At 41.4% G+C, this 144,179-nt stretch overlaps 2 protein-coding genes across 6 annotated transcripts in view; both read left to right on the top strand.

Moving 5' to 3' along the window:
• Positions 1 to 27,397: 27,397 nt before the first annotated feature.
• On the top strand, positions 27,398 to 100,113 carry AK4 (adenylate kinase 4). Of its 4 annotated transcripts, none has more exons than XM_077776320.1 (6): positions 27,398 to 27,419; positions 32,666 to 32,943; positions 71,584 to 71,703; positions 93,913 to 94,085; positions 97,380 to 97,498; positions 99,130 to 100,113. In XM_077776320.1, exons 1-6 carry the CDS (start codon positions 27,406 to 27,408, stop codon positions 99,242 to 99,244), a joined length of 819 nt encoding a protein of 272 aa, XP_077632446.1. In that variant the 5' UTR covers positions 27,398 to 27,405; the 3' UTR covers positions 99,245 to 100,113. The 4 variants fall into 4 exon arrangements, with proteins under 4 accessions (XP_077632446.1, XP_077632448.1, XP_077632447.1 ...); XM_077776321.1 differs by lacking the exon at positions 27,398 to 27,419 and adding an exon at positions 32,040 to 32,102; XM_077776322.1 differs by lacking the exon at positions 32,666 to 32,943 and having other exon boundaries at positions 27,400 to 27,419.
• A 42,421-nt stretch (positions 100,114 to 142,534) lies between these two features.
• The window catches only part of DNAJC6 (DnaJ heat shock protein family (Hsp40) member C6), a 134,784-nt gene continuing 133,139 nt past the window's right edge, over positions 142,535 to 144,179 (top strand). The window contains exon 1 of one of the 2 annotated variants that reach the window (XM_077776358.1): positions 142,535 to 142,623. In XM_077776358.1, the coding sequence (XP_077632484.1) occupies positions 142,602 to 142,623 (22 nt within the window). In that variant the 5' untranslated portion in view covers positions 142,535 to 142,601. Of the gene's footprint in view, positions 142,624 to 143,991; positions 144,011 to 144,179 lie in introns of those variants that run through there. The other variant, XM_077776360.1, reaches the window with a different exon arrangement.

Genomic DNA, 144,179 nt, shown 5'->3' with positions numbered 1-144,179 from the left:
GCAGGATGTGAAGACCCAAATAGGTAGACAGAGATTCAGACAAGAGCTCTCAGTCTTAGTGAATAATTCAAGAATAAATGAGAAATTTGGAGTCCTTATGCAGTTGCAGAGTCTGGGCTGGAAGATGATGACCCTGGAGGGCTGACATCTTAGGGTGGGCTGAAGCAGGGTCCCAAGGCTCCTAGCAGATTCATGGAGGAGCCCAACCTTAGATTCCCAGACTTCTGTAAAGTTAGGGCTGAAGACAGAGGAGATCCTTCTGTCCAGGTGGCTAGAGGACTCCATGGTGATGCCCACTGAAGAAGCCACGACGAGGAGAAAGGGGGGCTGGGCAAGACAGGAAGAGGGGATAGAGGAATATTTTATTCAGAATAAAATTAGAATGAACTTTATTTAGAATATTTCAGAAGTGAAAAAGGGCCTTACTTAAATTTTAACAGATTTCCTATCTCTTGCCATAATAAAATCACAACCTTCTTGAGACATATGTACATAGATTCTTTTTGGACAACTCAATACAAAGGCTCTCCCCAACTGCATCCATTTATTTAATGTTATAGACTACCTGTTTAATTCCCAAGGGCTACAACTTTCTTTCTTTTTTCTTAATGTTTATTTGTTTTTGAAGGAGAGAGTGAGACAGAGCGTGAACAGGGGAGGGACAGAGAGAGAGAGAGAGAAAATCCCAAGCAGGCTCTCCACTGTCAGCACGGGGCCTGATGCAGAGCTCGAACTCATGAACCATGAAAACATGACCTAAGCCAAAGTTGGATGCTTAACCAACTAAGTTACCCAGGAGCACCTAAGGACTACAACTTTCAACTAAGAAATGATAAGATAAAAGTGTCTGTTTTAGGAATGCAATTAATTTACTTAATTTGTAATTAGCAATATTGTTCCAGCCCATTATTTTATGACTCATTTAGTCACTTTAAAAAACTGGAGACCTACTTAAAACTCTATGTGTTTTTAATGTTTATTTATTTATTTTGAGAGAGACGGGTGGGGGAGCATGAGCAGGGGAGGGACAGAGAGAGAGAGAGAGAGAGCGCACCCCAAGCACGTTCCATGCTGTCAGCCCAGAGCCCTATGTGGGGCTTGATCTCATGAACCATAAGATCATGACCTGCACCAAAATCAAGAGGCAGACACTTAACCAGCTGAGCTTCCTAGGCTCTCCTAAAACTCTGTTTTGCACAGAGCCCTATACAAACTAGGAATGAGAGAGAACTCTCTAAGTAACCGTAAAAATAAACTGTATTCTGTCGAAAGTCAAAATGGCAGTGCTGAGGGTGTGATCCGTGCTCAGAGCTCCCCAGGTAGGAGAGAGAACATGACAAATCCAGGAAGGAAGAGGGCAGGACACTGGAAGGCTCACGGGGAAAGAGACCACAGGCCTTGTGACGGGAATAGTTCTACAGAAAGAGAAGCTACAGCGGGGACCCGAGTGTTGGTAGATGATGACAACCGGGTGGGTGGTGGGCAGCATGATTGATGATGCAAGACCCCTTGCTGGGGCCCACAGGGTCCTGGAAGTGTCTCTTAATTCTTTTCACTAAGAAGTTTATAATGGGGACCTGGTAACACACCAGTAGGATAGTTATGTTTATTTTATTTAAGCTTCTGTGAACCAGGCATTGATCTGAGTACTTTTACAAATACTAAGCCATTTCATCCTCTGACAGAAGTATTGTTACTATCCCCATTTTACTGTCAAGGGAACTTGGCCATACGGAGACCTTCGGTCACTGTCTGAGCCTTAAGAAACATGTAGTTCGCTTGAGACACTAAAGCCCGAAAAGGTGAAAACATTTGTGCAAAAACCAAAGAGAAGCAGGAAGGGTTTAGAACTCCTGTCTCCTGAGACTCAGCCCAGTGCTTTTTAAACATAATATCTTGCCCGCTTGCTCAAGTGTAAGATTTGAGAAACAAAAGCATTGTTTCTTTGACATCTTCTCTGGTCCTATGTGCCTCCACTAAACTTGGCCCGGACCATCTGTGCACTTAGCCCATTGTCCTTCAGAGATTTGTTCTCATCATCCCTACTAGACTGTGAGCTGCAGCTGGGCGGCAATCATGTCTTCCTCCCTCCTGTGCTGGCAGCAGCAAAATACTGTCTCTGGCTCATACTAAGTGTTTATTGAATAAATGAGTGGATTAAATGCCCCCAAAACCCACTTTCATTCTTTGCTGACTCCTGGTGCTTTGAATTTCTCTTCCTGATGCTGTGGAAGCCTGGTCTGGAGACCTTACCTGCCCTGCCCCATAGTTGTCTGTCTCATCAATGTTTCATAATTGCAGCCTGCATGTTGCTCGTTCTGGGCCTGGCACAATGCCAGGGAGATATCTGGCTGAGCAATCTTCTGCAGAGTAGCCTTGATCTTCTATATCTTCGGCTATTTTCGTTCCTGGGTCTTGTTTTCTTCATATAAGCACTAGAAGTCTCACAGACTCTTCTTTGTCTCTGCTTTTCAGATGGAATGCGATGTGCCTGCATGAGTAAGCTGCATATATAGTGTGAGAACTTAAGATTGAGATTTATTTTGAGTAAATTGACAATTTATCACACATTTGCTATTTGCTATATACCTTGCATCCATTATCTCATGTAATCCTCAAAAACCTTCTGTGAAAGAGGTGCTGTTATCCGCATCTTACAGAGGCTGAAAATGGAGACTCAGAGGGGCTAAGTGACTGATTCAAGGTTACACAGCCAGCAAGTCTTTCCTAGGGATTGTTATGAGGATTATATGAAATGACAAAACACATTTTGCACTTAGTCTAAGAATGATCATGCGTGGCACTTCTCTAGAACCATTGTATTTTAGGGAGCAACACCTGCAAACTCAAGATCAAAAGAAAAGGAAGAAAAGAAAAGAAAAGAAAAGAAAAGAAAAGAAAAGAAAAAAGAAAAGAAAAAGATTTCCAATAGTGTAAATCAAGGCATGACCCAGTGAACATGCTCCTATTATGAACAGCAAGGGCCCCAAGATCTTCCTGAATAAATAAGGCTCTGCGTGTAGGAAATGTGATCTGATTTTTCCTCTTCCTTTGCCATGGAAAAATTCCACTCCCACCGCGAGCAACTCCTTTGGCTAAGAGCCAAGAGGCAATCAGGCTGCGTTTTTCTACTTTTCTCCTCCCCTAGAACACAGAGTTCTGATGGACCATTCCAGAGCTGGGCTTCCACAGTCCTCCATGCTGTTACTCAGCAGGCCGGTCAATTTAAGAAAAGATTTATGCAGTCCGGCCTGAGGGTGTTGGCCTCCGTTTTCCCCTTTTTCTCCAGGAATACTGCTATAACAAGCTAACCAGGGGAGCTTTTCAGAGGAGCCAAAGGAATCCTACTTCTTAGAATGGTTTTTAGACTAAAAGCATCAGTTGAAGACTTTTATCTTCAAAGTCTGTGTGTGTGTGTGTGTGTGTGTGTGTGTGTGTGTGTGTGTGTGTGTTTAAAATTCAGGTTTTCACTTTGAAGTACAAATGTAAAGCCAGCTTGAGGCAACAATACTATTGTGTAAAACAGTTAATAGTATCCTCTGCTGCTTAATCTGCTGCCCCACTATAATAAATGTGAATATTTCTGTATGTATCTTTCAAAACCTTGTCTATGTGTATGTGTTTCAGTATATCTATGTACATATACACTGCATATATATATATTCATATATTTAGAGATTTTTCTCATACTTTTTTGAAGTGAGACTTATAAACTCATAAAATAACTTGCTTTCTCTTCATCTATGTTTCCTTCACATTTCTCTGGGTACATACATATAGATTTAACTTATTATTTTTATGCATCATATCCATAGTTTGTACTTACCACATTTTAGTTATATATTCCTCTATAATACATATCCAAGTGGTTTCTAGTATTTTTTTCTTTTGCCCCTTCAAATAATATGTTGCATAAAGGTGTCATGTGTTGATGTTATTTATTCATATTTTTGCGTACAGAAGATATTTCCAAAAGTTGAATTTCTGGGTTCACCTGAGGATTTTAGATATTACTGCAGAGAAAGTGTGTGCCTAGCAAAACACACAGCCCTTTGGTGATAGCTAGCTTTTCCCTCTTTGTTGGAAAAGAGGCCTGGAAAAATAATGTCCCTTTCTCTTCCTTCCCCACACCATTATTCTCCTACAGTAGAACGGGCAGGGATAATATATCCTTTGTAATACAGAAAGGAATAAGAATTACCAGCTTGCTGGGTTATTAGAGGATAGAAGAGAGGCCCAAATTAAACAACCGCATATTCCTCCAGTAAGTCTTTTATTCCCTTTTTCTCCCTTCATGAAAAGGCAGGTAATAGGGAAGAGGATGCAATGAATGATGGATTGTGCATTGCTGGGCTTTAATAGGCAAATAATTAAATGATGGAGCCTGTAAAACCATCGACTTATAGGGTCTGAATAGATCTTCCTCCTCTTTGTAGAATGGAGAAAAGAGGGAACAAGATGGATGAGATGAATCACAACATAAGTCCTCTTTCATTATTAATTTTCAGTTTTCTCATCCTAGAGAGTCATCAGAGTTCAGGTTGGAAGGGGCCCTACGACATGTAGTCTATTCTCCCCATTGTGTGTGGTCTCCTCCTCCTCCTAGTTTTTGCATTCTTTCTGAACACATTGGTACTCAGTTATTTTTCCCTTCCTTCCATGCCTTTAGAACATTTTTTGAAGAACATTAGAAGAACACTTTTTTAAGATCCTAAGCTAGATTCTGGGGACAAAGAAAGACACAGACCCTGGCCTTAAAGACCTTACAAAGAACAGGATGAAAAATTAGCAGACTTAAAATTATAAGGGAATGACCAAGATGCATGCAAGTATTAAGGCAACACAGAACACAGAGGAGAAGCACCTAACTGAGCAACAGCTGCGAGTGCAGGCAGTGAGAAGAGGCTAGTCAGAGCAAGCTGTGACTTTTAAGTTTGGATAGAACTTGGGGCACCTGGGGGCTCAGTTGGTTGAGCAACTGACTTCCGCTCAGGTCACGATCTCGCAGTTTGTGAGTTCAAGTCCCGCATTGGGCTTGGCACTGTCAGTGCAGAGCTTGCTTCAGGTCCTCTCTCTCCCTGTCTCTCTGCCCTTACCCTCCCCCCTCTCTCAAAAATAAATAAACATTAAAAAAAAAAAAGATTGGAAAGAATCTTGCCAGCATTGACTGTACAGAAGTTGAAGCACATACAAAGGCAGGGGGATTGGGGAGAACGTGACAGGTTAAGGTTGTGTTTGTGACCGATTTAGAGTGGAAGACATATATTTTGCCTGCATGGAGTAATGGACTATGAGGTTGGAGAGGTGGGTAAGGCCTAATCATGAAAGCCCATATGTTCCTTGCTAAGAAGTGTGGGTTTTATTCTAACAGAAATGAGAATTTTAAGTGTAGAAGTGACAAGATTGGATATGTGGTTCATAAAAATCATTCTAGACTCTGCAGAAAATAAGGTCAGGGGATAAGAGACTGGAAACAGGAAGATGAGTTGGGAAGCTGGCAAGTTGGTAAGAAATGGCAAGAAATGGGGAAGGATCGGTATTAGCAGTGACACTGGGCATGGAGAACCTGGTAGTAGATAGAATAGACTGGTCCTCTGACTCTTCAAACATGGAGGGAAAGGAAGTAGGACATATCTTGGAGACATTTAGGTTTCTAGCTTAGGCAACTAGGTAGATGGTGTTTCCTACCATTTAAATAGGGAATGCTACACAAGAGGCTTCTTTAAGGGAAAAGGTGCTGAGCTCATCCATAGACATATTAAGTTTGAAGTTCCTAGGATATATCCTAGTAGAGGCGTGCATAAGGATCAGATACAGGCATCTGGAGTTCAGAAAAAACCATGGGTTAGAAATATGAACCTTGGCTTCATCATCATGTGAGTGGTAGCTAAAGCCAAAGTCATGGCTGAGATCACTCAATGAGAGAATAGAGAGTGATTAGAAAAGCATATCAGAGACAAAGCCGTAGGAAAATAATACCCTGTTTAAGAACTAGTTGCCATTTGCTATAACAGGATGAAACTGGAGGACATTATGTTAACTGAGATAAGCCAGACAGAGAAAGATAAATAATGTATGGTATCACTTATATATGGAATCTTAAAAAAGAAAAAAAAAAAAAAGCAGACTTCTAGAAACAAAGAATAGAATGATGGTTGCCAGAAGCCAGCGGGGGGAGAAAACGGGAGGATGTGGATCAAAAGGTACAATTTTCAGTTATAAGGAGAAGTTCTGAGTATCTACTGTACAGCATGGTAACTATAGTTAATAATACTCCAAAGTTGCTGACAACATTTGGAGATTTTAAGCATTCTTACCACACAAAAAAAGTTAACTATGTGAGGCAATGGTTGTGTTAATTATTGTGATCTTCGTCATCACGTCATATACTTTAAATATATACAATTATATTTGTCAATTATTCCTCAATAAAGTTAAAAAATAATTAGACGATGAAGGGCTCAAGCACAAGAGTGAGATGGGGTGGACAGAAAAAAAGTGAGGAAAACTAGAGGAGAATGGCATGGTAAAACACAGTAGAGAGAGTTGTCAAGATGGAGGAGGTGGTCAACAGCTAGTAAATGTTGCAGAGTCACATAAGGTTAATATAGATAAATGCCCTTTGATTGGGTTTAAGTAGTCCATTCCCTACCCCCCCCCCATATGGCTATTTGTTTTGAGATCTTTATACTTGCTATTCCCTCTTCTTGAATTCCTCTTATCCCCCAGATATTTGTGTGTCTTCTACCCTAATTTTGGTCAGATCTCTGCTCAAATGCCATCTTCTCAAAGAGGACTTCCTTGACCATTTTATGTAAAATAGCACCCCAATCTCTTTCTAGCCCCTTATCCATGAGAATTTCTCATCATGGCCCTCTCTCTACTTGTCATTATATATTTTTAATTAATTGTCAACCCTACTAGAAGGGAAGTCTATAAATACAGTGATTTTGATTTGTCTATGGCTGCACTCCCAGTGTCTGGTACAGAGTAGGCCTTCAATATACATGGTTGAGAGAGTTAAGTGACTCTATGGTCATCTTGATAAGAATTTCAGTGGGTAGTTAGGCAGAAGTCAGACTGCTATGGCTAAGGCATGAATAACAGATAAGGAAAAGGAATTATGGGGAGAACACAATTCTTTCTAGAAGGGGAGGAGAGAGAGCTCAAGATATGAAAGACTTGAGCTGGTATAAATAATCAGAATGGGAAAGAGCAGTGAGGGAGAAGTGGAAAATACAATACAAAAGACGAGAAAATTGAGAGGATGAGATTCAGAGCAGTGGTGGACCAATTCACTTTGTGTGGGTGGAAGGACTTCTCCTCCAGCAAGAAAAAGAAGAACGATATAAAGGTGAGTGTGGGAGACATGGGTAGTTCTATTCAGAGGGCTACCATTTATTGAGCACTTATTGTATGCCAGGAGCTAAGCTGCCATTTTATTTAATCCAAACTACAACTATGCACGATTTGCCATTTTACCTTCCAGAAAACTGGGGGTGGGTAGTTAGAGTTAGTTTATGCAGTTACTAAGTAGGTTGCAGAGATGTGACTCAAATTCCAGTCTTCTGATTAAGATTTTATTTCACATTCACGGTGTCTTTAGTAAACCGTTCCAAAATTGAGTAACATCACTCCAGAATCTCATTCTTTATTTTCTCCTCACCCACTGGGACATCTGCCTTTTTGTCCTGATAATTTTTGTCTAGTTTTGACTGTGTCTCTACTTTTGTTCATTCTTGTGGACACTATTTTTATGGCCAGACCTAATGTCTTCCTTCTGAATCTGCATTTGCATTCATTCTCCCAGGGTCTGGTCCTCCCCACTGCAAGGATCTAGCTCCAGCTTCCAATTCCTCAATGCTCTGAATAAATTAGATTATTTTAAAAATAATAATAATAACAAGAGGTTATACTTTATACACTAAACATCTATTATTTCTACTTCTGAAACTCCAGGTATAAGGAGAAAATGGATTTGCAGGGTATGTGTACCTTTCAAGACAGAAAAACTTTCAAGGGGGGGGCATAGGCATGGATAGTTTTAAAGAAATCAATTTGAAAGAAAGAAAGAAAGAAGGAAGGAAAGAAAGAAAAGGGAAGGAAGGAAGGAAAGAAGGAAGGAAGGAAGGAAGGAAGGGAAAGAAAAAAGAAAGAAAAGTTTTCAGGGACATCTGGGTGCCTCAGTCAGTTGAAAATCTGACTCTTGATTTAGACTCAGGTCAGGGGATTGAGCCCCACACTGGGCTCCATGCTAAGCATGGAGTCTGCCTGAGATTCTTGCTCCCTTTCTCTCTGCCCCTCTCCTCCACCCCTCAAAATAAAAGGAAATCAATTTTCAGATCCTGAACTGTCACATGCTGGTCCCAAATTAATGTGCCTGAGAAAGTAACCTCTTTTCCCACACAGCTCTTCACCACTAGTCCTCTTCCCAGTTCAACAAAAAAATGGTGTGCATCCCACTCATGTCAATTTGGGGGGGGCACATTACTCTCAGGATATTTGTAAAAACATCCAAGAGGCCATTCAAAATATCAGTGAACATATTGGGACCTGAAAGGCTCTAATGGCTGGGTATCAATTCCTTTTTCAAGCCAGATGGTTTCTGATTTTTTTTTAAACAAAACTGAAGGAAAACCTAATCAAGCTGGTAGTTGACAGATCATTAAAATTAGTTTTGATGACATGTAACTGTGTTTCTTGACATGCAGCTCAGAAGTAGTTCAAAAAGCTGAGTGACATTGCTATATCAAAACACCTTCCTTTCCCATCTACTTAATTACATAAACATGTTTCTCAGTTCGCACATCCATAAAAACAAAAACCAAGAATAGAATTCAAGTGCAGCCTTCTTCATCCTGACAATCGTTTATATTAATACAATGAATTGAAAAGCCAAAAAAACAAAACAAAACAAAACAAAAACTCCCAAAACAAAAACAAAGCACAACCAGCTCATTGAGAAATGGATTTCCAATAAGATTTGCTTTTAATTAATTTCAATATTCAAAATTTCAATATACATATTTTTTTTAAGTTTTTTTTTGAGAGAGAGGGTGAGCAGAAGGAAGATCAGAGAGTGAGGAGAGAGAATCCCAAGCAGAGAGACCGACACCTACCAACCGTGAGATCATGACCTGAACCAAAATCAAGAGTCAGATGGCTGAACTGACTGAGCCACCCAGGAGCTTTGATCAATGTATGTATTTTTAAAAGAGGTATGTGCAAAGATGATCAACAAATAGCTCTCCTACATAAAGTAAATCACCATAGAAAACAATTTTAAAGAACTGAAGGAGAAATAGGAGTCCCAAAAGAAAAGGGAAAATTGCCATTCATTATAGACCTGTTCGTGTTTTTAAAATAGACAATGTGGATATGAACTTAGTTTTAATTTTAAGCTCCACTGGATATATCTTAAAAAGTGATGCAGCTCTTTCTCTCAGTCCCAGATTGAACCCAAGTTGTAAGATGCCAGTCTGGTCTCAAAATGGAAGTAAAGCCAGGGTGGCTGGATGGCTCAGGCAACTGAGCATCCGACTTTGGCTCAGGTCATGGTATTGTGGTTCATGGGTTTGAGCCCTGCATCAGGCTCACTGCTGTCAGTGCAGAGCCTGCTTTGGACCCTCTGTCCTCCTCTCTCTGTCCTTTCCCCTCTTGCATGCTCTCTCTCTCTCTCAAAAATAAATAAACATTAAAAATAAAAATGGAGATAAAATCTCTATCCCCACCCAGATTCCAGCAGCCACCAGAGGATAAGGAACCAGAGGAGTTGAGAAAACTCTCTACTGGTGGTAGGAGGTTTGAAACCAGAGGTAATAGTTAATGAGAACATTTTGAGCAATGAGTCACACAGGTACATTGTTTGATGAGACCTTCAACCAAAATGTACCGTGGACTTTGGTTTTATGACTTACTCTTATACTGAAGAGTTGAATGCTGCACTGTGTCTAGACCAGGTTGATGGGCATGTAGTGGAACCAAAGAGATTGTTTCTGGGGAGGATTCCCCAAAGACTGGTGCCCATCTAACAGTGAAGAAAAATTTTTGTTGGTGGTATTAAAGAAGATACAGAAGAGTGGTGCCTGGGTCAGTTGGTTAAGTGTCCAACTTTGGCCCAGGTCATGATCTCATGGTTCATGAGTTTGAGCCTCACATTGGGCTCTCTGCTGTCAGCTCAGAGCCTGTCTTGGATCCTTTGACCCCCACTCCCACCCCTCCACTGCTGGTTCTCTCTCTCTCTACCCCCCTTCAAAATACATAAATTAAAAAAAAAAAAAGAAGATACAGAAGAATATAATTTTGAGAGACTACTTTGAAAACTTTAGTAAGGCTGAAACCACAGAAGTTATGGAAGACAAGTGGAGTAGAAAAAAAGAGGATTTCCTTTTGCAATTTTTGATTACATAGTTGATAAAATTGTTGTTCAGAAATATTACACTATTAATGGACTTATTTGTGAAGTGAAAAAGGCTCTTTCCAAAAAGCAAGTACAATCTGCTGGATCACAAAGAGGTCACGGGGGAGATCTGGAAACTTTATGTATTATGAGGAACTTCTGCAATGGTGGAGGGCGCTTTGCCCATGGCGGTAACTTTGGTGGAAGCTGGGGCTATGGTGATGGAGCTGGTGGCAGCACAGATAGTTATGATGACATAATAGGTATACAGTGTATTTGGAGGTGATGGCGGCAATTATGATAGATATTGTCCTGGTTATAGTAGTTAAGGCGGTGATGAACCAGGATGTGCAAACCAAGGTAAAAGATATGGTGGCAGTGGCGGAGGACATAATGGTTACAATGAAGGAGAAAATTTTGGCAGTGATAACCATGGTGGTGGTGGGAACTCTAATGATTTTGAAAATTATAGTGGACAACAGCCATTAAATGATGGGCCAGTGAAGGGGGACATTTGGTGAAGAAGTTCAAGCCGTCCCTAGGGTGGTGGTTATGGATATGGTGGTAGAAGTGGTGGATATGGTAGTAGAAGATTCTAAAAACTTTGCAGAAAGGGGCTATGGTTCTTAGGGAGAGAGAGCATAAGGAGTTGTCAGGAAAGTTACAAGTTACTTTGAGTCCATTGTCCCAAATGCATTACAGGAACTACAAAAATCTGCCACAAAAGTAAGGATGACCAGCCATAGCCAGAAAAGTTACTTAGATGGGAAACTTAAACTTAATAGCCCCTTAAATAAGAAACTTTTTATCAGACCTGTCATAGCCACAGTTTACAAAAAGTGCGATTAATGATTTAACACACTGCGGGTCAATAAGATGTATATTCCTAAGGTCTTTTATATGTCATAGATTTTCCTGTTTTTAAAATTGCATCATGCATATTGCCCTGATTTGTAAATTGTGCCTATGGTAGAGGAATAAAAAATTAAGGAATTAAAATTGTTTTAAATATTTATTTATTGTTGACGGAGAGAGAGACAGAGCATGAAAAGGGGAGGGGCAGAGAGAGAGGAAGACACAGAATCAGAAGCAGGCTCCAGGTTTTGAGCTGTCAACACAGAGTTTGACACGGGACTTGAACCGATGAACCGTGTGATCATGACCTGAGCTGAAGTCAGATGCCGACTAAGCCACGCAGGTGCCCCCAAGTTAAGGAATTTTTAAGTAACCCCTTAAAGGTGATGCCATTTTTAAAAAAATGTCAATATTTGTAATACCCAGGAAATTATAGCCTTTCCAATTACTTCAGCTAATAATAAAAAATAAAAAATTCTAGCTGTCAACATAAAAGATACAAGGTGAGCAAAAACATAGAAAGACCACAGGTAGAGGGAAAAGGGCAGGGGCTTTCCAAGTGAGAAGTTTTGAAGTCTGTCTGTCAGTGGTGTGTCCTTGGACTAGTGACTTTTCCTCTCCCATTTCAGTTTCCTCCTCTGGGTGTGCTGATGTTAAAATGGATTTCATAATAGCACATACTTCCCACGGAGGATTAAGCCAGATAACACACATAAAAGAGCCTGAAACATGGTAGGTAGGTACTCAGTAAATGTTACTTCTTTCCTCCTCATATCAGTGCTGCAGGAAGGTATTGATTGATTCATTCAAAAGTTATTTTTAGCACCTGCGTATCAGTTGCTATTCTAGGACTTAGAGATACAGGGTGAATAAGGTAAACAAGGGCCCTAAGACAGGGATAAGAGTGAGCGCCCTGGGCCAGATTGTCTGGATTTGAATCTGCTCTTTGCTCGCTGCATAATCATTGACATCTCACTTAATATGTCTCTGTTTCATGCTCTGCAAAACAGGGATAATAGTACCCTGAAAGATCTGCGTATTGAATTGTAACAGAGTTAGCAATGTGCTTGGCACATGGTAAGCACTCCGCAGATGTTAGCTATTAATGTTATTCTTCATAAAGCTTGTAGTCTTGATGTGGACAAAGGGGAGAGAATATTTGTATTTTACAGGTAAAGAAACTGAGGTTCAGAAAGGTTAGGTAAACCACCTAAGTCAGATAGCAGCAGTGGAGGGGAGACTTTGTCTCTGTTCCATTTGACTTCAAAGCCTTCACAGTATCTGTCAAGCAGAGTGGACTCTTTCATGACATGTCTTCCCTGGGACATTCCCTGCTACAGGATTCTATTGGTGGTCGAAGGAATTTTAGAGTTTCCAATTGGAAATTTCAGAAAAATCCAAGAACACAATTTGTAAGCCTCCTGAGCTCTTCATCATCTCAGGTCCATTGGCTGCAAAGTCTAGCTTCTGTCCCTTTGGGTAAAATACAGCATCCCGCGATCCATCAAACAAGTCATCTGGAAGGAACTCAGAATGAGACTGAGGAAACGCACATTGCATAGAGGCTGTGATTGCCTTATAGTCAATATAGTTTCAGCCGGTCATTTATTTGTTTTACATTTTACAACAGTGCTGTGTTCCAGGCACTTTTATGCATGACGAGGATCCCAGGTCAATTGCTACAGTCTCTGACTCTTCAGTTTGTAGAGCCCCGCCCCTAAAACCAGAACTCCTAGCACAAAGCGCTACAGCCTATGATAATGATATGAAACCCTGGCAGTAGGACTCCTGAGAAGGAAATGATTAACTGACTCTAAGGGCCACGTGGGAAGAAAACTCTGGGGCCTGAAACGGATTCTGGAAATCTGAGAGGGAAGGAAACTTAGATGGAAGGGGCCTGAACACCCCTGTGGAGGAAGGAATTCTGTGGTGAGGCAAGAGAGCGGAGCTCTGTGAGGGCAGGGACTTCCCTTATCCACTTGGATGCCTGCAAAGGTGCCCAGCACAGTAAGGCTACTCATTAGTTACTTGTTGACTAACTGAAGGCTAAAATCCGTGTCTACTTCCAGAGATTCCAACAAGGGATTGGGCCAGTGCATGGGCTTGCTTTAAAAACTCCCCAGGTGATTCTGATGTACTTCCAGGTTTGGTACCACAGGACTAAATGAATGACCTGAACCGGTAGAGATGAGGAAATTTAGAGTTTTCTGTGGATCAGAAAGTACACCCTTTGAAAGCAGCTTGGTTGAAGGCACTATGGTACTTTCCTATTTTACAGAAGGGGGAAATGCAGGCTGCCAAAGATTAAAAAGAGATAAGCCTTGGCAGGTATGGTGAAATTAATAGTAGAATCTAGGCAATGGGTATATAGGTGGGTATAAAACATTTTCTTCAATTTAGATACATTTCAAAAGTTTTTTTTCTTTTTTCTCTTTCTTTCTTTCCTTCTCTCTCTCTTTTAAATTTTTTTGAGGAGAGAAAGAGTGCATGCAAGTAATGTAGGCGCAGAGGCAGAAGGAGAGATTCCTAAGCAGGTTCTGCCTCCAGTGTGGAAACTAACCGGGGGCTCGATCCCACTATGCTGGCTGAAATCAAGAGTCAGATGCTTAACTGACTGAGCCACCCAGGTACCCCTCAAATTTTTCCGTTTCATTCTTTTTTTTTTTTTTAAGTAGGGGAGCTGATATCTTTGTCACTCTCCACTCTTTAAAAAAAATTTTTTTTAAATGTTTATTTGCTTTGGGGGGGGCGGGGGCAGGGGCAGAGAGAGAGGAAGACATAGATCTGAAGCAGGCTCCAGGCTCAGAGCTATCAGCACAGAGCCAACTCAGGGCTTAAACCCATGAACCAAAGATCATGACCTGAGCCAAAGTTAACCAACTGAACCACCCAGGTGGCTCAAATTTTTCTTTATAAGTTGTTGAAAAAAATTAGCTTAAGCCACAAATAAAACATGCTAATTGAGTCTCATTGAGAAATTGGTAAAAACCTGATGGATACTTAGTCCAGAATTCTATGAGGAAGCAGAGGCCTTCCAGGTAGAAAGGGAAATGGTCCTGGGGCAGTATGTTCGTCTTGGCTGGAGAAGAAACAGAGGGCTTTGCTGAAGGAGCCCAGGATGTCAATTCACCTGGGTTCAAGTTTTACCTTGGGTAACCGGTGTGGTGTCTTTGTACCTTGGATTCCTCATTGTTAAATGAGAGTCACATTAATAGCAGTTTTAAGTACCAAACTCACAGAGCCATTGTGAGGATCAAATGGTAGAAATGGTAGAAATCAAATGATTTTTAAAGACAGATACAGAGACTTTGCAAGCAATATGGTGGCTCAGATAATTTTGAGACCAGTTTCTGTGGGGCGCCTGGGTGGCTCAGTCGGTTAAGCGTCCGACTTAGGTTCAGGTCATGATCTCGCTGTTCTGTAGATTTGAGCCCAGCGTCGGCCTCTGGCTCTGTGCTGACAGCCAGCACAGAGCCTGGAGCCTGTCTTGGATTCTGTGTCTCCCTCTCTCTCTGACCCTCCCCTGCTCACGCTGTATCTCTCTCTCTCTCTCTCTCTGAAATAAATAAAACATTTTTAAAAATTAAAAAAAAAAGAGAGAGAGAGACCAGTTTCTAGATCTTGATTTCCTTATGGAATTCTGCTAGAAGGGATTTCTCGGAGGAAATGCTGAGTGTTGACACTTTATGTTTGTTTTCCTTTCTCAACTCCCTTTCATAATCCCCCTTATCTCCTTTGATAAAATAAAAGGGTTTACTTGGCCCCATCTTATCTTATACCTTACACTGGTTGTAAAACCCCCCCAGGGCTCCACAGAGACCATTCAAAGTACTGGGTGGGCTAAACTCTTTCAATCCAGACAATGTGCCATCAAAGTAGGGCTTGTGCTTTCTCCTGACTTATCCACATCTTGTAAAAGAATGAAAGGAGGCATGTTGTGATTTTTTTTTTTTTAAGTTTATTTACTTGAGAGACGGAGACAGCCTGGTGGGGAGCGGGGAAGGGGAGAGAGAGAGAGAGAGAAGAGGGAGAGAGGGAATCCTAAGCAGGCTCCGAGTTATGAGCACAGAGCCTGACCCGGGCTTCAACCCATGAAACCATGAGATCATGACCTGAGCCAAAACCAAGACTTGCAGGCTTACCTGACTGAGCCACCCAGGTGCCCCGGGATATTTTGAATCCACTTCCACCGTAGAACAAGTAGGGCATGATGACAATTTTTGCTTAACCTCAGCCTTTCCTTCCTCTTTTTGTCACGAACTCTATACTTCTGGCTAAGAGTCTTGTGACAACAAATAAACAAAAGAGGGGGGCGTATTGATTTAAAAATATATTAAACAGAATGGCACTTAATGTACTTTATTTCATTCAGGAACAAATTCTCAGCAAGGTTCTCTCCTCTCTTTGAATTCAGAAGTGAGCTGGTTGTCATGGGGATGTGTCTTAACATGTTTATTTGAATAGAAGACATGTAGTCAGATCTTTTGTGACAGAAAAAATCTGATTTGGCCGGTTGGTTTGACAGTGAAGAGTGACTTTGCTAGTTAGGTGGTAGTTGGGTGTTTTCCATAAATCAAATGAGCTAAAAATACTGCACCAAGGCTTTCTGAATAAAATATACTTAAATCACATGATTTAAGAGAGAATTCCTTGTCAAATTTTTTATTAGTTAAGGTATTATGAAATTAATAGTATCTTCATTTTCTAATCTTTTCTATACATGTCAGGTTAATCAAAATGCCTCTAGAAGGAAAAGTAACAGATACGATTTTAGTCATCGTTTGATAATTCTTGAGAAAGGCTTTTTGATAAACTTTTCAGAAATTCAGAAAGTGAATGGGTCTTATGACTGAGTGACAAATACTTTTGCAAGTCGGGTGCTTTCTAATTTTTTGCTTGCAACAGAATTGAGGGGAAATCAAGTTTCTGCTAACAGATGAATAAAAAATTCATTAAAATGTTTTAAATTTATGTATTTTTAATTAATTTATTTTTTGATTTATATCCAAGTTAGTTAGCATATAATGCAACAATGGTTTCAGGAGTAGATTCCTTAACCCCCCTTACCCATTTAGCCCATCCGCCCTCCCACAACCCCTCCAGCAACCCTCTGCTTGTTCTCTATATGTAAGAGTCTCTTATGTTTTGTCCCCTCCCTGTTTTTATACTCATTTTGCTTCCTTTCCCTTATGTTCATCTGTTTTGTACCTTAAATTCCTCATATGAGTGAAGTCATAAGATATGTGTCTTTCTCTGACTAATTTCACTTAGCATAATACCCTCTAGTTCCATCCACATATCTTGCAAATGGCAAGATTTCATTCTTTTTGACTGACAAGTCAGACTCCATTGTATACATGTACCCCATCTTCTTTATCCATTCATCCGTCCATGGACATTTGAACTCTTTCTATACTTTAGCTATTGTCGATAGTGCTGCTATAAACATTAGGGTGCATGTGCCCCTTTGAAACAGCACCCTATATCCCTTGGATAAATACCTAGTAGTGCAATTGCTGAGTCATAGGGTAGTTCTATTTTTAATTTCCTGAGGAACCTCCATACTGTTTTCCAGAATGGCTGCCCCAGTTTGCATCCCCACGAGCAGTGCAGAAGGGCTCCTCTTTCTCCACATCCTCGTCAACATCAGTTGTTGCCTGAGTTGTTAATATCTGATGGATGTGAGGTGGTATCTCATTGTGATTTTGATTTGTGTTTCCCTGATGATGAGTGATGTGGAGCATCGTTTCATGTGTCTGTTGGTCATCTGGATGTCTTCTTTGGAGAAGTGTCTATTCATGTCTTTTGCCCATTTCCTCACTGGAGTATTTTTTTGGATGTTGAGTTTGATAGGTTCTTTGTAGATTTTGTATACTAACCCTTTATCTGGTATGTCATTGCAGATACCTTCTCCCATTTCACAGCTTGCCTTTTAGTTTCCTTTGCTGTGCAGCTTTTTATTTTGATGAGGTACCAATAGTTCATTTTTGCTTTTGTTTCCCTTGCCTCTGGAGATGTGTTGAGTAAGAAGTTGCTGCAGCTGACGTCAAAGGTTTTTGCCTGCTTTCTCCTCTGGGATTGTGATGGCTTCTTGTCTTACATCTAGGTCTTCATCCATTTTGAGTTTATTTTTGTGTATGGTCCAGGTTCATTTTTCTGCATGTTGCTGTCCAGTTTTCCCAGCACCATTTGCTGAAGAGACTGTCTTTACTCCACTGGATATTCTTTCCTGCTTTTTCAAAGATTAGTTAGCCATACGTTTGTGGGTCCATTTCTGGGTTCTCTATTCTGTTCTGTTGATCTGAGTATCTGTTTTTGTGTCAGTACCATACTGTCTTGATGATTACAGCTTTGAAATACAGCTTGAAGTCCGGGATTGTGATGCCTCCAGCTTTGGTTTTCTTTTTCAAGATTGCTTTGGCTATTTGGGATCTTCTGTGGTTTCATACAAATTTTAGGACTGTTTGTTTTAGCTCTGTGAAGAATGCTGGTATTATTTTGATAGGGATGACAAAAAGTGTTTTGAGTGCTCATTTATTTTTGAGAGACAGAGACACAAACAGAGCACAATTGGGAGAGGGGCAGAGAGAGAGGGAGATACAGAATCTGAAGCAGGCTCCAGGCTCTGAGCTGTCAGCACAGAGCCTGTTGCAGGGATCATACTCACAGAGTTCATGACCTGAGCCTAAGTCAGATGCTTAACTGACTGAGCCACCAGACACTCCCAAAAAATGCATATTAATGACATCACTCTGTGGTTTTTGGAATATAACTTAGAAAGAGTTCAAATAAGTGAATGATAATTGCTGCAGCAAAACTCCTTCAATTCCCATCCTCTGATTTTTGTGAAAAAGTTTTCCCAACACTTATATCTATAAAAATGGAAAATAGGGCAAAATTAATGCTGACTACTTACTGTCTCAGTCTAGCAATAACGTTTATATGAACTATTGTTTTCAAAATTATTTATTTTAGTAAAAGAAACATTTATAATAAAATGTTTTTATTTCATAATTTTGATCAAAATTAGTAATGCATCAGTCATTCTGATTAGTAGTGTATGTAATTTTGACAGCTTAATTCCTATAATTGAGTTCTTTATTTTTTTAAATATTTATGTATTTATTTTTGAGAGAGAGAGAGAAAGCATACAAGCAAGGGAGGGACAGTGAGAGAGGGAGACACAGAATCCGAAGCAGGCTCCAGGCTCTGAGCTGTCAATGCAGAGCTTGAACCCATGAACTGTGAGATCATGATCTGAGCTGAATTCAGGTGCCCCAATCAAGGTCTTTAAAATAGAGTTTAAGATCACAGGAAATTATAAAAATTAATTTCCATCTGTATAGGTATTTCTATTGCCAAATATTTTAAGATAATTGAGAAAAGACCTCCAAAATGAAAATTATTACTTCGCAATAAAATTGTGAAAGTGGGATGGACATGTTGGTTTGAGGTGCAAAAGAATTGGTGTAAAAAATTGAGTAGAAGACCTTGTTCACATAATTTTCAAGAGGATGATGGTGGCTATTGATTTACTACAGTATTTACCCTTGAAATACATTTAAGAGAGTGATATAAACTTTATTTTAAAATTTCAGTCTTGGGGCGCCTGGGTGGCTTAGTCGGTTAAGCGTCCGACTTTCGCTTCGGTCATGATCTCGCGGTTCGTGGGTTCGAGCCCCGCGTCGGGCTCTGTGCTGACTGCCAGCTCAGAGCCTGGAGCCTGTTTCAGAGTCTGTGATTTCCCTCTCTCTCTGACCCTCCCCTGCTCACGCTGTCTCTCTCTCTCTCCTAGAAATAAATAAAACATTAAAAAAAAAATTAAATTTCAGTCTTATGGCTGGAAATTATACCTCTTGCCACTTTTGTATTCATGATGTACAATTTTAATAGTTGCTGTCAAAATGTGTTGGGGTTACATGTTTCAAAATTATTTTGGGAGATACTGGGGCATGAAGGTTCAAAGACCCTTGATAAAATATATGTGAAGAGAAACCCTCACCCCTAACCCGTTTCACCTCCTCCTGTGTTTCCTGCCTCAGTGAGGGATGCCACTTGCCCTTAGCCATAAAAGTCATAAAACGTGAGCAGCAACCTTACTTCTCTCTCTTCCCTTATATCTGACCAATTTATGCTATTTCTTAGTAATTCTTAGCTTCATCGCTTCTATCTCCCCAGCCTCTGTGTCTCCTAGAATATTGTTAACATCTTCTTAATTAGTTTGCCTGACATTAGACTCAATCCGTTCTGCTGGGGTGTCTGCAAGCAGGACAAATTTATCTTCCTAAAATTCAAAATCAATTATGTCACTCTTGTACTTGTGTAACTCAGTGGTTTTCCATTCTCTAAAAATAAAATCTAACTCATTAGGACCATATAGAAGTCTTCTGTGATTGACTCCCGCCATCTTTCTTGCCTTTTCTATCCTTACTCCTTTATTCCCTTAACTCTAATAATTCTGGGTCTTTTTCTCCCTCTATAACCCATGTCCTTGATGTCATTTTCTTCGCCTGGGATACACTTTTGTGCTTTTAATCCCTAAGCTGATGCATCCTCCAAACCTAACCTCAAGAATTATTAGCCTTGCTGGGTAGACTCCCTTGTCTCTCTCAGACAGACTTAAGTGATTTCCCTTTTTCTTCTGTTGCTTTCCGTCCTTTCCTTTTTCACTTATCCTCTCCCTCCCCATGATTTCAAGGATGACCTCTCGAAGAAACTGCTTGTATCCAATTCATTTTCTCAGGATCTGGGAGAATCCCAAGCTAAGAAAACTAGGTTACAGGAATACAATGGTGAGCTTTCATCATACACACCTTTGTTTATTACTTTCCATGAAAATAGTCATGTAAGCTGCACAAGGACAGAGATTTAGTCTTTTATTCATTGATGTATCACAAACATCTAGACCAGTGCTTAAATCATAGTGTTGAATGAATAGTAGTGATAGTATTTATTGAGTGCTTACTATATGCTTGATAAATGTTTTTACAGAAAACATTTAATCACCAAGAAACCTTATGAAATAGGTATTATTATTGTTATTATTCCTCTTGTAGATATGAAGGCATTAAGATTAACCAATGGATCCAAATCAACCAGCTTGTAAATGGTAAACCGTGGTTTCCAATTAAGGTCCTTTGACACTAGAGTCCATTCTTTCAAATTTTTTGGTTCTGATTTGTTTTACTTTTATTGTTATATGTCTGACTCCTTCATTAAACTTAAAGTTTATTAAAGGCTGGAACCCTGTTCAAGTCTGTATCCTTAACTTCACACGTCTGTATCCTGGAATATAGTAGGAACTCAGTAATGTTTGTTGAATGAATAAGGTGAAACCTGGCTTATTTGTATATACTTATGTTAAGGAAGAAAAGACAATGATGTTTTCTGGAGCCAGTTTAAGAAAAGCCTTGACTACAGCATGAGACAAGTCATTCTTAGGATGCTCCCAATTAAAATTCCTTTGAGATTTTGAGTCCACAACTAACTCAACCTGGACTCCATTTGACTAGTTTGTTTTTGGAGATGTCCTGTTGAACTCTCGTTCATCTGCAAATATGATTCATTTATTGGTTTGTTTGTCTATGAGAACACGCCATGCCCAGCGTGTAGCCTAGCGTGGGACTCGAACTAACAACCCTGAGATCAAAATCTCAGCTGAGATCAAGAATCGGATGCTTAACTGACTGAGCCACCCAGGTGCCCCTCTTTCTTTCATTTAAATGGTTCCTGACAGAGACATCTAAACAACTGCTAAACCTGGGGCACCTGGGTGGCTCAGTTAAGCATCTGACTTAGGCTCAGGTCATGATCTCATGGTTCATGAGTTCAAGCCTGCCTGGGATTCTCTCTCTCCCTCTCTCTGCCCCTCCCCAACTAGCATGCATGCACTCTCTCTCTCTGTCTCAAAGTAATTAAACAACTTCTGAACCTGAATGCCTTGTATCTGATACTCTGTAAGTCAATAAAAATAGGGACTCTTTTAAGTACTGTTGTGTTATCAGAGCTGATTTCGTGCCTGGAATGCAATAGGCACTTCAATAGATACTATTAAATTAATGAATGAGGTAGAATTAGAGAGTAGGAACTGTGTAGTTTTCAGTGGTTATCCATGAACAATTATGAAAAACATCTTCAGAGTTTTAGGTCAGTATGAAGTCATAATTACTGGGTGTGCCAAAAAGGCAACAATTTCAATTTTAGATTATATGAAATTTTAGCAAGAAGAATTATAGTCTTTCCACCACAATGTGATAAATTGTAACTTTAAAAGTTTTCTGTGACTAAAATTAATATTTATTTTGAGCTTATGTTAGCCTACCTTGCCTTCACTACAGGAAGTAGTTAGTGTAAATAATATAGAATTTGTTGGCTAATATAAGAGGAAGTCCAAAAGTAGGAATGAATTCAGGATTGGTTCAGAAGCTAAATTATGCCATCAAGGACCAAGTTCTTTTCATCTTTCTGTTCTGCCATCCACGCTGTTGACATCAAACTAATGTTAGTCTCCCTCATGACTGTAGGGCTGCTGTCAAAATTAATTGGGCTACAAAGACATCTTGTGTGAAAAAAAGGTGAGTGATAACCATTGGTTACTGTGAACCTTCCTAGAAACTTCCATGCAATTGCTTCTGCATAATTGGTCAGATTTGGGTCACTTATCCATTCTTGAATTAATTAATAGCAAAGGGTAGTTGAAATACTCTTGTACCAGTGAGATGCATCACTGGAGTCAAGGTCAATTCCTCAAGCTTCTTTGGTGGTATTCAGTGAGAGAGAAGGAACAGATTCTAGGGAACCAACCACAATGTCCAACTCACAATATCAGTTTTGATAGGTGGTAAAAAATTCATTTCAGTCAATTCAGTGTCCCTATGCTTTGCCCCAATTTTGGTGGAGAGTGGAGATTTGGAAGTGCCATAACTTTGAGGAAGCACCCTGGTCTGGTTATCACCCATCCACATCAACATTCACTGAGACACCATTGTTTACATCTGGTTTTCAATCAAAAGGGACCTTTCTCTCTTTCTCTCCTTTTCATGCCACTCCCTTGAGTACATGGAATTACTCTGCTGAGGTACATGTGAGATTATTTTCCATGTCTATCTGCCTCGTCAGGGATTTTAAACTCAAATGCCTTTAGAGGCAAGTCAGTAAAGAAGACCAGGTGTAAGATAATAGGGAGTAAGGATGGAAGAACCTAGAGAGGGTATGCTCGGCTCAAAGTCACTCAAAAGCAAACTATTTTAAAATTCTGTGCTTGCCAAATAAGACCTGGTTGTAGACCATCTTGTCTGTGATACACTTCACTTTGGCATCTTGCCCCTTCTAGGGGTCCTGCCTGGGAAGGGGGATATAAACCCTTCCTGCATTTGGATTTTTCCAGCCTGTCTGCTTTCATCCTCCATGCTGAGACTCAGTCCTGGGAAGTAAACAGATGTGCACGTCCTTTTTTTTTGCCCAAGGAATCATTTCCACTTAAATGTTCCTCTGACTCTCCCCTCTCTCCAGCCCGGGAGATTTTTCCTAGACCAAGATATGAGGGGTAGGAAGCCTTCAGCCATTTGCAGACTCCCAAATCAATTGTATTATATAAGCATAAGCATGTTTTCCACTTCTGGGGGCTTAGCCCAAAACTCAAGGCTAAGAAAAGACTCTTGGCTTTGGCTTCTGTTTTCTACTACACTATTTCTTTCTAAGGCGATGGGCATAAAATTCCTTAGTCGTTACATGAAGAGGGAGAAGGATCATGGGTTGAAATATGGAAAAATGTCATCCCGCTCTATAATTAATACTGCTATCTGGTATATTTGAAAATTGCCAAGATAATAATCCTAACTGTTCTCATCACAGGGAAAAGTACATTTTTTCTACCTATATGAAATGACAGATATTAGCTAAACTTACTGTGGTAATCATCTTACAATATATGTAAGTCAAGTCATTGTACCATGTACCTAAACTTACATGGTGCTTTATGTCTGTTATATCTCAAGAAAGCCAAAAGAAAAAAATAAAAATACAGTATCCTGCTACAGAAGAAATATAGCATTCAGGACAAGAGATTGCTTATCAGACTACATCAGGAATGTCTTTTCAAAAAATTTAAATATTTATTTATTCTTTGAGAGACAGAGAGAGACAAAGCATGAGTGGGAAAGGGCCAGAGAGAGAGGGAGACACAGAATCTGAAGCAGGCTCCAGGCTCCAAGCTGTCAGCACAAAGCCTGACATGGGGCTTGAACCCATGAACTGAGAGATCATGAGCTGAGTTGAAGTCAGACGCTTAACCGACTGAGCCACCCAGGTGCCCCTAAGAATGTCTTATGTGTTGCTGTGTATGTCACCTTAGAAGGAACATGTTCATTCAAAGAATACCCAGTGTGTGAAGGGATTCTGAATCACATTATGGGAGTATAATCAGTAAAGACTTCTGTACAACATTCAGCATACTAGGCTGAGAATGTAAAAGTCAAGATAGGCTAGCTTATAATGTGACAGACCACAAAAATCTTGCTGCCTTCAGGGGTGCCTGGGACTAAGTCTGATGTCTAGGATTCTTGATTTCTGCTCATGTCATGATCTTGCGGTGGTGAGATCGAGCCCTGCATTGTCCTCTGCCCTGATAGCACGGAGCCTGCCTGGGATCCTCTCTCTCCCTCTCCATAGGCCCCTCTCCCGTACTCAGTGCACTCTCTCTCTCACTCAAAAATATATAAATAAACATCAAAAAACATCTTGGTGGCCTACAACAATAAAGATTTATTTTTTCCTCATGTTACATGTCCATCATGGTTCAGTCTTTTGTAGGGAGGTGAGGTCATCTTTACTGAGGGTCCTAAGCCATTTGCTGGCCATTGTGACAAAATAGAAAGGGACAATAGGAACCCCGGCTTTAAAGTTTCTGCTTTCATTTCAAAGTATGTCATGTGGTCACTCCTGAGATAACAGGATGGGGAGGGCTATTTCATGAAGGGAAATCAGAACATTTCACGGACAGAAATATAATCAACTATAAGGAAAGTCCCGTATCACCCTGTTTGGGGATCCTCTGTGAATCATTTGAACTCCCAGAAATTTGTGTAGTTCAAAATGAGATCTAGTAGACAGCATAGCAATATTCAATATATATTAGTTATTCTTGTTATTATTATATTCCATTAAGAAGGAAAAATTCTTTCCATATGTTACCTATCTATAAATCTTTTGAGGATGAATAGGAAGATTTTCTAGTTTTCCTTACTTAAGCAGCAAAAGACACACTGGTGTGTTACTCACTAGTAGAATACCATATTACTTAGGGAAAGGCTGAGTAATTCAGAATATTTAGCATAAAGAAGAAAAGCTTTGGACAGGACAAGGTAGGTGTTTTCTTTCTTTTTTTTAAAAAATGTTTTTATTTAGTTTTGAGAGAGAGAAGGGGGGAGGGGCTGACAGAGGGTCAGAGGTGGGCTCTGTGTTGACAGCAGAGAGTCTGATGTGGGGATCGAATTCATGAGCCAAGAGATTCTGACCTGAGCCAAAGTCAGATGCTTAACTGACTGAGCCACCCAGGTACCCCAAGACCGCTGTTTTCTAATATATGAAAGTCTAGGTGAAGACAAATTACACACACAAATAATGTGAGGGTCCTGAGAAGACAGCCCTGGTAGTAGAATAAGTTTGTCTCGCATGGCTTAATTCTTCCAAGAACCTGGCTTTAGTGCCATGAAGCACATTGTGCTTTGCGGAGTTGAAGAAAGAATAATAATGAAACTTATATAATGCTTACCCCATGCTAAGCGTTGTTCCAAGCCTTTGCATATACTAACTCATGTATACACAGCAACCTTATCCGATCGAAACTACAACTATTCACATTTTTCAGGTGGAAAAAAATGAAGCACAGATTAAGGGACTGCTACAGTCACACATCTGATTAAGTGGTTGAGCCAAAGACTGAATTTGTCAATCTGCCTTTAGAGTCCATCCTCGTAACCCTTGTGCTAAATTGTCTTTCTATACTTATAAGTCACTTGGAAACCCTTATCTATTTGATCAGACTCTTACGACTGGTCATCATATTTCTGACCTTTGTTTCACCTCTGGGTCTTCTGTGCAACTCTCCAATAAGACACACTTTTTATTTATTATTATTATTATTTTAGTATTTATTTTTGAGAGAGAGACAAGCATGAAATCGTGCCCCTGAAGTATTTGTAGTCTTTTTAAAAATCAAGGTACATTAAAAACTGTTTTTTTAACATTCACTTATTTTGAGAGAGAGACAGAGTGCGAGTGGGAGAGGGGCAGAGAGAGAAGGAGGCACAGAATCCATACGGGCTCCAGGCTCTGAGCTGTCAGCACAGAGCTCTATGTGGGGCTCAAACTCATGAGCCATGAGATCATGACCTGAGCCGAAGTCGGATGCTTAACCGACTGAGCCACCCAGGTGCCCCAAGACACACCTTTTAAATTATACTCCCTTTCTACCTTTTTGGTTTATCTCTCAGAACGACTTGTCCATAGTGACCTCTCAGACAAGTGAGGTCTATGATCTGGGTTGGGGATCCGGGAGCCATGTTCGGGACTGACCGGTACGTATGTTAGAGAGGAGTGGTAGTGGCAGGGGAGGACAGCTGGAACTTGACACTGGAGTTGGCAGGCTGGCCTGCAGTCTTGGTGGAGAACAAAGCGAGAATGCCATTTGAGAACCAGGTCAACAGTGAGCCAAGTGTCAGGTCAAATGGGTCTGGCAGCAAGACCAAAACCTGGGACACAGCAACGATTTGGCAACAGGTTGGCAGCAAGGATGCTGACAGATGAACTGGCAGGTTCAGGAAGGGAAGGTGTCCGTTAAAACCTGAGGAGATTCCTGAGAGGGAAGTCCTGGTGGAAAGAGCCTTTCATAGGTATCTGGTTGTTCAATCTGGCTCTTGCAAAAACCAAGCCAGTCAGGACATGAGTGACTTTGTCTTTGTTAGTATTTCCCTATAGACCAGAAATCTTGTGCAGAACCCTCGTGACAGACTCCTCGGACTCTCTTCACTCAAGTACTAGGGAGACTGAGCAGGGTGTAGTGGTTATGTGGTTTGACCCTGATACCTGGGTTCAAATCCCACTTCTGCCACTTACTGACTCATTACACTGAAGGATGAATTACCTAACCTTAAAGTGTCTCAATTTCTTTATCTGTAAAATAAAAAGATAACTTTGTTACTCCAGAGATCTCTGAATCAGCATTGCACAGTGATTAAAGAGTATGGGCTTTGGAGTCAGGATGGTTGACTTATGTCCTTAATCTTCCACTTATGGCTATAGGACCTCAGGCAAGTTACCAGATTCCTTGCTTCAGTTTTAAGGTCTATAAAATGGACACCCAATAATAGGACATCTATGACATAGGACTGTTGTAAGAATTAATATAACATATAATATATATAGTCTTTATTGCCGTTATCAGAAGATCACAGTTAAAAGGCTCCCACAAGTGGGATTCCCTTTACTCACCCTGCCTTGGCAAGATAAACTCAGTATTCAGTTCTGTTGGAGCAGGAAGGACAGGCATTCCCTCTGGCAGTTAATTTATCACACAGGAAAGACACACCCAAAGACACTTCATCTCCAGACTCGGCCTATTAAGCCCAAGGCAGGTTCTAGAAGGAACTAAGCTTTGATAGTAGCGAGGAAGGTGGAGTGAAGAGAGGATTGACACTGGCTTGTCCCTGCCCACTACCAAATTTATAAATCAGAGCAAAGTTCTGAGTGAGACACTATTTACTGTATCATTATATTCAGAGGGTAGAGTATAACTGATGGTTACTTTGCTTTCTAGGATTTCACCGTGGAAAGACCAAAGATGGTAACATCTTCATCTCTTGAGAGACGACCTCTGTTATGGACTGTTATTTCAGAGTGATTTTTTTTTTAAATGTTTATTTTTGAAAGAGAGAGACAGAGAGACAGAGTGTGAGCAGGGGAGGGGCAGAGAGAGGGATACACAGAATCTGAAGCAGGCTACAGGCTCTGAGCTGTCAGCACAGAGCTGGATGCAGGGCTTGAACTCATGGACTGCGAGATCATGACCTGAGCCAAAGTGGGACACTTAACTGACTGAGTCACCCAGGCAACCCAGGAACGACTGGTAAATAGTCCGTTGCCCATGGAGAATAATGGGTCATGCCAGGTAAATTGGAAGAATGTTGATTTCATTCATCCCAGTTCCTTTTTTAACCACTTGCCTTGGGAACGTGTGTGCATGCATGTGCATGGGTGTGTGTGTGACCAAAAGAACGAGCTTGTAGAATAAATGCTGCTGCCTCTCTTCAGTAACTGTTCAGATGTTATAGGTTAATGAGCATGTGAGCTAGTAAAATTTGGGGATGATTCTTTCACTTGTAAGGATTCACTATAGTCACAGATAATGCCATGCTATTCTTGTCTTCACCATATATTCTCTCAATACAACCTTTTGGCTTCTTGAGTATTTAATGAGTGGCTGCAGGGAGAAGGCAGCAAGCATACAGGGACTGATATCTTATCCCTTCTTCCCATTATTTTCTAGCTTTTTTTTTCTGAATCTTGACATGTCCAAGTAACTAGCCTTTCTTCTGTCTGTTCAGAGAAGGCTCACAGAGGGCAAAGAGAAATTACTTTATGTACTCATTCATTCAGCAGTGAGTCAATTGTGCAATACTATTTGCTCTTCTTGTCTGGTCTCTATACCTAGCTATGTGGAGGAATAGGATGAAGCCACTGTGTTCAAGGAGCCTATAGTCTCAAGCAAATACAACGGAAGTAAGCCTGAAATGGTTTAGAAAGATAGTGATGAAGAAGTAATAGCTAGAAGAACAGCAGGGAAATGGGGAATCTGCTTTTTGAAGTGGGTTCGGTATCTTACCTGTGAATTGTGGCTGGGGTGATTGCATCATTTGAAAAGTCCTGGTGAGTTATATTTCAAAGGTACCCTTTTAAAAAATTATTTTTTAATATTTATTTCTTTTTTTTTAATTTTAAAATGTTTTATTTATTTCTGAGAGAGACAGAGACAGTGTCAGCAGGGGAGGGTCAGAGAGAGAGAGAGATACAGAATCTGAAACAGGCTCCAGGCTCTGAGCTAGCTGTCAGCACAGAGCCCGACGCTGGGCTCAAACCCACAAACCGTGAGATCATGATCTGAGCCGAAGTTGGACACTTAACCGACTGAGCCACCCAGGCGCCCCTAATGTTTATTTCTGAGAGAGGGAGAGAGAGCAGGCGAGAGGCAGAGGCATCTGAAGCAGGCTCTGTGCAGGTTCTGTGCTGACAGCAGAGAGTCCGACATAGGGCTCAAAGTTACGAAAGGTGAGATTGAGAGCCGAAGTTGGATGCTTAACTGATTGAGCCACCCAGGCATCCCTCAAAGGTATGCTTCTAAGCACATTAGAGTATGTGACATGCACCCTTGATTATGCAAAAGATAATGTGACATGAGACTAGAGATGATTCTAGGTGGCACACAGATCCAGCTTCAGATGCTATTAAACTGAATATTAAGTATTCTTTCTAGTATTCTCTTTCTAATTCTATTTTGAGCTATGTGATTACATGTAAACAAAGTTTCATTTAGATGCTGTATGTCTTAAACACCTCTCTATGACTTGGTAAACAACCCCCCCTTTGTTTGTTTGTTTGTTTTTTTAATAAGGACTAAGTTCAGAAACTCAACAGGCAGACAGTAGATCCCAGCTAGAATTTGGTAGCCTTATTTTTCTCATATTATTTTAGTGTGTCCTTTTATTTATAGTTAGTGAGTTATATTCCGTTTTTTAAAATAAATTATTTAAACAAATTGAGTCGATATAAAGAAACATGATAAGCAGATAAGAAACCAAGGTGGTACAAGGTTATAGCAAAACTGTGAAAGTAATATGGAAATGACTTATGTTTACTAAACAAGGGCACTGCAGTCTAGATCAGAGAATCTGAGGAAGGAATATGTAAAATGTGATCAAATGTAGACTTCGTATTACTGTCCAGTGAAGTTGCAGAGAGCTCTGTGCCAGGGTTTGAGATTGAGTGTGTTAAGAGGGAGAGGGAGGTGGGGCACCTGGGTGGCNCAAAAAAAAAAAAAAAAAAAAAAAAAAAAAAAAAAAAAAAAAGAGGGAGAGGGAGGTGTGCCAGCATTGACAGAGGGTTTATTACAGGCAAAGTGCTGTATATTTTCGAGGATAGAAAGATGAATAAAATTTGGACTTCCTCTCAGAGTGAGTTTACAGTTTGTCTCTGGGGAGACAGACATAGAGAAGTATATTCTTTTGTACACTATGGTAAATAACAAACAGATTTAAAACCTTAGGCAAAGGAAATAGGAAGAAGTTGACAATAGGAATGTATGTGTGAAAAGAATAGCTGCCATTTATAGATTATCTTCCAAGGTCCAGGAAGTCTGCTAAATACTTGGTCACATTAGTTCATTTATTCCTCACAATTTGGGAACTGAGATCAGAGAAGCTAAATACTTGTCCCAAGGTTAATAATAGTGATGATGTTCACTACTGAGTACTTATTATATGCCCAGCACTGTGCTAAATCCTATATTAGTTCATTTCAGCCTCCCCACAGGCGTAAGAGGTAAGAATTAGCTCCCTTTTACAGATCAGCAAATCAAGGCTCACAATGATCAAGAGACTTGCAGAGTTAGTGAATGGTGCTGTTGCAATTTAATCCCAGGGGTGTTTGACTCTAAAACTCATTTCTTCCAGTTCTACTGCTTCTAATCAGCAGCTGAGCTGTGGGTCCCTGAATCAGCTGTGCATGGGGACAGTTTGTGGAGGGCTCTTTTGTGAAACGCTAGGTTCTATTCTCAGCTGGTTCTCTGTTGAGTTTACCTATGTCACAACTCCTTCTGTTTCATAATATAATCTCCTAAATGCCTAAAGCACTAAATGCATGAGTGGCTAATACTGCTCCATGACATTTATAAGGTGATGTTGGTTAAGACATTTCAAAATCAGGTGAAAGAACTTGGTGATAGGGAAGTTTATCCAGTTTGTAAGGGCTAAAGACTATTTCCTGTGGGAACTCAACACAATCAATGCTTGACAGATACAAAGGAATCTTTGGGAGTACTAAATCTAATCTCCTCATTTTAGAAAAAAAAAAAGAGGTTAAGGGCCAAAGGTCCCATAGCAGGCAGAGGAATTAAGAGGCCACACATCTCCCATGTCTCAGTGCTCAATGCAGTAGACCATTGGTTTTCAGAGTGGGGAAATCACACTTTTCCAGTGCTGATCTCCAGACCCGCAGCCTCAGCGTTATCTGGGAACTTGTCAGAAATGCCCATCTCAGACCCACAGATTCAGAAACTGGGGAAGTAGTTCAGCAATATATTCTAACAAGCCCTCTGAGTGATTCTGATGCGTGCTCACGTCTGAGGAGGACTGCAAAGTATCTGCTATATATTATGCAGCATATGGGGGGAAGAGAGATTTAGGTCACCCCCACGTCCCCACAAACTCTTCTCTCTCTTTGTTCCCAGGTGAAGGGTTGAAGGGGCCCAGTGTAAAAACCTCCTGATGTCTATAGCAGACTCCGAGATATTTTAGACAAGGGGATGAGCCTATGGAACAAACGCTGGCGGCCTGGGTGTGCTCCCAGGTAGTCAGAGGCGAGGCATTGTCTGGCTGCTGTCTGTCTATGGAGACGGTAGGGAGAAGGGTTGAAGGTGCTAGGGAAGGTGCCACGCTCCTCCTCACCCAGCCCCCCAACACAAACAGTGCCTCCAGAACTCTAGAGGAGGCTCTTCTCCACGCTCTCCCTCCCAGTCTGTGAGCCATGGGTAGTTGTGCTCAAAATCCTGCACTGATTTCCCGAAAGGCGGGAGGCCTGTAGAAAGAGAAGGGGGGAGGGGAATTTGCAAAGGTTTTTGGAAGGCACCTGTGGGTCCCTTTGGAAGATTTTTTTTTTATCCTGAAGGGATGATTTTTATGCAAGGTGAGGAAATAATAGAAATTGATTTGTGCTTTAGCAGTATCTCTGGCGGTTGCACTGAGGATAGAGTGGCGGAAGCCAGGAGCTTACACGGGCTGGGCTGGTAGTTATCATACTAGTCCCAGTGGGAAATGAGGGCCGTGTCGGGAGTAGAAGCAGATTTAAAAGACTATAGATTGGGATATGCAGGGGAAGGGAGGGAGGAGATAGTACCCTTGGGACTAGGTGAATTGTTAATTGTAGTGCCAACATCCTGGGCCTTGAAATCCTGAAATTAGTAGGCTCTAAAAACCTGAGCCCAGGTGAGTGCTCCTCCCCTCCTTCCTTCTTTCCCACGGAGCCTGGGCTTTGGAGCCAGGCAGATGAAGGTTCAAAACTCACGCTGCACTCTGGGCAAGATTCCACTTCTTTGATTCACAGCTATATTCCAGGCGCCTAAAACAGTGTCTGGAACATGGTAGGAGGTCAACAAACATTTGTTGAATGAACGGCGATACGCCAAGCCTCCTTTCCTCATCCGTGAATTGGCTGTTGCAGAAGGAAACCACCTAGCCCTGAACTTGACGCACAGTAGGCGCTCAACAAGTTGTATTTTTCCTTCCCCTTAACAGTAAATGCGGTCCCCAGGCGAGTGCAAGAGGTGGGTCTGAGACCCGACGCCCCCTGCAGCCCCCACTGGGTGGTGGGGAGCACGTGGGCTGGGAGGGCGGGGTGGGAGCCGCGCGGCGGGAAGGGGAGGGGGCGCCGGCCGGCAGCTAGCTCGGAGCCGGTCTCCCCGGCTTACGTAAGGCGCGAGTCCCGCGCGGCCGGCTAGGGCTCGGAGTGGGGGCGGGCGGAGGCGGCGCCGCCCAGCGGGATCCGGGCTGGAATCCTCTCGGAGCCCCGCGTCCCAGTCGAGGTGTGTGTTTGACTGCTTGGGGTGGAGAGGCGCCGGACTCGGGCGCGTTGCAGCGGGGAGCGCATCCGTCCGCCCCCGGCGGAGGTGGGCTCTGGGCGGTCCGCACGGGCGGCGGGGGCCGTGGCGACTCCCGGGGATTGACAGCCGCTGGGGAGGGGCCGCGGCGCAGACTCAGCGCTGCCCACGTGCGAGGGCCGGGGCAGGGGCTCCGTCCCCAGGCCGCCCGGCTCGTGCGGCGACGGGGGGCGCGCTTGGAGTCGCTGCCCCTCCCGGCTTCCCCCTCGGTGTAGACTGGCGCGGGGATGCCAGGCCGCCCGGCCCCTTCCTCGAACGCCGCGTGGGAAACGAAAGAGGAAGGAATAGAGGTGGGCCTGGCCGGGCCGCCCTCTGAGCCCCCGAGGCCGACCCCGGCAGGGGCGGGGACTCGGGACTTGTACTGAATCGCGGCGTGGGGGTGAGGAGGGCGGGGATGGGTAGCGTGGCGCCTTTCTCCGCCTTCGAGCCGGCCCCGGCGAGGGGCTGAAGGGAGGGGTTGTCTCAAAAGTCACTCCTTCCCCCTGCAGGGGCGCCCGGCGAGTCCCCGCGCGAGCGGAGAGTGTCAGAGGCAGAAGCAGAAGCCATAAAGTTCCCCGGGCTTCTCCGAGGCCGCTGTCCGGGTTGTCCGTTTGGCCGCCCCCTCCCTGCCTGCCGAAGGCAATGGCTTCCAAACTCCTGCGCGCGGTCATCCTTGGGCCGCCCGGCTCGGGCAAGGGCACCGTGTGCCAGAGGATCGCTCAGAGCTTTGGTCTCCAGCATCTCTCCAGTGGCCACTTCTTGCGGGAGAACATCAAAGCCAACACGGGTGAGGGGTGCGGGGGGGAGGGGTTGGGGTGAGCCGTAGCGGGATCGGGTTGGGTCGGGTCTCCTCGGTCCCCGGGCGCCCTTCCCCCGCCCGCATGTGGTCGTGCAGGCTCCTACGTGCCTGGGAGCATGTAAATGGTGGCCCGCCGTGGTGCGGCTTAACCGCGCCCCAGGAGGGTGCCGAGGCCCGCAGGGAGGAGGGTGGAAGGCGTACGCGGCTCCTCTCGTCGCTTGGGCTCCACTTGCCTTGGGGAAAAGCCTGTAACCACCCAGCTGAGGGAGTGAGAAGCAGACAGCTGAAAACCCCGAGCTTCCCTCTCGCCCTGCTTCCTTAAGGATAAGCCCTCCCAGCCCACACCTCCCCCCCGCGTCCCCGGGGAGCTGGGGCGTCCCCCGCTCTCGCCGCCCACCTGTGGGAGTCCGGTCCCGCCGCGCTCCGGGGAACCTGTGGCGCCGCGGGGCTCCCAGCCGCGCACTATTCCTGCCCCTCCGCGTCACCCTGGGCCTCCGGGCAGAGCCCTGGTGGCTTTGAAAGGCCTGTCTGTCCGCTGCCGCCTTCTAAGGTAAACTCTCACCACTAACACCCCTCCTTCCCAAGCCGGGGCCTGGCCGTTAGGGAGACTACGTAGTAGAAGACTCGATCTGAGAAATTACATTTTGAATCCAGCTTCCCTGGAAATGGCTTCTTGAGAATGCCTCCTTTGGCTGGCATCGTGAATTTGGGGATGTAAATCGCCTGATCGCTTAGTCTTTCAGGGCCCTTCACCCCTCTCCTTCCACCCCACGTCCACCCCAGTTCCTGATGAATTGGCATTGAAGGGCGAGAGGTTGCCGTTGTGCTGCTAGTTCATAACCTTTCTGGGATGCATAATCTCATAATGAGCAACTCCCTTATGAAAACTTGATAATTGCAAACGGGGAGCTTGGTACTGTGCTCAGCGGTGTCCAGGGTGGTTAATGCCCATCCGTGGGCTAATTATCCAGGGATCTTCATTACAGAAGCACAGATTAGTGTCAAGAGGTGGGCAGAGGACTGTGCTGAAAAACAACATAAAACCTAGGAATTAAGAAATATCTCAAAGGCAATTTTATTCTTTATCTCTTGAGAAGATTGCAAAAGCAAGCTTTTATTTTGATTTTCCAAGAAGGCTCACCCCCTCACCCCCATCTTTCAGAAGGAAAAGTTCTGTGTACCAGGCTGCACCTTGAATTCTCTCTTGCCTCAGTTGGGTCTATTTTAATTTTAATACCACATTTCAATGCATTTTATTCTTTTTGTTTTGGAATGCAGTTTGGGGGAAGAGCAGTGTGAGAGGGAAGGCTGGCTCTCAGCCGGAGGGTTTTGTGATTGGCTCCGGCTTCTCCGTGGTAGGGAGCCAGAGACTTGGTCAGGGGAGGAAATGATTCTGTGGCACTGAGCCCATTTCTTAGCATTCTCTCTACCTGACTTGGGGGCTCGGTTCCTTCTGGCATGAGAGACCTCACCCTGTCCATCCCAGACTGGATTAGTGCCCTTTCCATTTTTAAAGAGAATGTGATAGGAAGTGGCTTACTTCAGAACTTTCTTAGAGGTTTTGAAAACTTTCCACTTGCTGTTTTCCCTTATTCTCACTTTTTTTTTTCTTTCTTTGGGTTTTGGATTTTAGTTTCTGTTCTCTTTCACGTGGCTTCATTTTCTCCCAGTGTTTCTCTCTATAGTATGTTGTGACTACAAAATGTTTAGATCTTCTTTTTCTGTTGGGAACCAAGTAGTGTTTTCATACACCAATTTAAAAACTGCTTATCAAGGAAAGAAGAAAAATGAAGGACAGCAATTTATTTTGAAAGTGGCTTGTTTCTAGTGGACCTGGAGGGTGTTCTTGGATTATTTTTCTAGCAGAAGTTTCTAAGAGTTTTACAATCTCATTGCCTTGTAAGCAAGAAAACATTCCACGGTATTTTTCTGTTACCTGTTGTTTGCTGTTAGCTAATCTCCTGATAGAGAAGCCATACAGCTCCTTTGTATGTATACCTTTATAGTTGAATGTTTGAAGGAGATGAGGAAGCATGACAGAACCCCAGGAAATAAAACCTTGGTAGGAATTTGAGTTGGAAAGTAGCTCCGGCCATCTGCTCCAGCCTTGATTCCGGCATACTCCCGTCCACATGGCTTTCCTGCAGCCTCTGCCTACTGAAAAAATGCTCTTCCAGGGAAGGGCTACTCATTGCTTCTGGGCAGTCTTCCCTCACCTGCCCTGGCAGAATTCATTTCTTTCCTTTGCACATGGCTTTGTTGATTCTGTTGCTGCTCTCACATACAGTTATAATGCATTACAGCAAATGTCTGTTTGAATCATCCAGTAGGTATTTACCAAGTACCTGCTATGTGTCAGACAGTGTTCTAGGTACCAGGCGCTGTAGCAGTATTTGAGATAATCATGTGCCCCTTGTTGTCCCTTCAACCCTCACCATGTTCCACGTCCCCCTGAAGAGGGGGATAGGGCAGAGAAAGAGCTCAACAGGTCTTTGGGTTACAGAGTCTGTCTACTATCCAGGAGTCAGATAGTCTCAAGCAGTTGAGTCCATTCTGTTTAGCTTTGATTTATGGTAAAAGTTTGTGCCTACTGTGGATCTGAGATTAATCTCATGATAGCTGTCACCCATTGGCTTTGTCTGATCTGCCTGAAGCAATGCAGGCTGAGACTTAATCAGAGACTTTGAAGACTCACACCCAAATCTTTGGTTCTCATTTTCTTTAGTGCATTGCATGAGTAAATAGAAGGGAGAGTTTTCATAGATTGCCAGGAGGTGGGTCCTACATTCTGTCATAAGGAATATTAGCTTTTCTGTGTGTGTGTATGAGTGTGTGTGCACACACACTGCTGGTACTTAGTAGTGAGTTCTATTAAAACTTTGGAAGTTTATTGGAGATACTAGTCTCCATTTGTTGAGTGATGGTGATTGAAACTCCCTCTGAAAGGATGTGAGAATCTTATTTTAAGGGTTGGACAGATAGTGGCATTTTAAAAAACCACATTATTCTGTACTGGATCTGCAATCTCAAGTACAAGAAAATTGGCAGATTTCCATTTGGAAGCATCCTGGACTTGATTGGGTGAAACGATGTTCAAGAACAAACGTCTTTCTGCTCTTAATTAATATTAACTGCAGCTTTTGCTGGGGTTTGCAGATGGGACCAGCATTTCAAGTTAGACTATGGTCTGAGCCTCTTTTCTCTGAAAAGGTGACCTAGTTCAGAGGGCTCAGGGTTTTCTTTTTGCATTTGTTAAGTATAAATGTGTATCTTATGTAAGAGTGAAAGCTTCTGAGTAGATTGTATCTAGAGACTTCACAGAGTTCAACGAGGTATCTGAAACAACTTTAAATAGTTATTCTATAGAATATCATAGGATTTGTGGAATACGCTATGTTCTAGTTTTTCTTCTAGCTCAGTAAGACTTGGGGTATAGCCCAGGTCAGGGGTCTGACCAGATTAGGGGATCTCTCGATTCCACAGGTCCACTTTACAGTGCCTGGTTTCTTTGAGGGTTTTTATGGGTGTTGAAAGCACAATTTGTGACTTGAATAAGGTGTCCCCCAACAGGACTAAATGAACAGCTGAATCTAAGCAGTCTTCCAGTGTGGTCTTTTTTTTTTTTTTTAAGTTTATTTATTGATTTTGTGAGAGAAAGAGAGTGAGCTAGCATGGGTGGGGAAGGCGCAGAGAGAGAGAGGGAGAGAGAATCCCAAGCAGACTCTGCGCTGTCAGCATAGAGCCCCACAGGGACTCAAACTGGCGAACCATGAGATCATGACCTGAGTCGGACACTCAACCGACTGAGCCTCCCAGGTGCCCCCAGTGTAGTTATTTTTTATTTATTTTTGAGAGAGTGTACACAGGGGAGGAGCAGAGAGAGGGGGACAGGATCTGAAGCCTATTCTGTTCTGACAGCATAGAGCCCAATGTGGGGCTAACCTTATGAACTGCAAGATCATGACCTGAGCCGAAGTCAGATGCTCATACAACTGAACCACCCAAGTGCCCCCCAGTGTGGTAATTTTTTAAAAGGAGCTTTTTCTAGCCTAGTTTACAGTTATACCTTGTGGAGAATTTGGAAAATATGAATTGGATTAGGTTTTATGTAAAGGGCACTAAACAGCTATTGAAGTGTTTTAAATAAGATAATGACATGAATGGATTTACTTTCTAAAAGTTGAACTTTGGGATGTTGTGTGAAGTTTCCAGTTAAGCTAGAGTGATACCAGGAAGACCAGTGTGGATGAAGAGAGTGGACCAGGGCTTGGATTGGGAGTTAGTTGTGAAGGCAGAGAGAAATGAAGGGCTTTAGGATGCAAATAAAGGCGAAGCCTTTAGGACAGAATGAGTTGGTGGTGGGGGGTGATGGAGAGAAAGCAGCCCCGAGATCAGTCCTAGGATTTTGGCCTTAGCACTTGGGTGAATGTACCTTAAGGTTGAACTGGAGTGTTCCTAACCAATCTGGTGTGGACCATTTGGGTTATTTGCTGTTTAATATGCTTTTATGAACATCTTTGCATGTAAATCATTCAGCAAATATATTTTCCTTGGCATAGATTACTAGAAATCAAATGACTAGGGGCTCCTAGGTGGCTCAGTTGGTTAAGCGTCCGACTTGTGCTCAGGTCATGATCTCACTGCTGGTGAGTTGGAGCCCCGCATTGGGCTCTGTGCTGACAGCTCAGAGTCTGGAGCCTGCTTTAGATTCTGTGTCTCCCTCTCCCTCTGTCCCTCCCCCGTTTGTGCTCCGACTCTCTCACTCAAAAATAAATAAACTTTAAAAAAAAAAAGAAAAATGACTGAATCTGTAGGTTTTATCCTGTAGAAGAAAGGAATTTTAAACTTAGCTTGCAGGAGTGCTTGGCTAGTTCAGTCAGTAGAGCATGTGACTCTTCATCTCAGGGTCAGGAGTTCAAGTCCCACATTGGACGTGGAGCGTACTTAAAAAAAATTAAACTTAGCTTATAAATGTCTAATCAAGATTTTGGTAGAAAAGTAGATAATAGATCCTAATTTACTCATGTAGTTTTTGGCTTACTAAATATTTAAGTATAGACATGGGTACACATACATTGATACATATGTATTTAAACTCTTCTTGTTTTCCTGGTTATAAAAATAGTATGTGTAAGTTATCAAAGGTTTAAAAATCCAAGAAAAATAAATAAGACAAACACTTGTGATCCCACTAACTGGAAAGAAAAAATACTGTTAATACTTAAAAAAAATTTTTTTTTATGTTTTATTTATTTCTGAGAGAGAGAGAGAGACACACAGCATGAGCAGGGGAGGGTCAGAGAGAGAGGGAGACACAGAATCTGCAACAGGCTACAGGCTCTGAGCTGGCTGTCAGCACAGAGCCCGATGCGGGACTCGAACCCACGAACCATGAGATCATGACTTGAGCTGAAATCGGACGCTTAATCGACTGAGCCACCCAGGCGCCCCTGTTAATACTTTTTATAAATGGTATATCCTTCCAGACTGAATTTCAAGAATAAACTTTGTATTACTATTTTCAAAATTACTTGCTTTATTGCACAACATATAATTTAATAATTTTTAGTGTCATTATAGCCTGTTCTTTAATATGAGTTTAATGCCCCTGTACTATTTCAATATAATTTTTATCCCACTTTTGATTTTTTGAAAAGGTAATATGTACAGATGGTAAAATTTTCAAACTAAATACACTAGGAATGGTGTGGAAAGTGTCTCTCCCCTCCTTGACTCATGGTTCCCCAGTTACACTCTACCAGGATGCCTACTAGTTACTTTTCTTGAGTGTTCGTCCAGAAAATTTATGCATACACGTATATAGCATATACATAGATAGCAGTAGCCTCTTTTTTAAAAAGTACAAATATATATTTTGTTTTTCATATCTTTCGTTAGACTTAGCAGTATTGTTTAGACATTGGTTTCTATTAGCAGATATCAATCTATGTTACTCTTTTTGAAAACTGGCCACATACTCTTTTTTTTTTTTTTTAAAGTTTATTTATTCTTTAAGAGAGAACAGGAGTGGGAGAGGGGCAGAGAGAGAGGGAGAGAGTCACGATCCCAAGCAGGCTCTACACTCTCAGTACAGAGCCTGATGTGGGGCTTGATCTCACACACCGTGAGATCACGATCTGAGCAGAAATCAAGAGACCGACGCTTAACCAGTTGAGCCTCCCAGGTGCCCCAGACACACACCCTTATTGTACAGCTGTACCATAGTTTTTCTAACCAGACATTCTCAGACATTTTGGTCTCACATTTAAAACTCATTGAGGGGGACCTGGGTGGCTCAGTTGGTCAAGCATCTGACTCTTGATTTTGGCTTAGGTCATGACCTCATAGTTCCTGAGATTGAACCCCGAGTTTGGCCCTGTGCTGACAGTGTGGAGCCTAGTCTTCTTTCTCTCCCTCTCTCTGCATCTTCCCCCACTCATACTCACATTTTCTCTCTCAAAAATAAGTAAATACACTTAAAAAAAAAAAAGTAAAACTCATTGAAGGGAGTCTGGATGGCTCAGTCCATTGAGCATCTGACTCTTGATTAGGCTCAGGTCATGATCCCAGGGTCATGAGATCAAGCCCTGCCTCAGGCTCTATGTTCAGCAGAGGATGAAGATTCTCTCTCTTTCTCTCTCTCTGCCCCTCCCTCACTCTCTGCAGAAAACAAAACAAAACCAAAACTCACTGAGCACTCCATACAGCTTTTTTTTTTTTTTTTAAGTTTATGTATTTATTTTGAGAGAGCACCCTTGCTCAGAGGGAGAGGAGAGAGAATTTCAAGCAGGCTCCATGCTGTCAGCACAGCCTAACACTGGGCTCATTCTAAGATCTCACAAACTGTGAGATCAGGACCTGAGCCGAAATCAAGAGTTGGGTCCTTAACCGAGTCAGGCACCCATGCACCCCAGTAGAGCCTTTTAGATGGAATATGCTTCTAGCTGCTAATTTTATTAGAAGTTAAAACTGGGAAATTTTTGAATGTTTGTGAATTCATTAAACATAACAATAAATCCATTTCATATTAACATAACATTTTTCTATGAAAAATAACTAGTTTCAAAAACAAAATCTGAGAAGAATAGTGTTGTTTTTACCTATTTGAAAATCTCTTCAGTGTCTTGATTTGTAAAAGAAAGCTGGATTCTTCTAACTGGTTCTTCATTCAGTTTGTGTGCTATGTTGTTTTGGTTAAAGTACAGAAAGAATATTTGGCTTCACACAGACGTGTATTTAGAGAAAGGGCGAATTCACAGACCCCTGGAAGGGTGTTCATGGACCCTTGGGGTCCTTGGACCACACTTGGAGAACTGCTGATCTCACTAACCTTCTGTTGATGGAATTTAGGTTATCTACTGCCCTTTGGTATACAAAGCATGCTGCCTTGAATGTCCTAGTAACTATGTCTTTCAGCAAATATGTAAGTGCTGAGCAGTGTTGGCCTGTGGGATACAAAGGAGTGACACGAGGTCTATTTCCTGAAGGAGGTTGAGGCAGGCAAACAAGGATAAGGTAATAGATATGTATGTGTAGGTCCCCTGGGATATGGGGAAGTATGGCTGACCTAGCATTGAGAAGGGGGTGAGATTACAGAAGGCTTTCTAGAGATGATTCTCAGGCTGAGTTTTGACAGATGAGTCTAGCTGTCAGGTGAGGAGATAGGATGGTCGTTGCCACCGCATAACTGGAACTCCTTTCAGAGCTCGTTTGGGGTCCACAAGAGATCATTGCTCTTATGGCTTGATCACACCTGTGTATTACCATTTTAGCCTTTATTCATCTCTTATTATATTATTAAAGGAAAGGGTTGTTAAACCTGCTGCATATCACCTTTTCCAGTTTTCATTACTTGGCGCTTATCTTTAAGATACACACAAATATATTAGCATCATAATTTATGAAGCTTCTACACTTTTTTTTTTTTAAATGTTTTATTTATTTCTAGGAGAGGGAGAGAGAGACAGCGTGAGCAGGGGAGGGTCAGAGAGAGAGGGAGTCACAGACTGAAGCAGGCTCCAGGCTCTGAGCTGGCAGTCAGCACAGAGCCCGACGCGGGGCTCGAACCCACGAACCGCGAGATCATGACCTAAGCGAAAGTCGGACGCTTAACCGACTAAGCCACCCAGGCGCCCCGAAGCTTCTACACTTCTGCTCCAAGCTTCCTAGAATTCAAGTGATGGCACCTGATCGTGAAGCTCATAAATTGTGTACCAGACTGTTAGCTACAAATCTACCCATTATAAAGGACATAGCTAATTGCCTATTTCCTTTAAAATCTACCAACTAAATTACATGGAATTAGGCTACTCTGCTCTTAAGCAATCTGTGTAATCCATGTTGTAATAAGATTTAAGGACTAGGAAATTCTGTGTTTCTTGTAAAGTTTTAGGCAGTATTCTTTTACAGTGGGTCAGGCAGCTCAGCTCTTTTAGCAAACTAGATTGTTTTTTAAAGCATGAGCAGGTATGGGGCACCTGGGTGGCTCAGTCGTTTCAGCCTCTGACTTCAGCTCAGGTTGTGATCTCACAGTTTGTGGTTCAAGCCCCGCCTTCGGCTCTATGCTGACAGCTCAGAGCCTGGAGCCTGCTTCAGATTCTGTGTTTCCCTCTCTCTCTGCCCCTCTGTCACTCACACTCTGTCTCTCTCTCTCTCTCTCTCTCTCTCTCTCAAAAATAAACGTTAAAAGAAATTTAAAGCATGAGCAGGTAGTAGTGGCTTTGAATTACTCTGTGCCTCCCTCACCTCCCTCATCTTAATGTTTAGTTCTCAAGTTGGCCTTCCCTCACCTCCCTCATCTTAATGTTTAGTTCTCAAGTTGGCCTTTAAGACATGGTACAAAAGGTCTGATTGATACAGTTTCATGAGACACAATTAGATGGCTGATGTTATATTTTAACAGTCCCATGTCCAAGTTCCAAGAATTCTTGGTGCTAGTTAAACGACAGATCTGGCAGCAAGCATCCCTTATTTAGCCAGAGTGACTGATGATATTGAAATAATGCAAAGTCACTCCTGGTCATCAAATTCCCAAGAAGCTAGAAATTAATTATTTTCTGTTCTTCAGCACTTTCTTGTTGATCAGCAACCTGTGACTTTGGCACTTTATAATTCTCGCAACTTGGTCATCATGACTAACATTTGCACTGGATCAGGCATGTGTGAAGCCCTGCACTGGCTGATGTATGTGTCATATTCTCTAGTCTACACACAAATCTACACAGCGGTTTTACTACATCGTTTTACAAAAGAAGAAATGGCCTTAGATCATGTTACTTGCCTTAGGTCAAGTAGCTGGTAAGGTAGAGAAGCTAGTAGTCAAACTTGGGACTCCCTAGGTAGGGTTAGACTTCCCATCATATCATGCCACCATCCAAGTGCTCCAGCACCTAGTGAAATAGCCATGTCTTGTCTTATAAACAGGCCACTGGAACAGTGGGTGGCCAGGGGATCATTGCAGCTCAGCTCTCTACAAGTACATCGAGGGTCAGCAGGTTCAAGGGTAGTCTAGAGGTATGTGTTTTATTGTTCTGTTCCTGAAACATTTAAAACAAAAATCTAAGGAAATGCTTACTTCCTCCTCCCTCCCCAATAAAGAACCCCAAAAGGTCTAAAATAGAAACTTTACGCAACTGTGAGGAGGTAGAAATTGCCTTCCATTGTAATGGTAAGACTTCTGGAATAATACCTGAGCCTGCTATTTCGTTAGTCATTTGGCAGATGTTTCTATGCTTGTGTTAGATGTGAGGAGGCATGCAGAAGTACCCTTGAGGCACGCACCATCTCGGGTTCAAGTTCTAGGTTTCACATTATGTTCCCATGAGTCATGGTAGGATGTGTGTGGGTGAAGTGTTGTGAGGTCATGGACGAGGTGGGGAGGGCATTGTTCAGGTGCGCCTTTCTCCTGGAACGCCTTTCACACTTAATCTCTCAAGGTCTATTTTCAGTCTCATCGCTTTCGTGACGTTCTCTACAACTGTTGCAGGTACATATAATTTTTCTCTGAAATTCCTCTTATACCCATCTGTATCTCTAATATGGCATTCATGATCATCTGCCTGTAAGGTGATCTATTTTGTAACATCAGTTATAGTGTCTAACCGTCTGAATAGCAAATTCACTAGTGTCCGTTTAGTTCAACAAATGTTTTGATAGCCTGTTATGGCAGGAGGGGAGATGTGCTATAAACAAGGGAAAAATAATCATGGTAACCTTGTATACCTTATGCATTAGGCCTTATATGCTATATAAGTATTCCCCCCAAAATATGATAGTGCAGTGATGGAGAGTGACTGGGAAGGCCGCTTTAAACTGTGAGGTTGGAGGCAGCTTCTCTTAGATGGTGTTTAAGCTGAGCTCTGAGTAAGGGTAGGAACCAGGTGTGTGAAGATTTGGGGGCAGAGGAAAGGGCATGTGGAGAGACCCTAGAGTAGGAGTGAGCTTTTCCTGGAGGAGAGGAGGCAAGTGTTTGTGGAGCACTGTGAGTAAAGAGGAGACGGTAGAAGGGGAGGCTGCAAAGGTTGGCATAGGACTTTGAGGAATGATCAGGAGTTGGGGCTTCCATGTAACTGGATGAGGAGTGACTGGCGTAAATCTATATAATATATATGATAGCACTTGTCATTATAAAGCATATAGACCAGTGGTTCCAGTGGTTTTTAGTATATTTATAGCATCCTGCAACCATCACATCACCACTGCCTAATTTGAGAACATTTTCATTACCCCATAAAGAAACTGTGCACCCGTTAGTAGTCATTGCCCCTTTCCCCTCCCTCCCCCTGGCCATCAACTAATCTACCTTCTGTTGGTATGGATTTGCCTACTCTGGATATTTCATGTAAATGGACTTGTACGATAAGACTTTTTGTATATGGCTTCTTTCACTACGCGTGCTTTCAGAGTTCAACTATGTTGTAGTTTTGTGTCACTACTTCATTCCTTTTAATTGCCAGGTAATATTTATTGTAGGGATATACCATATTTTGTTTACTCATTCGTTAGTTGATGGACACTTGGGTTGTTTCCTGCTATGAGCACTGATATACAAATTTTTGTGTGAATATATGTTTCATCTCTCTCAGTCATGTATATATACCTAGTAGTGGAGTTGCTAAATCACATGGTAACTCTATGTTTACATTTTGGGGGTGCCTGGGTAGCTCAGTCAGTTAAGCAGCCAACCTCAGTTCACGTTGTGAGCTTGCAGTTCTTGAATTAAAGCCTTGCATCGGGCTCTGTACTGTGTCTCCCTCTCTCTCCCTCTCTCTCTGTCCCTCCCCTTGTGTGCATTCTCTCTCTCGAAAAAAAAATAAACATTAAAATTTTTATGTTTAAAATAAACATTAAAAAAATTTTAATCTTGAGGAACTGCCAGCTGTTTTCCAAAGCAGCTCAGCCATTTTTGTGTTCCCACCAACAATGAATTTTGAAGGTTCCAGTGTCATACTTGTCATGCTTGGTATTGTATATCTTTCTTGATTTTCACCATCCTAATGGGTGTGAGGTGGTATCTCACTGTGATTTTGATTTACATTTCCCTAAGGAAAATGCTTAACCAACTGAGCCACCCAGACACCCTACAAGTCCCTTCTTAGATATGTGACTTGCATATATTTTCTTCCATTCTGTGTGTTGTCTTTTTACCTTTTTTGATGTTTTCCTTAGAAGCACAAAAGTTTTAAAATTTGAAGTCCAGTTTATCTGTTTTTTTCTTTTCTTGCGTGAGGTTTTTGGTGTCATCACCTACTCCAAGGTAAAGCCATTGTTTTTAAATATGAGACTGACAGTCTGATTCATAATTTATTTTTTTAAGAAATATACTGTTTTTATTTGTTTTGTTTTATTTTATTTTATTTTATTTTGTTTTATTTTAATTTAATTTAATTTTATTTTATTAATTTTTAGTTTCTGAGAGAGAGCAAGAGAGAGTGCATGCACGTGGAGGAGAGGGGTAGGGGAGAGAAATCGAGAATCCTAAGCAGGCTCCACACACAGCACAGAGCCCAATGTGGGGCTCCATCCCATGACCTGAGCTGAAACTAAGAGTCAGAAGCTCAACAGACCGAACCACCCAGGTGCCCCCGTTCACATTTTAAATAGAACACTTTGGTTATTTGGAAACTAGGTTGGAAAGTTCTAGAATGAAAGTAGGGAGGACAGTTAAGATGTTGTAGGGAGAACAGTTAAGATGTTGTTAAAAAGTCAACAAATGGGTAGACTTCACATACAGTAAGTACTTGTTAAATCTGGTATATTCTAATAGCATCTTGTTAATAGGAATAAAAAAACGGTCTCCGCCTTTTTTGGAGGAGCTAAGATGATGTCACAAACGATTTAGATCAGGTATAGGGTAAAAGTAATGAAAACGGAAATTTGGGAGAAGCTGAGGTAGTGACAGCAGTACCGAATATGACTCTGTGCACGGGAGTGGCAGAGCCATTGCAACCCTTTGAAGGAATTACAGTGATTGTAGAGAAAAGTGGCCCCAGTTAAAAGGAGGACAGTCAGGGGTTGATGATGATGACAAGTTTAACATACCTGCAGGGAAGTTCCAGGTGGAAGTTTCTGTGGATTTTGGCATAGCGAGTGATAAGCACGGGCAGTTGGCTCTGTGGCATAGAGGAAATAAGGTTGGGCTTTGGAGTCAGTCATACCTCTGTCTAAACCTCTTACCGGCTTAGTAAACTTTGGGGGGAGTTAATTAACTTGATTTCCTCAGTTGTAAGAACCCCTACCTCACAGAGGTGTTGGGAGGGTCATCTGTGTAAGTAAAATGCCTGACAAGTAGGAGGGTTCTCTCTGGTTTGTTCCTGGAATAGGAATACTTTGATTTCATTTAAAATCTTCCCCAGTAAATGTGGTGCTTTGAATGGAATCGCTAGCGTAATCTCTTGGGACTTAGGCAATATACAGGTGTGTGTGTGTGTGTGTGTGTGTGTGTGTGTGTGTGTACTCTGCCACTCAGCAGAGACTACACTCATTGTTTTTAAAACTATTGATTGTGTTGGCCTCCTAATTTTTAAAACTGTCTTGTTTCCCATTCTTGTCCAAACAAAAATACTTACACTAAGGTTATTTGTGTACCTCTTTTTGGAAGACTCCCTGGACCCAAAATTGCTTTTCAGAAATTGTGTCATCATTAAAATGGACATTTTTCTAACTTTACCTGTGTGTCCAATTGAATAGATTTTCTCAAGGTCTTTTAATGTACTGGGCTGCTGATGTATCTGATTTGACTTTGGCTTTGCTTTGTTTTCCTAAATTCTAACTTAACAGCTTCTGTATTCTTTCTTCTGCATGACCTCTGTAGATCTTGGTAAGAATAGCTAATGTAGTTTGCAGGAGAACTATAAAATATTGACTGCATATATGAGTTCAGCTTCCCAGTTTCTTAAATGGTAACTATAAATTCTGTCTCAGGACACGATTTATTTTTTCTGTAAGGGAGATTGATTTTTACTTGTATTACTTCAGTGGCTTAGTTTTAAAAAAATCAAGAATCTAGCTTGGAATACAGTGAAAGAGCAAGACCTTCCCATTGAGCTCATAGTTTTGCTTTAGTTTTCTAGGGTTTTTGGGAACTAAACACTATGCACAACAATGAATGTGTTAAGTTTAATTATTTGTTCCATTTCTTAATGTCTTAGAATTGGAAGGAATTTGAGTTCTTCTGTCTAAGTGGCCATTCTGTGCTGTGTCCCTTCTCTAGGAGCTGACTGCCAACTCCCCCCTCTGGAGGCAGGCTTTTTCATTGTTGGAAGACTTTTTTCTTTATACTGAGATGAAAGCAGTCCTTGAAACCGTCATCCATAAGCTGTCATCCACTTGTCCAACTTGAGTCTTTTGGTGTCACACAAATTAAATCTACTAACTCTGCAGTTAATTGAAAATAGTTGCTAGGCACCACTTCCCTGACTTAAGTTGTTTCCCCCCCTCCAAAGAATAGCTCTGGTTCGTTCAACCAAACCATTCTTTCCAGGATAACTTTTCTAAATTCTTTTTATTTTTTTAAAATTTTTATTTATTTATTTATTTTATAGTTTATTTATTTTTGAGACAGAGAGAGACAGAGCATGAGTGGGGGAGGGGGCAGAGAGAGAGGGAGACACAGAATCTGAAACAGGCTCCAGGCTCTGAGCTCTCAGCACAGAGCCCGACGCAGGGCTCGAACTCACGAACCTTGAGTTCTGACCTGAGCCGAAGTCGGACTCTTAACCAATTGAGCTACCCAGGCGCCCCTCTAAATTCTTTTTAGCCTGATTTCATTACGACCCTTTTAAACTGATGGCTACCTTCAACAAACAACTGGCTAAATATGGTGGGGCCATTGTAGCTGTAGTGGCTTTACTTCTAAATCTACTCTCTTTCTAAGTTTTTTTTTTTTAAGTTAATTTATTTTTGAGAGAGAGAGAGAGAAAGAGAAAGAGCAGGGGAGGGGCAAAGGATCCCAAGAGAGGCTCAAACTCACACGCCCCGAGATCATGACCTGAGCCGAAGTCTGACACTCAACCGACTGAGCCACCCAGGCGCCCCTCTACTCTCTTTCCAAATGAGCACATTATTTGGGAGTATTTCTGAATATTGTCCTGCAGTGCACACTGTGGCTCAATTAGCTTTGAAAAGCCGACAGTGTTTGAGGGTATCTCAGAACCTAAGCCCAGCTACTCTAGGCTACTCAGATCTGTAGCCCTGTCCTTTGAGTGAGGGGTCAGATATTCTGTCTCTCCCTTGATTCATTCTGAGCATTAGGATGGCTTAAGGTATTAGGGACAAATTAGAAAAATTTGGGAGTTTGGTGGAATTACGACTTAGCCTAAATATTGCAGGAGATTAATCAGTGATGAGTAAATCATGACTACAAAATAAATTTGCCCAGATTGTCATTAATTATAGTTTATTTGGATAGTTTCTACATACTGTTATTTCCTAAAATCCAGGACTATATGATTTTATGCTGAATGTTTTTGTGATACAAAACTCTAAGAGGTGGTATGTTTATCTTTAAGAGTTGGGGCTCGGGGTGCCTGGGTGGCTCAGTTGGTTAAGCATCTGACTTACAACTCAGGTCATGATCTCATGGCTCTTGAGTTCGAGCCCTGGGTCGGGGCTCTGTGCTGACAGCTCAGAGTCTGGAGCCTTCTTCGGATTCTGTGTCTCTCCTGCTCTCTCTGCCCCTCCCCCATTCATGTTCTGTCTCCCCTTAAAAAGTAAATAAACATTAAAAAAAAAAAAGTGTGGGCTCTTAGCTGCATAGCTGGGTTTGGAATCTGACTTGGCAACCCTTGCTCTACAATCTAGGGCAAAGTAAGTAACTTTTTTGTGTTTACTCATTTATAAATGAGAGTAATGGTGGGACTACCTCACTAGATTTCCTCATGAGTATTAAGTAAATGTATATTGACAGGGCTGAGTGAGGCTCTGGTAGGGTGAGGGGAGTAAAGCACTGTCCTTGAATGAGAAATTTAAGGGGGTGCCCATGAAAACTTAAAACATCAGTGGTAGTGCAATAAAATGAACAAAATACAAGAATTTCAAATAAAAACCAGACCTGACAGATTGAGAAAGGATTGTTACAGCTGAGAGTGAGTTGTTTCAATGCAGGGTTGGATTGATTTTCATCATAGATTTTTTTTGCACTAATTTTGATATTTTAAAATATTGCATTAAAATATTAGTTATCTTGATGACTAGAGTTTGTTTTTTTGTTGCCCTCTTCAAATTTTTTTTTTTTGCCTAAGGTGAGTGCCTCACCCATTTGATCCTAGTTGTAGGCCAGTGTGTTGGTGTTTGTTACTAGTAGTTGATTGCATTATGTTAGTTTTGTAAAGGAAATGCATTTAGGAGCCTGGTGGAAGGATTTTTTTCCCCAGCTTATATATTTCTGTTGGTTGTCTCAGAACGCCAGTCCAGATCTAGTCAAGGTCAATTTTCGGTTTTGAATGTCATGTTACAACACTTCTGGAGCTCAAACCCTAGAGAATAAAAAATGCATGCACTTAGCTTATGTCTAGCGGAATCTAGCCAAACCAAACAGCACTGAAACATTGCATTTCCTTAATGGCCAGGATTGTGAAAGACAGCCACAGATGGTTGGCTGAGCCATAGCTGGAACCACTGTTAGTCAGTGTGAGATGTTTTAAGTGGCTGAAGCCAGGAACCCATGCAGGGTGGGAAGCGGTGTTTCTAGAAGTGAAATTAAGACGATAGAATCTTCCTGTAATTCTGGCTCTGCTCCAGTTTGCTTTTAGTTATATAGACCTGATTATAAACATGTATTGGAAATCTGTTTCATAGTTACTGGCCAGTGAAAGGCAAAAAAAGTTGCAGGATTAATTTTTAAAGCTTTGTTCTTAACAGTTGAAGTGTTACACAAGGCAAGGCAGCTGTCTGTTAGGACCTCATCCCTCTTAAAGAGCCTGCTTGTTTGCTTGCTTTTTTTCTTTCTTTTTTCCTTCCTTTCATCTTTTTTCTTTTTGATACGGATTCATCCAGTGTCGCTTTCTACACAAAGTAGAAGTAGTTCTTAAAAGGTCATAAACTGGATGTTGATAATTTGCATAAAATATGTGGAGTTAAGTAAACGAGTGATCACTAGAACAGTTATCGTTGGCTTTGATTAGGTTTAAATTTACCCAAAGACTTTATCATTTTGTTGTGAGATTGCAGAGAAGTAGAATCCAATTGTATACTTGAGAAAATGCAGTGAGTTTAAAACATCACCTTAGTTTGCTAGTTGCTGCCAGACTTTACTGCCTTGCTGTGGCGAGGTGGCTCTACTGCTTTGAGTTTGATCATTTTAATCTTTTTAATTTTTTTTAATTTTAATTTTTTAAAAAATATTTTAGTTTATTTTTTAATTTTTTAAAAATGTTTTATTTATTTCTGAGAGACACAAGGAGAGAGGGAGAGACAGCGTGAGCAGGGGAGAGTCAGAGAGAGAGGGAGACACAGAATCCGAAGCAGGCTCCAGGCTCTGAGCTGTCAGCACAGAGCCCGACACGGGGCTTGAACCCACAAACTGTGAGATCATGACCTGAGCCAAAGTCGGACGTTTAACCGACTGCGCCATCTAGGCGCCCCATGAGTTTGGCCATATTTAGAGACTCAGGTATCTTCTGGCTTTATATTTAAAGAAAAAAGTTGGAAAATTCTTTTTATTTTATTTTATTTTATTTTATTTTATTTTATTTTATTTTATTTTATTTTATTTTTATTTTTATTTTAGAGAGAGTGTGTGAGTCATGGAAAGGGGCAGAGGGAGAGAGTGAGAATCCCAAGGAAGCTCCAGACTCAGCATGGAGCCCAATTTGGGGCTCTATCCCATGACCCTGGGATCATGACATGAGCCAGAATCAAGAGTTGGATGCTCAACCAACTGAGCCACCCAGGTGCCTCAAGAGTTAGAAAATTCTTGTCTCAAAAAAGTATATGTCGCCTTTGTACCAAGTTTTAGAGAACAGCTGTGGCAGCTGTTTAATTTTTCTCCTTTCATTTGGCAGGTGGAGAGAGCTGAAAGTTTCAAAGTGAGTTCTAAAATTAGAAAGTCTGGTGGAGCATTCACTTTCATGTGTACACTATTTGGAGGAGCAGTATGTAGCAGAAGAAGATGTAGAGACTTGAGAATAAAAACTTAGGGGTTGAAATCGAGTGGCCAGTACATTGGTGGCAGTGTACGAGGCGTACATCTTCAGATATCTAGGAACTCATATTTGGAATAGAGACAACTGTGGGAGTCAGTTGTCCTATGCTGAAAGTGATCCTTGGTTTAATGCGCGGAGTTTAATGTTTCCTGTTGGGTAATTTACTGATGCAGACTGGCTGGATCTGAGGGTCCTTGGCTTTGCGCAGGATAGAAATCAAATGAGAGCAGAGATTATTGAAGATATAGAGAGCGCAGATACAGATAGAGCATCTGGGAGACTCAGAAAGGAAAGGAGAGAGAGTCTCATCTTGCTTGGGGCTTGGGGTCTTTATTGAGGACAGTGGTCTGGTGTATGTGCCTTCTCGGGCATCCAGGAACTGGTCAGAGCAAGAGCTAGGTGTCCTTCATGAGTCACTTACGCCTTGGAACCAGGGTCTTGGTGTCTGGGTGTCTGGAGTCAGTGGTCTTAGAAAACCTTCATGATAGCCCTGTCCACCCACTCATGGCTTAGAAGTTATCTCTTGTACTGGAAGATTCCACAGAAATCATTAAGTCCTTAAATGAGAACATACATATCAGTACCATAAGCCATATGTACTTGGGGGTAGGGGGTGCAGGTCCTAGTAAGAATAGAAGCAGGAAAATGAGCCCAAAAAATCCCAGTTGTTTTTTTTTCCCCCATGAAATCCCTTCAGTTTCTTTGTCTCATTACCAGCTCATATTTAGATTAGTTAGACTTAGATTAGGTAAAGACTTCTAGAGCCCCAAGATGAAATGCAATGGTTTCCTCTTTTTCTCCTCACTTTCTTTTCTGCTTCTAAGTTCAGCTGGCACTGAGTTTTAAAGACTCGTGAACCACAAATCCTGGTTGTTGGTGTTGAGTCATTATGATGTGTGGCGTGGGAGTGACTGCAGTGCATTGGACAGGTGTCCTCTCCCTGTGAGGGTAGTTAGTAACACTGGGTAATAGTCTGTGCCGCTGGACTGGTCCTCCAGCATTAGCTATTGAATCAGAAAGACCTGGGCCCTCACCACCTACCTAGTGGGCACACACCTCTTTACTCCACCACTTACGGTACTGGCCACTGTCCCTAATTACCTCCTTCTCAGATTTCATGCTTCTCTAGGATTCTTCACTGCTGCTTTTCAGTCTTGTAAGGGCTGTTCTTTTCAGCATTCTTTTCATCCCACGTTGGATACTACCCGGATTTTCGTTTCCCAAAGGACCCCTAATATAAGGTGGTCCTACTGAAGTCTGGGGCATGATGATTAGAGTCTGGTACAAGCAGCATCTTGATGTGGCTTGTTAGACACCGTTATCCTAACACCTGTCAGCCATGCTTCACACACTACTTTAGCTCCACTTGCCCATCCCCTAGTTTATAGTTAATTTGTTACCTTCTTGCTCTTTTCCTTCCTGGAGAATTTGTTCTTTTTCTGTAGCCTAGCTTTCAATCCTCTAATACCTGTTACTTGCTTATCCAAAATAGTTTACCTCTTCACCATCTACCCAAAATAAATCACAGTCTCACCTTTGTTGAGCTAAAAACTCATTAAACTGCTTTCCCTGAACAAAGGACCTAGAACAAAGCATAGACAGATGCTTTAAAACTTTAGTGTGTGTGTGTTTAATCTGATTTAATTTTTAGATAAATTTCCTTATTTCCCACCTAGTAGCTCTAAGAAAGAGAGTAGTGTTATTTGGGGTTCAGATCCCAAAGAGTCAGTGTTTATTGTTTTTTCTTGCTACATTTTATTTTGCTTTTCTTTCTTCCTTTTTCTTTTTTTAAAGTTTATTATTTTTGAGAGAGAGAAAGAGAGAGAGCACGGGAGGGGCAGGGAGAGGGAGAGACAGAATCTTAAGCAGGCCCTGTGCTGTTAGTGCAGAGCCCAGTGCGGGGCTCCAACTCAGGACCCTGAGATCATGACCTCAGCTGATGCTTAAGCTACTGAGCCACCCAGGCACTCCCTTTCTTCCTTTAAAAAAACCCCATCTTTATTTACTTATTCAACTTAAAAACTATTGAAGGAATCCTTTGCTCCCTGAGGCTCAGTTTAAGTCCCATAGCTGAAGGAGGCCTGCTGAAGGAGGTGTTCTCTTTCAGAAGGGGTGGGCAGGTGGTTGAACAAAGGATTCAAGGGTGGGAAGAATTGGAGGGAGAGACACATTGTTTAAGGAAGTGGTAGCAGGCTGTGTAGTAGGTGGGGGTGGAAAGCTGCGCACTGATCTGACCTGTGTTAAGTACAGATTCTCATCCCCCTTCCACGGGAAGCCAGCCTGCAAGTTGCTCAATCACTTCACTTCATATCTCCAGTATCTCCAGTTACTTGACTGCAAACCAAGAATAACAATGGTACTGCCTCCTAGTATTGTAAGAATTGAATGAGATAATGAATATATGAGATTGGAATAAAATTTGGTCCATTATTTAATTTTTTTAAATGTGATCCGTAATAGTGTTGACATAAATTTTGAGGCTCAAGTTGGAACCTGTCGTGTCTGGTGTGCCGCATCAGCAAAATGAAACTTAGATCATCTTTGTGCCCCTATAAATGCCCCACTTGACCAGAAAAGCGTTGTTTCCAGTCAACCAATCTCCAAAGGCCATGCCCGCTCTGAGGCATCTCACCCCAAAGATGGTTGACCCTGGGCCCCACCCAGTCATATACTTTCTATTTTTTCTTGTTCTTTATCCTACAAAACCTTCCTACCTTCCACCTCTTTTTGTAGTTCTCTGAGAGGAGACTGTCCATGCGTGTTAACCTACATTGTCTTCTGTAAACAGTAGGAGTTAGTTTAAGTTTACAATTGAGTATATACATACAAATACATAAAACTGACACACATTCTAAAATTTACAATAGTCTCCCTTTTTTGTGTACACAGTGCTTTTGTGCACAAACTACTGTCTCCGTTTCAAAAAAAACCAAAATAGTGATCTTGATAGAGGCTCGACAGCCACTGGTCTAGCACTTAATAAGGGCCTTAATGAGTGATGCTTCTTGCATTTTTTTACTGTTACACTCTTTATTTAGTTTAATTAGTTACCTGTTTTATTCAAATTCCAGTTAGCTAACATACAGTGTAATATTAGTTTCAAGTGTACAATATAGTGATTCACCACTTCTATACAACATCACAACATGCTCATCACAACATATGTCCTCCTTAACCCATTGAACCTGTCCCCCACCCCCTCCCCTCTGGTAACCAGCCTTGTTCTCTGTAGTTAAAGTCTGTTTCTTGGTTTGCCTCTGTCTTTTTCCCCCCTTTGCTTTTTTGTTTCTTAAATGCCACATATGAGTGAAATCATACGGTATTTGTCTTTCTGACTGACTTATTTCACTTAGCATAATACTCTCTAGCTCCATCCATGATGTTGCAAATGGCAAGATTTCATTCTTTTTTTATGGCTGACTAATACTCTATTATATATGTATACCACATCTTATTAATCCATTCATCAGTTGACGGACATTTGGGCTGTTTCCATAATTTGGCTATTGTAGATCATGCTGCTGTAAGCATTGGGGTGCATGTGTCCCCCTTATTTGAAAATTTTTTTAAATAGAGCATGAGCAGGAGAGAGTAGCAAAGGGGGCGGGGAGCGATGGAGAGAGAGAGAGAGAGAGAGAGAGAGAAGGAGGGAGGGAGAGAATCCCAACAAGGCTCCATGCTCAGCACAGAGCTCAATGTGGGGCTGGATTCCATGACACTGGAATCATAACCTGAGCCACAATCAAGGATCAAAATCAAGAGTCACTCAACTGACTGAGCACCCAAGCGCCTCTCCCTTGGAATTAGTTTTTTGTATTCTTTGGGTATATACCAAGTAGTATAATTGCTGGATGGAAGGGTGGTTCTATTTTTAGCTTTTTGGAGAAAAACTCCATACAGTTTTCCACAGTTGCTGTACCAGTTGGCCTTCCCACTAATACTGCAATATAGTATTTTAACTATAATGAGTAACCTGTACATTACATCACCATTACTTATGTATTTTATAACTGGAAGTTTGTGCCTTTTGACCACCTTCACCCATTTTGCTCACCCTCCTCCTCCATTCCCCATACCTCTGCTGTGGCAGCTACTCATCTGTTCTTTACCTATACTCTTGTTTTGTTGTTGTTGTTGTTTGTTTGTTTGTTTGCTTTAGATTGGATATATAAGTGTGGTTGTATGATATTTGTCTTTCTCTGTTTGTATCTGACTTATTTCACTTTTCATGATGCCCTCAGGGTCCATCCGTGTTGTCACACATGGCAGGATTTCATTTCTTTTTATGGCTGAATAATATTCCAGCGTGCGCATGCGCGTGCGTGCGCACACAACACACACACACACAACACACACACACACACATCCCTCATATTTTGTTTATCTATCCATCCATTGCTGGACACTTAGATTGTTTCCATATTTTGGCTATCATAGACAATACTGTAGTGAACATGGGGGTGCAGATATTATCTTTTCAAGTTAGTATTTTCATTTTCTTTGGATAAATACCCAGAAGTGAAATTGCTGGATCGTATGGTAATTCTATTTTTAATTTGTGGAGGAACCTCCATACTATTTTTTATAGTAGCTGCCCTCTGGTATTACTACTGCTATTGTTAAAGAGTGATTGCATGTCAGCCTACCTTATGACCCTCCTGGGAGCCCTGTCATAGACGTGTTAGCATCTGCTGTTTCCCTCCTCCTCCTCCTCTTTACAGCACTGTCTGCTGTCAGCGCTAGGACACTGGTGAGCATGGCACAGCTTTGGTGATGCTGTAGTTCTCCCCCAGAGCACTGCCAGAGAGCTATGAGATAGAAGGGTGCAGAAGGGGGAGAGAGAAAGGGAGAAGGAGGGAAGAGTCCCCCACGGGCAGCAGTAGCAGTGCACCCTGTTTGAACAGATGGCACTGGAATTAACAGCAGCTTCCCTTGTGTTGATCTGCAGCCAAGATCCTGCACAGAGAGGCAGCCCACAAGGTGCCTGGTGCTTCGGCCAGATCCACACCCTGGGCCTTTTGCAATGGGAAGGGATTCCTTTTTATGTTGCTTTAAAAGTGAAATTCCTCTCTGTCCTCTGAATGTGCCTAGTAATTGAGTTGTGATAAGGTTAGAAGGGAGGCAGAGTGAATCTAGAGAGCTCATGAGATGGGAGGTATGATCCTGCTCAGGGCTGAAAGTGCCTGGGATGGGGGGTACCAAGGCAGACTTGCAGATCGGTGAGCTTGAAGAGATGGTTAAACACTGAGTCTAAAACTCAATCTATGATTTTGGCAAACCTTTCAGATAACTTGCCTTTTCCCATTTGTTCCCTTGCCCAACTTCTGTTGCTTCCATCTCAATCTGCTTTCTTCTCCTCTGCTGCTTATATAAGCCAGCCTGTGGTACTGTGCCAGATGTTCATGGTATGTTTATAAATGCATGTGTTCCTATTCTGGGCCAAAAGCATTCTCCTGACATAGGACATCCAAAATTTTTTGGCTTATAAAACTCCAATATCTTTTTCTTTCATGATTTATTTAAATTCTTAAAATGAGGTTACTGCACTATTTTATTTCTTTGAAGCAGTATGGAGTGTCAAATAATAATTGATCAGCTGGTGTGGACAGAAAGCTTAAGTATAAAGAATCTGCTGGATTTCCTTTGTGCTTAGATACCGGATCACCTTCTTTCTCAGCAGTGTGAGCCCCTCCCCTACCCAAAGTCATGGCTTTTGTCCATATATATTTTTAGTCTTGGGTATTATAGAAACACACCCACTGGACCCAGGGTACAAAATTGGACTGAGTGAATGTACATATGCAGTCTGGCTAGAGACAAAAGAGCAAACAGGCCAAAGCACCGGCTCTTATTCTCAGGAGGTCTTGCAAACAAGCTGTGATGGCCCACGAAAAGACAATGTAGGCCTGAGGTCTGGTCGGGACTCCGCTCCTCATATCTCAGATGGGTGTAATGACCGTGAAAGCAGGGAGATGCTCCTTAGTCTAGGAGGTCCGCGTCCTCTGCTCACTTGGAATCTTGGTGATTCATAGCACACTGGTGTGTTTGACGCACACTGGGGAAGCTGATCCTTTGGCCACAGAGCCAGGTAAAGGAAATTGAAAGTCTTCCTCTGAGATGGCAGAGCTAGAAGGGTCGAACAGCCTCATGCAGGTGAGGAAACTTGAGGCCATGAGAAGTGAAGTACATTGATTTCAGTCCTGTGAGCAGTGCCTTGGAAGCAGAACTCTTAAGAGCCAAGCCTTCCGATTTTCAGCCTGGTAGTAATTGCTTGCATCAGATTGGCTCTATGCCTCATTATGGAGCCATTCCAGTATGTTTAAAAGGGTATTGTCCCGTGATAAAAATGCAGATATCAAGAATAAATAAACTGTATGATCTCTCTTATATGTGAAATATGAAAGCAAAACAAAACAACTCTGAGCTCTCATAGATACAGAGAATAAATTGGTGGTTGCCAGAGGTAGGGTGAGTGGGGGAAGACCGAAATGGGTGAATGTAGTCAAAAGGTACAGACTTCCAGTTATAAGTCACAGAGGCCTAATGTGCAACATGGGGACCATGGTTAATAATGCTCTGTTGCATATTTGAAAGTTGCTAACAGAATAGATCTTGAAAGTTCTCACCACAAGGAAAAAAGAGTTTGTAACTATGTGTGGTGACCAAAGTTGACTAGACTTAATGTGGTAATCATTCTGTAATATTTACAAATATCCAGTTTTTATGTTGTACCCCTGAAACTAATATGTCAGTTTTACTGCCATAAAAAGATCACATTACATATTTTTTTCATTTTCAATCTCACAGTTAGTGGTAGAGATGCATATTTGTACTTTACATAAATTTGGGTTCACATCTAAGTTAAAAGAAAAATCTTTTCACTATTAACCTTCTTTTGACCTAGGGAATGATTGATTATATAGATCACAGATTCAAATAATGTTAGCTACAATTTTCTATGGTTAAGACACCAATACTAATTATCGCTGTGATGAGCTAGATTTTGTACCCTAAGACTGAATGGCAAAGGACAAACTTTGAAGGTGGGTACTTCACGTCAAGTCACTGTTCCTCAGGAGAGACATGTGGTCAGTGAATGACCTGATCTTCTCGGGGTCTATGTCTGAAGGAACAAAGAACAATTAGGATGAGTCTTACCTTATAGTTTCAAGGTTTTGTATTATTTTATATAAAAGGAAGTATAACCTCCTGTAGCAATAGTTTACAATCCCTAATGTCTTGTGATTTATCAAAAACACTCTTTTGGTAAGGCTTATCTGTGTCACTCAGACATTCAGATTCATCTCAAAAGGAGACATTGGATTTTGGGTAGTCCAGTCTAGTATAGCTTCTCTCTTGGGGTGACTTCCATGTACCTGCCTGTTTGAAAATCAGTTGTTTTTCTCACATGAAACTTTCTGCTTTTCTGTTAGAGAGTATTTTTAGTCTTAATCTTAGAAATCTATGAGTTGACTCATATACATTTTGTGGGTGTTTAAGAATGTCAGAGAGCTTTAGGAGGAGCAAACATCCACTTGTAGGAACAGATCTTTTTTGTTAAGAGGTCAGGCTTGGGATCCAAGTGCAGTCTGTCGTAATCATCTTGCTGCACCAGCTTGAGTAGACTGAAGCAATAGGTGTGAGAACCATTGATAAAAGGGATGGAATGTCCATTTATGTAGCTAAATCAGATAACAGTGTTTTGCTTAATTTAGTAATTTATTTTACTCAGTTATTCAGTGCCAAGCAATTAGATGGTAAGATAGCATTGAAAGGAAACATTGCTAAACATAGTTCCTACTGTGTGATTGAGAAGGTTTTTCTGAGTCTTAATTGCCTAGAAGTCGTGACCGTGGCTACTAGGACTGTTGTACAATGCAGTACACAGAAGATATGGCAGGGGTATAGTGAGATGAAAGTTTACTAGTAATCTGTAGGACCTTGGAGACTGGAGGATGGAGAGTTTAAACATAATGATACTTTTTCATCTCAAGTGAAGTGGCACCTATTGATGGTTAAAAAAAGATAGTCTCTAGCCTCAAGGGTGTTACAATCTTGTATGGAGGATTTGTAAACAACCCCATATAACAAGAAGAATGAAAGGTAGACGCAGTATGATTGTGCAGACTGTGACCTGCATGGGATGTGACCAGAGCCTATAAGTGGCAGTGCCAGGATTTGAACCTAGGCAGCCTGGCTCTAACGTGTATAGTCTTGATCATCATATTAGGTTCAGACTTTTCTTCATAGTTAACAAAAGTAAGTGTTAGGGCGTGATTAAAAATCATGTCTTTTTGTTGTGAAGGAAAAGAAAGCCTGGCTGTGAGCAAGGCCAGTTGAGGGGTGGATACTGGACATCTGAAATGAGTCATTTGAGTGAAGTGCCAAAATGCCTTATATTTAGGAGTTTCTTCCATGGCTTCTGCCTCTAAAGGGCTTTGATATCTTTCTTTTCTTTTTAAGTTTATTTATTTTGAGAGAAAGAAAGAGAGAAAGAAAGAATCTCATGCTGTCAGTGTGGAGCCTGACTCAGAGCTTGATCTCACAAACCATTAATTCATGACCTGAGCTGAAATCAGGGGACAGAGGCTTAATGGACTGAGCCACTCAGGTGCCCCAGGATTTTAATATCTATTCACAAAGATTTTTTGTGAAGTTTGCTTTCTTACTAAAAGAGATTTATCAAAGTGATATCAATGATAAACAGTTTATGGAATGAAGATTTTCTTCATTTTGTAACTACTCTAGCGCCAAAAGAGTCTTATGATTGGGGGGATAAGGAACTTGTAGTTTGTAGAATCACAACACTACAGTTCATTCCTGACCATGCCTTATATAGGGTGTGTGTGTGTGTGTGTGTGTGGTGTTGTTGTTGTTGTTGGAATTCTCATGACAAAAGATTTAGAGAAGAGATGATACTGGAGGTAGGCAGTGGTTTCTACTGGTTTTAGGTAGCATTATGAAGATAACAAGCTCTTTTACAGGGGCCTTTCACTGAGCATTTTCTAGCTTGAACAATGCAAAGAACACTGAGTAGTTATCCTTCTGGCGATTTAGCTAGGCATCTTGGGAATTTACTGCTTGTGGACATTTGTCCAGCTCTGTCTTCTGTATCCAGTTTGCCCTCACTTTGTAGGCAAGCAGAACAAAATAGTGTATGCCGTGTGTATATGTTTCAAAGGATAACAATTGTGTATCTACTACTCAGCCTAAGGGATAGAACATTACCAGTACCATGGAAGCCCTTTCTCCATTACTTGGAACTGCTATCCTGAATAATATCTTAAGATTATTATTCTCTTGCTTTACCATGAATATATATATGTATAAATACATATATATGAGTTTATTATTCTCTATGCTTTACTGTATATATAAGTTTGTTTATTTATTTTGAGAGAGAGGGAGAGACGGAATCCCAAGCAGGCTAGCCACTGTCAGTGCAGGGCCCGATGTGGGACTCAAAACAATGAGCTGTGAGATTGTGACTTGAAATGAGACTGAGCCACCGAGGCGTCTCATTTACCATATAGTGTTGCCATATATGCATGTATCCCTCAGCAGTACTTTGAGGAATACACAAGTTTAATTTTGTGAATTTTAGACTTTTATAAAAATGGACAGATTCTTTGGGCAAGAAAGCATAAAGTTAAACCTTGTTTATTTTTCTCTTTGGTTGTGCTGGTAAAAGATAGGAGACCATTCTTAGAGTTTGATTTTGTTTTGAAATAGGCCAAGTTGTCAACTGTTTGATGCCTGGCCAAGCCATCAGAAGCATATGAGATTACTTCTCATGGTCCATTGTTTCCCTGACATGCAAGGAAATATGCTATAGCATAGCATAGAGTATAATTGCTTAGTAAATATTTTTAAGTGAATGGCTGAATTATAATAGCAAGGCCAGTGAACCTATGATAACTTCCATGTAGTTTTTTTGATATCCCTTTACAACTGAACTGAACCTGGAAGTCCTAACTGGGAAAGATACATTCCAATATAATTCTTAAATTTCGAATGCAGTTAAATAGTTGAAGCATTTGTACTCAGATCGCTGTCATCAGTCGCTACCTCTGTTACAAAGGTTCAGTTAGCTCTGGTCCTCTAGGGAATGAATGGAGTTGGAAGGACCAGTCAGTTTTCACGTGCATATATTGTTTAAAATGTTTATATATTTATTTTGTGAGAGAGAGCACAAAGAGCCCAATGTGGGATGGGGTTCAATCTCATGAACTGTGAGGTCATGACCTGAGCCAAAATCCAAGAGTCAGATGCTTATGTGACTGAGCCACCCAGTGCCCCTCAAGTGCACATTGAATGTCTGTTTTGAAAAGGTGCTACAGAGACAGCAGTGGGTGTACCAGTTGGCCATGATCCCCTACTATGTGGTGGTGCAGACCGGCGTGAGAAATACAAACATGATGAGTGCTGCAGAGCTGGAGGACAGGATGCCATGGAGTGGCAACCTCATTTGGGGAAGCTGAAGAGGGAGGAGAGACCTGGGGCTGGACAGTAGAGATGGGCTGGGGTGGAACATGTGAGTGAAGGGAGAAGAGCTACCATGCTGCCGATTTAGGTGTGGGCCAGATCTTAGAGGGACTTAGAAGCCACTCTGGGCTTAGAAGCCCAGAATGGGCAGTAAATAGAACCCCACTGGTGCATTTTAAGTAGAGACTCAACATGATCAGAGGTACAGGTTAGTCCATTCTGGCAGCAGGGGAAAACACTGGCATGAGTTTGTGGGATGTGGGAGGGAAATAGTGTTAGGAAGAAGCTACTGATTATTAAATCCTATCTTTTGATCAAAGCCTAGACTTAAAGAGGAAATAAAATCAGTTTGAGATTTATACCAGAGGCAAAGTGACATTTAGAATTTCAGTAGCCTAATTATGAGCCTTCTCTTTGAAGCTGTTTATTTTCCAAGGTTAAACTTGAGGTTAAATGCAGAGTCCTTTGGTTAAACTTCCTCCTTTCATCTGCACATGTATCATGGATTGCAAAGAACAAAGTGCTCTATTTCAGAATAGTTCCTTTCTCCCTCCCGCTGTGGAAGCTTAAGGAGATTTTTCTCCAGTATTAAAAAAATTTTCTTAATGTTTATTCACTTTTGAGAGAGAGAAGGAGAGAGAGAGACAGAGCACAAGCAGGGCAGAGGCAGAGAGAGAGGGAAACACAGAATCTGAAGCAGGCTCCAGGCTTGGAGCTGTCAGCACAGAGCCTGACATGGGGCTCCAACCTACAAACTACGAGATAGTGACCTGAGTCGAACTCGGATGCTTAACCAGCTGAGCCACTCAGTGACCCATCTCCAGTATTTATTATTATGGGAGCCTGGTCAAGCTCCTGGAGGTACTCTCATAATATTGTGCCCCTACACTTCCCCCCCTCTCCCCTCCATGACTGTGTCCTCTGGAGTTTTTGTCCACACTGAGCCTCTAGCAATTCCTCAATTACAATTTAGGAATTCCTACCTAGCACTGGTTCCTGAGGTGGTTTCCATTCGTGAGTCTCTGTTCAGGTAAGATGTGACTCCTTTACTTGCTTGCCTGTCCCTCTAAGCTTGGGGGCAGTAGTTTGCCCTGTGTCCTCCCCTCTCTTATGGATCCAAGAAGAGTTGTTTGTGGTTTGTTTTTCAGTCTATTCAACTTATTCTTCTGCTAAGGACAAAGTGGCTGTTTCCAAGTTCCTTACATGCACACTAGGGCATACACGTTTTTTTTTTTAAAGTTTATTTATTTTGAGAGAGAGAGCATGCATGCAAGTGGGAGAGTGACAGAGAGAGAATCCTAAGCAGGCTCTCTGCTGTCAGCTCAGAGCCTGATGCAGAGCCCAAACTTACAAACCTCGATGCAAACATCAATCATGACCTGAGCCAGAGTCAGGCTTAATCAGCGGAACCACCCAGTGCCCCCAGGGCACACACTTATGAACAAATAATTATTTTCTCATGAGTCTTTTCCACTTCTCTCCTAATTAATTAGCTTCTTGAGGTCTCCTATATCTGTGTCTGTAGTGCCTTGCATGGTGCCTAGCCTGTAGTAGATGTGCAGAAAATTTTAATTGGTAAGTGTTATGTTCCTGGAGATGAGAACTTTCACTTGTGGTTGTACATGATTGGAGTGACCCGGGTGGACTTGGGGTAAAATGGGAAGTCTCTTCCAGGATGCTGGCAGGGTCATTGCAGAGGTGATCGGAGGCCTATGCCACCACACACACTTGACATTGTTGCCCTGATGTTGGCACTTTCTGGGTTGGTTATTGAAAAAAGAGATAAGAAGGATAAGACAGATACTCAAATGAAATAAAAGGACTTCATTTGCTTTTGCTTGAAGTATTAATAGTAATTGAGGTTTGATCCTGTAGGTTGATTATCTTGAAATTTTAATCTTTGCCTTTGTTAAAACAAATCTTTTTGTCTCCAGTGTCAAGAACTAAGAGAGTCTGGTTGGTTTTCTGCAATTCTAGACTAGTATTTCAGAGAAAACTCTTTAGTGGTCAGAGGTGAATTAGCTGCTGGCAGATTCAGTGTTTGACCAAATTCATTTAGTCTGTGACCAATAACCTATTACTATTTCATAATGTATTTATATGGAACTGTACTAGCAAGTAAGAGCCTGTATAACTTAATTGTGATAACTGTTGTTTAGTTTTCTGCCTGACAGAATGAAGTTCTGTAAAATTTGGCTATTGAAAGTTTTTAGTGGGCTAGCACCCGATCCCAAAGATTAGATTAGTCTCTAAGCTCTAAGCTCAAATATCAAGTTGATACAGTCTGCTGTGTGGTGGATGCTTAATCAGTATCAGCTGAATGAATATTTAGGGGTTCAGAAAGTATGTATGTTTCTATTTATTTATTTTTAATTTTTTTTTTTTTTTTGAGAGAGAGAGCACAAGCAGGGGAGGGGTAGAGAGAGAGGGAGAAGAGAATCTCAAGCAGGCTACACACTGTCAACACAAAGCCCAGTGTGGGTCTCTAACCCCTGAATCTCAAGATCATGACCTAAGCTGAGGTCTTGATGCTCAACCAACTGAGCCACCCAGGCTCCCTCACAGAGTATTTAAACTATAAAACCCACCATCCCACGTTCTCCATTTATCCCCTCCCTGAACAGTGGACCGTTTACCTCCTGTTTCATGGCAGTAATCTGTTTTTCCCATATTGGATTTATTTCTGTTTGGAGGTCATTCAGTCTCTGGAATGTTGAAGCTGGCTGTCCTGAGTATTTAGGGTGCTATTGAATGGATTTTGTACTACCTAAATATGCATGTGTGTGTTCTCATGGATTTTCTAAAGAAATGTAATTTGCTTAATTGGCTCTCCTCGTTATTTAGAAAAAAGATATTTTCTTTTTAACCAGTCTTAAGACAATTCCTAATGAATCTAACATCCTCCCCATTGAGCAGCTGACAATGTTTTGTCATATTTACCATACCATAGATACAATAATCTATGTCACTCTGTTAATGTGAAAGTGGTAAATTTTTAATTAAAAATTTTTTTTAAATGTTTTATTTATTTCTGAGAGAGAGAGAGACAGCGTGAGCAGGGGAGGGTCAGAGAGAGAGGGAGATACAGAATCTGAAGCAGGCTCCAGGCTCTGAGCTGGCTGTCAGCACAGCCTGACACGGGGCTCGAACCCATGAACTGTGAGATCATGACCTGAGCCAAAGTTAGACGCTCAACTGACTGAGCCACCCAGGCACCCCGAAAATTTTTAATATTTTAAAATGTTTTAGGTATTTTTGAGAGAGTGAGCGCGTGCCAGGAAGGGGCAGAAAGAGGGAGACAGAGGATTTGCAACAGGCTCTTCGCTGTGGACATAAAGCCCCATGTGGAGCCCGAACTCAGGAGCCCTGAGATCATGACCTGAGCCGAAATCAAGAGCTGCTCAACGGACTTAGCCACCCAAGCACTCCTGAAAGTGGCAAATTTTAATGTGAAAGAAATGAGTCCAATAAAAATATCTTTTCTTTATCTTGGAGGTATAAATTTTAGACAGATGACCAACTTAATAGGTAGTCTTAAGTTATGTATTATCATAAATTTTTAAGCTTGATATTATCTTAAATATACAACTTAATTGGTAGTCTTAAATTCTGACGGTTTGTATGTTATCTGATCTAGCTAGAAAAGGAAAATATATATTTCTCAAGGTTATTAAGATTATATCTTAATTTATATTTAACAATTTAGTGAAATAGGTTAAGCTGCATTGCCACAAAATTTATATTGTAAAATAGGTAGAATATTAGTTTTTTACAATTATAAGTATAATTAGAAAATATATATCACAACGTTATAATGATAACATTGAAGATGATAATATATAATCTACATATACACACGTAATTTTGTAATATTACCATTTTATAATCTGACACTTCATTTTTTCCTTTCTGAGGAAAGTTTTTTCCAAATGTGGCCTTCATCATTTGTGTTCTATTCTGTGGATTTTCTTTTTTGTTGTTATGAAGCTTAAAAAATGCAGAGCTTTTGGCCTGTTTTTGGCACTCTAAATTTATTTATTTTTGAAAACTTCCTGGTGGTTTATGACTTACTTGTGTGTGTGGGCGTGTGCACATGCATGTCTATATATACACTAAGGATTCAGAAGCTGCATAAGACTATGTGTGTCCACAGCCTTTCTTTGGAATACTACTTGACAAATTGGAGCAGGTACGAGTGTTACCCATTCAGTGATACTACGTTCAAGCAAGCTGACAAAGGCTGATGAAGGTCCCTGTTTTCTGATTGGGCCTCTTGTCTTTATCAACATTTTATCTCCCTTTGCTGTTGTAGTGAGATCTTCATTCAGATGCAGATACACTGTTTTGTTCTGGCTGTTAACCTTTCTAGGTTTTCATTCTGGTGAGGATTAAAGGTGTGGTAGAAGTTTGATTTTGTATCCGATTAGATGAAGTGTTGTCTGCCTGCTCCGAAGATCGAAGATCAAGGCTGCCGAAAGTACTTGGGAAAGTATGTTGCACTTAGATCTTTCTCTTACTTAGTAAATTGGATTAAGGTGATTCTGGAAGTCTTCCACAGGGTTATTTTAAGCTTGGAATTGCACAATCTATGTTGGGTTAACTCAAGGTGATGTAGGCAGTCTGGGCCTGAGGACCCAGAAGGGTCCTACAGGAGTGGCCAAGAGGGTCCTTGGTTGGCTTTGTGCGGGATAGAAATCAAATGTGAGCTGGTAGGAAGTAAGAGCAGAATTTATTGAAGCTATAGAGAGAGCAGATACAGACGGAGCATCTGGGAGACTTGGAAAGGAAAAGCAGAATGAGTCTCATCATTGCTTGGTGTGAGAAATGAGATGATTCATTTTCAAAAATATCAAATAAAAGCTGTGCTGTCTAGTTAACAATAGGTTTACAATCTATTGGAAATATGTATGAACCCCTCCCCAAGCACACAGTGGAGTCCCAAACCCTTTGACATTTCGCTTCCTGGTTCTTCTTCCCATCTCCATTTAGTGGGCTTATTTTTCCCGGGCTTTGCAATGAGCATGTGCCAAAAAACTCAAGTCTCTGCATCACCTCAAGGAATATCCATTTGTTCCAATCAGACTACTTTTCAGCCTTACATGGGCATAGGCAACTTCTGGGTAATACTGTACCTCTGTAGTACTCATTCAATGAGGAATCAGGGGAGGGACTTCATACGAGGACATAAATTGCATGCTCTGATCAGACACCCGCTCTTGCAAAAATGTTGATTAAAGCCTAGCTTCACTGCTCGGAGTCTCTGTGTCCCTCATTTGGTTGGGGCAGTGGGCTTATTTGTCACCATTGGGGTCTGGGGTTTTAATTGAGGGTGGTGGTCTTGTGTCCCTGTCCTCAGGCATCCAGGAACTGCTCAGAGCTAGGAGTGCTCCCGTGTCCTCCATGAGTCACTTATGCCCAGGAGTCTTGCTGTCAAGGTGTCTGGAGTCAGTGGTCTTGGAAAACCTTCCTGACAACCCCACCCAGTCCCTCCTTAGATGTTATCTATTGTGCTAGAAGACGGCAAAGAAATCATTAAGTCCTTGACCTTTCTAAAGAGGGCATATTAAGGCATACGTAAGGGAGGGGTTTAGGTCTTGAGAAGAAAAGCAGTGGCAAAAAAGCGGTCTTTGTGGGGTCCCCTCAGTCTCCGTGTCTCAAAGGTGTTCTCTCAAGGGGCAGAATGTCTTCTAACATTGCTTCTGCTTTAGTGCAGTACCTTGTCTCCCACTTGGATGATTGTCACAGGCTCCTTGACTTTCACCACACCAGCCCAATTCACGGTGTGGTGGGCATGTGACCTGTGTACTCACACAAGGATTTGCACTTAGATTAATGCTCTGCTGTTGGCATTTAGAGTCTTTCAATTTTTGAACAGGAAGGCTCCATATTTTCATTTGTACTGGGCCCTGTAAATGCCGGTCTTGGCTGTGGGAATGGCATTTCTAAAATTACCTGTTAAAAATCTTTCCCACCTGTCTAGCTATATCTCTCATGATATGCTTTTCTCTGTACTTGAAGTTCCTCCAGGTACACCAGGCAGCCCCTTGCTTCTGCATTATTGACTCATGGTGTTTCTTTCCCCTCATTTCCCCTACTTGACCTAGTTCATTTCTATATATGATTTAAAATACTGATGAAATAAGACTGAGCTTTGAAACCTGACATGGCCATCTCAACTAGTACTGATCATACTTTGTCTCATATCTCCCTTGAAAAAGCTGATACCTGGCAAGGTTGAGCCATATTTGATCTTGGGATCGTGGTTCTATCATAGATATACAGAAAGATCAGATTGATTTTTGCCAGGGGTGGGAGGAAATTATCATCTTCAAGGTGTTCATTCATTCTTTCATTCATTCATGGAACAAATTGTTACGGAGTATCTCATACATCCAGACTATATTCTAAGTACTAAGGATATGGTATTGAACAAAGTATTTCATTTTTTCTGAATGAATTAATAATATTCTGGTGGGGGGAGGTAAAAAGTGAACTGACAAATACATCGATATGTTGGATCTGGGTTTGTAGAAGACAGTGCAAAGCAGGATAAGTAAGAGACTAGAGGGTGATGGGGATGTGTGTTTGTCCTTGTGCTATTTAGATGGGGTGGAAGGCCTGTTTGAGGTAAGACTTATCAGAGATCTGAATGAAGTAGGGGCATAATCCAAGTGAAATTCACAGGGAGAGAGTGTTCTTGGCAGAGGGAGCAACAAATGAAAAGTTCTGAAAGTGAGCACATGCTTGTGATTGTCAGAAAACTACAGGGAGGCTGGTGTGGCTGGAATTAGAGTGGGCAATGGAGAGGGAGCAGGAGATGGCGTCAGGGAACAAGGGCCTTTTAAATCAAGGTGAGGACTTTGGCTTGTACTCTGAGTGAAATGGGAAGGCACTGGAGGATTGCAGTTGGCTAGCATTTTCAGAGGTTCACTTTCCTACCATATTTATGCAAAGGAACCATCTCAGATGCTACTGAGAAGTGAAGTAAGCTAAGAATTGAAAATTGGCTGTTCAAGTAATATATGATTCTTTGGGTTGACTTATGTGCAGAAGAACCCGGAAGCAATCTGTTGATTTTGTAGCAGGTCACAGGACTGAGTAAAGAACTCCCTTTGATCTTAGCTAGGAGATCCTTTATCAGTGTGATTGTTTGGCCAGTTGTCTCTTTTTCACTCTGTAAAGATTTGTGAATTGGTCTTGGAGTGTAACTCATTGCTTTATTCTTTTAGCTCTGCTTTTTAGTAAGCTGTGCCCTCGGGTTAACCACCAGGGCCATGGGGGCGGGGGAGATCGTGCTTTCTTTCCTCACAGTGACATCGCTTGCGCTGCAGCCATCTTCACAACAGTTACTGTTGCACTTTCACGTTTTGATCATTTGGCTTGGATATGACAGATGCTGTGGAAGTGTAATGGCAGGAACTTCATGTTCGATTAGATACGAAGAATGGGAGAAGTCCAGAAAATCAAGACAAGTGGTGTTTACTCTTATGTAACATTTGAGGAGAGTCATGTTATTGATTGAGTGAAGAAATCCCAGGGCAAGAGCATTGTGGGAGGGGAAGGTGTGATTTTGGCCATGATAAGTTTGAGATACTAGAGGGTGTACATATTGCACCATCTAGCAAATATTTAAAGGCGTTGGGGCCATCATTTGGCTACTGTTCTGCATTAAACTCCTGAGTCCAAAAGTATCCCAGTACCATAAATCCTGATCTAAAAGGACCTTAAACATTAAGTGGCCCGATCCCCAACCAGTTTTCCGAGTGTCTCTATAATATCCCCTCTTAGGCAGTCTTTGAATTTCCATTCAGACATTCCTTAGGCCATTTTTTCTCTGTCCCATTTGTAATTCCCATAACTAGGCCTAATTGTGAACTCTGGGGTTTGAGTAAGATAATGCCATTTCCATGTATCAAGTATCAGGATATGGGCAGATTGTTTTCATGCCCTTCTCTGGGTCTTCTCTCTTCTAAATAAAATGTTTCCTGTGCTTTCACTGTCTTTTCATGGGATATTTGGAGCCAGTTCACGTCTTGGTCTGTCATCTTGGAAGATGTATATATATTTTGTTTGTTTATATCTATCTTAAAGTTTGGTAGATGGGACTAAGAACAGGGCCCTGGGGTTGGCCTGACCATTGCAGAGTCGGATGGCACCAATCTTGTCAGTTACTCCAAGCATACTATCCAACAGTGATTTTTCCGTTATAAAACATGCGTAGTATACAGATATTACCAAGAGTACGGAAGGCATGTATTCACACAAAAACCTGTACATGAGCATTCATTGTAGCGTTATTCATAGTAGCCAAAATGTGGAAACAATGCAAATGTCTATTAACTGATGTATATAAACAAAATATGGTGTGCCCATACAATGGATATTCAACCATGAAAGTGGGTGAAGTACTCCTTGAAAACATTATGCCAAATGAAAGAAACTAGACACAAAATACCACAAATTATATGATTCCATTTATATGAAATGCGCAGAATAGGCAAATCTGTAAAGACAAAGTAGATTAATAGTTACCAGGAGCTAGATAGAGGGAGGAGGGGATGGAGAGTGATTGCTAACAGGTACAGGATTTCTTTCTGAGGTGATAAAAATGTTCTGAAATCAGGTGGTGGTGATGGTTGCACAACATTGAGAATATATTAAAAATTACTGAGCTGTACACTTTAAAGCGGTGAATGCTATGGTGTGTGAATTGTATCTTGGTAAAGCTGTCATAAATATGGGTATTCCTATCTGAAGGTGAGGATCTTATGAGGATGAAATGAAAAAACACATACAAAGTGCTTATGGCACAGTGCCTGGTATAATATGTTTCTTAGTATGTTAACATAGTAAGTTACTTCATTAGTGATTAATATTGTTGCTCTACATGAAAATAGCAGTGCTTAAACATTGGTAGGTAAGCTGCAGCTTCTAGTCACTGCTCCCTTTGTGCATTATTACCTGTTACCCAGTAGAGAGGTAATAAATACTTTGTGAATGGATGTGTTTTTGTGCATATGCATGTTTAGCCACATTCGCCAGTGTGGTTGTCTTTTGGTGTTGTTTCTTGCAGTATGTTACTGAATCAGTGTCATTGGATCTAACTTTGAGCTAGTAGTAGTAGTATTCAGAGCCAATAATTTTGAGCCAGTAGTAGTAATCAGAATGATATGGAGCTCTTGACAGTCCATATTTCAGAGTTGCAGTTAGAGGAGTATTGACTCAGTTCGGGGAAGGAAAGGTTCTACCTTGAATTCAAGGTAAAAGTAGGGACATAGTGTGATTCTTGAGCTTTTTTTTGCAGCAACACAATTCTGTTTCGTGTTTTTATAAGAACATACTTGGCCTTTCCTGAAGTCATCATCAAATATAGGCAATATGCTAGATAACAGTGCAGTGAATATCTTCTCGGGGGCACTGTTGGTTGAAATTGTATCAGTCACTTGCAATGTAAATTAATATTTATTATAAAGGAGTAAAATATGGTCCTATTTAACAATTATTCTGAATGTGGCCAACTGAGTAAAAACAGTAAAGTTCGAATAAATGAAAAAAAAAAAAAAACATAATTGGCCTGTCAAAAATTTGGTTCTTAATGATTCATTTTCAGTTCTCTGGAGACTAGAGGACTTCATTTTAGTTTAAAAAAAAATTAATTCCTAGAAACTTAACAGATTTAAACTGCTGATTGTTCCAATGAACCCAACACAGTTTCCACATATAAGAAATTGTTATTTTAAAATAAGATCGAGCATTTCTTCTTCGAAAAAAACTTTTTAAAAATTCACATCCTTTTAATATACATTAACTAACTTGGATGTAAATTAAAAGAAATAATCATAAAAATAAATTCACATTCTTTTATAAAGTTGACATTCCACTAATAACACTGAGTTGCTTTTACAGCTGTGTCAGCAAGGTGCCATCTACTTACATTGAGGCTCATGAAAAGAAGTTTTTGTTTGTATTATCCAGCATTCTTTATAGAAGACCAGTGGAAATGTTTTCCTTTGGTCTCTAAGAAATGGTTATGCTTCTCCGCTTCCATTAGCCTTATACATCCCGAGAACCATAGAGTTGATCACACGTCCTTGCTGTCGTAAACCTTTGGGAGGCTCAGTGTCCACTTTGCACCTCTCACCTCTGGGAAATTCCAGGACTTCTGTCCCGGCCTTTCGCGAATAACCCTCCCTCTGGACTCCAACTTTGTTCCCTGTTTTTATCTTCTCTGCCTAATTTATGGAAATACTCTTTTATTTTTATTTCTGTTTGTGTATTTCTTATTTATCTTCAAAACCTGCTTTTATAATTCTTTGGGAGACAAGGCCACCATTATTGAAACCAGTATTTAAAAAATCACCCCCAAAACATCTACCCTTTCCCCTCATAACTTTCCCCTCATACCAATAGGGAGGAATGGGAGAGAAGGCAGAAAGAGTTCATAAGCTTTTCTTTTTTTGAAGCTTTTTTGAGTGTCTCTTTTTCCTGTTTTTCTTAATAGAAGTTGGTGATATGGCCAAGCAGTACATAGAGAAAGGTCTTTTGGTTCCAGATCACGTGATCACACGCCTAATGATGTCGGAGCTGGAAAATAGGCGCAGCCAGCACTGGCTACTAGATGGTGAGTTGAACTTGTGGGTAAGCTGGATTTCTGTGAATACTTGGTTATTGACACTCCCTTAATTTTTGACACATTGCAAAATACCTTTTCTTAGAAGCCTTCAGTCATTTATTTAGGCATATTCCAATTTGGCCACATGATAGAAACTCACTGTGATAAAATCTTTTCATTTCTTTGTCTCCAGACTACCATCTCTTTGACTTGACTAGAGCCAGTGACTTGAAGCAAACCTTTACTGTATTCCCATTACTATTTCAGTTTCGATGGTGCTCATTGTTTCCATGACTATGTTGTCATAAGTACAACTCATCTTAAATCAGAGGTTCTTTGATTCATAATAGGCCACACAAATTAATACCACGAGTTACCATTTTTCACCTCTCAGATGAACAGAAATAGAAAATCTGAAGATCTGTTATTGAGTGTACAGGAAATAAATATTGTTGAGAGTATAAAACAGGCAGGCATTGGAGGGCAGTTTAGCAATCTTTATACTTTATTTTTTAAGTTTATTTTTGTTTATTTTGAAAGGGAAAGAGCGAGCATGTGCATGCGAGAGTGTAGGGGAGAACAGGAGAGAGAGGCAGAGAGAGAGAGAATCCCAAGCACATTCCAAGCTGTCAGCACAGAGCCCAACAGGGGGCTTGGTCATGAGATCATGACCTGAGCTGAGACCAAGATTTGGATCTTTAACTGACTGAGTCGTCCAGGCAGCCCAGCACTCTTTGTATTTCTGATTCAGCAGTTCCGTGCTGGATTTCTTCCTAAAGGTATATTGGCAAGGTTGTCTGTTCTCATTACTATTTGTAACTAGCAAGACACTGATAACAACCTAAGTATCTATCACAGGGATGTCTGTTAACCAAATAAGTGTACCTATGTGTTGGCATGGATAGATCTCTAAGATGCACTCTTGAGTGAAAGCAGCTAGCTGTGGTAGAGTCTATATCGTATACTATTATTTATGTAAACATGGAAGGATGCTGTGGTATTACTATATCCACGTAGAAATATATACATAAGCCATCTTTGAAAGGATATTAAGAAAATATACTCTTTGATACTGTTTGATTTTTGTTTTACATATGTATAAGTAATACCTGGACCTTATTTCAAACCTCTATTAGTGGTTCCTAAACTTTTTAGGTAAATGGGCCCCTTGATGACGACCTTGATATTTTACCTAGAAAATACATGCAGATGCTCACACATAACATATTACACAATTTTGTTCTCCATGAAACTGAAATTAAGGATCTTCTACTTTAAGTTTGCCCATTATTAAAGGAAAACAATGGACTGGGTGAATTATTTGTCTTATTCTTGAATAGCAAGATTCCTGGGTATAACGCAAATAGAAACTTGATGAACATGGCTACTTTCTAGGAACACAAACTGGCAGAGAATGAGAATTCTCTATAAGAAACTCCTTTCCATTGCAGGGCGGTTTTTAGTTCAGACCAGGCAGTCAATCCTGTCTTAATTTGGTGAAACGGAAGCTTTAGGAAGTTGTGACAGTTGAAACCTTGATGTTTGCAAGCCATAGAGAAGCCAGTTGAATTGCCTACATTTAAACTATCAGATTGGCTATATTTCTCTTAAAGTCTAGAGCCATGAATCTCCAAAATGACTAGTATGGTGGGGTCCTTATTGTATAAAGTGTTTCTCAAGTGTGTAGTGTGCAGTGTTAGTAATGACTAGAAAAGAAAACAGATGTGCCAAGTTAAATATTAAAAATTGCTAGATTTATTGAGTACTTACTGTGTGCAAGCATTGTTTGGAACACCTGATAGTTATTGTTTCAATGAATCCCTACAATACCATAAGAAGTAGATACTGTTATTCCCATTTAATAGATGAGAAGACTGAGGCAAAGTAGGCTTTAGGTAACTGCTCAAAGGTAGTAAGTGCCAAAGTTAAACATGTTTTCTTTACTTCAGGACTTTATTGAAACTTTAATATAATGCACTTTAGTTCTTCACAATGCAATTTAACTCTTCACAGAAGGAGACATCATGAGGCATTTTCTGAGTTTATTTGATTTTAGAATCTCCCACTTCATTCCCAATACCCACCACGAACCTACAGGATTTGTTCTGTGGAGCATTCATTGTGAACTACTATTTAACATATATTCGTAACTTTGTAGTATTCTGAAAAGTTGACTATAAAGTAGATCCTGCCTTTCTAGAATTCGGATTTAAAAATTTGGAACTCTGTTCTCATGGGACTAGAGGGAACAGGTGATCGAGATAACAACTCTGGCTAAGAGAGGCTACAATGGCCTATGTATGGAAGACATGCTCTTACTCATTAGGAAATAACGAATAAAGCTGCTCTTGTGTGTCAGAAACTACTAGGTGCTGTATTTTGTGTGTTTTTTTTATAAAAATTTTTAAATGTTTTATTTATTTCTGAGAGAGAGCGTGAGCAAGGGAGGGTCAGAGAGAGAGGGAGACACAGAATCTGAAGCAAGCTCCAGGCTCTGAGCCAGCTGTCAGCACAGAGCCCGACGCGGGGCTCGAACCCATGAACCGTAAGATCATGACCTGAGCTGAAGTTGGACGCTTAACTGACTGAGCCACCCAGGTCCCCCTACTAGGTGCTGTTGTTAAAACGCTAAGACACTGTTCCTATCACAGTAGGGGAATCAGGTGTGTAAAATAGTAGTTACTGATAGCAGAATAGAAGCACATGTATGTGGTACCCTGCAGACACAGAAAAGAAAATTATGTTCTGGCGGTGGGAGGAAATATTGAAACAACTTTATGGAAAAAGAGATGAATGGAGGTTCTGCAGGTTGGTGAATGGGGGTTGGAAGGCAGATGTTCTCCGCAGAGGGGCATGTGAACTGGGTAAGAGAAGGATGGCATAGCTTAGTATTTTCCTGGGCCTGCAAGCAGAGGCAGGCAGGGGAAATTCTGGAGTGGATGGGGTTTGATTCAGTACAAAGATGGTAGAACTGGAAATTGTTTGCTACCAGGACCATTGAAAAGTTGTCAAGCAGGGCCATAACATGATCAGATTTGTGTTTCAGAAAGACTGTTCTGTTAGCAGAGGAGAGAGTAGGTGCTGGGGCAGGGAGGAAGTGGAAGCTAGATGCCACATATGAGACTGTTGGAATATTTGGACCATGGGATGTTGAAGGCCTGAATTTGGGCAATGGTAGTAGGATGGAAAGGAGGCACCATCCAGGAGAATGGATTGAGGGAGGAAATTTTATTTTTTTTAAGTAGTTTATTGTCAAGTTGGTTTCCATATAACACCAGTGCTCATTCCCACAAGTGCCCTCCTCCATGCCCATCACCCTCCTTCCCCTCTCCCCCACCCCCATCAGCCCTCAGTTTGTTCTCGGCATTCAAGAGTCTGTCATGGTTTGCCTTCCTCCCTTTCCCCCACTATTTGAGAGAGGAAAGGAAAATTGACAAGAGTTATGAGTGAGGTTAGCTACTACAGACAGCCCTGTGGTTTTTTCTTTTTCTTTTTTCTCATTCTCTTTTTTTCTTTTTTCTCATTCCCTCGCTCCCTCTCCCTTCCTTTTCTTCCTTTTCTTTCTTTCTTTTCTTTCTAGTAGTCTTCATACTGGGCTTTAATTCAAGAAGAGTGTGAGATCAAGACCTGAGCTGAAATCAAGAGCCAGACTCACTTGACCAACTGAGCCACCCAGACACCCCTGGGGTTTTCTTTTCTTTCTTAAAGATTTTAATTTTTTAGGTAATCTCTATACCCAGTGTGTAGAGATATACCCAATGTGGGGCTCGAACTCACAACTTGAGATAAAGACACCGCATGCTCTACTGACTGAGCCAGCCAGGTGCCCCCTCCCCTGGCTTTTATTGCCCGCGGAGCTTTGAGCTTTTTATTTGTTGACAGTCACCACCTCCTTTACTCTTCTCTGGGCCACTTGAATTTCTCCTGGTACTATACATTGACTCACACCAGGTAGTCCTTCACAGTGTGTAGGTGTTTGCTATGATGGGTAAACTTTGGCTTTGCCACCACCTGACTGTAATTTCTCCGGTTTAAATTCTTTAATTGTGAAAAGCTTGTCACCTTACAAAGCAAACTTGTGTAGATTTAGTCTAAACTTAAAACTTTGTTTTAAAAAAGGATCATCTAGGGGCGCCTGGGTGGCTTAGTCGGTTGAGCGTCCGACTTTCGCTTAGGTCATGATCTCGCGGTTCGTGGGTTCGGGCCCCGCGTCGGGCTCTGTGCTGACTGCCAGCTCAGAGCCTGGAGCCTGTTTCAGTCTGTGACTCCCTCTCTCTCTGACCCTCCCCTGCTCACGCTGTTTCTCTCTCTCTCTCCTAGAAATAAATTTAAAAAAAAAAAAAAAAGGATCATCTATATTAAACTCCTTTGGAAAGGTGGTTAGTGTAATAACCACTAACCTCACTCAGGTGCCAGACTGCCTGTTTGAAACCCAGCTCTGCCATTTTACTGCCAGTGTGTGACCTTGGGCAAATTATTTTACCTCTGTGGGCATTTTATTCCTCATGGAAAACAGGGATTAGGAAAGGGTTTGTAAGGATGAAGTGAATATATTAATGTTCTTAAAAGAATGCTTGCCATATAATAAGTGCCATATAGGTATGCTATTTTGTTATTATTATTGATCCTACATCATAAAAAGGTCCTGCATTTTTTTTGTTTTTTTGTTTTCATAGTGACTATATGAAGTGTTAAGTACAGAAATAATTTAAAAAGTATTTAGCCATATGAAGTTGAAAGTCAGTTTTAGTTATGGAATGCTTTATGTGCTTTGCTTTTGCCATAACTTCTCCTCTCAGGGCAAATAACTAAAGTTCTTTTACATCACAGGCCTGTTTTTAGTGAAGTACGTCAGTATCATGGCTGATTTAGTTTGTATCTTTCTCCTTGAAGACCCATCTGGTCACTTTTTCAGTTGTGATTTTCCTTTAAAGCTCTGGAATAAATCCACTTGGCAAAGCGAGGAGTGTTAGGAATGCTTCATTCTGTGTTCAGCCTTCAGCTCCTTATGTTACAGGGCACACACTCTGCCGAGGACGTGCCTGCTGAGTGTGCTAAAGGTGATTGAATGTGCAAAGGTCAAGAAAAGAATTCTGGATGACAGATGACTCATCATCTTGGTCCATATGTCTGTAGAGAGGCATCTGCAAATGGTGGGTGGAAACAAGTAGAGTGGATGCAAGCCAAGGGAAGGCCGGGGGNGGGGGGGGGGGGGGGGGGGGTGGGTAGATGGGGTGCCTGAGTGCTGTGTGGTTTGGTCAGCTATGTCCTTGCTAAAGATAGTTCAGCTCTACCTTACCTTTGCAGTGTCCTTTCCAGCTGGGTAAGAAACCCTAGTTTATGCGTTAATACTTGTGTACATCTGTGGGGATTGTCTCCTTTTTTCTCTCTCTCCCTCTTTTATTTCCTTGGGAGTTGAATGTGTGAGGACAGTTTTAAAAAGTTTTCTTTACTTTTTAAGACGAATATTCTACTAGAAGAATGGAATGTGTTGCAAGCTGTCTAATTTTGTTGTAAAATCATACATGGTTATTTTTTTTTTCCAGTTTCATATAAAGAAAGTATTTACTACTTATTAGGTGAAATAGCTGGAGAACAGTAACCGTCTCTTTAAAACAGATATAAATTCTTCACTTTTTAAAAATAGGGCTGGCAGCTGGGTGGGACCAGTAGGGAGAGGTGTTAATAATAGAGGTTTTCATTTCTAAATTTGACTGCCAACCTGTGTATTTAAATAGTAACCTGCAAGTTCTCAAACTCCATCCTAATTTATCTCCAGGTAACAAGAACAGAATTGTCTACCATATGATCTTAGGTGAGGCATCAAAATAATTTAAAATTTGTTGTCAGAGTTTGGTTTCATAAAAAAAGCATTAAATTTTGGAATTATGAGTGGAATATTCAATTTAAGCCTTTCATCAGAATAAAGATCCCTTTGGAACGAGAGTTATTATTCAGTCTGTGGTTGTATGTTTCATTTGTGGTTCAGTGCAGTGTTGAATGCTAATAACTAACTGGGGTTTTCTGTAGATAGTTCTGTGATTTTTTTTTTTTTTTTAAGCAAAAGTCACAGCTGCTTGAATGTACGGTGTTTGTGTGTATTTGTTTTCTCTGAGAGTTAAATGATCTCAGATCTGCAGTATTTCTAAGGTACATACTTCCTCAGAGCCCTTGGTGACCAAGTAAATGGTGGATGCTAGGAAACCACGCTACATTTGATAGCCATCATGTGACCATAATAGTCATCTCTGGAATAGAGCATCTGCAAATTTCTGTTTTAAAATAAACTTGACATTTTTTATCATCTTCTTGGAAAAAGAGATTATAACACCTGCTCTTGATTATACTTTGTAACATGATTGTTAAATATTCAGATATTCCTAAATGGAAGGATTTGTAGGCATGTAATTAATTTCAGGTTGAATAGTGTACTAGGGGAGAACACATGACTTCACATTGCCCAGGGGAAGATGGGCAATAAGAAGAAATGGTATCTATATATACTTTAAATGAAACGAAACAATATTATTGGTTGAGCTACACAGGAAAAGACCATCACTCAGCAGGGTTAGGTTATGAAGAGTCATTTTGGTCACTCCTGACTTGAAATTTAGCACACTCTCATCTTGTGATATAACATCCAAAGAATAGAGCCTGTTCAGACTTTATGTCTAGCTAGTGATTCCATTAAAGCTACTGCAGCCTCTTTGTTAATGGTCCCATGCGATTGTGAAAATTTCTTTTGGTTCTAAGTATTCATAATTTTTCCTACAGCTGAGTATTTATTGAGCACCAACTCTGTGCCAGGCACTGCCAGGACACTACAGTAGAGCAACATGCTAGTTGGACCTGGCCTTCTTGGCATTTAGAATCTAGTGGTGATTCAGCTTTTGTGCTGCCCTAGGCATTGAGGACTGTCTTTGGTTTCTGTGATTTAAATGCAACCTGTAAGAACTTTGTTTTTATCCTGGGACTTCCCTATATTCATTGTCCTTGGTGTCTGTATGAGCTCAGAGGATCTGACTGAAAAACATGGTAGAATAAAGCCTTAGGTATCGTTTGGTTGGATTCTCTCCTGAGACCCTGTTCCAATGTCCATTTCTGGTGGCTTTTTTCTTCTGATTGATCTGACTGCTGTCTTGGGATGAGGAACAATTTTAATATGATAGGCAACTCTGACTTTGTTTATTCCCTCTGTGTTTCAGAAAATGACTAGATTTTAACAAGCATTAAGGGCCATATGGAAAACATATGTACACAGATATTTGAATACACCCTAGAAAAACTTGGTTCAGAGATCAAAACGCCAATTGAGTATACATTTTTGGTGTGTCTTGACGAGCTTGGCGTTGGTCTGTCCGAGGAGGGAATAGCATATTTTCTGAGCTTAGTCCGGGAGCAAATGCTGAATGAATAATTGCAGTCTAGGACCTTGGGAGCCCCAGTGGTGGAAGTGAAAGGTGAGAGGTAGCACCGAAGAGAAAGGAACTGACCCTATCTTAGGGGTGAGGGGTGAGGGAAGGGAACATTGCATGCAAAACAACATGGTGTGTTCTGGAAACTGTAGGTAATTAGATAATCCTAGAGCTGAAGATATGAGCATATGAGGTCAGAAGGGTGTGTGAGGGCAAAAGTTAAACACTTCATGAAATTCAAATATAGGGCATTGAATAAATGCCACAGTTAATATTAGAAGTGAGTTAGCAAGCTTAAAATGTAAAACTTGCAGTTTGAAAGAATAACTTATTTTTTAACTTTTCAACCAACACTTTAAAATTAACTCAATTTTTAACATGTTAAATTTAGATCTACTTTAGATATTTAACTATGATTTCTCTCTATTTGGGCATGTCTCATACGCTTTGAGATACACTTAGCCCCTTTGCTGTTGCCACTTAATTAGAAGTTTATAATGTAAGGCATGGGATGAAGCTGTCTTCAAATCCTAATTTTAGATGGTAGAGAGCCTCCTTCCCTAATTTATGAAACAGGTATCTTGGGAATTAGATGCATTGAGAAAATTCATTGCAAAGCTTCATCCAAAAGTATTCTGAGGCATACTTTGCTAGTTTTTTTTTTTTTTCAATTTTTTAAAAGTTATTTATTTATTTTGAGAGAGCAAGAGCACAAGTGGGGAAGGCGCAGAGAGGAGAGACAGAATCCTAAGCTGGCTCTGCACCATCAGCACAGAGCCCGATGTGGGTCTCAGACTCCCAAATTGTGAGGTCGTGACCTGAGCCAAGATCAAGAGTCAGATGCTTAACCCACTGAGCTACCCAGGTGCCCCTTTTTCTGGTTTAATAGTGAAACAATTACTGGCCATTTACTAAATACACAGCACTATATGAGAACAATCATGTGGTGGAAAAAGCATAGACTTACCCTCATAGCTGAATATCATGTAATTTATTAGCTGTGTAGTCTTGAGCAAGCAAACTTAACCTTTCTTGGATTTTTTTTTTTCCTCATCCATAGAATTAGTAGGAGTATGTATGGCATAGGTTCCTGAGGATTGGCTAACAACTATGAAGCTCTTAGTGGAATCCTGAAACATAAAAGGTGGTCACCTGATACTACGTGTTATTGCTGATACATATACATACAAACAAATGCTGCTGCTGATACAGATGTTAGAACGTAGCATTTCATTAATAACGTAGCATATTATTAATTAATAAATAAATAAAAAAGTAAAGATCATCATATTCATCCCTCATTAAGTACATCTGGGGAAAGTACAACTGAACAAAATTCCTCAGCCTCCATTGAACCTTACCTACTAATACAAAACAAAACAATGTAAAACTCTGTTGACTGTCCTAGCACAAAGAAGAAAAATCCGGATTTTGTAAAGATGAACAAGTTGATTGGGGTTAAGAGGAGAGTAAGATGTGGGAAAAACGCAGAGAATTTTATCATTTGACACTTCTTTATAAAAATGGTACATGATTACTATAAAACATTCAAGCCATATGGCAAAATATAAGGGAAAGCAACTAGTCACCTAAAATCCTAGTAGCCAGAAGTAATCAGGTTAACAGTTGAAAAATGTCATTCTAGACCCCTCCTCATGCATCTGTGTTACCTGCAGATGTGTAAGGGCAACTCCTATACTTTATGTACTTTAAAATATATTTAATTTTACTTAAATTGAATAATGCAAAGCTGAAGTGAACCTGAAGGAATTATTACTGAATTTCAGGTAAATCTTTCATCATCACCAGGGATATTCATTCTTGCGGGAGCTCTTTAAGATTATGAAAGCCATTAGGAGATAGACATATTTGGTTTTTTATTTCACACTTCAAATTGAGACAGAGAGACATTGTCTTTCTGCAGCAAACAGTAAGAGGATTAATGTACTTAGGCCTCTTCCCACCTCCTCTCCCCTCCCTCCGACTCAGTTTTCAATGTTTTTTGTTGCTAAAATCTATTATAAGTTTTCTTCTGTGACCTGAATTTCCAGGGTTTTTTTTGGTCTTATATCTAAAAGATTTAAATGAATTCTGTGGCCTGGTTTTCTCACCCAGTACCACTTCTCTGTTTCTTTTATTTTGATGATTTTTCCGGTTATTTCTCTAAATAGACTAGACACCATCAAGTTATACACTTTAAATGAGTGAATTGCTTGGCATATGAATTGTATCTGAATAAAGCTGTGCTACTTTTTACCACAGCTTTTCCATTCATCATTACCTTGGTTGACTGGTTCTTGTTGGGCGATTTCCTCCGACTCTTCTCTCCTTCCTTCCCTCCCTTGTAGCAGAGGGGCTCATGTGGTGCCCTCTGCCCTGAGTTTTCATGTCTGAGAATGTCTCCTCACCGTTTGGCGGGTTCATCTGGCCATGATGTTCCTGAGTGGCCCCTGTGTCCTTCGGTGCTTTGCAGCCTCTGTTTCGTCTTGTTCTGGCCTGGATTATTGCTCCGCAAAGCCCTAAGGCCAGTGTGACTTTTGACTATGTTTTTTTTCTCCCTGTGAGACTTCTTGAAGAATTGTTTGTCCATACTTGAAGTAAATAGACCATCTCAGTGTTGCTTTTTGTCTTCCCTCCTATAGGGACTATGTCCTTTTGATCTACAATTCAGTTCTTTTCCTCTCAGGGCGGTCCTCCTTCTGTGGTCTATCTTTTTTGTCCTTTTGTTCAGGTTTTCTATTTCAAGAATGCCACTTACATTGGATGTTATTGAATATTCTTTGTCTTTCTCATATTTAAACAAAGTTTCATGCTTTTGTGTTTCCTTTTGCCTTCATCTGTGTTCAGACCTCTTTTCTTTTCTTTCTTTCTTTTTTTTTTTACAAATAGTTTATTGTCAAATTAGTTTCCACATAACACCCAATGCTCCCACAGGTGTCCTCCTCCATGCCCATCCCCCCTCCCCCCCACATCCATCAGTCCTCAGCTTTTGTCAGCATTCAAGAGTCTCTCATGGTTTGCCTCTCCCTTTCCCTCACCATTTCCGCCCTTCTCCCTCTTGTTCCTCAGTTAAGTTCCTCCTAATCCTCCTATACGTGTAAACATACGATATTTGTCCTTCTCTGCCTGACTTATTTCGCTCAGCATAACACCCTCAAGGTCCATCCATGTTGCTACACAAGGCCAGATTTCATTGTTTCTCATTGTCATGTAGTATTCCATGGTATAGATAAACCACATCTTCTTGATCCATTCGTCCGTTGATGGACACTTAGGCTCTTTCCATGTTTTAGCTATTGTGGAGAGTGCTGCTATGAACATTGGGGTACATGTGCTCCTATGCCTCAGCATTTCTGTATCCCTTGGGTAAATTCCTAGCAGTGCTATTGCTGGGTCATAGGGGAGTTCTATTGTTAGTTTCCTGAGGAACCTCCACACTGTTTTCCAGAGGGGCTGCACCAGTTTACATTCCCACCAACAGTGTAGGAGGGTGCCCGTTTCTCCACATCCTCGCCAGCATCTAGAGTTCTCTGATTTGCTCATTTTAGCCAATCTGACTGGTGTGAGGTGGTATCGCAGTGTGGTTTTGATTTGTATTTCCCTGATGAGGAGGGATGCTGAGCATCGTTCAGACCTCTTTTCTTGAGGGCAGGGAGAGCAAAACTTTGTTGTTATTCCCTAACTGCATCACAGTTTCCTTACTCGTAAGTGCTGTATGTGCTCATGCTGCCAGGGGGGCCCATGTGCCCTCCACCTGCAGTGCCGTGCCTCCAGGTGGTCATGAGGATTGCTCAAGTGTCCCCTCCTCGCTGAGTCCTTCCAGGACCATCCTGTGTACCCATTTCATTCTTTCTTCTTACCTTATAATCATGTGACTTACAGACTGATCTGCATGTTTGATATTTTGTACCTTCCTGTACCTACAATTATATTTGACACGTAGAAAATGCTTATTGATACTTGTCTGGTGATAGAGAGGTCTCACCTGCAGCTGGGAGCTGAGCCCATGGTGGGGCCATACTTGGCCTCCGTTCTTTTATTTGGGGCAAAAATATGGGCCTGTGGTTAAATCATTTACAAATTCCTTTTGTCTCAAGTGAGATACAGTGGAACCAGTTTTCCCCTAATTTGTTTATATTGGGACTTGGGTTCAAAGAAGAGGTAAATGGAATTCTTAAAGAGAAGGAACTTTAAGCAAAGGACTTACAGTTAACAGCTCGTTCCTCAATGCAGTATGCATTTTCCTTTGTTGGGAAAAGGGCTCCATAATTTTAGTATAACTTGTTTAAGAACACAGGTTGTACTCCCTCTCTCTCTGGCCCTCCCCTGCTCATGCTGTCTCTCTATCTCCTAGAAATGAATAAAAACATTAAAAAAACAAAAAACAAAAAAAAAACACACACAGGTTGTAAGCTGTGAGTTTCATCTATATCCTTAAACAGGAAAAATCATTGCACTCATGCCAGAGGACCTCAACACCATTTGGGGATTTCCCCAAGAATCCCTGCCTAATAGGAATTCATCTTTTATTTGACTAGGCCACGTAGAAGATTGAAATTTATGGTTTAAACCCACATTTTCTGTAGTGTCTGTCTTCTCAGTGAATCCCTAAGTAGTGATTATAGCATGTCTAGATTTTGAAATCATTTACTACGAGCCTATGAACTCCTTGAGAGCAGGAGCTATTGATTACAAATCTAGGATAAACTCTAAGATGTATAATAGAAGAGTTCCAAGTGTCCCTGGAAGATTTCAGGAAGTAGGTCTGCTCTCAGCACAGTGGGAACTGGGGAGCTCACGAAGTGATATGATGTAGCTTAAGCTCTTGTTTGCCAACATCTGGAGCACAGCTGTGTCTTACTCTTTTCACCATCTGTTAATAAAAGCTGGATGAAGTGCAGTATGGAGATCTTGGATACACACACAAATAAATATTGGGCAAACAGATAAGGTAGTTATAAGGTGTAAGACAGAAAAGGCCTTCATAGAACAGGTTTTGACGTTGATTATTTTTAAGTTGCTACTGCGGCTTCTGCTTGGTGGTATGAATAGTTTGAATGCCCCTGGGTTAGGGAAGACTAGGGAAGAATAACTATCTGCATTCAGCGTCAGTTAATCATTCAGTGATTAATTGTGATGGACAGTGGCTTGCATATTTGTAACTTGGTTCTTTCTCTTTCCAACTGGGAAGAGATGGCTAGTCAGAAGCAACCATGTTGGCCCCAGATCCTAACACACATAGGAAGGGGGCCTGGTGTTGTGTGGCCTTTTCATAAGTTGCCAGTCCGCAGCGGATGTTAGAAGCTGCCCTTTAAAAGTGTGCTTTTATTTCCATCAAGCAGAGGGCTTGCTTTTCTGCCTGGGAATGTGGTGGTGGACTCTGGCTCTCTGCCCTTCCTCTGGAGTGAATGCACTCCAAATTAGAAAAACAGAAGTGTCCTAGTTCCCTGTTCCCCTCCACTGTCTCAGCTTGTTGCTGTGGCACCTCCTGCTTCCCCGGCCCTCCCTCAGGCTCTTGGCACAGCTGAAAGGAGCAGGTGCCAAGGCCCAGTGGCTGGCACTGCTGGGAACATACCACGTCAGGGATTTAGCGATATCTTCCTGCACCTGGTGAATCTTTTTGGGGAGGGGGGCTGTCTAAAAAAATAACCTGTAGGAACCATAATTAGTGATAAAGCACGATGGGTTTTGGGAGAAATTTAACTACATAAAATTTCAGCTTTCAACATGGATTGGCTGTTGGATTCAACAGGACATGGTATCTTTTCTATGCTGGGTTAGGAGAGGAGGGAGAGGGATAGCTTACTATGGAAGCATGAGGTTTTCTGTACTGGTGAGAAACCACGTGATAGAGTGAGCAGTCTCATATGTGTCATTACAGGGAGGAAAGCAAGCTCTCTGGGCTTAAATGTGTTCATTATTTTACTTTGTCTGTTGGATTTTCTGGTTTCTTCAACAATTAATGGAATATATTCACTTGGATTAGGTTATTTAGGGAAGGTGGAATTCTACTTGTTAGTCATTTAGAAAACATGCGTTTGAGGATTACTTTTAGTAAAAATAAAAGTATACCACAGTTTATTGCAGTTCTTCCTAAATTGAAGGATTATTCATGCTGCCACCTGTTGACAGAATTTGAGTGTACATCTAGTCCACTTGCCCAGTAATCCCTGCCCACCAGGGTTCCAAATCCACTCGGACTCTGACTATTCTGTGGAATCTCACTGTTCCACATGGACTATGACTTCGGGAATAAACACACTCCCACCACTCAGGGAACTCGTAATTTTTAATAGGGACTATGCCAAACGTGTTTAAAGAATACACACCCACAGTTAGAGTGGCAAATTCTCTTGAGCCCACCTGTGTAACCATAGCCTATCTAGTCTAAATCACTTAGAAGATAACCTCTTAGTCACAGTGTACTTAAATACTTTATGTGTGCGTGCATCTAAGTACTTTTATGTCGACAATGGTTATTCTTATCAGATGCAGATTTTCCATGACAAGAGTTCCACGGATCATGCTTTAAATTCCACACATTTGCTAATTATTTCTTTCCTTTCAGATTCCAATATCCTAGTAATTTGAGGTACCAAGGAATTAAATCTTATACCATGAATAGATCTTCGGAAGAGAAAATGGATAAGTGGATGTCAGATGTTAATTAAACATATTTAAAAAAAATTTTTTTTTTGTTTTATTTATTTTTGAGAGAGAGAGAGACAGAGCACGAATGGGGGAAGGGCAGAGAGTAAGGGAGGCACAGAGTGGGGGGAGGTGTGGCAAGTGGGGCGAAAGCCAACCCTGGGGGAAAATGAAGGCCACGTGGGACTGGAGGTGAAAGGACAGACAGCAAGTGTGATAACCAGAAAGACATGATGGGTGAGTTTAAACCTTTATAAAAGTATGAAAGGAGCTGTGGAGAGACAGAAGAGTGCCACCACCATCACCCAACGTGGTATGGTCACACAGAAGAACAAGTCTCCTCAGTAACAGAAGAGACAGGAAGGTCACACCCTAAGGGGAGACCCAAGGTTTTCTTTAAGGCAGAAGGTGGAGAGAGTATTCTGCAAAGAGTCTGAGAAGATGTGAGGAGGAAGGTGGAGAAGGTTATAAGGAAAGAGAATCCTAGAGGGTACAATGGAAAAGTAAAGAATTAGGGGAAAGGAAGAGGAGAAATCAGTAATGGAGAAAGAGAAAGGATAAAGAAGAAAACAGGACAGAGGGATGACTTACCTTTCCCTTAATAACCGAGCATCACAGACATAAAAGGCCCAGTTGGAAGTGACTAGCTTCAAATAGTGGAATTGTCAGGGCAGGTGAGGTGTCCTACCGTCTGAAGATGTCACAAAGGCCCTGGCAGAAGTCTGGGGCGCAGAGTAAAAAACCTGGGGGATCAGAGGTCCTACAGAGGCGCTCTCTGTCGCCCTGGTCAGGCAGGAGGCAAAGGGTCCATGAATTGAGGAGCAATGGTTATCTGTCTACCAGACTCTTAAAATATGAATATTTTCAGCTTACGTATGCATAGAAAACAATCTCCAAGATCTAGTAAAAGAAGAAAGCAAGGTGCAGAACATTTGCATATGTGTGGAGAGAACCTGGCGGTCTGTGCCTGCAGCCCCAGACCAGGCAGTGTCCCTGAAGCCGCGCAGGATTTGGATTTCTCTGGTTGTTTTGTATTCTGACTATTGCCGCCATCACGAGCAGGGTTTCTCATAGGCTGCACTTTTCTCCGCGGCAGGAAGACAGCGTTGTGTGGCACATGGCGTGCAATTCTGGAGTCAGCACTTGGTTCTTAAATGTGTGGTCTTGGGCAAGTCCTTAACTTTTCTGAGCCTCAGTTTTTACAGCTTTAAAACAGGAATGGTACCCATCTTGCAGAATAATTGTGACTTTTCAGATAATAATTTATTCATTCATTCATTCAACAAGTATTTATTCAGGACCTAGTATGTGTCAGACACTGTTCTAGGCACAAAGGACGTAGCAGTAAACAGCTTTAACGTTTCTGCCCTCATTTAGCTAACATCCTAGTGAGAATAGAAACACAAAATAAAGTAGATCTTATGCTATACAAGATGTTGAACTCTATGAAGAGAAAACAGAAAAAGAAGGGTGGGTGAATAAGGGTGCTATGTGTGGAGTGCAGGTGCAGTTTAACCGGATGGTTAGAGAAGTTTTCACTGACAAGGCACGTTTTCAGCCAAGATTTGTAGGAGCTGAGGGCACACGTAGATACCTGGAGTCAGAGTGTGTCGCGCCGCGGGAACAGAAGCTACTTGTCCACAATGGGAGTGGACTTGCCAGATTGAGAACAGCAAGGATGCTGGCGTGGTGGCACGGGGTCATGGACAGGGACGCGAGGTGAGAGACGTAACAAGGAGCAAGAGTAGCCCGTTTAGGCCCCTGCACGGTTTCAGCTGTCTTCTGCATTATATCTGCCTGGCACAGCAAATCGTGGCTGTGATGAGGAGGCTGCTGCCAGGATGCCCTTGTGCTGAAGCAAGATAGATGGGGTGACACTTAGGAGTCTTTTAATAGTCATTTTTCACACCCATGGAAGAACAGCGTGGTGGAAGGGAGAGAGCACTTGCAAGACCAGAGACCTGATACTCAATCCTGGTCTGCTGCTCACCCTCACTGAGCGCCTGCCTCCTCATCTCAAAAACTGAGGGCGACTGCCCCTCCCTGCCCGCCTCAAAGGGCCGATGCGAAGAACGACAGAGAAGTAAATTTCTATAAATGCATTGTAAACAGTAGCCTATGATACATAGGAAGCACACAGGGTGTTTGCCGAATGGACATAGACTTGGGACCATGGAGTCCAGGTTCTCTTCTAGCACAGTAGCCTTGTCTGTGTGAATGTTCCCCCAAATGAGGCACTCGCTTGATGAGAAAGACTGCACAGCTGTCATATCTTTTTTTTTTTTAATGTTTATGCATTTACTTTTATGAGAGTGAGAGCGAAAGAGAGAATGGGTAGGGGAGGGGCAGAGAGAGAGGGAGAGAGAGAATCCCGAGCAGGCTCAATCCATGCTGTTAGCACACAGCCCAGCGCGGGGCTCGATCCCACACACCACAAGATGATGACCTGAGCTTACCTGACTGAGCCACCCAGGTGCCCCAGTTGTCACATTTCTTCACTTGGATTCTGTGTTATAGTTAATGCAGCCTGCAAATAGATTAGTCCCTTGGAACTTAATGTCATGTTGCTGCGTCAGGGTACACTTGTGTTGTCCAAGCAGCTTAAGACTGAGCCTTTGTGCTGAATTACCAGTCAGTTTCACTTTAATCCAGATCAGAGCTCACTCATCATGATGATGTATTGAACTGGATCAGGAAAGTAGAATTAAGGTGCTTTACTATTCAAAAAACGAGGTAGGTGATGACAGGGGGAAGCTTCTGGCAGAAGCAACTATGCTGTGCCAGGTTCAGAACTTGCCTTGTGTGAACTCCCTTTTGATGGGTGGGGACCAGAATGTGCAGTCTCCGTGGCTAATAACTAGAGATGCTGAGCTCTAGGTGGTAGAGAGCACAGAGCACCAGTGACTCCCCAAACCAGCAAATCTCAGAAAAGGAATGAAATAGAGGCGAGCTGGGGGTGAGGACCTTTCCTTCATGCTGAATTGGGGAACCGGTTCAGCTCCCTGGAGAGCTCTACCAAGAGCAACAGCAGCCGTTTATTGAGTGCTCGCTCTGTGCCTAACACTTTATATCTTAATCATTTTAGAAAGATGACTTCTTTTAATACTCAAAACAGCCATGCTGTAGGCATTACCTTCTGTTATGGGCTGAGTTGTATCCCCCACTGCCTTATATTCAACTGTTAAAGTCCTAACCCCTAGTACCTTATACTTTGACTCTTTTTTGGAGATAAGGTTACTAAAGAGGTAATTAAGTGAGGTCATGAGGGTGGGCCCTAATCTACAGTGACTATTGTAGTGTCCTTATAAGAAGAGGAAATTTGGGCAGAAGAAACCAACCCTCCCTAACACCTCAATCTCAGACATTAAATCTTGCTGTTCAAGCCACCTGTTCTGTGGTACTTTGTTACGGCAGCCCCAGCAAATTGATACACCCTTATTTCCTGTCTGGGAAGACTAAGGACCAGAGAGATTACACAAGACTGGTGGAAGTGCTTGCGGTTATGGCTAGGTAGAGCTGGGCTCAAAGTCCAGGTGTGTCCGGCTCCAGAGCCTGTGCCCACAACTAACACGTTCCACCAAGCCCTGAGGTTTCTGGCTTACTGCAGCTTCTCCTCAGTTGTGAAACCACAGCTGCCGCCCAGCTCTTTGACTGGCCCACTATTCTGTTATTTATACTATACTTTCTCCCCTGCCACACCACTTCCTTTACAGGTAAGATCCTGGACAGGAATGACATAAACAGGTGGCCTGAGTTAGGGGCTTAGTGAATCTGGAAAGATTTGTCTCTGGGAATTTCCTTCCCATTTCTCCTCTTGCCATGAAACTGAGGTAAAGAGGATTCTCTGCAAAGTGTTTTGTACCTGCTTAGAAGAGGTGTCGAACCTTCCGCCGAATGGGATAGATGTAAGTGGTAAGTTTTGTACTTCCACCCTTGCTGTTACTGAGAAGTTTAGTGGTTCTTAGCCAGTCCAAGTCACCTAGATAATTAAAAACAAAACAAAACTAAAATGAGCAAATCAGAGGACNTAAAAAAAAATTTTTAAATTAAAAAAAAAAAACCTAAGTCCTGCTCCTGCTCCTGCTCCTAGAAGTTCCATTCTAGGAAGAATGGTATGGAATCTAAGCACCCATAAGCTCTCCCCCACCCCCTTTAAGTCCTCCCTGATAATATTGATGTGCCCCGTCAGATGGAGGACCCTTAAAGTTATGGAATGACTTATTTCTTGTGTTGGTAGTTCCAAACCATAAACATGGTTGCATTCCAACATTAGCATCTTAAAATATAACTCCTACTAAATTTTAGCTTTTGTCATAGGCTTCTGTATTTTCCATGGTTCTTTCAACTTCAACCCAATTTGAGAATGGGAGGTTATGATAGGAGCCACTGTCTTAACAGAAGACCTCTAAGCCACAAGAATTAATAATTCTCTGGTCATTTGTGGGTCTGGATGTGAAAGCCCTGAAGGTAGACACTACCTAACATTTTCTAAATCTATTCCTTCTGAGTTTAATTTGGTATACAGTTGCATTTTCCACCCATTCCTCCAGAGGGCACCAGAGTTCAGAAACAGTTGTGGGGGAGTTGAAGAGAGTTGCCTCTACCCTTTAGACTAGAAACTTTAGCCAGTAGGATTTGAGCTTTTATTTGTTGGAGGAGCTGTTATATTCTCTTTCAGAGCTTCCTGTTCTTTTCTGCCACTTTACTCAGCTTCCATCTTTTATCCAAAGGATAAAGAACAGTATTTTCTTATCAGGGTAGTGGCTACTGATGCTGAGAACCCCAGTACGGGGACTGAGGCTGAGAACTCGGCAGAGGAGTGATCTCTAAAATTCTTTGTGCACACTCCGCAGTAGAAACATTTTACTTTATATCTTCAGTATATGGATATGTGTGAATTATGTGCACATACAATTTTATTACCATATACCTTATAAAAGGTACCCTCCAAACTAGACGCTGAGAAACAGTAAGCAAAACAGTGCAACAGAGGCTCTGTTTTCTTTCCATACTCTAGCGAGGGTCCTTTTGGAAGCCACTGATTTAGAAAGTGGCTTTTCCTTGAGAAGGGATTTGGGGAAAGCATAGAGATTGATCTTGGGGTTGTTTTGGCTGCAGTCATCTAACTCCAGTTGCCAGTTTGAAAAAAAAATTTTTAATGTTTATTTATTTTTGAGAGTCAGACAGACAGACATAACACGAGCAGGGGAGGGGCAGAGAGAGGGAGGCTTCAGACTCCTGAGCTGTCAGCATAAAGCCCGACGTGGGGCTCGAACCCATGAATTGTGACATCATGACCTGAGTCAAAGTTGGATGCTTAACTGACTGAGCCACTCAAGTGCCCCTCCAGTTGTCAATTTGAAGAAGAGCGGGCTCTGTAGAGAAAGCTAGGACCTGGCAGTCAGTGAGAGAGTGCCAGGGGAAGGCTCCTGGGGAAGGCTCACTGCCCTCACTTTGCTGGACTTTAAGTTTAGAATGTCCCAGGCACAGTGCCAGAGAATAACAAAGAGAGTAAGACATATCTTAAATCCCATTTCAGGAAACCCATCATCTAAAGCAGACTGTGATGCACAGTGTAGGGGAAGTTAGGCTAAAGTTGACGAATAGACTTAGTCTGGGACTCCAGGAGAGTTCTCTCTGCTGCGTCCCCAGTCTGACCTACAGTGAGCTGTTGGAGAGAGGGAGGCGGAAAAAAGGATCTGGTTGAGGGTGTGTGTAGTATTCAATAAGGAATTTGGTGGAAAAGATATGGGAGGCGTGGTTTTATCTGGACTCTTCTGAGACTCCTTGCCTACCACCCAACCTATGTAGCCATAGATTGAATTGAGCCATGAGGGCCCATATGGGCCAAGTCTTGCTCCTTGGTGACCCAGAGAGTATCACATTATCATCTGCCTGGTAGTTATCACATATTTGAAGCTCCAGGATACATCTAGGTGCTGTGAAGCCCCAATTCTAAAATTAAGTTTCTTTTGAACTTAATAATCAAAAGAGAGGTTGCTTAATAAATGGATATGCAAGCAGTCAAACCATTCCATAATACAAAGAAAAAATTACATATTGAGTTTACAGAGCTTGACAGAGTCGTATAATTTCACACAGTTAAATTGGGATTTTAAAGTAAGACAAGTGGTCAAATAAGTATGGCCACAGAACAGAAGACTAGAAGACAGCTACCCTAGTGTTATGTGGAAATGTTTGCCCATGTATGCCAGGCATTGCTCTCTTCCAGTGTTAAGGCCAAGTATCCGTAATGTGCTTGGCCTTAGGCAGATATAGTTTGACCTTTCATTTTCCGAAATGTCAAGTAATCATAATTTGGTCTAACAAATTATATTGAGATTTGAAAAAAAAAAATCTACTTAGCAGCTCGTTATCTAAGGGCAGTATTTTGTTTCCATTTTGAAAGCACTGTATGCTCAATTAAAAAAAAATTAGAAACTAGAAGGATATAAAGGAATTCCCCCATCTTCCACCACAAAGAAAGCCACTGTGAACGTACTAGCATAATTTCCCATGTGTGGGTACCTTTTTTGTGAAGAGGATGTTTAGCTGGAGAGTCACTGTGGGAGGAGGGAGACAATGCAGGTGGCTGGGCTGTTGGCCCAGGCAACACCTGAGCTACAAGGTTAGAAATACCTATTTCTAGGGACGCTGGTGGCTCAGTTGGTTAAGCATCCAACTTCGGCTCAGGCCATGATCTCCCTGCTCGTGGGTTCGAGCCCCACGTTAGGCTCTGTGCTGACAGCGTGGAGCCTGGAGCCTCTTTCAGATTTTGTGTCCCTCTCTCTCTCTGACCTTCCCACACTCATGCTCTGTTTCTCTCTCTCAAAAATAAATAAATGTAAAAGAAAAATTAGAAGTAACATATTTCTCTGTTGAAGCCAGTCCGAATGCATGATGGGTCATGGAGAACAGCACACAAGAATGTGAAAGCAGGGGTGCCTGGGGGCTCAGCTGGCTAAGTGTCCGACTTTGGCTCAGGTCATGAATTCACACAGTTCGTGGGTTTGAGCCCCACATCGGGCTTTGTGCTGACAGCTAGGAGCCTGGAGCCTGCTTTGGATTCTATGTCTCCCTCTCTCTCTCTCCCTCCCTCACTCTCTCAAAAATAAATAAAAATTTTTTAAAAAAATGTGAAAGCAGTTTCTTCTGGGAACCTGTGATTACCTGGGGTTAGCCATGTGATAGCCAGTGAACTGAGATCTGCCCTACAAGATAAGCTTTTTCCTACCTCTGTTTGGACTTGCTTTTTCTTTCCCTATCATAAAAATAGAGTTGAACACATGCCCCAGGTTTGGTGCTCTTTATTCTTGTATCTTTTTGGAAGAGATGTAACTCCATCTTCTGTAATAAACAACCTTCTGTAATAAACAACATCACAAGTTGGATACTGCGGGGGCCATTGGATAATTTTCCTTATTGGAAAAATTAGAAAGTAAGCTCCAAGGGAAGCCTAGAACAAACTATCTCTAGTGAAAGTCCAGTTTCTTTTGTTTTCCACTGCAGAGCAGCCCTTTTATCAAATATAACAAGAGCAAAAATTAAAAGAAAACCACAAATTCAAGCATAAATTTTAGATTTAGTAGGCTTAAAATTACTGTGGAATTGCTATAACATTCCTAAATGCTTTTTCTCATTTCTGTGGTTATTGTATTAGATTGCAGACCACATGTTGAGTTTTGTAAGATGTAAGGAATGGATAAAAAATACATATACATGTATATATAATTTTGGAAATAGCCTAAGAGTAATATACTTATCAGCTGTTAAAGCTATCAAAGGACACAAATATAATTTTGTCGCTTCACTTCTTTAACAGAAGAGGAAATGGAGGTGATATAACTCGCCTAGGGTTACGTGAGTAGTTAAGAGCAAAGCTAGGACTGGTCTAATGATTTTTAGTTTAGTGTACTCTCCACTTGTATCATGTGACTCCTTAATCTTTCAGTGTCCCAAATGCCAAAACTGGGTTTTAAAGTAGCCTCTTTTCTTCTAGTATTAAATTTAAGGAGGTAGACATAAATCCCTGATGAAAGCTTCATTCTGGGTGGCATATGTATAGACTTGATTATTCTGTCACTGAAAATATTCCATTGACTCACTGGAATTGGGAAATGTCTTGCATTTGATATGTTTTGTTTTTGGCATTTAGGTTTTCCTAGGACGTTAGTTCAAGCTGAAGCCCTGGACAGAATCTGTGAGCTGGATCTAGTGATCACTCTGAACATTCCATTTGAAACACTCAAAGACCGTCTCAGCCGACGTTGGATTCACCCTCCTAGTGGAAGGGTGTATAACCTGGATTTCAATCCACCTCATGTGCACGTAAGACTATACAGAGCCCTTTGAGAGACTGACAAGAGGCACAACATTTCAGCCGTAAAGTATAGGAAGGATATGAATAGATGATTCAAAAAAGAGCAGATCTGTGTGGCCACATGTATTTGAAATTTCTCATTCACTAGTGGTCAAGGAGCGCAAATTCAAGTTTATAACATCTGTTGCTGGTGGGGATCAGAGAAAAATGGTATTCTCATCTTTATTAGGCATGTGAAGTATTTGTAGTCTTTTTAAAAAGCAATCTAGCATTGTACATTAAAATTTTTAGGGGCGTCTGGGTGGCTCAGTCGGTTAAGCGTCCAGCTTCGGCTCAGGTCATAATCTCAACAGTTCGTGGGTTCGAGCCCCGTGTCAGGCTCTGTGCTGACAGCTAGCTCAAAGCCTGGAGCCTGCTTCAGATTCTGTGTCTCCCTCTCTCTCTGACCCTCCCCTGCTCACGCTGTCTCTCTCTGTCTCTCTCTCTCTCAGAAGTAAATAAAAAACATTAAGTAAAATTTAAAAAAAATTTTAAATACATATTTCATTCAACCCACCACTGGGAGCATAGGTTATGGAAATGAAAGCACTAACAGGTAAGATCATGTATACAATTATGCTTATTCCAGTGTTGATTTTAGGGAAAAACAAAACAAAATCTGAAAACAAAAATGATGCTCATCTGCAGCAGATGATAAAAGGAATTAGAGAATATCTACAGTTGGAATACCATGTAGTTAGTAAAAGGAAAGACTTCGTGCTATAGTCTTTGACCTGAAGAAACATTTCCTCCAGGTATTACTGAATATGAAAAGCAAATAGCACAATAATTCCAGTTTTGTAAAAAGTGACTGTCTTTCTTTACACATATCTGTTTGTGTGTGTGTGTTTATATGTGCTCTCTGGCTTCATAAGAACAGGGATAAATGGTTAGCCCTGGGTCTGAATGCAGAACTGGGGTCAGAGTGGGCAGGGTCATGGGATTGATGGGAGTAAGGGTGTAAAGGGGGAAGACTAGAGGAATAACAAGTTCAAAAGAATAACGTTTATATAAAATAAGCATAGATAAAGGTATATGTTTAAAGAAACTTTTATTTTTTTAAATGTTATTTGTTTTATTTTTTGAGAGAGCGTGTGTGCAGTGGGTAAGGGGCAGAGAGAGAGACGGAGAGACAGAATCCCACGCTGGCTCCATGCAGTCAGTGTGGAGCCCCAGGCAGGGCTCGAGCTCATCAACTGTGAGATCATGACCTGAGCCAAATCAAGGGCCAAACACTTAACTGACTGAGCCACTTGGGGCCCCAAGAAACTTTTTAAATTAACGAATTCATTTAAAAGAATTATTGTTCTTTCTGGTAAAGATACGAATTAGTTCAATTTGATTCTTAACTCTAATTATTGGGAGGTAGATCGTATTATTTGTAATCCTCCAAATGTGAAAGAGGTGACAGTTGTATCTTATTGAGTAAATGTTTATGGAATAGGTAGACCTGAATATTGATAGTCAATAATTACAACAGAAAACCAGCTTCAAGAGGGTAAGGATGCCATCCCAGCTCCTGAGTGCCATAGATTTGAGAAAGTTCCAGGGAGTCCTGTTCATTTGGGCTAAGCACTAGTTGCCTTCTGAAGTCTTTTTTAAGTTTATTTATTTTTGAAAGACAGAGCATGAGTGGGGGAGGGGCAGAGAGAGAGGGAGACACAAGAATTCGAAGCAGGATCCAGGGTCCGAACTGTCAGCACAGAGCTCGACTCGGGGCTCGAACCCACGAACCGTGAGATCATGACCTGAGCCGAAGTTGGTGCTTAACCAACTGAGCCGGCCAGGTACCCCAGAAGTCTTTTTAAAAATATAATAAATACTTCTGGAATTCCTTTATTAAGTCCCTTCTTTCTTTCTCAAGAAACTAGTAGAGGGGACAAAATGGAGGGGGAAAAAGAGGGTTCTGAATATGCACTGAAGTCTAACACAGATGTTTCACATTTTAGTTCCGTCTCGCCCTGCTGAAGCAGGTTGTCTTAAAATTTGAGAATTTTTAATACTAAGTTACTTTCCAAAGAATAGATATAAAAGAACGCCCACAGTTATTACAGTGCTGCTCCCAAAATCAGCAGTGAAAGTGCTAGTCTGGGCCACCTCTATCAGCCACTGTGGCCAGGTTCCCCTGGAAGACGGGATGCTATCACCCCAACATCATTCTGCTCTGTCTAGAAGCAGTTGTTCTATTTACTAGTGCTCTGAGGTCCTGGAAATGACTTCTGAGCTTTGCAGTCATAAGTAAAGTCAAGGAGATGAAAGTAGAGGTGATGTACAGCCTTCTCCCACCCCCATCTCCCCTGTTGTGTCAGGGTAACAGCCATGGAATACACATGTGATATTATGGGGCTCACCAGTAAATCATAAGCATAAATTATGTACCCAAGGCCCTGAGCTGTAATGGAATTTTAATGCGTTTCAAATTTATAGCTGGTTTCTGATTATCCAGTTGAGTTGCCTGAACCTTTTGGTTGTGCTCTAGCCTGCCTTTTGACAGATTTATTTCTTGTGACTATCTCCCCTGGTGGGTAATAGCCATGGACACGGGAGGCAAGATCCTCGTATGTGCACGTTGCCATTTTTAAGTGGATATGTTTCCTGAGAAGGTTAAAATATGTCAAAAGTCAGGTTCTTAGAATTGCATCTTTTCAGTTCTCAGAATGTTTGTTCTTGATTATCATAGGTATATGATTCATGCATACTTTAATCTATCTTTAGGTAAGTCATTATGTGATCTAGTAAAATAGCCTGAGTAAGATTAATCTCAGAAAAGGTTTTGAAAGCTAGCACAGGTAGGAGAGAGATACCTTCTCCTAGATCAGTGTTTTCCTAAGTAAACAAGTTGGTTCTTTGAAATGACTTATTTTCCTTATTAACAACTCAAACTTTAGAAAGCAAGGAAGTTTCAGGAATATTTAGAGGCCAGAGTGACAGTGTCTAAAGGTTGTTTATTGTTGGGGGAGGCAGCAGGGAGTTTTAAATTATAAATTGAAAACATCATTTATCAATAGCACTGTAACATATTCGGAAAGATCTGAGAAGTTAATAAAGACTTCATGTCAGCTCTCAATGAGATAAGGTTAACATACTGTTAAGAGTGTGTTTTCTTTTTTTCAACTACTTTCACTATTACCATTGTCATCAGGCCTAATTCATTGTGTGAGAGGAGTTGAAGGTGAATACAATGGGTTTTGCACAGGAAAGTTTTTCATCTATGGAATGGCCCAGCTGTTGGCCATATTAACTGGTTTCTCTGGTGTTTGTAGGGGATTGATGACGTCACTGGTGAACCATTAATCCAGCAGGAGGATGATAAACCTGAAGCAGTTGCTGCCCGGCTGAGACAGTACAAGGATGTGGCAAAGCCAGTCATTGAATTATACAAGTGAGTGTGCGTCAGCATTTTCATGGTGGACAGCCGGTTAAAACAGTGTGGTGCCCGTTGGGAACGATGCTGGGCTGAGATGCAGTAGTGTTTCTTCAAGCGAGATAAACTCTAAAGACCCAGTTCCTCCCTGAAGGTCAGGTGAAATGTTGGGGGTTGTATGTGGGAGATGTCTTCCAGTTCTTTTATGCTGAGATTCCTGTAATACAAGGACCGAAACCTGATCCTCTCTGTCTGGTTGTAAGATTACATCTAGAGTTATTTTCATCTTTCATTTTAAGGAGCTAAAATAATGGTTTATATTTTGACACTCCCACATGTAAATATCTCATTTGGAAGATTAGAAGGGACCCTTTGACTAGCTATGTCTAGGAGGGAATTTAACCCAAAAAAAAGCTAAAACTATAAGCTACGGATGGCAAATTTAGATGGCTCCAGGGGGCAGGCAGGCATTGGAAATGAGTGTCAAACCTGGTGAGGGCTGTGTTAACCTGGGCAGGTGAGTGACAGTTGAAGCGGACAGCTGCTATGTGGCATCACCCAGTGATTACCATAGGGGCACTCAGGCCCAGAGTGGCTAGTGCCCATTGATTCTCACGAGAAGCAGAAATCTGGCTCTGTGTGTATATGGGGGGGAAATCCCAAGTTTTAAAAGTAGTCACAACAAGTAACATTTTTAACAGCATGCAAACCAAACAAAACCCATTTGCAGACAGCTGTCTACAGCTTCCGCTGTAAATCAATTTCTGACCTTTTAGCTCCCGAATAATCTAGCAGGCCTTCAGATCAGAAGTTCCTGATCATGTGATTATGATCCATCATGTGTTTTATGATCTGTTGTAAGTAATAAGGGTTTTATAGTACCAAAGTTTATTAGTGATCTGTTTTTTGAAAGTATGTACTGAGGCAAACTTGGTGTTGTCCATATAATGTTATTCTTGGATATGTTTTTCTTTTGTTGTTGTTTTTTGTTTGTTTCTTGTTTTTTTTTTTTTAAAGAACACAGGAGCCACAGAGAGGGGCAGAAGGAAAGAGAGAATGTTAAGCAGGCTGCATGCTCAGTATGGAGCCTGTCACGGGGCTCATTCTTACAACCCTGGGGTCATGACTTGAGCCGAAATCAAGAGTTGGATGCTTAACTGACTGAGCCACCCAGGCGCCCTTCTTTGATATGTTTTAAACAGGAGAAGAGGTGGCATCATGCCAAGCATGCTAGAATGTAGAAGCTGTGTCCTTATTTAGGTTTCCCTAAGTGGGGGTGTTGATACATTTGAGGGAGCTGCTTTGGCACTTACAGTGTATGTGGTAGGCCATGAGATCATGCTTGCTTTATACCCTAGACCTTCACCTGCCCTAATATCATGTTGAAAAGAAACCTAAGGGGCTCCTGGGTGGCTCAGTCAGTTATGCATCTGACTTGGACTTCGGCTCAGGTCATGATCTTGCAGTTTGTGAGTTTGGGCCCCACATTGGGCTTGCTATTGTCAGTGTGGAGCCCACTTTACATCCTCTGTCTTCCCTCTCTCTGCCCCTCCCCTGCATGTTCTCTCTCTCTCTCTCTCTCAAAAATAAACATTAAAAAAAAAAAAGTGAACCTAAAATGCCTTCATGTGTCGGGTTTTGTTTTTCAGGAGCCGAGGAGTACTTCACCAATTTTCTGGGACGGAGACTAACAAAATCTGGCCCTATGTTTACACGCTTTTCTCGAACAAGATCACACCTATTCAGTCCAAAGAAGCATACTGAGCCTGCCCAGTGAAGAACCAGGAAGATGTCATTCATTCAGTTGTATGTGTAGTACTGATGCCGTGTCCAAATTAGAAGCTAGCAGGGATAGCTTGCAGCGTCTTTTCTAGTCTAAATGGTGGACTGAAATGAAAACAAATGAGTAGAAGGAGTTCATGAAGAGGCTCTTCTCTGCCTTTCTAAAGAAGGGTCACACACACATGTCAAAGATGTCTGCACGTCTCAAGCCCTTCACAAGAAGCAAGTACAGGCTGGATTTCAAATGGTGTATAATCCAAAGTCTAGCTGAGTTCTGACCATCACGTTGTTGCCATAGTAGCCTTTTCACACGTGATTGTGTTGGCCTCTGGTTCTCCCCGTCCCCCAAAGCCTGTGAACCACAGCACCAGGTGGCCTGAGAATGTGCAGGGCAGTAGCCCCGGCCTTGTCCCAAGTTCTCTGGTATGTGCCCTTCCTGGTGACTGTGCGATTGAAGCCAATTGCTCTTTATGGTCGCTTCTTTGGCCCTGAGTGACTGTCCACAATTTGCTTTTTTCTGTTTGGAGTGATACCTTTTTCTGCAACCATGTTCTGTAGAATCTCTCCTTTTCAGACATCCTGGAATGAAAGGATCTGGCTTCTGCTATTTTTATTAGACTGTATTTTGGTACATCTGCTTTCTCCCTTCCTAGGCTATGAAGTAATACAGATAGTTACTGCTTTTATCTCTCAGATTCCTTTCTAAGAGCCAAGAGCGAGAGGAGGGTGTCCAGTTGCTTCTTGTACCAGGAACTGAGCTCTGCAGAGGGTCTACTTATGCTGCTGGGCTGACCTTCATGGGTTGACACTGCTCTTTTCTTTTATTGTGAAAAAATAAAATCCTCAAAGTCTTTGGGAGTCTTCAAAAAAGTGAGAGATACTACATAAATGTTAAAGGATCATATCTTGTGTATAGAAGTAATAAGACCATATGGAATTACTGCACTAAAAGAATAGTTTAGCTTTTTATTCAAGATAAAAAAAATGTATTTTGAAATGCTGCTAAATATTAATGCTGACAGTGTTTTTCTCCTGTGAGTGACCCAAACATATTATAAATAGTTGGTAAAGGGAATGGAGCCTGTGGGTTAAGGAAAATGTTGCACTAGCTGTCCCCAGACTGAGTATGACAGCTTTATGATTATGGGAAAACAAATTTAAAATTTTTTAATCTATTCCAAAGACGCTTTCTGTGGGGTGGCCATTAAGTCTAGAAATATAGATGATACAATTTTGTCATACTTTGTAATGTAATATCAGTAAACCGCTTATTAAAGATTTGCCTGGTTTCCAGACTTGGTGGCCACCTAATGTAATTCTTGCTCTCCTCTGGGAAGGACAATGAAATTTATTCCTGTTGCCTTAAAAATAAATACCCCCTCTTCATGCATCGTGATTGTCCCTAAGGAGAGTCCTTTGCTATTCCTGGGAGTGACTTCTGTCTAACCCTTCATACTGAGGAGAAGGGAAAAAAAAAACAAAACAAAAGCCTATTTCAGCACGCTTCTGGTGTTGCAATGCATTATTTATTTTCTGAAGATGTCCTGGAGAATCTCCAGTCAATTCCCTGGCAGATGTGTTCTGTATGGTAATGATTGCACTTCCGTACAAATGCTGCCCCGCTCATGCCAGTTCCCTCCTTTATACCTTCGTGTGAATGTTCTTTAACTGCCGTAGTAGAAACATAGACTGGTCTCCTCATTCTCTAAATCAACATGTTACTTTTTGGGTTTATGCAATGGAGATGCCCAGGTAGGTCTATGAAACATCAGTGCGTGATCTGGACTTCTAGTGCTTTAGAAGAGCCGTGTTTGAATGCCAGTTGGTGGGGCAGGGTGAAAATCAGACCTATAGGTAAAACTCTTCCTTCAGTTCTCTTTGTGTTTAACAGACTCCCTTTGGAGTTTTCAAGAGAGGTATGGGACATGGCTGGTCCCTGATGCCATACTCAAGTCCTCCATCCTTCCCTCCTCTCTTCCAGCAGAATAGATAGTTAACAGTCAGTGTGGGAGCCTCTCAGCGTCTCAGTGGCGCCTGCTGTCTCTGTGCTTGGTGAGGGCCGTGTGCTTGGTGAGACCAATAAAAAAGACAAACATGTTTTCCATGGGTCTTTCAAAGATGATACTTCATGTTCAGTGGCCTAAAAAGTTTATGTCAGATTTTCTTCAACAAGCTCTCTGGCATTTCCTCCAATAATTTTGTAAAAAAAAAAACAAACAAACAAACAAACTAAAATTCTCTTGAAAATATTTTGATAAAAGCTAAAGAGCCATCTTTTCTTAGTTTTCCTTCTGCCGCATGTACGGTTCCTTCAGAGTTATGCAAAGAGAGTAGTTTGGGTGTCTGTAAGATTCCTACCTGTACACACATTCTGTGATTCTAGCCAGTTGTGAATTAGTTTTGCTTCCCATTGTCTGAACAGGCTTCCCACTTAGAGCTTGGAAACATTGCTGTGTTTAATACCCTTTAACACTAAGGCAGACATAAAGTAAGTACCATTTACTGAAGGCCTTTGGGTGATAGGTGCAGTTCTAGGACCTTAGCAAACACTTATTTAATCTTTCAAGCATCCTTTGAGATGGGCATGAGGCCACATTTATAAATAAAGAAGGCGAGGGTCAGAGATCTGAAGCATCTTGCCCAGGCTCTTGTTGCCAATAGACTGTGCAGCCAGGACTCACACCCAGGTTTTCCTGATTCTGTAGCCTGAGTTTGCTTCTGGACGTTCACCATCGGTGTCCTGTGCTGAGCCTGCTTGATTTTGCTTGTATTTCTAAGTGGCCTCTTCAAAAGTAGAAGAGACATTCAGCTGTATATGGGACTGTCCCCACTCTCCCCCCGCCCCCCACTCCTCTTTGCTTAAGGAAAGGGAGCTGCTAGAGGAAGATCAGAGCCTTTGATCTTCCTTCATAACTCCTCACTTATAAAATGAAAGACTGTTGAAGTAGGCTGGGCTTGGTTCCAGGCTAGTCTGTGGAGGAGTCAGGTTCATGTTCCTCACCTCCTCTTCTGATGTCAGGTGTTGTACCCCTAAGGAACCTTTGCACTTCAACCGCCCCCCACCACAATGTCCCCTGTAGACCCGGGATTCTGGGAGTTACCAGATGCTACTTACTTTTCTTCCCTGATAACCAGGAGAAATCACTCCCTCACTTCCACCCCCAGATAAGGCCCTGATGATAAACATCCTTCCAGAAGTGCTGGCAGGTGATGGAGCCCCCCCACATAACATCTTCCCTGTGTCACACTGCACATTAACATGACCCCGAATGCCACATTCACACTTTTGCCTGCCATCTGATGTGGCACTGTTTCTCATGCACACTTCTGGTTGGAACCAGGGGAGATTGGCTTCCTGTCTTAACCGCCTTGCCCAGGGTCACTCCCTGCCACCCTCTAACAGCCAAGCCGAGATGAGCTCCAGCTTTACCCAGAGTGTGCCCCTCCCTTTGGTAGGGAAGGAAAAAGGTAAAAAAAAAAAAATAAATGGATGGGGCAGGGTGGGATTCTTGGGAAGAGGTACTGCTGTGGCTTCACCCACCTACCACTTTAAAATGTTGTTGAGACAGGATGACTTTAGATAGAAGGGTGCCTGTGCAACACCATAAATAGGACTGTTATAAAATGTAGTTCACTGTAAACTGATTTCAGTATTTGACTTTAACTGTTTAGCAGTCTAAACAGCTTACCTGCCCACTGGGAGGGCCTGTTTAGGTCATAAAGACTGCAAAATCCCAAATACATTAAGGCATAGGCATTCAGTAGTTCCTGTTTATTGGTACTTAATGCTACGTGCATCATGTGCATTTCTAATTAAGTCTTCAGTAATTACCGTACATAGTAGATGTTTTAGTTGTCCTGCCTCTTTGTATAAAAACTGCAATCATTCTGTTCACTTAAATTTGTATTTCCATGTACCTATAGGGATTAACCAGGAAATCCAAAAGGGACTTTTGTTTGCACCTTTTCCTCCTCCAAGCTCCCCATTCTAATTAATAGGTAAAGCAGTGTTATTTGATTATACCTGGAATCTCTGCTTTTGGCACTCTGGTGCTGAGACAAGAAATGGGCACTCAGTGGGTCCTGGTGGTAGCTGCACACTGTACTTACAGAGGGCATGTACCTCATCTGCGCTCTGCTGGGTGACAGCATCTCGGGAAACATTCATATCTACCTGATGAGTTTCATGTATTACCTTTCATTTAAAAGACACTATCTTTCCTTGCTGCACTTAATTTTGCCAGAGAGGCAAGTCATAAGGCCAAGTTGTGTTCTGAGTATGAATTGCTTTCTTTTCAATTCCCCTTCAGTTTTAGTAACTCCCTGGTCTATTTGGTGTCGCAAAAGGAGAACCTAGCAATCAGCCTTTTTCTCTTTTTTTTAAACGGGCGTGTGGTCTGGTCATAAGTTATCTTCCCTTTCCACATATAACTGATCTTGTCTGGTTTCTAGATGAAAAGTGTGCAAGACCCAGATGTTGGGAAACCATGAAGCTGTATTTCAACTATGAATAAAAATCTGCTTCCTGCATCTGCTGAGACATACTGTAGTTACAATTGTTCATAAATGCCATACCTTATCTTTCTTTTAACAAATTGCACAATTCTTGCCAAAATAAATGCCATTATCTATATGTGTCAGGGAATGCCCCCAATTTGATCTCTGTGTGTGTGTGTGTGTGTGTGTGTGTGTAGGGAGAGGGAGGGAGAGATGATGAAACATTTCCAAGTGGATAAGAGCCCTTGGATGGCATGGATGCCCATTCCTTTTGGGTAATAATTAGGCTATTCCAGGAAACAGCATCTGTCTTCCTGGAAATAAAAGATTTCCTGTTTGTAACTTTTCCAAGTTACACCAAGTGCACCTTGCGATTCTTCCTGGGGTTAGGGTGTGTCTAATTCCATTTCATAAAACCTTTCTTCATTTTAAAGCTTTGGCTGTGAAGTCAGAAATGTGCTAAATAAAAACAAACTTGTATTTAATTTAGTGAAGGGTAAAGGGAAGAAAACAAAAACTCAGTCTTTATGTAAGCTCCAAGGTGTTAGGGCTTAGAGGGTTTTTCTAGTTTTATGAGAATTTGTACTACTGATTTTTATATATTCCTGTTTTTGAGATGAACAGATCTCTGGGGAAATTGTTGCATTACAATGGCGTTTCACTGTGACCCCTCTCAAGCTCAAATCTGTTCTCGAAGCCAATGACAGCTTGTCACTTCGGTTTACTGTCCTGTGAAAAGTCAGCTCCAGTTTCCCAGAAGTTGTGTGTTTACGATGAGTCACTGCTTTTCCTCAGTGAAAGTTGTCAGCCCTCTTGATTTGGGCGTATGTGCTTAATTCAGACTATCTAAACCTGTAGTCTAATCTGTACATGCTCTCCTAACTGTTCATTGTTATTGACTATTTTGATTATCTTGCTTGAAGATTGATTCCTACTTTTTAATTTGATAGAAATAAAGTTTTTTCTCTGCTTATAACTAGTGAATTAATTTAACATTTGTACAGCTTTTTACACTTGAGAGTATACATCTTCATAGCTCTTTTCATTTATGCTATTCTGTGACTGCTTCATTATCAACAATGTTATCTCCAATTTGCAGATGAGGAAAATAGAGAACACAGTGTTGCCTGGATGAGGTGACAGTTGGTGGCAGAGCAAGATCATGAACGTAAGCATTATGATCCCCAGTCTCCTTTTCTGCAGCACCCTGTTGCCTCACTTTGTATACATTTAAGCACCTTATTTGTCTAGCACTTTGTTCTTTGCATATTTTCATAAACATCCTTTAGTTTTGTTCTTGAAACAACTGGATGATGTGAGTAGATTCTCCCCCTATCTTGTAGCTTAGGAGACTGGATCAGAGGATGTGAATCTAAGATCATAGTGTCCAGGGACAACTCAGCAGAAGCAGAAAACTCAGCAGACCTGGCTGGTGGATGCTAGCGTCATGGAGGAAATACAGCCAGCCTCTGCAGAAGCCTCCTTGTGACTGGGGGTGGGGTGGGGGGAGGCGATGGGGGATGCCCTGGCTTCTCCCAACCTCACATTCTCCTACGTCTCCTGCAGGGGCTTCCCCTTAGCTGGGTTCCAAAGCTCGCTGACCCAGGAGCCTGAGGAAATGTCCCACAGGCCTCCGTGCCCCTGGAAGGTGAACTGGATGTGGTGGCCATGTGGCAGATAGTATTAAAGTTCAAGCCATTCACCCTTTAGGAGAATTTTACATTTCTGCCCCATTGGCTTTATGTTTGGGCACACTGACTTGCTTTAGCTAATGAAATATGAGCAAAAATGAAGTGTGCCATTTCTGAGCAAAAGCCTTAGGAGCAAGAACATGGTCATCAATCTCTTTTCTTCTCCAATGAGACTGTCAGTCTCCCTGGGCTCTTCTTTCAACTGGGATCAAAATGGGTGTGGAGCAAGATTAATCCATGATGGATTAGTCATGTGCATGAAAAATAAGCCTTTGTTTTTATCATCCCCTGGGATTTGAGTGGAGTTTGGTACAACAGCATAATTTACTTCAAACTGACTGATAAAAAATGGGCCCAAGACTAGTATATCATTTTATCTAGCTATAACTTTAATTCTCTTATCAAAAACTATTAGGCTCTGGGGATGCAAAGTTGAATAAGACCCAGTTTTTGCCCTTGGCTTCCTTAGTCTCCTGGATGAGATGGAAATATATTTAGATAATTACACATAACTGCTGTGATTACTCACTGGATTGTAATTGAGAGAATACAGATGTAGTAACTTTCTCAGCCAGCTAACTAGACCAAGGAAGAGCTTATATTTGAACTGAGTGATGGAGGAAAGAGGGAACCCAAGGAGAGGGAATGGTATGTGGGCAGAAGTATGAGCACATAGGCCGGGTGGAAGTCAGACGTATGAAGCAGGATTGGGGAGATAAAAAGATTGAGTTGTATTGGGAAGTTGTATCAACCTGGTCTTAACTTTGTTTGCAGTAGACAGTATAGACTGTTAGCCAGAAAGTGACTCATCAATTTACAGGATAAAATTGTACTATGGGTGTGAAGTAAGGTGTGACCGAGTTTAACAAAAAGGGATGGTTGGATTATAACAGGAGTAAAGAAGAGTTAAATGTCTTGACGTGGGGGGGGAGGGGGGGATAGGACCTGGGTGACTCAGCCCTTTAAGTATTCAGCTTAGGTCATGATCTCATGGTTCTCAGGTTTGAGCCCCACATCAGGCTCCACACTGACAGTGCAAAGCCAGCTTGAGATTCTGTCTGCCCTTCTTCTGCTCATATGCGTGTGTGCACATGCACTCTCTCTAAATAAATAAATAAACTTAAAAAAAAGTCTCCAGGGGAGAGGTTGGAAACAACAAGAAAACGGGGTGAAGCCACAGAAGCTGTGGAGACCACAGTGCACTGCTTTTTCTCAAGGGAGAGTCACTGCTCAGCTCTGGCCAATTGTTGCCCCTTGGGAATGCTGGCAATGCTTCACAGTCATTCAATTTAATTTAAAAAGCCAAACAAACAAACAAAAAAAAACAAAGACAAAACAAGCAAGGAAAAAAACATTGCACAGACTATGCTATATTAAGCCAATTTGGGACTTCTGGTTTGGAGAGAGACACACAGGTGGTTAGGAATAAGGGTCTTGTGGCTCGATAGATGTCTATGAAGCAAGGGGGTAGGATACGTAAAGGCAAAACAGGATGAAGGCAGGGATTTTCTACTTTGAGGAACAAAAAAAATTGTGTAGTTGTATAGAGTTGTGGTTTGCCAGAGGATACCACCTATTCAAATAAATCACTTGAGTTTTTCCCTTGGAGTTCAATGGAGTGTGATTTTTTCCTTAATCCTTTTCAGCCAGTGAATATGTAAGCATCCGATAATTAAATGGAAACCATGTCCATACTTGAGGAACCCCCCTTAAACTATACATGTGTATTTTAAGTATGTATGTGTACATGTGTGTATATTTGTATATATGATGCATGTGTGTAAAAAAATTATGTGTATATATGCATATGTAGTAGGAGGTAGCTAAAATTTATTGAGGGTTTGCTCTGTTGTGTCAGGCAATGGCCAAGCATTATATACTAGCCAGAAGTAATGAACCTGAGGTTCAGAGAAGTTAAGTTATTCAAGATCACTCACCCAGTAAGTGGTAGAATGAAGACTCCAACTCTAAGTGCTCATTTATGATTATTCAATTGTTCTTACTCATCCTGACCCTCATTACCCAAAGATGCCGAGGGACCACAGTGAAGGGCTCTGTAGTCCAGGCACCCGTGGCCTGGGGGAGGAATTCCAGGAGTCAGGGTACACCTCCTCTTGGAGGCGACTAGGACTTGAGCAGGGTTGAGTCTCTCTAGTGGCCTGCTTTTCTCCTAGCCAGAATCCTTCTATGGCCAGTCCCTTTAGCAAGTCTCTTACCTCCCGTGGAAGACTAGATCTCCTATTCCACCAGGAGCTGACACTTCGCATTCCCCCTTATTAGAGTCATGTACCCTGAGAAAAGAATAAGGTTTCCTGACAAGGAAAAATCAGTGATACAAAAATGAATGCTCCATATCTAGATCAGTCAGGACAGATCAGCCACTCTTGTTACAGTAATGGCCCACATACACTGACCACTCTAGATCTGCTATATATAGACATCAACCATCCTGGGTGCACTGACCATATCAAACTACTATGGACATGTTGGCCACCAGACATACCAACTGCCCTGGACACATCATATGCACCCACTGCAATATGGAAACAATGTATGAGTGTGACAGGGTCAGAGAGAAGGGGCTGCAGGCTAAAATTGCTCAGAGACTTGAACAAACCATCTTCTATATTTTATCTGTGTAAGAACCTTTGTTGCATGTCTTCCATTTGAAACCAAACAAAAACCCCAGCCCAATTGTCTAATGCTCATATGAAAGCCTCACCTAAAAATTTATAAATGTTGGCATTTATCAATTGAGGTTAGATAGCTAGGACTCTTTGAACATAAACAGCAGATGTCTAAAACCTTAATCTTTCTTTACATCTTCCAAAAACCACATAGATCAAGGACAGCAAAGAAAGTAACAATTAACTCAATACACAACACAATTATATCCACCACATAGCAGGAAATAGAAGACTGCAAACCTCCATTTCATTTGAGTGGGAAAATACATATCTGAAATCAGCACCAGCTATGACCTTTGTGAAAGTGGAGAGGTAGGAATTATTTGGGTAAAGTATTGAGAGGGCACAGTTTCTGGGAGACAACATAGGAACTTGAAAGGAGTAGGTATCTTTTAAAAGATCTGGTGATGAATAAGGAAGAATAAAGAAGTTGGTGAGAATTAAGGGTTCTTACAGAAATAAGAGTTTCATGAAATCTGACATAATAAACTCTCCCTAACACTCCTTTTCATTAAAGAAATTGCATTTCACTGTACCAACTGAAGAGGGCACTCTTGAACTAAGAAACTAGTAAGTCACTCAAATCCTTCAACTCCATTTGTAAATACACCTGATTCAGAAAAATCCTTAAGTCTTAAAAATGAAGAGGAAGAGGCAGCCAACATCCACACAAAGTTATTCTGATAAGGAAATAAATTAGAATCAAAATTCTTCAGCCCATGAAAATACTCAAGACCCAACCCTGAGGCAAGAAGAAACTGTACCACAACGCTCCAGTATGAGTCTAATATAATTAGACAATAACAGGTATGAAAAAACAGCACAAATTAGAATTCACAAATGCAGAAGAAAAGTGAGCACAGAACAAAAAATTCATGAAGTAAGAATTGCCTGAAATTAGAAAAGGAAGTGAAGGAAAAGACAATGATCTCCCAATTTAGGGCTAAACTACAAGGTGCACAAAGAAGAAAAGATTCAACAAGGCATACATGGGAACGTGAAATGAAAATTTCCAAGAGAAACGAAGAAAAAGTAAAAAGCTCAGAAAGAAAATTATAGCTACAGAAGACAAAGAAGATCTAACACACCTATAATTGAATTTTCTAAAAAAGAAAAACAGTAAATCAAAAACCAGTGTTTAAAGCTATACTCTAATAAAAACATACCAAAAGACAAATAAATGAAAGATATCCTGAATCTACATATTAAAATGGTACACTGTAGAACTGTGAGAACTAACTGAGAAGAGTCCATTTTAAGACATTTTCTACTATATGAAAACGCATCTGGGCTACCCAGCAAAGAGACTAAGTGATTCAAACACAAATTAAAAAAACAATGCAGCAACATTGTCAAGGGAAGAGAGTGTGTACTAAGCATTTTATATACAGCCAAGCCGACTTTCAGTTATCAAACAGATGTGGCAAAAAATTTTTATAGTTGCTGACTCTGGGTAAAGGGTACCAAGGATAGCATTCTTTTAATTTTTTTATAGACAAGATACTTTTCTAAATATTAAGTTGGGGGAAATAATTCTTAAGTTTAAAAAAGTATTGATTATTTATTCTCTTAATTCCTCTCCCCAGCCTCTGACAACCACTAATATACTTTCTATCCATGAATTTGCCAGTTCTGGACAATTTCATAAGTCGAATCATATAAGTGGCCTTTTGTGATTGGCTTTGTCACTTAGTATATTTTCAAGGTTCATGTTGTAGCATGGATCAGTAATTCATCCCCTTTTATGGCTGAATAATACTCTATTATATGGATATATTTTTTAATTCATTCATCAGCTGATAACACTTGGGGTTTTTCCACCTTTTGGCTATTATGAATGATGCTATAAACAGTTGTGTACAAGTTTTTGTGTACACATACGTTCTTAATTCTCTTGAGTATCTACTTAAGAGTCCACTTACTGGGTCACATGGTAAACCTATGTTTAACTTTTTGAGGAATAGCCAAAATAGTTTATTTTCCAAAGTGGTTGCACTATTTTACATTCCTACCAGCAATGAGTGTGAGTTTCAATTTTTTCCACATTCTTGTTAATGATCACTGTTTTTAAGAGAGAGCAAGTGCACATGAGCTGGAGAGAGGCAGTGAGAGAAGGAGAGAGAGAATCTTAAGCAGGCTTCACTCTCAACATAGAGCCCATCATGGAGCTTGATCCCATGACTGTGAGATCATAACCTGAGCTAAAATCAAGAGTTGAACACTTAACTGACTGAGCCACCCAGGTGCCCTTCGACACTTGTTATTATGTCCTTTTGATTATAGGTAGCCATCCTTGTGGATGTGAAGTGGTATCCCATTGTGATTTTGATTTATATTTTCCTAGTGATGTCTAGCATCTTTTCATATTCCTTTATTGGCCATTTCTGTATCTTTTTTGGAGAAACAATCTATTTAAATCTTTAGTCCAGGAGCACCTGGGTGGCTCAGTTGAATAAGGGACTAGTTCTTGATTTCAGTTCAGGTCATGATCTTGCGGTCAGGGGATCAAGCTCTATGTTGGGTTCTGCACTGACAGTGTAGAACCTGCTTGGGAATTCTCTCTCTCTCTCTACCCCACCCCCATCTGTCCCTACCCTGCTCATGCTTGCATGCTAGCTCTCTCTTAAAATAAATAAACATTAAAAAAATATTTGTCCATTTAAAAACTGGGTCGTCTTTTATTGTTGTTTTAAGAGTTCTTTATATATATACTGTATACTAGAGTCTTTTCAGATGTAACATTTGCAATATTTTCTCCCATTATATGTATAACTTATTTATCACTTGCGATAGTGTACTTTGAAACACAAAAGTTTTTAATTTTGTTGAAGTCCAATTTACATACTTTTTCTTTTGTTGTGTTTTTGGCATCATATTTAAGAAAACATTACTTAATCTATAGTCACACGATTTACATCTATGTTGTCTTAGAATTTTATAGTTCTTACAGTTAGGTCTTTGATCTAATTTAAATTAATTTTTGTATATGGTATGAGGCAGGAGGTCTAACAATTGTTTTGCATGATATGCATATATCCAAACAGCATTTGCTGGAATGACTATTGTTTCTCCATTGAATTGTCCTCATAACTTGGTTGAAAATCAACTGACCATAGATATATGGTTTTGTTTCTGGACCCTTAATTCTACCTCATTGATCTATATGTCTGTCTTTGTGCCAGTACTACACCGTCCTGATTACTGTAGCTTTGTTGTACATTTTGAAATAGAAAACATGAGTTCTCCAACTTTCTTCTCTTTCAAGAATGTTTTGGCTCTTCTTGCATTTCCATATGTATTTTAGAAATAGCTTGTTCTTATCAATTTCTGCAAAAAAGGACAGGTGGGATTTTGATAGGGTTGTGTTTAATCTGTAGATACATTTGGGGAGTATTGCCATTTTAACAATATAGTCTTCCAATCCATGAACATATATCTTTCTATTTATTTAATTCTTCAATTTATTTCAATGATACTTTGTGATTTTTTACTGTATAAGTTTTACACATTTAAAAAATTTTTATTCCTAAGTATTTTGTTCTTTTGATGCAACTGTAAATGAAATTATTTTCTTAATATTTTCAGATTGTTCATTGCCAGTGTATAGATATACAATTGATTTTCATATATTGATTTTTGTATCTTGACATCTTGCTGAAATTCTTTTTTAGTTCTAATAATTATTCTTTTTCATGCTCTAATTGTCCCAACTTTGACAAATAAGATCCTTTTCAAGATGTTCTTGTTTCTTTTTGATATAGCTCCATCCTTGTTTGAACACTTACTTGATTTTTGGCATAAGGACTCAGAGATATCTTGAAATTTCCCTTCTAAGACCTGCTATTAGCCATTTCTCCACAGAGCTCTAGTTTCTTTTAGTGGGGTATGATATTTAGAAACCACTAAGATCTTGGTATCACGTGTACTCATTGTTATTGTAGTGACATTAGACAGAATTTAAGAATATGGGGAAATTGGGGCGCCTGGGTGGCTTAGTCGGTTAAGCGTCCGACTTTCGCTTAGGTCATGTACTCGCGGTTCGTGGGTTCGAGCCCCGCGTCGGGCTCTGTGCTGACTGCCAGCTCAGAGCCTGGAGCCTGTTTCAGTCTGTGACTCCCTCTCTCTCTGACCCTCCCCTGCTCACGCTCTCTCTCTCTCCTAGAAATAAATAAAACATTAAAAAAAAAAAAAAAAAGAATATGGGGAAACCTTGGATTGCAAGTAACTTGTTCTACAAGATGAGCAAATATGTCTAACAAATTTAAACTTGATAAACAGTGATGTCTTGAAATACAAGTAGTACATGACATCGAATGTCACATGATCACAATTGAGTCAATGGTGGTTCTTCTCTCTCTCATCTTTCTCATGTGTACTGCAGGATTGTGGGTGCTCAGATGTTCGGTCTCTATGTTTGTCAGAAATCCATGATTTTTCAGAACATTTGAAGGTTCCCACAATTGGCACTAGTATTTTTTGTCACTTCAAAGCACCTATGGACAGTCCTTTGTTTTTCCATACAAGAATAAGCTTAGGAATGCTTTGCTTCATTCTAGGTCAAGCTGCCTGCAGATATAGATCCTTTACTCTGATGCCTTATTGCCAGTTACACTAAATACAGTATATGACCAGAGTTTATCAATACTATACTGTAGTCAACATCCATGTGAGCATATGCAATGGCACCCATGCAGAAAGAGATTCCATGTTTCCAAACGAACTATGCTTGCAGACCAAGGTTTTACTGTATATACGTATTTTTTTCTGTTTTTTATTTCTTGTTATTTTTATATTGCAGTATAATTAACATAAAATGTTATATTAGTTTCAGGTGTACAATATAATGATTCAGCAGTTCTATACATTACTCAGTACTCATCATAATAAGTATACTCTTATCTCTTGCCACCCATGCCACCAGCTACCTTTTGTCTGGCAATTACCAGTCTGTTCTCTGTATTTGAGAGTCTGTCTTTTTGTTTGTTTGTTTGTTTATTTGTTTTGTTTCTTAAGTTCCACATATGAGTGAAATCATATAGTATCTTTCTCCATCTGAGTGATTTCATTAGCATACCCTCTAGGTCCATCCATGTTGTTACAAATGACAAGTTCTTTTTTATGGCTAAATAATATGCCTGTGTGTGTGTGTGTGTGTGTGTGTGTGTGTGTGTGTACACCACCCTTCTTTATCATTTACCTGTCAATGGGCGCTTGGGTTGTTTCCATATCTTCCTATTGTAAATAATGCTGCAGTAAACAGAGGGGTGCATGTATCTTTTCAAATGAATGTTTGTTTTCTTTAGGTAAATATCCAGTTTTGGAATTACTGGATTATATGGTAACTCTTTTTTTTTTTCCTGAGGAACCTTCAATCTATTTCCACAGTGGCTGCACCAGTGTGCTTCCCTATTGTGCATGAGGGGTCTTTTTCTCCACATCCTTTCCAACTCTTTTTATTTCTTGTGTGTTTTTTTATTTTAACCATTCTGACATGTGTGAGGTAATATCTCATTGCGGTTTTGATTTGCATTTCCCTGATCATTAATTATGTTGAGCATCTTTTCATGTGTCTGTTGGCCATTACTATGTTTTCTTGGGAAAAAAATGTTTATTCAGGACCTCTGCCTAGTTTTTAATTGGATTTTTTGGGTTCTTTTGGTGTTAAGTTGTATACATTCTTTATATATTTTGGATATTCACCCCTTATTAGATATATTATTTGCAAATATCTTCTCTCATTCAGTAGGTTGCCTTTTCATTTTATTGATGGTTTTCTTTACTGTTCAGACGCTTTTTATTTTGGTGTGGTCCCAGTAATTTGATCTTGCTTTTGTTTCCCTTGCCTCAGGAGACCTATCAAGAAAAATGTTTGTATGGCCAATGGAAAGAAATTACTGCCTGTGTTTTCTTCTAGGAGTTTTAAGTGTTTAATCCATTTTGAGTTTGTTTTTGTGTATGGTGTTAGGATGTTCCTTCTTTTGCAAAACCACTAAGATCTTGGCACCAGATGTGCTCATGGTTATTGTGGTGACATTAGACAGAGTTAAGATATATATGTGTATATATGTATATACACACACATTTAAATTATAAGTTCATACTGTTATTTCCTTTTTCTTAAGCATTTTAAAAAGTATTTATTTTTGAGAGAGAGCTTGTGTGGGGAGACGCAAAGAGAGAGGGGGTACAGAGGATACAAAGTGGGCCATGCTGACAGCAGAGATCCCAATAAGGGGCTTAAACCCACAAACATCGATTCTCTTGGCCTTATGCATATAATATTTGTACATAGTTTTACTCACTTTCCATTTCTTAATTCTTTTTAAAAAAATTATTTTAAATTANACCGCGAGATCATGACCTAAGCGAAAGTCGGACGCTTAACCGACTAAGCCACCCAGGAGCCCCTTTAAAAATTTTTAAATGTTCTTTCATTTTTGAGAGAGAGATAGTGTGAGTGGGGGACGGGCAGAGAGAGAGAGGGAGAGAGAATCCGAAGCAGGCTTCAGGCTTTGAGCTGTCAGCACAGGGCCCAATGTGGGACTCGAACACTCAAACCACGAGATCATGACCTAAGCCGAAGTTGGACACTTAACCGATTGAGCCACCCAGGCTCCCCATTCTTAATCCTTTTTTTAATGCTTGTTTATTTTTGAGAGAGAGAAAGAGAGAGTGTGAGAGAGGCAGAGAGAGAAGGAGACAGAGGATCTGAAGTAGGCTCTGCACTGACAGCAGAGTCAGATGTGGAGCTCAAACTCAGGAACCACGAGATCAGACCTGAGCCAGTCGGAGGCTTAACCAACTGAGCCACCCAGGAACACCGCCACTTCTTAATTCTAATTGTCTTCTCTTGCCTGATTGAATTGGCTAATATTTTCAACACACTGTTAAATAGTAGTGGAGATAATGGCATCCTTACCTTGTTCCTGAGCTTAGAAGGAATGCCTCTCATGTTTCTCCATTAAATAGGAACTTTTAAATTTCCTCTGCTTCAAAAGTTGTGTATGTCTCTTCCATTGATTTTTTTTCCTAAGGAGTTATAATTACATGACTATATATCCCATTGATTTGTTTTTATCTTTATTATTTCTTTCTTTGTACTTTCTTTTGGGTCAGCTTGGCTTTTTATAGCCTTTTGAGTTGAGAATTTAATTCATTTATATTCATTGTATCATTTTTATATGAATTTAAAGCTATAAATTTTTTGTGCAATTATTATACCAATATATCACAAATTCTGAAATGTAACATTTTTCTTTATAACAGCCATAGAAATTCTTCAATTTTATTTTGTGTATTTCTTTTAGACAAAGGCTGTTTGATAGTTTTTCTTTTAAATTTCTATGTGGAAGTTCTTTTGATTTTTAAAATTTTGATATTAATTTCTAGCATTATTGCATTGTGGTAAAAAATTTTTTTGTATTATTTCTAATTTTTGGAACTTTTGGAGTTTTCTGTCAAATTTTGTGACTCTCCATGAATGCTTGAAAAAAAGGATATTTTCTATTCACATCTTCATTTAAGGAAAACTATAAACAAGTTCAATTACCATATTTAAGTGTTATAGCTGAGAAAAATGAGAGTATTATTCAGGATTACACTGCAGTATATTAACATTACCTAATAACTTTTTAGGTCTATTAGAACTCTAGTTTGACTGATTACTTTTGTCTGTTAGAAATCTGTAGTTCTCAAAGTCCTAAGAAGATGGGATGTTCCAGTTGGCCAAAAGTAGAAAAAGGAAGAAAATTTCATATTTAAAAATTATCCTGAAATGTTCTTCTTTTTTTATGCTCTGTCACTTAGTCCTTGGCTGTATTTTTTTCTGGAGTCAAAAAGTTCAAAGAGGGATGTGAAGTTTCATTTTTGTTTTTGTCTTCACATTTTATTTTATTTTTTTTAAATGTTTTATTTATTTCTAGGAGAGAGAGAGAGAGACAGTGTGAGCAGGGGAGGGTCAGAGAGAGAGGGAGTCACAGACTGAAACAGGCTCCAGGCTCTGAGCTGGCAGTCAGCACAGAGCCTGACGCGGGGCTCGAACCCATGAACCGCAAGATCATGACCTAAGCGAAAGTCAGATGCTTAACCGACTAAGCCACCCAGGCGCCCCTGTCTTTACATTTTAAAAAATTGCAGAAATGATATGTGCTTAGCAAAGAAAAATGGGATGGGGTATAAATTAATAATAGTCCCATTGCCCAAGAATAGCCATTGTTGATAGTTTGGTATTGTCATTCTGATTTCTTTTCATGTGTGTATACATTTTCCTCACATATAGTTATAATAGTAATTATTATGGATTTATATCCTTTTTTCTTATTGACATTATAGGGAAAGAATTTCCATATATTAACATTTTTTTTCCTATATACTGTTTTTAGTAGCTTCACATGTGGGCATATCTTTCTGTAATCAGATTTTTAACATTTTTGCTAAGTGAAAAATCTGTTCTTCCAATTTATGAACAATACAAATTGATATGTAACATTCACACAGTACAGAAAAATATGAAATAGTGCCTTTAATTCTTTAACCTAGAAGGTGAACTCTACTAATATCTTGGTTCCCAACTTCCTGGGTTATCTCTCTACTTACCATAAATGTGATCATAGTTTGCTATTCTATAGCCTTAAAATTTTTTTTTTAATGTTTATTTTTGAGAGAGAGAGAGAATGTGAGCGGGAGAAGGGCAGAGAGAGAGGGAGACACAGAATCCAAAGCACACTCCAGGCTCTGAGCTGTCAGCACAGAGTCTGACATGGGGCTTGAACTCATGGACTGTGAGATCATGACCTGAGCCAAAGTCAAACACTTAATCGACTGAGCCACCCAGATGCCCCAGATGAGCCACACTTTTTTTTTTTTTTAAAAAACTCAACAATGCTGTTAACAATGACAATGACAACAAAACCCCTCCAATCTTATTTTGCACCAAAGAATGACCTTGTATAAGATGACAGGGTTTTTTTTGTTTGTTTGTTTCAAATTTGTAATATAAAAATTTCCAAACATCTGTATTGGGGGAGAGAGAGAACGGTTCAGTACATTCCATGTAAGCACCATCCATCTTCAGCACTTATCAACTCTTGGCCAATCCTGTTTCCTTTATATCCTCACCCATTTTCCCCCTCTCAGATTATCTGTGCTTAGTAATTGAATCCCAGGCTTAAGGATGACTCAGAGCTTCACAAAGTCGTGCACATTTTGCAATCTGGTCCTGACTAACTTTCCCATTGCATCTTGCCACATCCCCATGAGCCCTATACACAAGCTCTTTCAAACTAAAACAGGGCCACATCATTCTTCAAACACTCCTTGTTCTGTGGGGCTTCTGTGTCTTTGAATATGCTATTCCATTCTCCTGAAAGGTTTCTTCTTCTCTTCCCTGTTTGTCAAACCTTTCTTTATCTTTCCTGGTCCAGCTCATATCACCTTGTCCATGCAGGCTTCTCTAAAGTCCTCCTATGAATATGCCTTTACCACTTTGTACTACTTCTACTTTTGCCCTTATCACACTGCACATTCTGAGCAGGGTGGGGGCCAGCCTGCCACAGGACCTGATATGAGGAAAAAAAACTTGGTAAACAGTCATTGGAAATTTTGGAAAGTGTGCTTTAAGTTGACTTCACCATTTAAATCTATAATGGTATTAAAAGAAAATATAAAAGATTTAGTTTTATAATACTGAAGTGTAAAGCCGTTCATAATTAAGACATTTGTAAAACAAAAGATCAAGAGCCCTGACTACAATAAAGACTTAAATTTCATGTACAGGAAAATATTCTAAAGAATTAAAAGAAAAGTGACTAATATGGAGGAAAATCTCACAGTATATATAATAGAGAGAGAATATTGATATCCATAATGTGTAAAGATCTCCTACAAATCAGTAAGAGAGAAAGCCAATAGAACAGTGGGTGAAAGATAGGAAAGTTGTTTAAACCTCTCAAGTAGAGACATAAAAACAGAACAATGTAAGTCATTTTGAACTATCAAACTCTCAAAAATACTAATAATATTTAGGATTGTGAGCTTACAATGTAAAAGCAAACTCATATGCTGTCACATGACACACAAATTGGTAAAATCATTTTGCAGGGCAGATTGCCAGTATGAAAATTAAAAATTCACATTCCTTTGATCCTTTTATTTCATTTCAAGGAATCTATCCCATAGAAATACATATATGCACAAAGTTATATACAAATGATATCCACTTGATTGAAGTCTTGATTGAAAGAGCAAAAATTGGAAATGACCTACATATCTTACAGTAAGGATATGGTTAAGTAATAATAATAAATCATAATCTATACTTTTATGGAATACAATGCATCAGAAGAATTTTCAGATATATTGTTGTATGAAGCATGTTTCTGTTTTGTCTGACCAATAGAACTTTCTGCAACAATAGAAACATTCTGTAACTACACTATCCACAGGCACCTGGTAGTCAGTTGGTTGAGAGTTGATCTAGATCTTGGCTCAGGTCATCATCTCACAGCTCTTGGGTTTGAGCCCAGTGCTGGGCTCAGCACAGACAGTGTGCACCCTGCCCCCCTCCTCAAGAGAGATAAGCTTTAAAAAAATTATATATATATATAATATATGTATATAAATATATATTATATATATAATAAATATGTGTATATATGTATATATATATTATATATACTATCCAATATAGTAGCCACTAGCCACATGTAGCTATTGAGCACTTGAAATGTGGCTAGTTCAATAGAGGAATGATTTTTAGGTTAATTTTATGAAATTTAAATAGTCATGTATCTCTAGTGGATACTGTATTGGACAATATAGCTCAAGAAGCTTTGGTTTCCTTTGCATTTCTGCCCATGCCTGCAAGGAGGATGCATGCCTTGTGAACTGTGTGGGGAGGGTACATAAGGGTAACAATGCTGACAGATGTAGTCAGCTTACCTTAGGCTCTTCTGGATGGTGTATCAGGCTGGCTGCAGGGTCAGAGGCAGAATAAACAAAACTTCTCAAGGCAACAGAAACTTTGAACCCATTGATAGGATGCCAGGTGCCCCCAAGAAGATCGGCCAGAGGGGAACTCTCTGGGGAAGAAGTCATGACTGAAAAACTGTGCAAGCTGCTAATGGGACAGGTCCCTCCCCAGTCACTCAGTGGTCATGACTCCCAAAGTTCATGGTCACCATGTGAAGGAAACAAAGACCAAGAAGGCTTTTGGAATTTTAGGAGACTTTATCAGCCCCTTAGTGTATGCCATAGCTTCCCCCAACCCTGTCCATAAAGAGTCCCAAATCCACCTTTCCTACTTCACCTTGTATTACCTCTTGAATTTGTCACCAAGCTTCAGCCATACATGTGTTCTCTATTCCTGTCTAGGATGCACCAAATTCCGGTAGACCATTGTGATTAACAGTACAAACTTTGGGGGTGCCTGGGTGGCTTATTTGGTTAAGCATCCGACTTTGGCTCAGGTCATGATCTCTCGGTTGTGGGTTCGAGCCCCACATCGGATTCTATGCTGACAGCTCAGAGCCTGGAGCCTGCTTTGGATTCTGTGTCTCCCTTTCTCTCTGCCCCTTCCCCGCTTGTGTGCTCTCTCTCTCTCTGTCTCTCTGTCTCTCTCTCTCTCTCAATCTCTCTCTCAAAAAAATAAACATTAAAAATTTTTTTTAAAGTACAAATTTTGTAGCTAGATTGCTGGAGTTCAGAGACTTCCTTTGCCATTTATTAGCAAGGAATTAATACTTCTGTGTCTCAATTTCTCCAGTTGTAAAGTGAAAATAACAATAGTACTTATAACAATAGCACTCACTTCGTAAGGTTGCTAAAAGGATTAGATGCACTAATATGTAGAGTACTTAGATCACTTCCTACACATAATAAATATTATGAAGTGTTGGTTATTACTAGTAGTAAGTGTTGTCTTCCTACGCTAGTGTTTGCTATATTGAATATTTTCCCCCTGGACAACTGGTCATTCTGCAGGTCTCAAAGTCAATGTCATTTTCTTAGGGAGACTTTCCCTCTCAGTAAGTTTAATTATTCCCCAACCCCCATCCATTATATGTTCTAGCAGTGCTAGTATGCGGGCTTTTCTTTTCATGTTTGACTCACTTGATTATCTGTTTGAGTGATGGGTTGTTTCATGTCTTTCTCCTCTATTGGATTGCAGGGTACTAGAGTAAAAGAATCACTCTTGTTCAGAGTTGTATTCAGGGGGCTAGTGCAGTATCTGTTCAAAGTGGTTGTTTAAAGAAAGGAAGAATTCATGGAAGCATGTCAGTATCATAGGAGAAGGCAACCTGACATTTCAAGTCAAGCTCATAGAAACAAACTCTCTCCGATATTCATATTGTCAAGACCCTCCTCCACTTTGCAATACCTCTCTGTTTGCCCAGTTCCGTTCTCCCCGTCATCATTAACAACCCACAGCTGATAATAAGAAGCAGTGGCAGTTACTCATTGAAGAGGAAAACAAACTGGTGAATGTAAATCAGGGAAGTTTGTTTTCAGAGGCTATATCCAATAACCTTATTTGCTTTTTTTGTGGCTCCTTGGGAGATGCTGATATAGAGCTCCAGCTAATCTTCCACTGGAATGTCCATCTGGCATCATGTTGCCAGGGATACCACTCCAATTTAGATATTCTCTCCCACTGTGCAGCCTCCGTGGGTGTAATTAGTAAGAGTATTCTAACAACAACAGGTCTCAGTGGCTGGACATGGCAAAGGTGTTTCTTGCTCACATTGCAGTCCAATGTGATTGATGGAGAAGGGGAGCAATTTGTTTCATGCTGTCATCTATGAACCCAGGCTGCCTCCAAAAGGCAGCTCTGCCATCATTCAGGACTTCCAAGTCAGCTACCGGGTCCTCTGACTCCAGCCAGCCTATGTGTGAAGGATGAAGGCTTGAAAAGTTTTCAGAGGCCAGGCCTTAAAGTGGTGGATAGCATTTCTCCCCCATTCCCTTAGCCAGACTCCTCACTTGGCCATGACCAACTGCAAGTTAGGCTGGCAGGGTATAGTTCACCTGCTTGCCTAGGAAGGAGAGGAAGTGTTGGTGAGTACCAGATATCTCTTTCACAAAAGCAAATCAATATCATCATAACAATATGCAGGAAATAGAGTGCTGATAAGAATGTCAATTTTAATTTAGTTTACCTCAACCAAAAAAAGGGAACGCATACACAGTTTAAGCCTTAAAAGCATACGGGCTTTTCCTCAAGGAATCATGCCCAAATCCTAACTTGCAAAGGCACTCTCCAGCAGAACAAAGGAGGTAAGGATTGTAGGCTCAGTAGATGAGTCTGCTCTCCCACGAGCTGCTGCTAAGCCCCTCGTTAAGCCCTCTTATTTCCATTTATCTATCACCACCCATTTTTATGTTATCTTTTTTTTAATGTTTCATTTATTTTTTGAGAGAGAGAGACAGAGTGCAAGCAGGTATAGGGCAGAGAGAGGGAGACATAGAATCTGAAGCAGGCTCCAGGCTCTGAGCTGTCAGAACAGAGCCTATTGCGGGGCTCAAACTCATGGACTGTGAGATCATGACCTGAACCAAAGTTGAACCCTTACCCGACTGAGCCACCCAGGCGCCCTGTATCACCACCCAACATAGTGCTCTTTTGCAATGGGCCTTGACACTTAATTTTTCTTTCTTATTATACAAGTAAGATTCATTCAGAGAAAGCTTGAAAAAATAAAAGAGGGGCTCCTGGGTGGTTCAGTAGGGTAAGCATCCAACTCTGATGCTTCATGAGTTCCAACCCTGTGTCAGGCTCTGTGCTTACAGTGTGGACCCTGCTAGGGCACTCTCTCTCTCTCTCTCTCTCCCTGTTTTTCCCCTGCTCTCTCTCAATAAAGAAATAAACTTAAAAAAAAAAGACGTGAAGACAAAAATCATTTATAGTCACACAACTGGGCTGTCATTTTATTTTTTTCCTTATAGTTATTGACACATTTTAAAAAATGTTTTATTNGTGAGGAGGGACGGGGGGTGGGGGGTGGTGGGCAGAGGATCTGAAGGCAGGCTCTGCACTGACAGGCTGATAGCAGCAAGCCCAATGTGGGGCCTGAACTCACAAACCATGAGATCACAACCTGAGCAGAAGTCAGATGCTCAACTGACTGAGCCACCCAGGTGCCCCTGGGTTGTCATTTTAAAAAAGGCTTCTGACAAGGAGATTGAAGAAAGAAGGGGGAGGAACCCCCAAATCACCCTCCCTCAGCACCTGTCAACCATTCCATGGCCCTGTCCTTCTCCACCTTGAAAGATTCTCAACTATGTGTCTATTGATAACCACTCACCCCTTATTTCATTTCCTATCCACTAAGGCATACATTTAAACTCTGAGCTATGTAAGGGGCAAAAATTTTCAGAAAGATTCTTTGCCCTTTGATAGATTTTCCAGTCTACATACAGAAGTTCTTCTCTAATAGAAAAGAGTCAAATACAAGAATCTTTTATTACAGCATGTTTGTGTCACTTAAAAGGGGAAGACAAGGGGCACCTGGGTGGCTCAGTTAGTTAAGGGTCCAACTTTAGCTCAGGTCATGATCTCAGAGTCCATGAGTTTGAACTCCATGTTAGGCTCTGCACTGACAGCTCAGAGCCTGGAGCCTGCTTCAGATTCTGTGTCTCTCTGTCCCTTGGCTCCTCCCCTGCTCGCACTCTGTCTCTCTCTCAAAAGTAAAACAAAAATGTAAAAAAATTAAAGGGAAGATGAGGATTACCATAGTCTGAACATATGCTTTATGTCAGATGAATCTAGATGCTTTATAAAAATAATCTTTTATTTTATCTTCAAATAAAGAGACATATTATTTTTCCCGATTTTACGGAGGAGAAAACTAAGGCACAGAGAGGTTAGTAACTCACCCAAGGTTACTCAGAAGTGATCAATTCTGTTCCTTTGATCACTCTTCGCCACTGCCCCTAAGCTCTAGACGTTATGGGGAAGATAAGGAAGGAGGATTTCTGGAAATGCTCCATGGAAGTGGGAGGTGTCTGGACTAGGTTTGGCTGCACATTAAGTTACAGGTTAAAAAAAACCTTTCTTGAGCATCTCTGGCTGATGCTGTTTCTTCTCCAAGGCATCGCCTTGGTTCTGGCTTCTGCCTAGTTAGCCCAGCCCCTAGACTCCTGTAACGTCTCTCCTGCCCTTCAAACCTTGAGTGGTAGTGACTTTCTACTGCTGCTCTTCTTGGGACTACCTCATGCTCACCACTCCCCTGCAATAACATCCCTTCCTTCTGAAGTAAAATGAAACCAGAATGAATATATATTTATTGAGAACCTCCTCTTTTCCAAGTCTGGTACTGAGGGCAGAGAATTCCATGAATAATAAGCCCTGTGTCAGATGCATGCAAAAATGGGGAGGTTAGTCTATGGAGGAAAGACAAATCTTCAAGCACTTTTTTTTTTTTTCAATACAATATGGAAAGAGCTATGACAGAGCTATGTGGGAGGTCTTGTGGGTACACAATATCAGGGTCAATTGGCCAAGCAAGAATGATGGCTCTCCCACCCATGTCTTTTGTGACTTTTAGTCCATCTGTTTTCTGGAGGCCAGTGAACAATAAACCACTGTGTCTAGACCTTCAAGATTTAATCCCTTAATTTTACAGGCCACAATTTCCTCAGTGTTTATTTTCCCCACTCTATTTGCATCATCCTTCTCTGCCCCATAGAAAGGAGAAGAATCTGTAGGATAAAAATCCTAACTATCCATTTACTAGTTATAAAACTGTGTATAGTTACTTAAGCGTTCTCTGCCCCATTTTCTTCATTAGTGAACACAATAGTAATGGTTCCCGGCATTGACTATTGACTCTATTTTACTCAAGAGGGAAAGTGATAGCCTAGTAGCAACCAAGCTCTATCCATTTCCCCACCCCTGCCAGCTCCCAACCTCCTCTTCTCCTACAGCATCCCTCCTTGCTCTCTCCATCCCATCCACCCTTGTCTCCCTGCTGTTTCTCAGACCTACCAGAGTTAGTTCCAGTGCAAGGCCTTTACTCTCTGTTCCTTCTGCCTGGAATGTTCTTCCTTCAGGTGCCTACTTAGTTGACTTCTCTTCCTTCAAGTCTTTGCTCAAATTTTCTCTCTTAACCAGGTTTACCATGACTACCCTGTTTATAATTTTTTTCTATTTTTTATTTTTATTTATTCATTTCAAGAGATAGAGCACAAGCAGGGGAAGGGCCAAGACAGAGGGAGACACACAATCTGAAGCAGGCTCCAGGCTCTGAGCTGTCACCACAGAGCCCGATGCAGGGCTTGAGCCCATGAACCATGACATCATGACCTGAGCTGAAGACAGATGCTCAAATGACTGAGCCACCCAGGCATCCCATGACTACCCTATTTAAACTGCAACCTACCCCTGTTCCTCCTTCCCCAGCCAACATTCCTGGTCCCCCCACCAGCCCTATGTTTTTTCCTTTATCCATACACTTAGCTCTTCTATAAAACTTCAAAGCTTACTTACTTATTTTGCCTACTGTTTATTATCTCTCCCTCCCATTCCTCAATAAAATGTAAGCTCCACAGAACAGGAATCATTATCTGATTCATTCCTTGTGAATCTGAAGAGCCAGGATGGTATCTGACATACAGTAGCTGATGCTTATAGAGTGCTCCAAATAAATAAGTTATGTTTGTAAAGTTCTTATCACTGTTGCCAGCATGGAGTAGCATCAAAACAAGAGCTCACACTTAATATTTGCCACTGAGTAGTTTACATATAATAACTCATTCAGTCCTCAAGACAGACCCTAGGAGGTGGGCTCCTTTTACAGGTGAGAAAATGAGGCTCAGAGATGTTAATGCAACTTGCTAACATCACTCTGCCAGTAAATAGTTGAGGCAGGATAGTGTGGCACCAGAGTCAGGTCTTTCAATAGCTATGCCATACACCTCTCTCAATAGGCATTATTTATATTTTTAGGTCAATTTAAAAGTGAATTTAAAAAATTTTTTAAGTTTATTTATTTTTGAGAGAGCACAAGCAGGGGCGAGAGGAGAGACAGAATCCCAAGCAGTGTCCATGCCATCAGTGCAGAGCCCGATGTGGGGCTCAAACTCACAAACTGTGAGATCATGACCTGAGCCAAGATCAAGAGTCAGACACTTAACCAATTGTGCCACCCAGGCACCTCAAAATGAATCAGCATTTTTGAATGCCTGAATTCACCTAATAAGGTGCATTGTAATAACATTCTATTGCATGAAGTAAGCACACAAACTCCATTCTGGACCTTCTACTTCTTTTCATCCTCCCACCTCACCCCATCTTTGCACCTGCCACCTGCCATGACACGGCTGTATCTCAGGTGATAGATACAATCTGCCCTCATCATTCTCACCCAGGCACAGATTTGGCAGGAAGTGAAGTTCAGAGGTTTTACTCCCTTTGAAGTTCTGAGTTACTGAATGTCAGCACACCATTTGTTAATACAACACTTACAAAGTAACTTATTGGATTATTGTAGATGGAGCACTTTTATACATGTTTTCATAGAATCTCGACATTCCAGGAATAATTGGAGTTACACTGTTGTAAACAGGGTAAAGCAGGTATTATTATCATTGATTTACAGATGAGGAAAGTGAGGCTCAAATGAATTAAGTGACTTTAAAAATATTTTTTAATGTTTATTTATTTTTGAGAGAGAGAGACAGAATGCAAGCTCGGGAGGGGCAGAGACAGAGGGAGACATAGAATCCTAAGCAGACTCCAGGCTCTGAGCTGTCAGCACAGAGCCCAATGTGGGGTTGGAACCCACGAACTGTGAGATCACAACCTGAGCCAAAGTTGGACACTTAACCAACTGAGCCACCCAGGTGCCCCTAAGTGACTTTTAAGTTTATGTATTTATTTTGGGAGAGGGAGAGTACACACATGGGAGAAGGGCAAAGAGAGAGAGAAAGAGAGAGAGAGAGAGAGAGAGAATCCCAAGCAGGCTCTGAGCTGTCAGCACAGAGCCTGATGTAGTGCTTGATCCCACAAACTGCAAGATCATGATCTGAGCCAAGATCAAGAGTTGGATGCTTAACCAACTGAGCCACCCGGGTGCTCTGTGCAAGAACATTAAACCACCATATAAACTAGAATCAGTCCAGGTCTTTGAGGCCAAGAGTGGTGCTCTTTTCATCTTGATGGGAGAGAGAAACACAAGGTTTAGTTTGAGCACTGAAGGTGCAAAAAAGGTTTATTATGGTTTTAATCTGTGATATTTTGGTTTTGTCTTTGAATGATTACCCCTTTCTGTGCCATTTCCCCATTTCATGGGCCTCTTGCAGAACCCCAATTTCCTGAGGGTGAGCTCATCACTAATTGGGAGATCCTGGGCATTCACCTGCTGGTTGGGATTATCTTTTGGCTGGTGAGAGCCTGGGCTAGCTTGTCCCTGAAGATGACCTCAGATAATTCTGTCCTCCTTGTATGGGCATGCCAGTCCTCCCATTAAGAGGCAGAGCTTATGACACCTCTCTAGAATAGCTGAGCCTGTGACTGGTTTGATTAAGAGAATATGCAGGAAGTCCTTTTTGGGAACATTTGAGCCAGGGCATCTGGAGACTTTTCAGCCAAGTCTTTGAGAAGCCCAGCAGTTTCAGCTTTCTCCCATTTGGAACTCAGCCATTGTCCTGTGAGGAGATCCGATCAACCATGTGGAGATGAATCGAGACTCTTGGCTAGGCACCCAGCTGACAGCCAGCACCATCTTGTTAGCTATGTGGGTGAGTCACCTGAGAAGTCGACCTTCAAGCCCTGAACAACCCCAGATGACATGTGGAGCAGAAATGAGCTGTCCCCTTTGAGCCCTGTCCAAATTGCAAAATAAATGACTGTTGTTGTTTTAAGCCATTAAGTTTTGGGGTGGTTTATTATGCAGCAAAAGATAATTGAAACAAATCTCTTAGAAGCCCTGAAAACATTTTACATGAGCAGTTTCTCCTCTCATATGAGGTCCCACTGCTGAAAATGTCATGGTTGAGAGGCTTTAGGTACATATTGCTCTTTAAATCTTGACGACATCATAATGCCATAAACTTGGAGAACTTTAGATTCAAACATAAGTTTAAGTGGAGACTGCCCTTAATTGTTTCCTACACTAATAATAGTCCTATTAGCCTTGACACTAGGGTAACTAGAAACAATACCATTAACTCTACTGGTTCCAATGATACCTGAGATGCCTTTAGGTTAGACAGTTTCATTTATATTTTGGAACCTTCTGTAAGGGAGGATGCGCAACAGAACCCTCAGGCCTAGGAGAAGAGAGACATAGAATTAAATCATGAAGTTTAAAAGATGTGACTTTCACCAAAAATCAAGACCTTCCCATTCCTCTCTCTTCAGACACGCACGCGTGCACGCGTGCGCGCGTGTGCACACACACACCTTATTCATTGCAAAAGAAGATGCCATTCTTTTAAAATTTGTCATTGACTCTCTAAATGGACATAGTATTATAATAAGCTACCATTGATCTTGCAAACCTCTGAGGTAGGAGCTATTTACTGTCTCCATTTTATAGATGGGGAAACAGCCTTAGAGAAGCTGGGCAAGTTGGTAAGTGGCAGAGCTAGGATTCACACAGCTCTGCCTAGCTGGAAAGCCTAGGGTCTTTCTACTAGCACCTTTTCTCCTTCACACACACACACACACACACACACACACACACACACACACAAGAATCTTGTACTCTGTTGACTTTGAGGACTGTCATTTTCATATTTCTGGACTTGAACACAATGACAGGAATGGAATTCAAGATGTCTTTTTTGTTTTTTTTCCTGTGCTCAGTGATCCAGTTGTAAGAATAAGTGGGTTTGTTTTGCATTTTTGACATTTGAAAAGAAATTCCCTGTTACTAGTGCTCACGACGTGCCTAAGGGCACTTGGGTGTTTCTACTCAGATCTTCCTTCAGGCCGCATTCTTTTCCCATCATCTCCAGGGACTGGGGAGAAGGCTCCCCACTGGATGTGCCGGAGCAAGCTATGACTGTGGGAGCCAGAGGCTTTTGGCTTTGTTTCAGCTCTGAGCTGGAGGAGTGCCATAAAATCACATGATGTTTGGGCTAAAAGGGCAAGCCAAAGAATGCCTCTCTCATGCTGCCCTGGCCAGTGAAATCCAAGCAGCGAACAAGTGGGCCCCTCCAAGTTGCTGCTTCAGTCCATGGGACAAGCCAGGCCAATGGAAGAAAAGATGAGTCTCTAAGACAGGCCCACAGGGGCTCCCATCACTTGGCACAATTCTAAAACCAGCAAGTCAGAGTCAGGACATACAGGGAAGAAGGGTGGCAAATCCCGGAAGGAAACTTTTAGATTATCTGATTAAGTCCCTTCCACTAAAGGGAGTGAGGGTGGCAGTGGTGATTAAAATAGTATAAGCTAGGAGGAGAAGGGACCAATATTTTACAGATTATTTGGGTAACCAAGACTAGGTTCCAGGTGTCCCAATCCCAAGGCCAGGTAAGAGGGCCCAGGAGCAAAGGGTAATCCTAGTCTAGGGTATGTGCTGGTGGCATGTGGCCACTATTCCTGAGTAGCACTGTTAATTAGATCACTTCCTTTTTTTTTTTTTTTAATGTTTTATTTATTTCTAGGAGAGAGAGAGACAGCGTGAGCAGGGGAGGGTCAGAGAGAGAGGGAGTCACAGACTGAAACAGGCTCCAGGCTCTGAGCTGGCAGTCAGCACAGAGCCCGACGCGGGGCTCGAACCCACGAACCGCGAGACCATGACCTAAGCGAAAGCCGGACGCTCAACCGACTAAGCCACCCAGGCGCCCCATTAATGGTTTTTTTTTTCTTAATTTATTTCTCAGAGAGAGAGAGAGAGAGACAGTGTGAGCAGGGGAGGGTCAGAGAGAGAAAGGGAGACGCAGAATCCGAAGCAGGCTCCAGGCTCTGAGCTGCCAGCACAGAGCCTGACACGGGGCTCAAACCCACGAATGGTGATATCAGGACCTGAGCCAAAGTCAGACACTTAACTGACTGAGTCACCTAGGCTCCCTTAGATCACTTCTCCTAGGGCCTATTTTTTTGGACTTTTAGTCTGGATGCCATGGGGAGTGAAGGTTGGTACAGAAGAAAAGTCAGCTTGTTGCTGATAGAGAGAGGATACTCTGAGTTTCCATGCTCTTCACAGTCTCTTCCACTTTCCCTTCCTCACTGTATAGCTTCCTAATCTTCTGGATTAGAGAAAGAATAATATAGAGCTGTCCCATTAGTACTTTTAAGGTGTCATTTATCTAGACCAGTAAGGGCCCCACACCAAACCAAAATGTTAATTTAGCCTTCTTTGGCTGACCTGAGTCCCTGTGCTCCTATGGCCTTTCAAAGTCCTCCTCGAGACCTAGCAGATGATCCCTGGCATCCCACAGTGATACAGGGTCATGATACAGTTGAGGGCAACCATGAAGGCAATCTAGGTTGAATCTGGGCTCAACTTTTTTTATATATTGGAGCAAATTATACTAAATTGTAGATATGTACCTTTTTAAAAAAATTAACCTTTTTTATTTTAAAAATGATTATAGGTTGAAATGCAGTTGTAAAAACTAGAACAAGAGATCCCACAATCACTTTTTAAAATATAATGGTAACATTGTGCAAAATTCTAATCTAAGATCACAACCAATAGGCTGAGACTGACACACTCAAGGTTACAGTAACAGTTCCATCACCACGGAATTCCCTGTGCTGCCCTTTTATAGCCACAACTACCTGCCTCATTCCTGGCATCCACTATATATTCTCTATTTCTATAATTTTGCCATTTCAAGAATGTTCTATAAATGGAGTCGTATAGTATACAACCTTACCTGCCTCATTCCTGGCATCCACTATATATTCTCTATTTCTATAATTTTGCCATTTCAAGAATGTTCTATAAATGGAGTCGTATAGTATACAGCCTTTTGGGATTGGCTTTTTTAAGTCAACAAAATTCGCTGGAGATTTATATAGTTTGGTGCCTGAATCAATAGTTTGTTACTTTTTATTTCTCAGTATCATTTCATGGTCTGGAGGTACCACAGTGTGTTTAACCATTCACCCATTTCAGGACATCTGACTTGTTTCTAGTTTTTGGCTATTACAAACAGAACTCTTATGAATATTTGTATATAGGGTTTTGTGTGAACATAAGTTTTATTTCTGGGATAGGTACCCAAAGAGTACAATTGCTGGTTTTACACTAGTTGTTTGTTTAGTTTTTTAAGAAGCTGCTAAACTCTTTTCCAGAGTGTCTGTACCATTTTACATTCCTACTAGCAACATATGACTGATCCAGTTTCTCCCTCTGCATCCTTGCCAGCATTTGGTGTTGTTACTAGATTTCATTTTCGCCTTCTGATAAGGTGTGTAGTGATATCTCATTTTGGTTTTAATTTGTATTTCCTTAATGGTTAATGATGTTGCATATCTTTTCATGTGCTTATTTGCCATCAGTGTATCCTCTTTAGTGACATCAGTTCATGTCTTTTGCACATTTTCTAATTGGATTTTTTTAATGTTGAGTTTTGAGAATTCTTTATTATAAATATGAGTCCTTTGTTGGATATATAGTTTGCAAGTATTTTTGCCCCATCTGCAGCCTGTCTTCTCATCCTTTTAACAGAGTCCTTCACAGACCAAAATTACTTAATTTTGATAAGGCTCAATTTATCAACTTTTCCTCTTATGAATCATGCTTTTAGTAACAAGTCTAAGAACTCTTTGCAAAGTTCTAGATACTAGAAGATTTTATTCTACTTTGTTTTTCTAGAATTTTTAGAGTTTTACATTTTACATTTAAGCCTGAAACTCATTTGACTTGATTTTTGTATAAAGTGTGAGGTTTAGGTTGAGGTTCATTTTTTTGCCAATGGATGTCCAATTGTTCTAGCATCACTTCTTCAGAAAACTTTCTTCCCTCTATTGGATTGCTTTCACACGATTGTCAGAGATCACTTGGGCATATTTATACCTATGGGTCTGTTTCTGGGTTCTTTATTCTATTTCATTGACATATGTATCTATCCCTCTGCCAACACCACACTGTTTTGATATCTGTAGTTTTATTGTAGGCCTTAATATCAGGTAGAGTAATTCTTAGCACTTTAATTATTTTCCCTATGGAACTTACAAAATATACCCATGTATTCTTTATCCAGACTCACCTATTATTTACATTTTGCTGCATTTGCTTTATCACTTGCCCCTCTATAAATACACACAAATGTGTGTGTGTGTGTGTGTGTAGACACTCTGGAAAAGAGTTTAGCAGCTTCTTATAAAACTAAACAACTACTGTAAAACCAGCAGTTGTACTCTTTGGGTACCTATCTCAGAAATAAACACACACACATATATATAATGATACTCTTTTTCCCTAAACCATTTAAAGCTAAGTTGAATGCATCATGGCCCCTTATTCCTAAATATGTTAATGTGTATTTAGGGATATTTTCCTACATAACCACAGTACAGTTATCAACTCCAATCAATTTATCATCCATGAACACTTTTATCTACTCTACTATCGATATTTCAGTTTTTTTGAAAGTTGGCCCGGTAATGCCCTTTAGATTATAAAACCTTCCAATATGGGGTATGCTCTACGGTTAGGTATTTTTGTTGTCATGTCTCTTTAGCCTCTTTTAACCTAGGACATCTCCACAGCTTTTCTTCATCTTTTAAGATGTTGAAAGAATACTGTACCACCCCCACTTCCACTTTTTTTTAAAATGATTTATTTTTGAGAGAGAGTGAGCAGGGGAGGGGCAGAGAGGGGGGCAGGCAGAGGATACGACGAAGTGGGCTCTGCACTGACAGCAGAGAGTGGGTGCTGGGCTCAAACTCATGAACTCTGAGATTAAGACCTGAGCCAAAGTCAATGCTTAACATACTGAGTCACCCAGGTGCACCCTACCATTCCCACTTTTAAAGTGCTGTCCTCATTTGGGGTTTATCTTTGATTTCCCTATGATTAGATTCAGGTTATGGATTTGTGGCCAAAGTATTACAAAGCTGATGTGCCTTTCTCTAGTGTAACACATCTGGAGGCATTTACATTTTATCTGCCTCCATTGGTGATTTTAATTTTGATCACCTGGTGAAGCTATTGTATGATACTTGTTTGAGTCTTTAAAAATGCCAGTTTCATTATTCAACCAGCATACAACCTTTATTAAGACTTTATATGTGTAACCTGCCCTCCCTGATGTGGCTTGTTTTATCTGTAAAGTGTGGATATTAATAGTTTCTCTCCCTTGAGAATTATTGGGAGGGTTAAATAAGGCAATGTATGTAAAATCCGGCACATAAAAAGCATCCCATAAATATTAGCCATTCTTACTACAGCCAGGGAAGGGTGAAGGGATCTTGAGTTGGATCTTCCTCCCAGACATTTCCAATTACAAATCAAATTGCCACAGAGACAAAGTGGTGCCCGGCAGGGGCGGCCTCAGCTCTGCCATTTCGGGTTCCTCAATTGGAAAATGGGAAAATCCCTCCCACCCCACAGGAAGCAGTGAGGTTTAACAACATGTATGTAAAAGTGCCTGGACATAGAACGGGTTCTCAAAGAATCATGAGCTGTTGTATGAGGAAAGTAGGAATATCTGTCAGATATAAATAAATATTTTTAAAATAATACATAACATATAAATATATAATTACATTACAGGAATATAATTATATATTATATATATATATTTTTTTAAAAATATAATGTGGTATCGTTCTGAGGCAATAGCAAGGTATGAAAAAAATGCAACTGGAGCCCAGAACTGGGGAAATGTCACCAATCATCTCTGGGCAGACGACTTAACCTCCGCGAGCTTCAACTCGATCATTTGTGATTTGGGGATACAATCAGTGCACTTCCCCGGGGGCTCCGGTGTTAATTAATGACGCCTCGCAGTACCTGGCACTCCAGCGANCGCCGAAGTGCGGGGACCGGTCTGCCGCGGTCCCCTTTCCCCTTTGTCCCTCTACCCCTTGGCCCTTTAGGCACCTGTCGTTGGGCCGGGTGGTTGCAGCTTGCTTCCCGCGGAAGCCCCTGTCTGTACGTTTGACCCTGACCAGAAGGAATTCAGGGTGCCTTGGAGCCACAGTTTACTCAGGCTCCACACCTGGCCCCGTGCCTGCAATGCAGTAGCCTTTGGGGGAATGAATCCGGACCCAAGGCTACCTTCAAGGTCCTCTCCATGTAGACCCACCCCTTTCCAACCTGTCTGCGGTGATTCCCTGTTACCTCCTGAGCTCTACTCCTAGTAAACTACTTCCCCAACGCATTCCACCCTCTCCCCACGCGGGCCTTAACTCGCCTGTGTTCAATCACTGATTCACTCTATTCATTGTTGCCACAATTTTTATTGCTCTCCTGCCATGGTGCCGGGGCCTGGAGTGAACAGGATAGACAAGGCCCAGCTCCTGGCACTACTTCTAGAGGGGGAGCAGACATTAGACACATAAAACAGCGAAACACCCCCATTACAAATGGCTGTGTGTGCTGGGAAGGAATCACATAGTCTGCTGGGAGAGGGGAAAAAGGCAGATGCACCCTGGCTTCCGCGCAGATGGACAGGGGACACCTCTCTGAGGCAGTGGGATTTAAGCGGAGACCTGAAGGCTGAGTAAGAGTTACTCCAGCATGGAGCCTGGGGAGAGTATTCCTGCCAGAGAGAATAAGAAGTGGAAACCTTCCCAGTGTGCCTGAGCTTAGCAAGGGGAAGGTGAGGGAGGCCAGACCTGGATCAGGGTCTGGGTAGGATATGAAGAGGAGTGACCGGTATTTCTTTCTGAAGTGAGCCGGGAAGCTACTGAAGTGTTCTAAGCCAGGACATGACATGATCTGCTAGCTCACTGCCGTGTGCGTATTTGTAATGGCCATGCCTTACTCTCTCAGCCGCCCGTCCAGTCAGGGCTGCACAAATGCCATTTTCTCTGGGAAGGCCTTCCTGGGGTTTCTGACACCTGTAAGCTCTTTTTTGTTAGTATGTTGTCACCTCTACGGCATCCGTCCCTGTTCATCTAGTATTTTAGATCCCACGTGAGCAGGCTCTCATCTTCATCTTTGCATCCCCTACCAGACTAAGTCTGGGCTTGGGCTTGGTACCTTCTAAGTAGGTACCTGTGTGTGTGTGTATGTGTGTGTATTTGTGTGTGTGTTCTGTCTTGTCCTTTCTATCTGTTTCCATCATCTGAGGATTCTTTTTCTGAGAGACTGACATGCCTTGATTTCTAAAATGGCCGACCCGACCCAGGGCAGAAGCTACATTGCACCAGGGCCCTGTGATAGATACAGTGGTGCCCACTGGCCCCCCTACGCCCTCACCCCCCACCCACTGCAGGATTGTTTTGAAGATTAAAAGAATCGATGAGCTAAATGTGTTAATCATTGTAAAATGCTGACACACAGTTAACATTCTAAAACTAAATTTGACAAAGAACAAGAATTATCTTTTAAATATTTATTGCATCACAAAACAAGCTTTTCTATTGTTGGTCATTAGAGCGACACTGGCTTGGTATTGTCATCTTGCTGGCTTTCAAAGAATGGGTAATTACTTTTAGTCAATGCACAATTAAATTCCTTCCCCACTGCAGTCAAACTCTTGCTGAAACTTAGTAGGTCTGAAGGCTGACCACCCCTTTTCTTTAGTTTGCCTGAGGAGTCAAAGAGAAGGGTCATTGCAACAAGTATTCCTTGAGTGATAATTATATGCAGAGTGTAATTCCAGGTGTTGTGTGAACATTTACAAAAGAGGACTAAATTGACATTCCCACTGTAGTAAAATGGATTACAATAAGTTGTCTAGTTCTATAGGTTTTTTAAAAGATGTTTATTTTTCTGAGATAGCACCAGTGGGGGAGGGGCAGAGACAGAGCAGGACAGAGGGTCCCAAGTGGGCACCAGGCTGACAGCAGAGAGCCCCCTGCAAGGCCCGAGCTCACTAACCCAACTGAGATCATGACCTGAGCCCAAGTCGAGGGCTCATCAGACTGAGCCACCCAGGCGCCCCTCTAGTTCTATGCTTTTTAAAGCCAGGTCTATACTGTGTACATACCTGTCCGTCCTTTTCTCTCTTCACTTAATGTCCTAGAGCTCACCCACGGCTTCCTAGGGCTCATTGTCATGCCATACCTCTTTTTCTTAAGTAGGATCTTGGTCGATCACTATATTTCTGTATTTCCCCTTCTCCCCTACAACCATTATAATGTCTTATGTTATATGACACTTTGTAGCTTCTGGAATAGGTCAACTATAAGATCTTGTTTCAATTTTGACAGCACCTCAGAAGCAGGGGGGCCAGATGGTGTTTATTTCCTCCATTTTATAGATGAGAAGGTGAACCAAGAGACAGTGACTTGCGGGAGGCCATACGACTGGGGACTGGCAGACTCAGGCCTGACTGACCATACAACATTCTTTCTGCCACATCTCCCTCCACAAAAATGCAGAGAAGTAAAATTAATAAATACCTTGCAATGAAAGAAATCGAGATCCCAATTTTATTTGATTTTTTAAAAAGGTGGCCTGAATTTCTCATAATGATGGGGCATCAATTCATAATTGATAGCCACTAATTTGGGTATCTAGAATCGTGTGGTTTGGTGGCAGACTCTGATTTGAAACTGCCATAAGTGGCACAGTAATATGCTGTGTGATCTTGGGCAAGGTGCTAAATCTTTCTAAAGCTCTCTTACATATCACATGTATAAATAAAATGGAGATGATATAAACATATACACAAAAGAGAGATGATAATTCCTACGTCACGGTGTTATGGTGATGATTAAATGAGTTAATGTATATAAAGTGCCTGGGACACAGTGGCTCACAAAGTGGTAGTTATTATTTTTATTCATATTGGTTCAGATAGTCTGCTATATGATCACATCCCAACAATGGTTAGTCATGAGGCTGGAGAGCTCAGTAACCTGTGGGAGTGAAACATGGCTAGAAGCTCCTTAGGGGCAGCTGTTCCTTCTGTACTACCCAGGAGGTCTTCCACACCATCTTTTTTATTCCCACCCTTTTTTACTCCACCAGAAGGCTCCAAGTGAGAAGTAGTTTAGCTTTTGGGGACTCTTGGCATCTTTTCAGCCTAACACTGTGTCCTGAATATAGCAGATGTTCAATAAATGGGTTTGTAATGAAAAGATCCTTTAGGATATGGAGGTATATCCAAAGAGAATGCACCCGAAATTTACCATATGATCATGTGTGACTGTAAGTAGGATAAATACCTAGAAGGACAGTTACTGGGTTAGAAGTATATACTGTTTTAATTTGGAAAGATAGCTGATCTCCATACATTTGTGCTAATCTTGTTCCTACCAGGAGTGTGTATGATTCTTGATTCTTTACATCCTGTCAGACTTTTTAATGCTTGCCTAATTTCATGATGTGAAATCGTACTGCACCATTGTTTTATATTAAATTTCCTTGATAAACAGTGAAGATCTTTTCACGTGAGTATTGGCCATGTGTGAATTAGGCCTATTTATCTCTTTTCTCGTTTATTTTATTAAATTTTTTTTAATATTTATTAAAACATTTTAATGTTTATTAACACATACATACAGAGTGTGAGCAGGGGAGGGGCAGAGGGAGAGGGAGACACAGAATCTGAAGCAGCCTCCAGGCTCTGAGCTGTCAGCACAGAGCCCCACATGGGGCTCGAACTCACAAACCATGGGATCATGACCTGAGCTGAAGTCAGACACTTAACCGACTGAGCCACCCAGGCGCCCCCAAACAACTTTTAAAAATATACCTAAGCATGCAAGCTGTTCTAAATGGGAATATGAAGAAGCTGTACCCAATGGAAATTAACCCTCCAAATGCTTCCAACCTTTCTAAAGAAGTACATTTTATACAAATATCAAAGCTTTTAGGTTATAGAGAAGGAAGTGAATAGTTGGTGGAAGTATTTTATAAGAAGTAGACCTTGAAATAATGGTAGAAAACTGGCTTTGAGTTTCTCCCACAGGAAATTACCTCCCCCCAAGTCTTGGTGGGGCAAAGAGTCCTTCCCTGAGCTGCAGTCTTCCCTGGAAAGACAGCAATTGGAACTATAGCCAGTCTCTGTCAGCAGATGTGCTTTCCAGGACAAGTTACTTGGAGAGGTAGACAGGTGATCTGCAGTTCAATCTCTCACTGCCATTTTGTAGCCATATGCCCCTTTAAAAAATCACAGTGAGTGGAGATAATAATTGCTACCTAGGGATATTGGAAAGGTCAAATGAGATCATAAATATGAAAGGCCTATGTAAATACGAGGATACTTGCTAGGCTCTGTGAAGTAACCAACACTGTGACAAAGTGGGAAAAACTCATTGACCCGTGATCTGTAGGCCCTGTTTCTCCCCCTACCATCTGGTCTGCATACAGGTGCATGATTGTTGCACAGTGGTTCTCCAAGTGTGGTCTCCAGAATAGTAGCATCAACATCTCCTGGGACTTGTTAAAAATGCAAATTGTTGGCTCCCTCTCCGTTGCTACCAAATCAGACAGCAGAGATAGGGTCTAGCAATCTGTTTTAACGAGGCCTGTAGTAGTTCTGACGTGTGCTAAAGTTTGAGAACCACTGGCTCACTGGGATCTGCAAAGGCTTTAAAGTCAGCAAATGTGGGCTCTAAATGTTAACTCTCTCATTTACTGTGAGTAACTTAGGCATGAGCAAGTTACTGGGCCTCTCTTGGGCTTGCAAGCTCTCATCCATAAAAGGAAGATGGTATCACCTCCCTCACAATGTTGTTTTGAGAACAAAGTATCCTAGCTGTGCTACTTTTTAGTCATGTATCCTTTGGCAAGTCATTTCTCCTTTCTGCCTCAATCTTTTCTCATCTAAAAAGGATGGAACGGCAAGCGTTAACACCTAGGCATGCTCACTGTGTGCCAGCCGTGTCCAAAACCTGTGCATATTTTTATTTTATTTTATTTTGACAACAACCTTGTTTTACCATCTCTGTTTTGCAAATGAGAAAACTGAAGCACAGAGAGGTTAAGTAATGTTTCCAAAGTTATGCAACTAGTAAGCTGGGATGCAAACCCAAGCAGTGTGCTGTGAAAAGTCTTTGCCTTAAACACAATGCTTGGCAAATAAGTTCCCAGGAAATGTATAAAGATGATGTTAAGCGTGCCTGGCGCAGAGGTCGCTCCACGTATCAGTTCCCTCTTCTTTGCCTTGTAGCTTGGCTTTGTGCAAGCCTACCCAGCTTTTCTTAGAGTCACCTGCCCTCCTCTGTGGTGACCCTCATCACAAACCTTCCTCCACCCCTGTCAGCAATTTTTCTTTCTCTATTTTGCCTCCTTTATGGCCACTCAGATGCTCTGAGCAAAACATACAGGAGCTTGGCTGGCTGGAGGAAGACTGAACATGGCAGTGCATGCCATCACCACCTCAGCAGGTTTTGAGAATGGATGACTAAGCTTCAAGAGGGTCGAGGCAAGTCATCGAAAGGTCATTAGGTCTGCATAATTTGGAAAACTTATAGGCTTCAAGTCTCTTTTGCTCTCAGATTTCCAAGAGAATGTAAAAGCTCTTTTTTGCTCAGTTTTTCTTCAGAGTAAAATGTTCAGCAAGGAAGTTGAACCCACAATATTAACAGCCACATTTTTTCTTTCACTTTTGTTTGAAAAAGACAACAAAAAGCCTTATTCTTTTTCAATTCAGGGTTTCACTCATTGTTCTTGAAAATTCTGTTTGGTTTTGCTCGCAAGATGGCCTCCCTTACTGGGCATGACTCACTGGTCTGGTGACTCAGAAGTGGCATCAAACAAGACAAGGCCTGTGCAGAGCTGTGAAAGGACTTGGTGGCCAGTGGAGCCTGTCTGAGCTTTCGCAAATCCAGTTATTGAGATGGAGATTGTTTCCATTAGCGGTTGTTTACAGTGCTCCCTGATACCAGCTGATATAAAGTGTGGGGTCTGTCAGAGACATTGCTTTATTTTGGAAAGTTCCAAGGCTTGAGCTCATTCTTGTCCCTCAACCGGGTGGGGCTTTGGGGTTTATTGTGGGCTAGACAAGGCTTCTGAGAATTCACCTGACCCTGAATAGAATGGCCCAAGAATCAGAGGTGTAAGGCTTCTGTAAATATTGTAGCAGGAGGGGAAATAAAGGCTCAAAAAGAGCCTTTGCAGAAGACATTGAACCTCTTTCCACTTAATTAATTTTCTTTTAAATCAATTGAAGATGGATAGAGAGACGAACAGATATGTGATAAAGCAAATAGAGCAAAATGTACTTGAAGATGTTCACCATGCAATGCTTCCAACGTTTTGTATATTTGAAACTTTTCTTTGAAAAAATGTTTTTAATGTTTATTTACTTTTGAGAGAGAGACAGAGTGTGAGCAGTGGAGGGGCAGAGAGAGAGGGAGACACAGAATCCAAAGCAGGCTCCAGGCTCTGAGCTGTCAACACAGAGGCCAACACGGGGCTTGAACCCTCAAACCGTGAGATCATGACCAGAGCCCGAGTCAGATGCTTAACTGACTGAGCCACCCAGGAGCCCCTGAAACTTTTCAAAATACAATGTTGGGTAAAATGTAGATACCCTAGAAATGACCACACTCTTGAAAAAACATTGGTTCTTTTTAATATAAATGGCAGCCCTTTTCTCACTTCCTCACTCCTCTCAGCCTTTGCCTTTTTTCTTGGGAAGCCTACTTGATGCAAGCTCACCCCCTGGAGTGAAGCAACGGCCTTTATGCCAAGGCCTTTATATTCTTTCTGATATGTAACTCTCATAGTAGCCCTACAGGCTAGTTATTATTTTCTGCATCAGGTGCAAAGGGGTAAATTTGACCCAGGTCACAAGGTAGTAATATTAGTCTAACTGCATTTCTGGAGCCCTCACTTTATGTGTCAGGCTTTGTGCCATGTACTTTACATGTATTAACTCATTTGAGCCTCACCCAACACTAGAAGGTAGGTTCCATTATTATCTGCATCTTACAGATCAGGAAATGTAGACAGAGAGAGGTGTAGGGAAGTGTCCTGGCTTACGTTAGGGCCAGTAAATGGCAGAGCCCAGGTTGGAAAGGTTGGAAGCATCTCTCCTGCTTTATGGCCCCTGCCCCTTAGGCAGAGATTCCTCTGCCTAATCACTAAATCAGCGTGCCTTATAGAAATCTCTTGCCCTGAAGCCACAAGCTTCTTGAGGACAGAAAGCTTTGCTCAGCGCTGAATATTCCCAGTGTTCAGCGCAGTGCTTGGCACAATGACTATGTACCGAATGAAAGAGTGCACAAATGGTGGCTTCTTACCACCTACTTCTTGTCCCCCCCTTCTGATCCTAAAGGTGCTCCTAACTGGGCACATTTTGGCTGTCCTGGACTTGGTCCTTGGCTATGGAGATGCCTTTTTCTTTGACCTGGTCAGTGCACCAACATGGCTCATTTGGTGGCCAGCAAGGAGTTCCAGTGACGGCAGATTTTCCCCTTCGGTCTTAAGTTGTCAAAGAGGAGCATAACGGTATTATCCACTGCCAAGGAAATATGGGAACAAAAACCAAATACTAAAAATTTCCCCAAGCGTTCAAGGAGTCTTTACATTGTGGCAGCTAGAAATCAATTCCAGGACCCCTAGTGGCCACGACAAGTTTTCACTCTGCAGCTATATATGACTCTTGGGCTGCAGTAATGACCAGGTGAACACTAGCAATTAGTTCTCTTAAATATGCCCTAGTATGTTGCTAATTATACCTTACCTTTATATAGGGCTTAGTTTACCAAGTACCACATCTATTCTTCCTTTTGATCTTCTGAAAAGCCTGGCACGCACACAGGGCAGATATGATTGGCCCTACTTTACAGATGAGGAAACTGGTGCCAGACAGGTTGTTACCTACCCTACAGCACTCAGTTAATAGTGGTCGAGACAGGTCTTCAACCCTCTTATCTCGACTCCTACTCCAGCACATTTTCCATGTCAATATTGCATTTCACCCAGCAATTTCTGGGGATGAGAGGAATAGGTAGGTGTATTTCTTGTTATTGCTCTACTCAAACTTAGTGAGGTCCTGAATTGGATCAGTTAATCTTTTTGGAGATCAGTTGACTGATCTACAGAGGGGAATAACCAGTACCCATTATCTACAGAGCACCTAGGGCAGAGGAGGTTGTGAGCAGTCAGAACTTAAAAGACAACATCTGGGGGCTGCGTGGGTGGCTCGGTCAGTTAAGCGTCGCACTTCAGCTCAGGTCATGATCTCACTGTCCCACGTGGTGCTCTGTGCTGACAGCTCAGAGCCTGGAGCCAGCTTCGGTTCTGTGTCTCCTTCTCTCTCCTGCCTCTCCCCTGCTCACACTCTGTCTCTTTCTCTCTCTCAAAAAGAAATACACATTGAAGAAAAAAAAGACAATGTCTGAATGAAGATGTTCAGAAGGGTCTATGATGACACTGACCCCCGTTTCATAAAATAAATTAAGTACCACCTCCTCTAGCCACCCTGTCTAAAATGGCCTGTCTGTTCCTTCATTACCATCTTCATTTTTCCTCATGGCATTTATTTTTGTTTATCATATGTTTATATTTGTTTATTGTCTGTTTGACTACTCCCACCAACATGTAATAATGTAATAGCCATGAGCAGGACTGGGTCTGTTTTCTGTGCTCCTGAATCCCTAAGAGATGCAATTCTACCTGGCACAAATAAACATTTGTTGAGTGAAGAAATGAAGAAATGAATCCTATCTATGTGATGATTGAAAGTAAGCTTGAATTGGATGATTGAAAGATTTGCTTGAATCTTCCTTGCTCTCTAAGGAGGGCTTTTATGGTCTGGCTTCCTCATCCCCATTTCTGGCTCAGCTTTTATCAACTTACACCTGAATAAATTGGGTTCAATAATCTGTGTCTGTGCAACAGACACAGGTCACCATACTGCACTGTAAGCCTCTGTATTGTTACAGCCTGTGGGCAGCTTGAGGACTGAGACTGGTCCCCTTCACTGTTGTATCCTCACTACCTGGCATAAGGCATGGTCCACAGAGAGGTAAAAGAAATATTTGTTGAATGAACGAATATGAAAGAGAAAGCACAGTTCTCTTAATTCCCTCCAAAATTAAGGTCTCCATTTGAGAATAAGCTTGGCACATGGCACGTGGCACAGACATTCACTTTTCAATCGGTACCAAATCTCTACAGAGCCAAGGAGGCACTAAGCAGTTGGTTCCCTAACCTTAGAAAAGGAAAGGCAAGCCTAGACTCCAGATCCAGTTCCATGCCATGTTTTGGAATTTGTGTTTACGTCGGCCTTCATCCCCATCCTTTCAGCTCCAGCATAAGCAAAATTATCACCCCGCACACAGACTTGCATGCAATTATCAGAGCTCGGGTGCTCTTCCGTTGAGGGACTTCGCCCCTGAGATCGCTGACTTTCTGTGAATGACAAATCAAAAGTCAGGTTTGCAGAATCAGCCCGACTTTCCTGCTCATTTGCAGCAGAGGGAGGAAGGAGAGAATGAAAGATTCTGAAAATAAAGGTAAGGGGCCAACTGCAGAGGGGAGGCTAAAAGATGCTAGGGATGAGCTGTCACTCCACAGATATATTTAGTTTGTATTAATGGCTGACTATAAATTACTGTGTGTATGTTATTTTAAAATTCTAGTTATATAATAAACATGACTTTCTTTTAAGTGACTGGCTTTTAGTTTCCAAATATTGTGTCATTCAATTTTCCATATTTGTGCTACCAAATAGAACAATATTTTTGCATTCTTCATTTAGTCCTGGCTGAGTTACACATATTTCCATTTCATAGATTTGCTTATAATAGCTCCCAGGATTTTGGTAATTTTATTTTGAGAGAGTTCACAGTAGTTAATTTATATGTAGGTTTTCGATGCATTATTGTAATTGGAATATCTGAAATACTTCGGACTTTTACAGTTTGGGTTCACAAGAAAAACGTTGACAGAGAATTACTTAACGTCAGTCCTTTCGGGAGGACCCAATGGAGAGAGCCATCATTGACCTTCAGAACTGTTTATCTTGCAGAGATATTCGGAAGCAAACTGCTCCCACCCCTCCAGCCTCCAGCCCGGAGAGGTCCCTGGTGCATTACCCCCGACCACCCACCCCTTCTCTCTAATTCGGTCCGAACCGTGGGGGGGGAGAGAGAAAAGGATTTAAATGAGAACTCAGGGAAGGGCAGGGCTCACTAAAATGAGCCAACCAAATTTTTCGTTCAACAACAGGGATCCTGGAGGATTCTGATGTTTTAAATTCCGAGGCTCCTTAAATTTTCTGCCGCAGTTGGGGGAGGGGCGACAGACCCCCAAGGCCTCCGGAGGCTACACGTGTTCCCCAACCCTGTTCCCGGAGGGAGCCCTTCCTTCCTGCTGCGTTGCTCGTGCTCCTTGTTCGGGCGCCGGTGGAAGGCGCAGAGGGGCCAGGCTCCCGGCACAGCGCCCCCCCCCCACCTCCCCTCCAGGAAAGCTCCTGGGAAGCCGCCGCAGCAGAAGACGCCATCTCCGCGCCAGCGTCCCCAGCCCCCGCTTCCCGAGCGCTGATTTTAGGGTTTGCCGGCCTCCCTTTTGCCCCCGCGGGTGTGCTGGCTCGCACCGGAGCCGCTGCGCAGCATTTGGCCCCTACCCTGTTTTCCCTGTGCGCTCTGCGTTAAGGAGGCCCCAGTGTTTTGCCTTTGGGCGCCCGGGCTGGGGTGCGCAGGTGGAGGCTGGCGTGCAGCGCCTGGGGGAGGTTACTTGCGCCCCCTGAGTCTCTCCCACGCCGAGTTGTTTGGGTGACCTGCGGAGACGACACATGCCCCAAGCCTTTTCCTTCCTGTACGCAGGGCCGCCCGACTTGGGCTTCCCCAGACCAGTTCCCAGACACTCTACGGCTTGTTATAAGATTCACAACATGTGATGGTGAGTGATGTTTATTCCACATTAAAAAGTGAACTCTGCCCACCCCCCAAAAGAAAGCCATAAACAGCCTGATGCCAGTGAGGAGACTGGTATTTTAATCTACTAAACTGTGATGAAGGCTCCCAAGCAATGCTATTTTCTGTAGTGAGGCTTTAAAAGAGGCAGGGGT

Source organism: Crocuta crocuta, unplaced genomic scaffold (assembly GCF_008692635.1).
Source record: "Crocuta crocuta isolate KB4526 unplaced genomic scaffold, BGI_CrCroc_1.0 scaffold17, whole genome shotgun sequence".
Classification (NCBI taxonomy): domain Eukaryota; kingdom Metazoa; phylum Chordata; class Mammalia; order Carnivora; family Hyaenidae; genus Crocuta; species Crocuta crocuta.
The sequence above is the reverse complement of the archived record's forward strand: the minus strand, read 5'-3'. Positions and strand labels throughout refer to the sequence as shown.

Excerpts from the sequence above, each read along its gene's own strand:
- AK4 (XM_077776320.1), top strand. Across the intron at positions 32,944-71,583 it reads GAACATCAAAGCCAACACGG|AAGTTGGTGATATGGCCAAG; the intron begins GTGAGGGGTGCG and ends TTTTCTTAATAG. Across the intron at positions 97,499-99,129 it reads CCAGTCATTGAATTATACAA|GAGCCGAGGAGTACTTCACC; the intron begins GTGAGTGTGCGT and ends TTTGTTTTTCAG.